The sequence below is a fragment of the Aulostomus chinensis genome, chromosome 15, assembly GCF_037954235.1.
Source record: "Aulostomus chinensis isolate RoL2024-O1b breed Wild chromosome 15, RoL_Achi_v1.0, whole genome shotgun sequence".
In the NCBI taxonomy this organism is placed as follows: domain Eukaryota; kingdom Metazoa; phylum Chordata; class Actinopteri; order Syngnathiformes; family Aulostomidae; genus Aulostomus; species Aulostomus chinensis.
Window position 1 is genome coordinate 13457576 of NC_141334.1, and position 137274 is coordinate 13594849.

The following is a 137274-nucleotide window of genomic DNA, read 5'->3' on the forward strand; positions in this document are numbered from 1 at the left end:
TGTCATACTATAAATCCGCTGCATGTTTGATGGGTGTTATCAACCAAACAGACTTGTCATCACGCTTCTCAGAGATTGTGAGGCGATGGCAGACGGTGCAGGTCCGTCTGCTTGACAGAAGTCAGTAAATGCACCTTAAACTTCACGCAGGGCCTCTAAGTGAAGGAACGAGCTGGTAAAATTTACATGAATGTGATCTCTGGTCTTTTAAAAGCTCCAGTTACTTTGCTGGGGGGAAACCCAAAGTGTCAGGCAGCCTTGATACTGGAGCTCATCTTTGTGAAAACAGCGACCCCTGGTGTGTAGGAACGTCATTACATGTTACACATTAGCTGATGCTCAAACGTTCTTTCCGAAGTTTGTTTATTTTGGTTTTGAATCCAATAAAATGGGATTTTTGGCTTAGATTTTTTTAAATTTGAAATTATTAAAATACCATGTCTGGTGACGTCACTCTGCACAAAAGGGGCGTGGTTACTTTAAAGGAGGTTATATTTTGAACTACTCCGCCTTTTGGTAGTCACATGGTCGGGTGCTCTCCCGTGATACTTCAGGACAAATAACCAGGGCCGAGGCGTGCCATGGCTGCTGTCTTGTTATTGGGCAGCATAGCTTTCTCAGCATCCACCGGCCTGCATCGCTTGTCCCAGGACCCCCTTCTCCCAAACATCCAGCTGAGCCCCTCTGACTCAAGCAGCAGCAGCAGTAACCCGGGCGGGACGCTGACAGTCCGGAGGAGTTGAGGAGCAGGAAGTGGGTCTGACTGCGTCGTAGAGGCTCCGCGGTAAGTTTGACTGAGCTCGGTGCGTTTCAGCGGGGGTATAAACTCTGGAAAGGTGCTTCCGCACACAACCATGGTTATGGATGTCGCTGTGTGAATGACAACGCTGGAGCACTTTGCGGTGCGTTGGTTTATTGTCCCCGTGTTAGCCGCCGGCCGGCGGGCCGGACCGGTGCTACTACTTCCTCCCTAAAAAACGTAAACACACATTTAGCCGAACACTGCTAAATGTTGTGAAATGTTTATCTACATTTGGCACCTCGAAAATCATTTTCTCCAGCGTCATGCTGGCTGAATGGGAAAGGAAGGGTAGGGTCCAGGGACCCTTAAAGGACCTTTGGAGAGAGTTTGAGGCGGCCAGCACCTCATGATCAGGTTACTGAAGGTGCTTCAGTCTCATCTTCAGCATCAGCAACACCACTGCTGCTTACTAGAAACACCTGCATGTGAATAGTGGTTGCAGTTTTGGGTAGTTATCATCTTTAACCTGATATAGAACAGTGAAGCTGGGCAGCAGTAAATGGAAACAATTTTTTAATACATCAATCAGGTAATTGTCTATAATTTAAGTTACACCCATGAATTAACACATCACTATCCTATTTAACAGTTCTAAGATAGATTTATTTTTAAATTCTGAGTTAAACTGTGTAGCAGGTCCAGTAATTAGGAGCTAATGTCATGACATGCATGACTCAACATGCTTCTTTAGTCATCCTTCCTCCTCATCTGGATATCTCAGTCGCTGAAGTGGTCAGTTTTTACTGTTTACAGGCGACTTCAGGCAAAGGTGAATTCCGCCACGTACAAAAAAGCAGCGAGGTCACCTGAACGCACAAGTAGATGGATATGTAGTTTAGTTTGAGTTGTTGATGTAAAGTCAGAGAGGCAGCTGTGAGTCAGCTGACTACAAATACCAAGCTGAGGTGTGAGCGCCTGTTAAGTGACAGACATCACATGCGGGCGCTTCCCTCACGGAGCAGCTCAGTCTCTGCTGCTCCATTTTCTCTTAGGGGGGAAGTAAAGAAGAGGTCAGATCAAGAAACTTAAATACCAGGCGGTTTTAATTTGATCCAACTTGTCACGGCGAACACTTTCCTTTTTCTTATTAATTTGAAAATACGCTCAGATACGTTGTTAACATTTAATCCCGAGCCACCCCTCAAAGTACACACTGTTTATCTGAGACTGGAAGCATTCCAAAGGCCAAACATGTGCTGCTGTGCACATGATGATGGTTATTTGTAGGACGCTGAAAAAAACCAACAACAAAAAAAAAAAACCCTAACAAAGCACCACTGGGCGTGGATGAGAGTGACACCACATACAGCTGTCTGCGGTTGTGGCTTGTTGCTGCGTTTGTCTGAAAACAGAGAAGAACAATGCTCCATGCATGAAATGTTGCAGATTATGAAATAAAGTCCAGACTGACTTATACAACGCTCACATGGCGTCGCATTTTGCGTCTGTTGATCAACCCCCCATCAACACAGCAAAAAGGGGGTAATAAATTGTTAGATATATTATTTACAGAAGGGACAAAAAAAACAAAAAAGAAAAGTTGAAGCTTCTCATGCTCACCGGGAACTTTTTTTAGTTTTTTGGTGAGCACTGGAAAGTTGAACTATTTTATTTATTTAGTCTTTATTATGTCCCCTCGGGGGCTCCGTATATTTCCCTGTTGTGCTGAATGATGAAAGACAATCTGTTTTACTCACAATGTTTTCTCTGCTTTAAAGCAGTGATACATGACATGTCGGCATGGATGAACATTAATGGGATGTGCGGTGGCGTGTTGCTCCTGTCACCCTGCTGTAGTTTCGTCTCTGTTCTCACTGACTTCTCTTTTCACAGGCAAACTGACTCATCCTATCAAAACTCCACAATGTCAACCGAACGCACGCCACTTATCACCTCAGGCGTTTGCGGTCTGACTGTGACCGCAGCGACATGCGGCGCCATACCAGACTCCGCCCCCGAATCAAGTGACTCTGGGACACCAAGCAAAGAGCCTCAGAGAAAACTCAACACTTTCTTTGGTGTGATGGTGCCAACCATCTTGTCCATGTTCAGCATTGTGCTGTTCCTGAGGACAGGTGTGTGTGTGTGTGTGTGTGTGTGTGTGTGTGTGTGTGTGTGTGTGTGTGTGTGTGTGTGTGTGTGTTACTGACTCTATTGTAATCTTTACAGGGTTTGTTGTTGGCCACGCGGGGCTGCTCCAGGGTCTTGTAATGGTGATTGTAGCCTACATCATCATCTCCCTCACAATACTCTCAATCTGTGCAATCTCCACGAATGGGGCCATACAAGGGGGCGGGGCCTACTGTATCCTTCCAAACCAAACACAGGTTTTGATGTTCTTGAGTGTCACCTGACCTTGGCCTCGGAAAATCCCTGACACTGTTTCATCAGACATGATCAGCCGCTCGCTGGGACCTGAGTTTGGAGGAAGCATCGGTTTGATGTTCTTCCTGGCAAAAGTGTTTGCGTCTGGCGAGTACGTTCTCGGGCTTGTGGAGGCCATATTGGATGTGTTTGGTAAAGATCCTGGTAAGCTTTTTTTGCCCTGCGCCTTCTTATCTCAGAAACTGAAAGACTTGATCAGTCTGTGTGCTTTCAGAGTCGTCTGTGTCGGAGGGCATGCGAGTGCTTCCTCAGGGTTACTGGTACACCGTGCTGTATTCCTCCGTCATCCTCCTGCTGTGTCTGCTGGTGTGTCTAGTGGGCGCCCACATCTACTCCCGCACCGCCTTTGTGATCCTGCTGGTTGTCACTGTATCGCTCCTGTCCATATTCATCAGCTCTGTGGCAGTCAAACCTCTAGAATTGACCATAACTCACCCGGGTCCTGGTAACCAGACGCTCCGCTACAACGCCAGCTACACCGGCTTCAATGCCACCACACTGAGGAACAACCTGGGCTGTGAGTGGCGCTGAGATTCACTAAGGATATGAAAGCACACACAGGAGCCAAGCTGGTTAGGATTATATTAACATTTTCACACTTGTTCCTCATTTTTATCCCCAGCTGGTTACTCTTTGGACTACAGCACCAATACTGTCATGTCATTTGCAACCGTTTTCGCTGTCATGTTCACCAGCTGCACAGGAATCATGGCTGGAGCCAACATGTCAGGTGGAAACACTTTAAACCTACCGGTACCTAAACTTAGAACCACACACAACCCTGTTCTGTAAAACTTAGTGGCTCTTCTCTCTCTTTTTTATGATCATTTCTGAAGGGGAGCTAAAGACTCCAAGCGTGTCCATCCCTAAAGGCACCATTGTAGCCGTCTGCTACACGTTCACAGTCTACGTCCTCCTCTTCATCTTGGTCAGCGCCACATGTGACAGGTCAGAAACTATAGTGTCAGATAACGATACTTCAAATAAACAGTTTAGAGTATAAATTAGTTCTCAGTATCTTTTTTTTCTGCAGGACTCTATTGATTCAGGATTACGGCTTCCTCCAGCGAATAAACATCTGGCCGCCGTTTGTCATCATTGGGATTTACTGTGCCTCTCTGTCGGCTGCAATGTGCTCCATGATTGGCGCTTCTCGTATCCTGCACGCTCTGGCTCTGGATCAGCTCTTTGGTAGGGTTTCAGGATGTCAATCACCGTAGAAGCACCTTCTGAATGTTTTTTTTTTTTCCCTCTAAGAGACATTTGTTGTCCTCTCAGGTTTACCTTTAGCTCCTGCTGCCATCACCTCAAATTCAGGAAATCCGTGGGTGGCGGTGCTTTACACGTGGGCTCTTGCGCAGGTTAGCCGTGTTTCTCTGGTTTTTATTTGCAGGGTTACCAGTAGTGTGCTCATTTTTGTCTGGTGATGTGTGTTGCAGTGTGTGGTGTTTGCAGGCCAGCTCAATGCCATAGCAAGTTTGGTGACTGTTTTCTACTTGCTGGCGTACGCTGCGGTGGACCTAGCGTGTTTGGCTCTTGAATGGGCATCTGCACCAAATTTCAGGTAATCGGAGGAAAGACGGAGGCTGTGATATTTACTGATCTCTTCTTGTCCATTACTATTCATTGTGCTAAGCTAACCAGCCATCAGCTGGTCTCTGTGGGTCTATCCTCATGTCTGACACTGAAAAGGATGACAAATGGTTCCATTTGCTCCAGGGACATCTCCTGTATTCAGACACACTTATATTCAGCTGGTTTCTGCGGGTCTCATTTCTCTGATGCAGCACAAAGGAGAGATGCGTCTATCTTTTGGTTTTGCTCTGGCAAATAAACGGATTTTAAACGGTTGACAGGTACTTCTCTGTTGTTCTTGGCTCTGATGTCAGTCTATCTGATATCAGACACTCATATATTTTACCGCACAATAAAAGCTGTTTTTATGGCTTCTCTCTTTATTTTTATTGTCTGTGTGTTTAACAGGCCGACCTTCCAGCTCTTCTCCTGGCACACTTGTCTGCTGGGGATCCTCAGCTGTTTAGTCATGATGTTTGTCATCAATCCGGTGTATTCGTCAGGCAGCATCGTCCTCCTCTTACTGCTGCTGCTCTTCCTCCACTACAGATCCCCCACCAGCAGCTGGGGCTACATCAGCCAGGCGCTCATTTTCCATCAGGTACATATGGAGGTAACCATCAGGTCTAATGCAGTCAGTCAGTCAGTCACCAGTGTTGCCCTCCTCTACTCCTCTGTGGGATTTAGGTGCGGAAGTATCTGCTGATGCTGGATGTGAGGAAGGATCATGTGAAGTTCTGGAGGCCACAGGTGCTCCTGATGGTGGCCAACCCTCGCTCTTCCTGTCAGCTCATCCTGTTTGTCAACCAGCTGAAGAAGGGAGGGCTGTACGTGTTGGGCCACGTGCAGCTGGGAGATCTGGGTAATAATACTCCCTGGGATGGTCTGTGCTGGCCATCTGCAGCAGACTATTAAATTATTCTTATCTTCCCCAGCAAATACAGGTTCTGTTGTTTTTCCGTTTCAAAATGCCTTCAGCTACTGCAGGCAACAAAAATCGCTGCTGTTTAATTAGTTGGAAGGCCACAAATGCTCAAATGCAATATTTATTCTGCTCTTGTGCACAACTTTTCGAGTCAGTGGGAACTGCTGCTATTTGTCTAAATTCATCCTCTTATAAATGTATTTTTACTTTTGGCCTCGTCAAACTCAGATCTGGATATTAAACATCATCTAGTGTTCAATCAGATGTCCAGGATGAACGAGAAAGTACCCTGACTTGTTGGACGGTGTTCCACCATTGATTGACCCACACTGAAGGTTCACGGCTTTCACTTTCCGTCTGCTGCTCTTCTTTCACTCGCTCACATTATTAATAAGGAGTTTCTCCTTTATTCCACTACTTTTTGGTGTTTTTATCCTTTAAACATCTTGGAATCCAGCTAAAATACATTTTTATTTTTCTGAATTTGTCCCATTTGGAGAAAACTAAAACTCATTTTAGGTGTGATACATTACATCCATTAATGTAATGTACATACCGGTACATACAGTGATCAAGAAACAGCCTGTTTATCCCATCACTTTCTGCCCTCTAGTGGCAGTTAGGAGTCATTGAAATGAAATATAAGAACTGTGAAAAGTCCTTCACGGAAGTTTGGATTGAGTTCCTCTGTATTAGTACTCGTCTCTTGTGTTTTCAGACACCCTGCCATGCGACCCTGTGCAGCAACAGTACAACTTCTGGTTGAGCTTGGTTGATAAACTGGGCGTGAAGGCGTTTGTTGACCTGACGCTCTCGCCCTCAGTCAGACAGGGAACGCAGCATCTGCTGCGCATCACAGGCCTCGGTAAGCTCTGACTGCCATGCCCACATCTGTAACTATGTCACCTCATTTCGATGACTCTCGCTTTCATGTCTGTCTCTCCAAGGTGGCATGAAGCCCAACACTCTGATCTTGGGTTTCTATGACAGCTGCACTCCTGAGGACTTCTTCCTGCAAGATTCTGCCTTCTGTGACGCATCGATGGAACAAGGAAGTGAGGGTGAATATAATTTTGGGGTTGACTTGCCTTCATTGCAGGCTCATTTCCCTCCAGTCCGACATGTGGAGAGCCCACGCTGGCTCACATCAGAGGAGTATGTTGGCATCATTTCTGATGCCATTAAAATGAACAAGAACGTTTGCCTCGGCCGCTATTTCTTCCACTTGGAGGGCGAGGGTAGACAGAGCAAGGTGGACGGGTCTGAGAGGACTATAGATGTGTGGCCTCTCAACCTGCTCCAGCCGGGCAGCCGAGATTATCAGGACGTCTGCAGCCTCTTCCTGCTCCAGATGGCCTGTGTGCTCAACATGTCCAGCAAATGGCGCCATGCAAGAATGAGAATCTTCTTAAATGTGGAAACGGAGTCCAGTGACCAAGGCTGGGTGGTGAACGAAGAGACATTTCGAGAGCTACTGAGGAAGCTGAGAATCAGAGCATCCATAAAGATCGTACCGTGGGACTCCGTGGTGCAGCACCACACTCACCTGGATATGGAGTGCTCTGCCGAGCAGAACCAAGCTCTATCTGAGAACTTCCTGTCGGCGGTGAACTGCATGTTGACGGAACACAGCTCCCAGGCTGCTGTCCGCTTCCTGTATTTACCTCAACCGCCTGCTCAGCACAGCCAGGCGCAGCAGTATTTAGCTCAGCTGGAAGCAGTGACCAACGGTTTAGGGCCGACGCTGCTGATTCACGGTGTCACCCCTGTTACGTACACTGACCTCTGAGCATGTGCACTCATGGGTTTTCTGTTATTGTACACAAAGTCTAGACTGATTGCTTACAAACTCTGGTTACATTGGAAATGGATGCTAAAGCACGATACAGGTCCATCAGTTACCCAAAAACGCACGTTTTTCTCGAAAGCGCAGAAAAAGGGTGAGTGTTCTTTTTTGTTGTTGTTTTAAACTTGAGGTATTTGGGATTTAAATAGGATATTTTCCTAATTTTATTAACCAATGGCCTTGGTGATAGAGTCAGGAAATGGAGGAAGTGTGTGTGTTAATATAACCTCTTGTCTACAGTAGCGTTTAGTACATCTTCTCCTAAGAGATAAGAACGTCTCAGAGATTCCTCAGAACAAAACCACACTTTGTTCTGATCGATACGGGTTGTCTAGGATAGTACATATAAAAACGTTTATGTAAATAATAAGTTCAGGGACTTGATTATGAATTTTGTGGTGTTACATGATGGACCATCGGATTTTCCTCTTCATAAATGTGTTAATATTCACATTGTCTGTTTTAATTTGACTGTTTGCTGCTTGTTTTTCTTTATCCTTGTATCTTTGCTGGACAATGTTGTGCATTTTGTGAGCTAAAGTGAATGTGTTTTGTTTTTTTGCCAACACGTTTGCTTTTTCTGTTGAATGCGTCTGTAGTCTTTACAAAGGGAATATTTCTGCACTCTTGTATGTGCCTAAGAAAGACACTTGAAGTGCTCACTTAATTTTTCTTTGGTTTTGTTTGTGGAGGCGTGTTGCATTCAACTGAGGAAAAAGATCAATTTTTTTCTGAATTAACGACTGAATTATCTCGATGATTCGGATGACAGTTTTTCTGACTTTTAACGAGATAATTATTCATCTTGGGGGAAAAAAAAAGCAAAAACCTATGTGTTTTGTTTTTTAATCAAAGAGATAATTAAGTCATTAATTCAGCAACAAAACAGCGGATTTATTTTTCTCTCAATTTAATGCGACACTTTCGCAATTCTCTTTGCTAACTGATAAAAATGCACCTAAATTAAAGCCTGTCTTAACTCTGATGTGATTGGGGCCAAAGACGATTCAGACCAAATCACGCTTGTAAACGCAGCAACATGTCACTATCAACAGAATTTACAATATTGCACAGCTGTCTGGATCTGTCTTATAGTGTTCACTGAGCTGGGAAGCAAAAAAAAAAAAAAGTTGTAGAAAAATCGTCTTACCCTGCCTCGCCTCTTCAGCTCCATCTTCCATTTATTGTCAGTGAGAAGCCTTAAAGTTTATCTACAACTTTGCTGCACGTTAACACATCAGTGTCTGTCACTGGAGTGTGAAAATGCCAAATCTACTGTGTATTATCGTCTTAATTCGAACAATGTAAAACAGAAACTATGTATTCGCACTGCTCAAATACAATAAAAGAAATTGTGTCATACTTGTCTATCTGTAAGAATATAAGTAGCAACAGAAGCAAATACGTTCATTTGACCAAACACGTCACGGCAAAATCTACAGTATGGATGGATGGATGGATGGATGGTACGTACAAGTCCGGGTATTTTATTTTTACTTAAAGTAAAATAGTACAAAAACACAAAAGCAGACAAGTCATTGGCAGACAGTTGTGTCAGCAGTTCTTAAAAGAGTGTGCTGAAGTTTTTCTAGTCTTTCTCCCCCTTTTATAATATAATACTGCAATAATAAACTGTGTGTATGACACACATCTGCAAGGTGGCTCAACAGAGTAAATAATCTACAGTGAATCCCTCACATCAGAGTTCTTCATTGACTGAGAAGACCTCATCGTCTATGCAGCGCCGCAAACGGCCCTCCAGTGGTCACTCCTCCTTTTCCTTGCTCTCTTCTCTGGCACATTTGCGAAGTTTTGGAAGGTTTCTCAGCTTTCTGACGAGGAATGAGGACATACGAAACCAGTCTGGCAGCAGGAGGCTGAGCGCAAAGTCCTGTGGGAGGACAGGAAAGTAATGGAGAGACATTTAGATGTTGCAGGATCTAAGTCTTTACTGTCTCTGGGCCAGACCTGGAGTGCGTGGGACAGACAGCCGCTGGTGTAGCTGGAGTAGCCCACGGTGTTCAAGGCCTCGCGTGCAAACGCTGCTGCACTCTTCACACAGCAGTTGGTCGCAATGTTGTTTGTCATGTTGGTGGACACCATGAAGGGGACCACACACTGAGGGGAGAGATGATCTATGGTTGAACTTGTTTTTATAATGAATATTTCAGCAAAAAACAAAAGTCGGAGACTTAAAGACCATCCAAAGCAGCGTGTGCTGGGTGCAGATTCATGAAGAGGAACCGGAGTCAGAGCGGCAGGGGGCAAAGGTTCATTTGAAAGGCTGCACGTTTGTGTAACTAACACACACTGTTCAAATTCGTCTCGCTGCACACACAGCAAGCTCAAACATATTACGTTTGGTTTTTCCAAATGTAAGCAGGATAAAGGTCAGAATAAAGATGGCGTGATGACTGATCAGGGAGGATTTTTGTTTCAGCGACTTCTGATACCTTAACTCACGCCAACATGGAGAAGTCCAACGAGTGCATTTGCCCTCAGACTGACATTCTCTTGAAGTTTAAGCCTCTTTTAATAAAAGTTTGGGTAAATGAATCCTGTCGAAAATCTCCTTTTTAAAGTTCTTGTCTGTTCCTGGCCCTTTACCATTTCCCTCTGATTTTATATCACTATTTAAAGCGCTTTTCTTTTTAAATAAAGACGTTTAATTCTCTTTAGCGTTGTTGAGTGATCTGTATTCCATCCATCCATCCATCCTTTTCTATACCGCCTATCTACCAAGGGGCGGAGCATATTCCAGCTGACATTGGGCGTGAGGCGGAGTTCACCCTGGATGGGTCTGCGCTCTGTATTATTTGCTGTATTTTCTTTAAATAAAGCCTCATTGTTTTGCGAAACTGTTAAAATCTCCACTTGAGAGAAACACAACATCTCTGACTCAATAACAGACAAAATGGTATGAAGAAATTTTGTCATCTATTAAGTGACTCTGAATGCACTTTGAATTCTATTTGCAATGAACTTCCAGCAAACAGATTTTTGAAGCAACACATTGTAATGAGTTCTGTGGGTAGAGAGGCTGGAGGACCCCCCCCACACACACACACACACACACACACTGAGCTGACATCAGTAGTGAATGTGCTTTAACTCAGTTAGTGTTGAATACTTTACCTGGACAGTAATTCCCTCCGACTTATACTCAGAATGCAAACACCGAGAGAAATATGTGACAAAAATCTGAAATAAAAGAGAAAGTAAACAAGCACATCAGCATGTGAGAGCGTGATCAGATCTCGTCTAGCTGTGTTTGACGATGAAGTACCTTAGTGGAGGAATAAAGAGACAACAAAGGCTGCGGGCGGACGGCCGCTTCTGAGGAGATATTGATGATCAGCCCTGTCCGTCTGTGGGAGGAGACCAGAGGCAAACCATCCTCAGCAACACATTATCTCATATGCAGTGTTATTATCTGGGTGTTGTGCCGGTACCTTTCCAACATTCCTGGAAGAACCAGCCTCGTAAACTGAGAAAAGATGGAAAACCATAAAAATGTTCAGATAGAATAAAACGCAGAAGGCCAAAGGTTAAATATACCCGCTGCTCTCTTACCTGGGGCACAGACAGCATGTTACAGTTGACCATCTGAGTGATTTTCTGGCCAGAATAAACACACAACAGAAACTGTCTTTGAGTGTCACTCAGTTTTTTTGCCTCATACAGTCATCATATATTAATCGAGCTTACCTGTTCATGGTCCGGTATGTCTAGGAAATAGGTGAAACGATCCGAATAGGCCATTCCCACATTATTAACTAGACGCAAAGACACAAGCAAGCTTTGTTTGTGATCACTTTCTTTTTTAAAACAATAAATCTGTCCTTTTCAAATTCTTGTCAGAAACATTTTTGCGTATAAATTGTGCATCATATGTCACAAAAGAAGGTGGAGATGAAATTATAAGACTGAAGAATTTTCTTTGAAACTGACCGACCGATCACTCAACGAATCCCTGTTGTTTTACTTCTGTGTTGTAATTGCTGCACTGCACCACTGCAGGCAGATGAAAGCTGCTGCAGCTGAGTATTCATCCAACTCTATCATCAGTTATCCACTAAAACTTTGATTCCGGCTAAAAACGAACCATAACACTTCCAGTTGGACAGGCTTTCATGGTGGAACACAACCGGAAGTTTGAAAAGCAGTTTGTTTTTAGCTCAAAGGGTTCGTGGATTACTGAGCGTATGGCTGGATGAAGAAGACCTGGATTATGCTGAAAGATGCATTTGACAGTTTGCAAACCTTTTTTGGACAGTCTTGCTGTCGTAAGCCATCAGTCAAAATTAGTTTCGAGCTAAATATACGTGGATCGCTCCTGCTGCATTCTGGAGTCACAAAGAAGTGATGCGGGAGGTAAAACCTCCTTGAGAGCTCTAGACAACTACAGTATTAGTGAGTATGTGAAAGTACAAAATTCCCATTTTGCTGAAGTGAAGGCTCAGCCAGCAGCCAATTAGCTTGAAGTCTGAAAACTGCAAAGAAGCTGCAAGCCTGGTAAAACGAAATAAGCCTTGCAACACCACAAAAACTGTGTGCTTGACTATTCTTTGCCCTGTTGCGGTGAAAGGTGCAGTATTTTTGTGTTGCCAGGCAATTATTGTCAACTCCAGGAAGTAAGTGTGTGCCGCAGAAATACTTTCCCACACACTACATCCATTGTTCAACATTAAACTGTTACTTCAGATGTTTTCGTCTTAGGAAAAGGTCAGGTAATGCTTGGAATACGCTAAAGACACTTGTCCTTCCCATCTTTGATTTAATAAATCATCTGGATTACATGCCAGTACTTTCCCTCCACTAACTGGTCCTCTCATTACCCAGAATTCCAATCTCCAGACCCTGTAACTCTGTAGCTATAGTGGGGTAGATACTGTCGCCGTCTGTGAAGTCCACCTGGATGGTGTGGGTCTTTCTCCCATATCGTTCCTCTGAAGAAAGAGGGTAAGATTATGTCAGTTGTAGCTGCACATGGACAACAGAGCGGCGTTTTAATATCACTCACCTATGACTTTAGAAACTCTCTGAAGCTTATCAACACATCTGCTAACCAAAACCACATCCAGACCTCTGCGTGCCAGCTGGAAGGAGACATGCAGACAGACAGGTTCAGTTTCTTTATCCAAAAAAAAAAAAAAAAAAAAAGATTCTGTAGAAGTAAAGTCTTTCACACATGCAGCAAAGATTTGGAAAAGATGGACAAAATTCGTAAACTCACCTCAATAGCATAAGCTTTACCTATACCAGATGTGGCACCAGTGACGACTGCAGAAAGTAGAGACACGTTAAAGGAAGGAGTTTTGTTTGTCCTCTCTGGTCAGGACAATGAGCTCAAACTGTTCTCAGATCTGAAGGCGGCCAAGTTGAATATTACACTGTTCCTCCATTAAAGGTTGAGATACTCATTTATAGTAATCACCCTCAGGCAGCTTTCTGGAATCTCCCCTGGTGTTAAAACGTTAGTATTTTGACACAGTGACCTTAACTGACATTCATCCACCAAACTGTTCAACCTGTTCTACAAACAAACGTCAGGAAGAAGAACAATTATGGAAGAGCTCAAACGTCTTTTTCTTTTTGCGAGAAAATGCATATTTGCTTAAAATGATCCATTTACATTCACTTCTTGGGTGACAGGAGGAATAATTCACATCACGTATGTCAAATCTCTGGTGGGAGCGTTTATAACTCAATGTCCTGTCTCACTTTGACCACATGCTTTAGAATGATCGTCAACATCCGCCAGCGGCAGGACAACATGCTCTCAGTTACAAAAAGGCTTTCCACGCAAAAGCACACACTTTAAAGTAGCGTCCTCACACAGAGTCAGTCCCTTGGTTAGATATTCACAAATCACATTTCAAATAGTTCCAGACAACTTCAGTCGGACATTTCAAAGCAACCTGAAAGTATGTTAGTTGATTTTTTACCTGCCCATTGGCCGTATTTCCTCAGATCCACCTGCAAAAACTCTGATAAAATAAATTCTCTGAATCCACACCAACATTTCCAAACCAGTTTCAGAAGGTGGAAAAGCAAACTACATCCCCCAACCACCACCAGTATGTCAGTGAACAACATACTGCTGCAGAGCACCTGACTGACCCCAATGGCAATGCAAAAATATATATATTTATATATATATATATATATGGAGCCCTAATTGTAAATAAGAGAAAATGACAACTATTTATGTACTAGACAACCCAGGACTCCTCCCATAATGCTCCACCTCTCATTGTGTACTATTATCATGAGGGTTGGCCTTTCAGACAATAAACCGGATCCACTTGATGCACCTGAGCACTGCAGATGGAACCAAAGTCCCACTTTAAAACATTTTTGCAGAAATGCTATTCCTGTATCTTATATTAGATAAATATAATCCTTAAAATTATCCCTACAAATTAGATATGAGCTTGAAAAAGGTCCTGAAAAAGAAGAAAATGAGGAGATGATAGAAACTAAAACGCTGGGTGAATTCTGAGACCTTTTTTAGTGACTTTCATGACTTCTTGTCTCTCATCTTTCGCTGGGTCACTACTCTTGGCAGCACAGTCCTGCCTGTCATCGTTCTTTGCACATTAGATAAATGTTATGTGGCTACGTCTCAGGAGAAGCTGGTGCTGGTTGTATTTCGGGGCTGGTAACTCGATCCCCTTTCCACAGTGTTCTTGTGCAAGACACTGAGACCTCAGGTTCTAATGAGGAGCTATTTAGTACCATTTAGGTAGAAAGAAGTAACAGCAGAGGTGTAAGGTTACAACAATTGCCCCCGGGCATAACTCACTGCAAGCCTTGGTATTCATAATTTTCTTATTTATACATTATTTATAACAAAAAATACAATGTGGCAACCTCCATTCTACATGAAGGCTTGTTCTTTAACCAGTTTATTGTCAGAGGGCCTGTACTTTCTATGGCAGCCCCACCCCACCCCACCCCAGGGGGTCCTTAGCTATGCCCCTGTGCTATATACACACAGCTCATATAACAGAATCATTCAAATAAGCTCATATCTTAAAGGTATTCTCTGTTGGTTCGGGAAATCAAAGCAGCAGAGGCTAGAGATGCCAAGTTCCTACACTTCCCATGATGCAACTCCTTTATTAACAACAAACCCTGCCTAATCAGTTCTCACACTTTTGAACCGGCATGCCTCTTGATTGTGACACAAAGCTTCTGTCATACTTTTTTTTTTTGTCTTGTCCACAAGAGCAAACTGAGATAGCCTGGATGAAATCACTATGACATCATCAGTTGATGTGTGCAATTGGAGGCACTTATTTTCACACACCCTGGGATAGAGCATGTGGTCTCTACACCGAACGACTGTCAAATAACCCCCCCTTACATTGCAGGGAAGTCTTCCATCTAATCACTTCAGACCTAAACAAAACTGTGACTCTTCAAGTTGCAACAGAGATTAAAACAACAACGCCGCTGAGAATGTTTGTGACAGCTGATAAGGCTTTGTCAGCAGAAACAGTCCCACCCATCCATGAGAAACCAACGTCTGTGCATTGATAAACCGACAACGCTCTTGATAAAACATCTCGGTGATAAAATTCATGATAATTCTGAAATTCCTGTCGTACTTTCATGTGGTCACATGATTCCAATGATGAGGGAAAAAGCTCCTTATCATTTAAAAGGCAACGTGAGCTGCACCCGCATGTTCCGCCTGCTACCCTTGCTAACCCTTCACCTCAGAGTATAAATGGAGCACAAACCACTTATATCACCATATAACAGTTGTAGGCCTTTTTTTTTCTTAGCCTCGACCACATTACAGAGACAATACACAACACACAAATGTGATGAATAAATATGTGTTGCGCTGTCACAGTCAACACTTCCATTCTTTATTTGTTCAGATTTGTACAAGAAGCCTTTATTTGCGACAAATGTTCAGTGGTTTCTGTGACTGGGGAGGTGATCACACGTTTTCTGATGCGAGTATAAAAAATACTTAATTTAGCATAAAAAGCTCATTAAATTCATTAAAATAATTCTCTCACTCTAGAAAAGGAATAAAAGGGAGCTTTCACAAGATGCGCACACATTAGGATTAAATATATCGTTGACTAAAGTCTAACGTGTTGGTTAAGACAAACCCTTTGGGTTGTAAATGAAATTTTGATGAGTTGATTTGAAAAAATAATAGTGTATATTACATCAACTCAACATTGAGTTTAATTCAAATTCAAATTTCTGCATGAATTTCATTGAAATAAAATTACAGTTGCTGTAAATATATAAAATTAGATGAGGAAGTTAATGTTTATGGACGAATGTAGAAATGTACCAAAATAGAGACAATGTAAACACTGTCTCATAAGAGGGAATATAAAATACACACACATGGTATCGTAACAGAGAGACCATTATATTCAATACAACCAAGACGTAGATAATGCACAGTTAAACACAAATATGACTGGAACATTACAAAGACGCACAGACGCACATGACAGACATACAGTAGGCACAAAGATGCTGTCAACCACTAGAGGGTGCTGCAGCGCCCCAACAGGCCACAGCCGGAACTAGGAGCAGATTGTGTGGTCATTTAAGGTGGGAGAGCTGACGTGAAACATAAAATCTGCTTGATTCATATTTGAATTTAAACGAAACAAAGGATAGTATGAAGCAATGGAAAATGTCCCCGGGTGCATTAAATCATGTCTTGAGTGTGTGTGTGGAGGAGTAGTGGTCTGAGAAGTCAGAGTTCACTGTCCTGATGAGCGTTAGAGCTTCTTATTTCCATTTTGTCTGATAAGTTGTCGTGGTACTGACATAGTTGTGTGTGATTGCGGTGCTGTTATTAACTTAGTCATATTGCGCATGCTGATAAGATGTGTCATGCTGGTCTGAGAAGTTGATATACGGGAAGCCTTCATCAGCTTATCTTTTAATTACTACGTTATTCCAGCGTGTTTTACTTCCATCACACACACGTTTCATCTCCAGTGTTCATTAGCAGTAGCAGAAGGTTGCTGGTTACCTAACACACCAGTTAAATAACCACACTTAATACTTTTCAGGAAAGGTTCTAGTCCTCTCTACAGTTCTGACACTTGGGAGACTGAGTGATGTCACTGTTGGAGGCGGTCACATTAATTCACCTGAACAATTAAGCGGGGTCATCAAAGAGGCAAATGTCTAAGCTACTCTATCGCTTGACCTGCAGGTACGCTCAGTGTTTAATGAATTAACCTTGACAAGCTGCTTCCCAAGAGAAAGTCAAGAATTCCAGGAGGGATCTACCGTATAAATCGTCAAATCACACAACAGCTTTCCCAGTCATGTGACCAAACATGTGCTGGCGTTACCCTGTCAGTGACACGATTCGGGTTTGCATGGTTTTGATAACAGAATAATATAAATAAGACTTTTTTTTCCCTAAAGATCCAAATCTACCTAACCCCTCCTTCTTTCAGTGTACAGGCTAATTTGACTTGATAAAAGCCTGACTGCTATTTAAGTCGCTGCGTTTTTCTCAGCTGTCGTTCGGCCCACAGATGCATAACATTAAGGGATTAAAATGAAGGTGCAAATCACAGGTCAGGAGGGCAGCTATCCTCCTGTCAGCACTGTGAAGCATCGCTGCCTCTGCAGTAGGCCACGCTGCCTCTGTATGTCTGACCTTGCTTTGAAATGATCTGTCAGTGCTGTTGGCCATGTCACTAAGAGGCTTGCAGGCAGCAGATCAGTTTAGCACAGCCTCCCCTGACTAATCTGATTACTTCAACAAGGCTGCTATCAATGTGCAAGACAGGATAAACAAGAACAAACACATCTTCACACTTCTAATGTCGACCATCTTCATAATCGCGAAGCTGAGTAGAGGTCAGCGAAGCTTTGCTGAATGTGTTAGCTGCAGCATTTCAAACCGTCTAAATAAATAAATAAAATGTGGAGTTTCCCCTGGCCTCAAAAAGGCTTAGATTCCAGCTGCAGTGCTGTCAGGTCAAAAGAGCAACAGCAGACTTTGAGTAGCTTACCACAAGATATTTTCAGCCCTCAGCTCCAGCTCACATAGCTGTTGAGCCTTTATTAGCATTGCCCCCCAAATGCAGGATGCTCATGTTGACCTTTGCCCTTTGATTCTATGTCACAACCAGACGAAGAGCAGGACACATCATTTATGAACATGACAGAGACAAAAACTATGGAATTATTAACAATTCCTGATATCCTGTCAGGGCTGTTCCATGATACTGAGAGCAGATATTCCTAACTATTGTCACAGTGGCTGTTTTAACATGTCATTGCGAGGCAAACACAGATGAAGTTAATTATAGTCTTGGTCCATTTAGTGAGGCCAGGACCTGGTGTTGTGCACACTGACTCACTGGGGTGGTTGCTGGGAAACTGAATGGAATTGGACTATAATTGCTTTTATAATGTACAACTGTCTTTACCTTGCTATGACATAGCAGCATGGCTGCTGTGAAAAGGGTCGATTGTTGCTAGTTTAATGGCATGAATGATTTTCTCTAAAGGGATAAAAGCAAAGAACCCTGAAGTGACCATGGAGAGATTTGTATTTTTGTGAGCATAGTGACAAAGTTCCCTGCAGTTATTCTAGGTTCTTTTTTAACAAGTTATATACTTTTAGCACAAAGTAATAGTTTTTCCTCGATGCTCACACACACACACACACACACAAATCTCCCTATAGCCACTCCAGTTCTTTGAATAAAAGACCTTAAAAGTGTGTGCATGTCTCAGTTAGCATCTTTTGTTAAACATAGTTAAGACGAGGGAACCTTAAAGGGCCTGAGTGGGGGATTTGAAGTGCAGTTGCAGGGTTACATGAGGCTACAGGCACAGGCCCTTTAATCACTGTACCTGCTTCAAGGCCCAAGTGGTTACATGCAGTTCTACCAATGAAGGACACCATTGATGATGACATTTGTTCCTCATTTAAGCCACATTTGAGGTTGAGAGAATGAAAGTAGAGGGATCATAACCTAGTACCTGAGATGAGGTTAAAGATGCGTTGTCTTCAGCGATTGGAAATAATTCTATTCAACGTGAAGCAACCTGTCATGAAAGGTCCATGCATTGCGGTGAATAACTGTTCAGTTCTTTGAAGAGAGGATGAATAAATCCTCAATCCAGAGAAATTTACCACGTTTTCCCCCGTGAATTTATTGGTTTGTCAGTTTGACAGAGTGGACTCAGTATGTGTTTAAGGTTGTTGTCTTTTTTTTGTTTTTTCTTAAATGCCGTCAGCTGCTGCGGCTTGGATATCTGTCTACTTTCGCCTTTTTTCTCGTCTCCTTCAGCCCTCCCCCAACGCTCACTCTTCCCGTACTAGCATGGATTAAAAGCTAAAGAGGGCTGAGAAGTCAAAGCTCGCCAGTCCGTCCCACTCTTCCCTTTCTTTTACATCTTCCCTTGCCCAAACTATCTGCCAATCTTTATTTTATTTTTACATCAAACTTTAAACCCTGTTGGAACTTCTCCTCATGCTTCATCTCTCACTCTGTGGTTTGGGGCCAGTCCCAGTCCAAAACAGGGACAGCAAGAACTGAGGCAGGTTTGAAAAACTGGAGATCTGGATTTGTGGACATTTTTATTCTTCTGCATCATCTTGAACAACCATGAAATCAAAATGAGGTGAATGTTATCCTCCTTTTTATAAACTTTGGACTTGGACTGGATTACCTATGAAATTTTTTCCCAATAAAGGACCAAATCGAACTGTTCCTGCTGCATACCTATGTGTACTTAGTCCACCAGGAACTTGGATGGTGCTCTTCAACGACGGGCTACACTGACATGGCTCCCATGTAGGAAAACTGTTTCAGGTCAGAACTTTCTCTTATCAAATCTCTTCAGTCACTGATATACAGACATTGAAGTTAATATGCATTAATTTTTGTTCATGAGAATAATGAATGGGAAAAGGAAGCCTTTTAAAACGAATGTAAATGTTAAATTAGGGCACATGAGGGTTAATGGGGCCTATTTCTTATTTCCAGTGGCACATGAACAAGGATAATATTCTTAATTTGTCACTGTTCCTTTGAACCTATTAGCAACTGCTAAGCCAAAGTCAGTATAAGTCACACTAGGAGTCCACCAGGGGCATTTCAGCATAACGACAAAACCACAGTAGTCAGGCTTTGTCATTTTATTACAAGTCATTTTAAAACTCATCGTATGAACGATTGAAAGTCCCAAATGGTTCACATGCTTCACAAGTGGATGAATGACACACCAGCAGGTTGGTCGGGCCTTTTGTTCTGGTCTCAATGTCAGCACATTAGCCGTGGGTAGCCATTTTTAAAAAGCCTGCATGTGAGGACAGATGATTGTATAAGCTGTGTTAATACACGCTAACAGGATTTTTTTGCTCGTTTAATTCATCATCATGATGAATGCTATCATTTTTAAACAAAATTTTTATACCTTACACATGGATGGTCTTTGTTCAAATACTTGCATGTGATGTATGTGCATATATGTGACAAGAAGATTATAGTTTAAATAATGAAATTAATCATTTTAATCAATCTTTTATACTTTAGACATGCACAGCCATTTAGTGTCCATTTGAACAAAGACAGTCATGCATACAATAGCGGGCAAAGTACGCAATCCCTGTACTCGAGTATTTCTATCAATTTTTTGATTGAAGTCCACATAAAAGCAAAAATACGTTGATGTTCAAAAGTGCATTTTCCTTTTAGAAAATACGCAACAAAGCAACTACCCCAAAGTACTTTAGATCAAGTAAAAACTTGACTGGAATACTTTCACTTGTAGAGACCAGGAGTATTTCTACTTTTTAGTTTGTCCAATATAAGCTATGCTTGTTCATACATGCATTTGCTCTTAGAAGAAGGTTTTTAAAACATAAAATCCTGTGCAGTGCAGGTTTGGAGCCCAAACATTGAGAGCCTGATGATTCCAGTAAGAGGACAGTCTGAGCAGGAGAACATTATTCACAGCAAGCTGTTTTAATATTTCAAGTCAGTCCCCATAGATGGTCTTGCATTCAGTTGTTTGTCAGTTTTCCTCTATTTCAGCAACTAAATCTTTAAATTCTCTTACCATAATGAAGATTAAGAGAGTCAGCCAGTCTACTCTAATCTGAAAACACACGAGTGTAAAACATCGAAAGATCATGATATCGTATGATGTTTCAAGTAATGAGTGCAGAATTAGACACAAGTTTCAAGAACCTGACGGATCAGTGGAGGTAAAGAAGTGCAGTCACCCTGAGATGGACAGCTGAGAAGATTTTAAGAGATTGACTTTGGAGGGAAAAAGAGGTGCCAAGACCAAATCGAGACATCAAGGCCAGATTTACCTCCAAGTTACCTGGCATTTAATTTTAAACTACGTGGCAGCAGCAGAGCTAATCAGCTTGCTATACACATGCCATTACGGGGAACAGCATTGACACTCTGAGACAGATGGATGTTGACGAGTTTCAACATCAGGTTCTGTTCAACAAACACAGCTCAGCAAGATGTGAACTCAGGTCAGAGCCATGTCTGTGTCCCGAGTACTCTTCATGCCCCCAGATGCCCTTGCGAGCATGAACACACACACACACACACACACACACACACACACACACACACACACACACACACACACACACACACACACACACACACACTCACTGACTTCAGACACCACTGGATTGATACATTTATTATATGACATTTATTGACATATTAAATGAATCAGAATAAATCAAGATTTATGGTAACTGAGATTTCATTTGCGGCTGCAGCAAGGCCCTGGGAATTACCTGAAAATGAATCAAAACTAACCTGCAAAATGTGATGACAGTTTAAATACTTGTATGAAATAATTGATCATAAACCCTATTTGAGGATAAAATTGGAAATGATTGTGATAACCCTATTGCCCAGCCCTATACCTAACCTTACTACGACTTGCCTAACTCTAACTCCTGCTTAAAAAAAAAATATGTTTCACCAATTGGTGACAAGGATTTTGCACCAATTGCACAAGTCCCACTCATTTATGGGGTCTTGAGTCTGCTTTGTGTCACTGAACGTGATTTTAATTTTCTCATCCTCTTCATCTGTTGTTCTTACTTTCTGGAGGCAGTGATGGTTCGGGGTCGTGTTGCCACCAGTCCAACGCTGGACTAGAGGCCTGCTGAGTGCCAAGGGAGACCTTGCCATTTACAAAGACATACTTACTGTCACAGTATCCACCACAAACTCTTCACTCCTCTTTGGTGTCTACGCATCAGAAGAACTGTGTGAGGAAATGGCAAGTCACAGAGACCCTCGTTTTCTGCACAATCTGTCCTACCACCCCCGATGGCAGCAGAACTCTATACAATTAAAGAGAAAAAGATACATGAGAACAATGGCTACAAACAGTTCAAGTGTTATTAGTCTCTTTAAATCATTATCTACATCATCATCATTGTCATCAAAACCACAGTTGCCATCATCTCCAGTACGACACTGGAGAAACTGGTGGGGGAACTGGTTTCTACTTCCCTTACTCACAGTCTTGTTGCTGCCCTGTCAAGCCTGGGCGACCACCTTCAAGGTAGCCCTGGTTGGACCCTGGACTTGTGACCTCTTATACTCCAAAGCCCTCCCTGACTTGGCAGCCCGCCTTGCCATCTCACGTATTAATAAGGACCCCTACCTCAACAAAGGCTACTGGTATGACTACACGCTGATCAATGAAGATTGCAAGTCATCCCGCGGCCTGGCCCGCTTCGCTGAACTGGAAGGTTATGGTTCTGCCTTCCTGGGCCCAGCCAACCCGGGCTACTGTTCCTCAGCTGCTTTGTACACTAAAGAGTGGGATGCCGGGATTCTGTCCTGGGGTTGCCTGAAAGTAGACATGAACAAAGGAGGGATGTATCCCACTTTCTTGCGGCCACTTCCGTTATCGTCTCATGTGCTTTTCACTGTGCTGCGATACTTCCAGTGGGCCCATGTGGCTATAATCTCAGAGGAGACAGACCTGTGGGAGGCCACTGGACATGAGCTGGCATCGTCACTGAGGGCACTGGGTCTGCCTGTCAACCCTGTGGTCACTATGGAGGCTGACAAGGATGGGCCCAGGAGAGCTTTGATGAAAGTGCGAGAAGCAGACCGGGTCAGAGGTGAGCTGCAGTGTAATAGAAGAAAACAAAAACATCCACCCTAAATCAAGAAAATAAGCATGTTTTTAAACCCACCTCTCTTTGCAGTGATCATTATGTGCATGCCGTCCGTCTTGATTGGTGGCCAAGCCCAGTACCAACTTCTGACTACAGCCTTGGCCATGCGTATGATCGACCGTGGCTATGTCTTCATCCCCTATGACACCCTACTCTACCCACTACCCTACAAAGATGCATTTTATTATTCGCTGGGCAATGACACCAAGCTACGGCGAGCCTACGATGGAGTGATCACCATCACCGTGGATTCTGGAGAACGCAATTTCTTTGAGGCCTTCAAAGATGCTCAGAACAGCTACGAAATCCGCAGCAGCACCCCACCAGAGCAGGTGAGACTCCCTGGTGTCAATTAAACACTTTCTGGTGCATATCTGTGAGTGATATTTAAGCTGTGTCTTACCATTGTACCAGACTGCACCACTTATTCATACAAGAAACCATATTTGAATTGTATTTTAGAAATCCTTCACAGTTGCGCAGTCCTATAATCCGCTCTGTCTCCTCTGATAGGTTTCTCCATTTTTCGGCACCATCTACAATATGATGTACTACATAGCTATGGCAGCTGAGCAGGCCCGTGCTAATGGTGGCCGCTGGGTAACTGGTGAGATCCTGGGTACCAGCAAGGGCGACTTTGAATTTGAAGGCTTCAATCAGCACTTGAGAGCTGGCAGACACGGTGAAGGCATGCAGGCTCGCTATGTCGTGCTGGACTACAGTGGCATTGGCAACTCTCTCTATTCCACTCATGCTCTGGAAGCTGCACATACAGATGGCAGGACTGGGGGCTTGAAATATCTCGGACGCTCGATCCATTTTGCAGGCAGCACTCCCTATACAGACTCCAGTTGTTGGTTTAGCCCGTATTTTGCCTGTACTGGAGGTGAGTGCTCCTGTAGTGACATCACAAGAAGTGAGGTGAGAGTGAATTCTGCACATTGAAACCTCTCCTCTCTTCTCCCAACAGGACTGGACACAGCCTCAGTCTTCTTTCTGTTGCTTTTTTTCCTCATATTTTCAGGAGGTGCAGCAAATGTCATTCTTCATTTCAAGTATGCACACAAGAATATCCCCCAAAAAAATCTTTGTAATGATGAAAATATAGAGTAATTTAATGATTATTTTGCATGTGTCTGTCCAGGAGAAGCGGTAGAGTTGGATTCAGCTTTGGAGGTGGTGGGAGTGGATCAACAAAGGTTGTCCTGACTCTGGACGATCTGGTCTTCATCAACACTCAAATCAGCAAACGGGTCAGTTCTTTTGCTTCTTTGCCGCAAGTATGTGATGTGTGACAGCTGTTTACCTGTAAAAGATAATCCACTCAAAGCTGAACTGTCCTCTTTGGACTGTGAGCAGAAGCTGAATGATGAAAGTATCCTGAAAAGTCAGCTGGACATGAAGACGCCACACCACTCGGTGTCTGGGCGCAGCTACTTGGCCTCTTCCCCAGACAGCTCCAACGTAGCTGTATTTGAGGTGGGACAAGTCTATTGTACACTTTTAAACTCCTTATCTTGGCGGTCCTTTTACAAAGACTTTGTATTTTCTTCCCAGGGGGACTGGGTTTGGTTAAAGAAAAGTCCTGCTGGAGCTGTATCAAGTGTAAATAGCAGCACTGAATTTGTCTTTGTCAAGGTGAGAGAGGAAACAAGGTTTTACTGAATTTCTGTGATGGAAGTGTTTCTGGTTTGTCTTGTTTAACACCCTGTTGATTAAATTTACCTGATTTGATGGCCCTGTTGTCCTCCTATCAGCTCAGAGACATGAGGCATGAGAATCTCAACCTGTTTCTGGGTCTGTTCTTCGACTCTGGAATCTTCGGTGTGGTGACTGAACACTGCACCAGGGGCAGCTTGGAGGACTTGCTGACCAATGAGGATGTGCGTCTTGACTGGATGTTCAAGTCCTCCCTGTTAATGGATCTGATCCGGGTAGGAGAAATAAAATGGCCTCCCCATAGTCCGTTTTAACATTCAACACTCACTCATGTTCTCCTCCAACAGGGAATGAAGTACTTGCACAATCGTGACATCATCCACGGACGTCTCAAATCACGTAACTGTGTGGTTGACGGGCGCTTCGTGTTGAAGGTGACTGATTATGGGTTCAATGAAATCTTGATCACCCAAAGCATCGACTACGATGAGGAAAAGCCTGAGGGTGAGTTCACATGTGGACCAGCAGTAAACATTTATTTATTCATAAACTGGCCTCATTCATGAAATACTCTCACCCACAAATTTGTTCTTACGCACTATGGACCTTTTTTAGCCCTCAATTTTGCAGAAAAGTGGATGCAAATGTAAAAGTTACACAATTAAAAAAATGGCCATCAGGCAAATTTGAGGGCTGATGAAATCCTTCAATATGTGACAACAAATTGTTTCTCAAGAGCATTTCAGGAATTTGTCCTGATCTTAATCCTGATCGAGCGCCAGGATAGAGAGGATATGGTACCAAGTACAGATTATTAATGCAAATTCGCATTTGTGATTTTGAGCATTATAAATAAAATTTGATCGACTGAATCTTTTCCGTTCATCGGTGAACAGATCTGCTGTGGACGTCCCCTGAGCTGCTGCGGAGTTCTAGTCTGAGGAGGACGGGAACGTTCTCGGGTGATGTCTACAGCTTCTCCATCGTTATGCAGGAGGTGATCTCTCGTTCCTCCCCTTTCTGCATGCTGGACATGCCTCCCAAGGGTGAGTGACACAGAACTAACCACCATCAATGATACTAACCTAAAAAGAAACGATGATCAGAGAGTTTCTTGTGTGGAATACTGTTATTAAATATTCCAATTTTGAGCTTGTATGTCTCATTTTGACCACTGATGACCTCATTGACAAAATTTGGTGCACAAACTCACGTGTGGTTTTATCCCTGTGTGATGGCAGAGATCATTAACAAGGTCAAAGAGCCCCCTCCATTGTGCCGACCTTGTGTGTCAGTGGATGAGGCGCCGCTGGATGTGATTCAGGTTATGAAGCAGGCCTGGAGTGAAGAACCAGAGAAGAGGCCGACCTTTGAGGAGATCTTCAAACAGGTGAGAGCACACCCTGCTTCCAAGTCTGCTCCTCCATTTTTATATTCTACACAAAAAAGGATCAGCTGCGGATGAGTTTCCTTCCTTTTTTCTTGACAGTTTAAGAGCATCACAAAAGGGAAGAAGACCAACATCATCGACTCTATGCTGCGCATGTTGGAACAGTACTCGTCTAACTTGGAGGACTTGATTAGAGAGAGGACCGAGGAACTGGAGGTGGAAAGACAAAAGACTGACAATCTAGTGGCTCAGATGTTGCCCAGGTAGGAGTCCAGCTACTTTCACTAATGTGCAGAACATGAAATAAAACTGCTTCTATTTCACTTTTCTGCACACACAGTAGAAATATAGAGATTGATGAGCAACAGAAACCTCTGGTGGCCTGTTGAGCATAAACTAGATTACCATAGTAATGCGATATCTGAGCAGCATAGTGAAGGTAGCGCTCTGCTGGCATACACTCGTGTTTGTGTTCCGCCACAGTTACAGTTCTCTTAGATTGTTTTTGTATTGTTTCATCTTCTAGCAGTTTTCAAGCACAGTCTGACTTTTACTCATACACTCAGTATCTGTGTGCCGAGACAGATTATATCACTGTAACAGGCAGTGGAAGGTGAACAGTTTCCTAGAAAACTATCTTTTTTTCTGGTGACCCCAAGAAATGATCTCATGACCCCTGTGGGAATCCAGAGCCCTAAGTTGAGAACCCCTGTTCTCAAGAAATCATTGGCAGGCACCTGAAGAAGAGACCAGCTGAGCACAATATTGTTACAAGCAACAGCAGAAAGTTTTTTAGAGTTTATCTCTGAATAGCAGCTGCGGATATACTGATGAATGTGGAGCTGGAAGCATTTATAAGGAATTACTAAGAAGTTCATTTCAATGTCTCACTAATGTGCAACAGCTCATTCATTTTTGTTCCCTTTTATGAGCCAAGATGGCTGCTTTTAGAAGGCTTTTCTTTATTTAAAGAAACAAAGACACAACTCTCCCGTGCTCGTCAAAGCTCTGACAACTTACTGAGTCATTATTTGATTGGAAGGAAGAGCGACCATGTCTCGTCTCGTACTCAGCTGAGCAGTACTGAGATTCACACCTCACTTATCTCAGGCATGTGTTGGGATGATGGGGGCGGGGGGGGGGGGGGGGGTCTATGAACGTATAAACGCAGCAGTCTCTGTCTCTTTGTGAGAAATGATTCCTCCACTCATCATCTTCCTCTTTCAGGTCCGTAGCCCAGGCGCTGAAGACCGGCAAACCCGTCAAACCTGAGCACTTCAGTGAAGTCACTCTGTACTTCAGTGACATCGTGGGCTTCACCACCATCTCAGCTCTCAGCGAGCCAATCGAGGTGGTGGATTTGCTCAATGACCTCTACACGCTCTTTGACGCTATCATTGGGATGCACGATGTGTATAAAGTGAGTGCTGGCAGTCCGTGTTCATTATTCTTTTCTAAATTCCAGATTATTTCACCCGGCCTCATTTCTCACCCACCACTAGTACGGTTTGGTGGGGGTTTTCCTCACTACCCTGAAGTCCTCCTCTTGTCAGAAATGCGATTTTCTGCTTGCTCACATATTTGAGCTCCCCTGGTGATAATGTACATGTTCCCCGTGCTCATTTATAATCTAATTTTAAGAACATCAGTTATGACATCATAGATATTTTTGGAATCCAAAATTCACCACAAGCACAACTTTTAAGCTTTTTGTCAGTTATTTTCTTTTTCTTTGAGGAGAATGTGGTAATTATCTTCTTTTTCCCACAGAGGCAAGAAGAATTTGTTGTTTTTGGTACATCTTAATACATGTTGGGGATCTTCACATTGGATGATTCTTAAAACAGTGGATGTCCAAACAATGAATCAGTGTCTGTTGTCTTACATATTTACATTTCCCAGATAAATCTCAGATTCTGATGTTACGTTGCTTTGTCTGACAACTCATTTATCATGTTTGGGTCATCTAGTTGACCAGCGGTCACACAGAAGTCGTTCTGAGCATATTTTATATGTTCCCTAGGTGGAGACCATTGGAGATGCTTACATGGTGGCCTCAGGGGTTCCCAACAGGAACGGCACCCGACATGCAGCTGAGATGGCCAACATGTCTCTGGACATTCTTCACTGCATCGGCACCTTCAAGATGAGACACATGCCTGAATTAAGAGTCAGGATCCGCATTGGCTTGCACTCTGGTGAGCAATCACCATGATATCGTCTACTGAAGTGACTCCTGATGGGAGAAAGCCACATACATGTTCAATAAATACACAGCCAAACCCCCCCCCCCCAAAAAAAACCCCAAAACAATGAAAAACTTCATTTGTTGCTGATGAATAAGTAAGAGCAACCCAAGCTGCTAACGCAAGGATGTATTTTTACCTCCTTTATCCTTGTCTGGAACTTATTCCTGGAACAGTGACACACTATCCACTTAGGGTGCTGTCATCCAATTAACACACTGCATACTTTCCAACTCAATTCCATGAATTTACAGCAGTGGACAGAGGTGGTAGCGTAATGTGCATGAGGAATTTCATCAAATAGTTTTAGAACCCGTAAAAATCAGAAGAATTAAAAAGTATTTCCAGTATAAAATATTGCTTGCCAAGGAGGGATGACATATTAATTCCCTTCAACCTCTGTTTGTGTGTGTGCGTGTGCGTGTGTGTGTGTGTGTGTGTGTGTGTGTGTGTGTGTGTGTGTGTGTGTGTTCACAGGCCCAGTTGTAGCAGGAGTAGTGGGTCTCACAATGCCTCGGTACTGTCTGTTTGGAGACACTGTCAACACAGCATCTCGAATGGAGTCCACAGGGTTGCGTGAGTATCTCATGTATAATTCTATAGACCTATATCTGCTAGCTGTGTGTTTGTGTGTATGTGTGTGTGTGTGTGTGTGTGTGTGTGTGTGTGTGTGTGTGTATTTAATGTACCTGAGAGGACAGGTGTATGGCAGTTAGTGTGCATGTTGCTGGAGGCTAAACAGGGCTTTAGAGAACAGTCCTTACTAATCCTTTAAGGCTATCAACAGAATTAGAGGCCAATTTGAAGTTTCAATGTAAATGTCGTCAATGACCAAGTTTGCCCTCGCTAACTTCTGCATGTTGTATAAATCAGGTATGTAAACTTAATTCATGTTCAAGAGGCGTAAACGAAAAAGTCTCATATTTAAAGCAGGTCCCAGAAGATGAGAGGATAACTAATTAATCTTTAAAATTGTGCAGTTAAAGCTGCGTCTTCATTTTTAAGTTTGAAATGAACAATTGTACTTTTGTTTAGTTCCTGTAGTTTTACTATCAGGTGCATTAATATGTATTCTACTGCCACCAAGTGGTTTAATAGAGGAAAAACAGTCTGACTTGGTTGATTTTTTTCAGATGCCTTTGCTTCTGTATCTGTGTTTTATTCTGTCTGTTAAAAGGGTTCATGTAAGTTCATGTTTGCCTGACATGAACCCATTTAGTAACATACTGGATGAGTTCTGTTGTCGGTGTTGTTTACTGATAAATATACTATATATGCAACAAGCCATTTTTTTGTGTTATTATTTCCTATTTTTATCAGTTAAAGAGGCAGACTTACAATGATTCTGGGAGGTCACTGGTGTTTCTAGGTCTTTTCAGGCCGACTGAGTTCAGCAGTTTCAGGGTTCTGTGTTTGCTGTTGTAGCTTACAGGATCCACGTCAACCAAAGCACAGTTGATGTCCTGAACAGCTTGAAGCTCGGTTACAAAATTCAAGTCAGAGGAATGACGGAGTTAAAGGTAAATAAGAAAGAAAATTCGCTGTATAATATAGAATGAGTTTGTTTTAATCATCATTTGCTTTTTAGGGGAAAGGGATAGAGAACACTTACTGGCTGGTTGGGAGGGAGGACTTCAAGAAACCTCTGCCTATTCCACCAGACCTTCAAGGGTAAGAAAAACGTCTCGTCTGTGATTCACTCTACAGTGTCTGTTCGTCTTGCAGGCTGAAATATCAATTTTATTTTTATTTTCAATCGCAGGGGAAGCAATCACGGGATCAGTTTAGAGGAGATTCCTCCTGACAGAAGACAAAAATTCCTGGATCGACAGAAGAGGATGGGTTAGCCCCGCGTTTTGACTGACAGCCCCTAAAATGAAAAGGGGAGACTCTCTTCGTTACTTTGTCAATTAGTTAAGAGATTTGTGATTGAAAAAGTGCAACGTTTTCAAATCGTCCACCGCAATCGACTAGAACCTGTGCTACATTCAAACTGAATCCTGCTCCAGAGAGACGTTTGCATTTGCCAAAATCATCTCTATACGAAAGAAATCTTTCTCATGGAGAAGATGGATCCCCCCCATGCAAGATTCAAAATAACCCCCACCCCTCCAGCCCCTCCCCCCCCAATAAAAAAAATAAAAAATCCAGCACTTTAGTACACATAATATCATGTGTGCTAGGGTTTATAGAGGAGATAAAAGGGAGAGACAGTGATGGACTGGAGTGATCGCTGTCTGATCCTGCTGTACTTCATGTACTGATCTTTGTACTCAGAGGTATTGAAGACCTTTTTCATGAACAGCCCAAGCATGGAAGCTATTACTGCAACACTATTCATCTCGGCTATAATAGACTTTATGTCATACTAGAGGCATTAGCTTTTTACAACTACGCAGAAGTAATACATTGAGCTATTTAAGCTTTGATTTTGTTTCTGTAGCAGCATTACTGTAATCATTTACACAGTTCATACATTAAGCCATATTACCCAACAATATGTCAAACAGAGCGTCTGTTTTGCTGATATATAATTTCATAATGAATGTAGATTAAACAGAAATTCCTATTGGAGGCTGGCTTCCATCACTTCATATGGTGCCAGTCTATCCCAGCACTTTAGGAGGCTAATTCTAAGTCATCAGTACCATCAAGTGGATCTAAATGTTTATCTGAAAATAAAAAGGTGCTCCAGTTTAGGTTAGATCAGCTTTTCTCATCTCTCAGTACAAAACTGGAAATGATCCTCAGGTAACACTAAATCAATTTAAATGACAAAGAATTCTTTGAAGCAATGGCACTCGCATGTCAACAATACTAATATTGGTTTGTTTTTTTTTTTAAAAAAAACCTCTGTCTTCAAATGTGCATGTTTCTCTCCCTAATGATACCGCAGTTTATAGTGTTTTTTTTTTTTTAATGATGTGTGTATTCATTTCAACATTATACTGTCATGCATCAGGATACAACACGGAAACAAGAGCCAAACTCTTGCTCACTAACAGCAAATGGACTAGATGTACATGTGACCTATTATTGGAACATGCTGCATGCTTGGCTGAATGTACTGTACAGCATACTGTGTGTTTTAATAGGATAGCGATAGGAAAACCTCATTTCTGCGACATACAGTGGATCTGCTCTGCGCTGATATGCAGAATGTCTGAGTCAATTGACTGAAACAATCATCTCCAATAATGTGCTTCTGCAGATTGAGCCTTTTCATGTGTATCGACATCTTCCAGAGGAAAATGTCTCTCTATTCTTTTTTTTCAAGCCTGATTTGGGTTCTTTAGGACCCCAAACTGAGGCTGTATCTGAGGGCCCGTGCTGCCGAGCCCACCTCAACATATGCAAAGGAGCACCCACGAAAAAGGGAGCAAAAAAAGGTTACTCATCTTTGCCCTGATGATGTGTATAGACTGTGTATTTGTACATTCTTAGTTTGTCTTTATGATTTTTTTAATTTAATTTTTTCCCCCTGCTGAATCCTTGACACACACAAAAAAGGAGCTATCAGCAAGTCAAGAGGGTTTCCAAAAGGCACTGTGCATCCCCCCCCCAAAAAAAACACAACAAAAAAACCTAAAACCTGCTGGAAGCGACAAGACGGGCAGGCGACGTCAAGATGCAACAGTTTCCAGGCTGCAACCATTTGATTTCCTTTGTGTCTCCTGACCATTTCTGAAACTGACTTTTCACAATAGCTCAGCAAAAGAAGGGACATCTGATTTGCTGCGACACTGTGTGAGTGTTTGCAACCTGCTCGAGCATAAAAACCCTCCTGAGGAATGAGAAAAGCAGGATTCTGAATCCACACGAATAAGACGGATGAGGCTGTCTTGTGATCAGTATCTAAAGAAGAAAATGGTTTAGTTTCTTACATAGGTAGGACCTACCTTTTCTAGACCTTTCATTTTGCCAAATAGATAGATCTTATCAAAATTAACTGGTCTGTATTGCTAATTTTGAAAGGGATTTCAATGTGTTTATGTAAATAAATTATGGTTTTAGTGAAGATTGTTCTTTCATATTTGATTTATTGACCAACCTGGAGTTATGACATATGCACTGTCATGGGTGTGCGAACAGGCAATTGAAATAAAACCAGACAGGTGGATTAAAAAGATGTTCCTGAACTTGGACCAGGACTGTGAGAGGGAGGTGAGCAGGTGCACTGGAGAGGTCATGTGACCGGAGCAGCAGTGAGCAGGACATGGGAGGATAGGTCTGGCTGTCCTGTCAAATCAGAACTACTCCCTTTGAAGAGATTTAAGATTTCAGCAGTGTGGAGATTCCACTTCTTTGGTGTCAGGTGTTTGATTTCTTTCTACTAGTTAAGTTTTATTCTTTTTAAATGTTTAACTAGTTCCACCAGAAGCTCCACCTAGTGAAACTGGTCGATCTGCCAGTACCACCAAAGTCCCAACTAGTCTGTGTTTTGACACACCAGTGACCCTCTGGAATGAACTAACATTGAAAGTCGCACTTAGTTGACTGGTTAACTTACGAGTGACACCCAAAATATCTACCTGCTACACATCGAGAGACATTTTTTGCTTCAATAGTTAAACTGGTGAAACATAAGATGTGTTTGTCACTGCATGAAACGCTAATAAGGAGATGGGGAAGCAAGCATTCGGCTTCCTATTGGTCCTCCATATTAGTAACAAACGGCAACCAATCAGAACTCAGGATTTTTCATAGCCAACTCTCTTAATTTGCAAGTTGCGTACCGATTAACAGTTTTGCCTGATGAGTTACGAGTTACTACTTGGTTCTATTTTGACCTCAAGAGTTTACTACTATTTAGAAGACTCTGTACTGAACATTTACAGTCACTGTTGGCCAACTGTGACTAGAAAACTAGTAAATGTGCCTTCTACCTTAGCAGTCGCCTCATTCACACACACACGTTGATGGTGGAGGCTGCCTTGCAAGGTGCCATCATGCTCATCAGGACCAATTAGCATCTCACTCAAAGACGCTTCAACGTGGTCTCCAGGGAAGCTGGGATCAAATCTGTGACTCTCTGGATACTAGACAGCCACTCTACCTATGAACCATGTACCATGTACTCTATGAAGTAGTTGTGTAAACATGCATGTTGAGAGTTTTTCTGAAGTTGTAAGATGGAAATATCAACTACTTTTGTCAAAAGGCGTGAAACAGCAACATTCCACCTGGACTGAGATGAGAGAGTGAAACCTTATTGTTTCATGATAAATCTTCACCTTACTGTTCTTCACACAAGCTTTCAGGCTGAGATTTATGCTGTAGAGGAACAATCCAAGGGTGGCACGGTGGTGCAGTGGTCAGCACTGTCGCCTCACAGCAAGAAGGTTCTGGGTTTGAGTCCCGGCTCAGGGTCTTTCTGTGTGAGTCTCCATGTTCTCCCTGTGCCTGCGTGGGTTCTCTCTGGTACTCCAGCTTCCTCCCACAGTCCAGGATGAACCCTGCCTCTCACTCAAAACTTGCTGGGATAGGCTCAAGCCCCCCGTGACCCTAAACAGGATAAGCGGAAGAAAATGGATGGATGGAAAAATCCAATGATAGTGAACAGATGGTTTGACATCATGCAACCTCTGTGCAATATGCCACACATAATGGAAGTAATGATGTCACCAAATATAGCATAGTACAGTACTGAACTATATAGTATAATATAGAATAATATAGTTTAGTATAGTATGATAACCTATCATAAAAGCTACTGCACTGTAGTTATTATTCTCTGAAATCTTTGCATGAATGCATTCAATGAATGTTGTCCAACACTCCCAGAATGCACTGGGCCTGTACTTAATTTCAAAAGCCTTGACCTCTCAAACAACTGCACTTGTTTTGCTCTTATTTTTTTGTTTGTGAGGTCATAAATATTGAGGACATACTGCCACTTGGTCCACATGATCATGAGAGGCCTGAACACCGTGTTCCTCGGAGCTCCTCATCAGTCCTGAAGCCCCCCTGGCTTTCGACTGGCACCGGCTTGGACGTGCCAGTCTGGCATGAGCTCCGTCAAGCCTGCCAGGGAGAGCCAGGGGGACCGGAAACTTGGTGGGTTAGTTTATAAAATAAGGGCATGTAAAGGGCGCTTCTGGTTGCCACAGAAAACCCCTCAGAATATAGCCTTGTGGAATTAAGCCCTTTAAAATGTATTAAGATACTGTTGGGGGTCAGAGAAGACTTTTTGCTCTGGAAGAATAACTCCTCCTAAATGACATATCGGGAAGAAATTACTGACTGAAATTTTATTTCCAGTTTTTATATGGAGATGGTTCAAACCCTAAAAACAGACCTCAGTTTTATTGTATTTACATAATATGGACATTATATCAGACATTACGTCATGTCAAATATTGATAGTTATTTTAATGTTATATCATGGCAGGCTGAGGTGGAAACAATTTCCCCTCAAAAGCCCTTATTTATTAACACTTGCTTTTTTACTGAAAAGAAAGAAAGAAAGAAAGAAAGAAAGAAAGAAAGAAAGAAAGAAAGAAAGAAAGAAAGAAAGAAAGAGCCTGATCTTGTTCTGGACACTGACTGAGAAACAAGACACCAAATCAATTCCATTTTATTTTGAAAAATATTTACAGGATGTTCTGTTTTATTCCGCTGAGTTTGACGCTGTCGGTATCGGCTGTGGGCAACCACAGACAGGTGGAGGAGACGTCCTCTAGCAGCTGAAGTGCACCGTGTTTGGACCTGGTCGGGCGGGATCGGGCTGGGCTGCAGGACGAGCGGCGGCGGCGGCGGCGGCGGACGCGGTGGCCGCTCGGTGCGCGGATCCTCCTGCTGCAGCTGCTGGATTCTCACTATGATACCAGATGCAAAACATGGTTTGGTTGATTTTCCCATCCTGAGCATCACACACATGCTGGACACTTAAGCGTGGACACGAGGAGGACGAGGGATGTAGTTGCGATGGATTAATGAGCTGGAGCACACATGGACTTAGTTTTTCCCGCTGATATTAGTGCTTTATAATATTCCTCCCCCTGCATTGGCCATGGAGAACCAAGCAGGCGAGCAGCAGAACTATGAAGATGTACAGAAAAGCGGCTATCTCCGCAAGCATAAATCAATGCACCGGCGGTTCTTCGTGCTGAGGGCGGCCTCGGAGCATGGTCCTGCTCGCCTCGAGTACTACGAGAACGAGAAGAAATTCCGCAGTAAATCACCTGTTCCCAAAAAAGTCCTCAACCTGGAGAGTTGCTTCAACATCAACAAGCGGGCAGATTCCAAGAACAAGCACATGATCGTCCTGTACACCCGCAGCGAGAGCTTTGCCATCGCTGCAGACAGCGAGGAGGTCCAGAACGAGTGGTACCAGGCGATGCTGGATCTCCAGTGCAACTGTAAGACACAAGTGTGATGGGATTCCTGCTGTCTGTCTCCGCATCAGGCCTGTCCTGCCCTCGGCTGTTTGTTCTCCATCATCTTCATTGCACATCACTGGCTCAGATTGCTTACATATTTTCGCTGCAGGTTTTCGTCAGAGGTTCAATTTGAATATAATAGTCTTAAGTGTTATAATTTGGACGGTGTGTTTGTCACCAAGTGGGTGAGTGAGCGGGGTATGAACACGCTATGGGCGGCATGTGCTGTGTTTGTGCAGCACAATCTTCACCCCCCCCCCCCCCACAACCCCCCACTCAACCCCCCTATTTTTTCACCTATATCCTCCAGATCAATTAATGCCACCATAATGTAATTTGATGCACTGGAGCATCTAGACGTAGTAATATTCAAATGATGGGCTTTTCTGAGTGAAATGCAGTTCTTTTTTACACGACGGCGTATTTGTGCATGGCGCAGTGGGCATATAGCAACCATCCAAGGGATGCATCATATATTAGCAGCCTATCGCGGTGCGCTCCGCTGGTGCCTGTGTTTTTGTTTTTCTGCACAGCTCTGACTGCCGCTCGCCTAACCTACATTTGTGATACACGGTGGTGGTGGTGGTGGTGGTGGAGGAGCTGCTGCTGGTAGGGAGGAGACGGCATCGTCAGTGCGCCCTCGCTGGAAAATGTGTTTCTGTTGGTTCTCCTTGTGTTTACGTTGTCATCCTTATGCCGGAGCTGAAACGCACCGTCCACCCTCCCCGTGATCCCCTCGCATTCCAGTTAGTGGTGATGGGCTTGCCCAGCTCTCATGTAAATTAATGCTGTAAAAATGAACGTTGATTAATAGATGCACATTAGAATACAGACCCCATTTTGTGGAGTTTATCAGGGACAGCCATAATAAAACACATTTGTTGAGTAATTTAATTATTAATGTGCCTGTCTATATTGTAAAGTGAAACATTGTTATTGATGTAGGTTGTAATGATTTGTAAGGGGATCACATCTAATAAATGTTTTCCTTGACAGTGGGAGCAAACCATTTACTGGCGGCCGCTCAGTGACGATAGAATGACTGTCGAGTGTAAAAAAAAAATAACAAAAAAATAAAAGCAAGCACACATAAGTAGAATTCTGTGGTTTATCTTGTGATTGGAGCTGAGCTGAACTGTGGGTGTCACAGTCAAACATGCAGCTTTTCAGTAGACTCTCAGCGTGTGAAGACTGTATTTATTAGAATGCTTTAGGTTCAAAGTGAATGCTGCTTGACAGACAAAACATCCAGCGTTTTTGGAACGATCCAGACTGGAGGTTTCCATAGTGTGAGGGAGGTCTCCTCAGGGTGGCTCCAGACAGTTTCAGAGGAGGCTCAGTGAATGGAGGTGCAAGAATATCAGTTATCATCAGGACATCATGTAGAACAGACTAGATGTATGGGATTTGGTTCAAGATCTGGTTAAGAGATACAATTGTTTTTGTGTGTGTGTGTTCATGTGTGTGTGCGTGTGCGGGGGGGGGGGGATTACTGCTTTTCTGAAACTAATATTTGATTGCCGACAGACCAATTCTATGTATTTGGTGTACTCTCAAGTTTTGTTAAACAGCAAATAGCATAATAATGACCCTATATACGCATCAAGAAACCAATCCTTAAATAATGTAACAAAGAGGGCTAAGGGGGCTGCCTTATTCCACACTTTGCCTACAGGGAGGCCCAGACTTTCAAAACCCTGATCTAGAGAAAAATGTTACTTCAGAAGTACTAATGCTTTGATATAGGTTATCCCTTTCATGTAAATCTAATTCAGAGTTTGTAAACATTTTCTTGTATGTACAATAATGTGTCTAATTATCCTTTTCATGTATTGTGTATTTTTATTCACAGGTAAAACCCCAGAGGACTACGGCAGTAGCGGGGAGTGTAGCTCTCCGTCCCCTGTTCCGACCTTCAAGGAAGTATGGCAGGTGAAGGTTTGGCCTAAAGGTCTTGGACATGCCAGGAACTTAGTGGGCATCTACCGGCTGTGCCTAACTGACAAGACAGTCAACTTTGTCAAGATCAACTCTGATGTGGCCGCTGTGGTGCTGCAGCTGATGAATGTTCGCAGGTGTGGCCATTCTGAGAATTTTTTCTTCATTGAGGTGGGTCGGTCAGCCATTACTGGTCCTGGTGAGTTCTGGATGCAGGTGGATGACTCTGTGGTGGCTCAGAACATGCATGAGACCCTGCTAGAGGCCATGAAGGCTCTAAGTGAGGAGTTCCGTCAGCGCAGTAAGTCTCAATCTGTCGGGACGTCATGTGGAGGCGGCACCGCTTCAAACCCCATCAGTGTCCCCAGTCGTCGGCATCATCCAAATCTGCCGCCAAGCCAGGTGGGCTTCTCCAGACGAGCTCGCACAGAGACCCCTGGAACAGGAGGCAGTAGCACCAGCACTTCACCTACATCACGCCACGGGTTCCCAAGGGCAAGAACTGCCAGCATTGGGGCCAGGTCAGAGGAGGGTGGAGCAAGTGCCAAAGGAACATGGGCCAGCTCCAGTCCTAGTCTGAATGGTTCCTGCTCAACCACACCAACACTGAGACCCAAGCCCACCAGGGCTCCAACCCCTGCTAAAATTACCCTCAGCCTTGCACGTTACACTCCAAACCCTGCTCCCTCTCCTGCACCGAGCCTCTCCTCCAGCTCTGGTCATGGCTCAGAGTGTGGTTTGGTGGGGGCTGCAGTGGGCGGCATGACGGTTTGCTCCTACCCTCGTGTTTCTCAGAGAGTTTCTGTCTCTGGTTCACCAAGTGACTACGGCTCCTCAGATGAATATGGTTCTAGCCCGGGGGAGCACTCCCTGCTGGTGCCCAGTCTGTCAGGACATCATGTACATGGAGAAGGCTCCTCTAGCTACATAGTCATGGGACAGCGAGAGGGTCTTCTTGGTTCCCATCATAGCTCCAAAGGCCGACGGATTCTGCGGCGCTCGTCCAGTCGGGAATCAGAAGCAGAACGTAGACTATTAAGTAAGAGGGCTTCCTTGCCTTTGGCTGCCCATGAACGACTAACCCCACATAGAAAAGATGAAGATGATGAAGACGATGAAGACTATGCCATCATGTCACAGAGTGCCAACAGAGAGGGTGGCTCAGTGGGGGGTGGACAGCTTGATGTGGTAGGGGAGATTAGAAAGAGGGCTGACAAAAGCAGGAGAGAAATGGAGGCAGGAGCTCCAGTGGATAGTGGGTACATGTCAATGCTTCCTGGAGTCACATCTCCTGTCTCACTGTCTCTATCAATAGGTATGTCTGAGGCCAGCGCCAAACCTGCCGCAGATGATGAGTACATGGCCATGACCCCTAACAACAGCGTGTCCCCCCCTCAGCACATCCGCCAGCCCAGTTCAGAGGGCTACATGGTCATGTCTCCCAACAGTAGCAGCTCCACAGACCTGCATGGACTGGGCATGTGGGATAGCAGGGTGAGCATGGAGAGCCGGGCTGCTAGTGACTATATGAACATCTCACCTGTCAGCAGCCGGTCCGCCTGCAGCACGCCACCTTCCCATCCCGAGCAGCACCAACTGCAACCAAAAATGTTTAATTCCTACTTCTCTCTGCCACGAGCTTATCAACATACTCTCTATACTCGTTTTGAGGAGGATTTAAACAAAGGGGATGGTAAAAGGGACAGCAGTGGGCATGACAGTGCTGGAAGGGGAGGGGGAGCGGTATACAGCAAGAGAAACAAAATAGCAGTGGGCCCAACAGGAGGCTGCCAACTCTCCATGTCTTCCTCTTCTTTCTCCTCCAGCTCAGCAAGCAGTGAAAGCCTCGAGGACAAGTCCGTATCGGCAGGGAGAGGGTTAAGTTTATTAAGGTCTGGTGCAGAATACAAGAGTGCAGGAACATGCACAAAAGACAGTCGTCACCTACAGAAAAGGGGATCAAGTAGCAAGAGCCCAAAGCAACAAAGGAGGGGCCGTCCACTCAGTGTTTCTTCAGACATTGCTAAAGCCAACACACTACCCAGGGTGAAGGAGAATCTGCCACCACTGGGGTCGCAGAACGTAGGTGAATATGTCAGTATAGTTTTCAAGGAAGACAACAAGTATAATGGAGGAAGACGTGTGGGGTCAGAACGTGGGCAACCTGTGATTCATGGAACCCTCCGGCAATTGAATCAGCCACTTCTTGCCCACGATAATCCTGCTAACCTTCCCCGCAGCTTCTCTGCACCGTTGTCAACCTCTGCAGAATACGTCAGCATGGATCTAGGGAAGCCCTCAACACCCTTGACTCATGTTAGGTCCACATTCAGCACCACACAGGGCCCACCAGCTGTTGCCCCCAAGGCCCGACATGAACACAGTACGTCCTCTCCTCTGGCAGCAGAGGGTAATGCAGGGTACCGATCCAAAGGAAAGATGGCAGCAATTGCAGATCTCCCCACTTCATTCACGGACAAGAAAGGTTCAGACCCCAGCATTTCAGCAAGACCTCCTGTCCATTCTGGTCAACCCTTATCCATGGAGCAGGAGACGGGTTTGGGGTTTTCTCCAGTCAAGTCCTTCCAGTCTCCTGAGCGGAGCAGCAGACTTGTCCGAGCTGATCTACAGGGATGGCAGAGCCACCATTCAGAGACATTTAACTCATCTCCCTCCCGACTGCACCACCCACCCGCCTCTACCTCCCTCTTCCCAGAGGGCAGCCAGGCAGCCAGCCTTCGGCACGGTTTGGACTGCTCACTTTGGGACAATGGGCAGGCAGATAGTTTGTCTGCCACACCTCCTCCACAAGCCTCCACCTCATCTGCTGAACAAGGCCTTAACTATATTGATCTTGACTTGGCCATGAAGGAGAGCCCTCAAGCTGGAGTGGAGCGTACCTCTGCCGCCTACAACATCGGAGGGAGCGCTATGGGTAGCAGCGGTGGCTCCAGCCTCAACACTTATGCCAGTATTGATTTCTGCAAATCAGAAGAACTGAGAACACACCAGATTAGTAGAAAGGATGGTCAAGGTAAGCACTACATCACATCATGACACCAGGTACGTCTTGTGTTCAGACGATGCTAAGCCCCTCCAATCAGATGCTTTATAGTTTCAGACATCTTACACAAAGTTGCACTGTTGCGCAATCAGGAATAATGTGACCTGGTGTCAGATATACAATCTCATGACTAAAGTTATTAACTTGAAACTCCTGCTTTGATTAAATGAATAGTCATTAAAACAGTAATTATAGAAACACAGTGTATGGTAATGGCAGGAATTTATTTGAAACCACGGTACAAATATTTTCCATTTTAAATTCTGAATTAGAAAACTGAACATTTACATCAGTTAATTCATTAATCAGCATCTAAAAGAGACTGTAGTTAACCTTTGAAATGAGTGCAAATAACCATTATTTTCATGTTTAGTTTATCTGGAAATAGAACATTTGCTACATTTCCTTGCCCAGCTTTAAGATTTCTGTTGTGGAAATGTACTGAGAATATTATGTGCAATTGCTCTGGTAATGTTTTTGGCAGGAAGTCTTTAACTTGTTCCCAGAATATTCTTCCTTATACAAACATTCTTTGAAAAAAAAAAAGAAAATCCCAAAACGTTCCTTAAGATATTTGTTGAGGAAACAGATCATAAATGGAATATTCAACAATGTACCCCAAAACATTACAAATGATTCAACATCCTTAAAACATTCTTTAAAATGTAAGATTAGAACATTTCTTTGAATCGTTAGAATCTGTGGCTAATGGGAGCCTCCTAGCATGGTGGTTGGTTTTATGTAAGTGTCACAAAGTTTCAAGAGAAAACAGTAAAACACCTGGTAATATTTGCCATTTGTCTAATCTGCAGACAGAACTCCTGTCTGGCTCTTAGTCACTTCTTCCTCTCTCATCCTCTACTGATGTGTACATTTGCGTCTAGCTGGTGGGCAGCGCCGTGTTTCCAGGCTGTGGGTTGTCTGTAGAGTCTCTTATTATCACAAGTGGGTGTTCAGAGAGCAAAGCCAATTGATTTGTCTGCCGGTAATGAGCCTTTTCACATAAATGGAGGTAGAAGGACAGAATGCGGGCCAGGTGTTTATGTTCATGTGTGGGTGAGCGGTTGGCTGCAGGATTGCGAAGAAGGTCTCCCTCATGCTGCACACAACAGGAGCATTCAATGCATGAGTATGTCGTTGATGGATGAAGTGCAGAAGAGATCGACTTCTGTGGCATTTCGAAAAATAAAACAAATCAAATGAAAAACAGGTTTTACAAATTGAATGGAAAAATATGTGCACCTTCTTGATTCACGAGTTACCTGCTGTTCTCCACGTACATGTGTAATCACAACAATTGCCTAATTATTGCAGCTTTGGGGTAAGTGTGTTTGGATATTAACATTTATAGCGGAGAAGTAAAGCGTAATGTTAATATGACTCCTTCCCATTTGTGCCACTTCTCCTGCGTACAGTTGATCCTGCGGCAGGATGTAAATCAATGCATTAAGTCTGGGATTATGGGGGAGAAAACAAGCTGTGTTTGTCGTGTTTCCACAGTTGTTGTTTTTTTTAAACTTCAAATGAACAGAGATGTTTTTACAAAACGTCCAATCAACACTCTCACTTCACTCCACCTGCTCGAATTACATTTTAATTAGACTTTCGAACTAAATCCTTATTAAAACTGGATGGAGATGTTTATTTGTACTGTATGCTTCAGTTGCTGTATATTCAGAGCCAAGAAAAGTGAGTATATTGAAAGCATACTGCATTCACCTGAGCAAAAAACCCCAACAAAAATAACCCTGTTTTTATAGAAATGTGATTTTTTTTTTTTTTCAAAATAAAGAAGTCTTGTCAGTTTAAGAATCTCTGGTCAAACATTGACCTTCATCAGGACAAAGAGTTTAAAATGGTGATGCTTCTTCCTTTTGGGATAAGGTCATTGGAAGGATTTGGCATCAGGAAGTGACATCATTGAATGCAGTATCTGCTGTACAATAGTAGGCATAATTAAAAAAGGATCACCCAAAAATGAAACAACTGTAACGGTGAACAATAAAGAATACGAGAAAATCGTAGAAAAGGATGGGAATAGTTTTGAGAGAAAGATAAATGAAAAAAATTAAACAAAAAACAAATAAAAATCATACTATATAATAAGAAGAAATAAAAACACATGAATCAAGAATGTTATACATGTATCTCTTTTTTTTTTAAAAAAAGGAGAAAAAAGTTACAGTGATTTCTCAGGCTTTGCATATTAGCTCTTTTTTATTTATTTATTTATTTATTTTACTCCTTTTCATTTATATATTTATTTGTCATGCTGGAGAGAAAACAAGAAAACAAAGCAGACCTTTATTCTCCCAGACACGTTGTTGAGGTTACAGACTATTTGCCTGTTAAAATGGATGGATGGTGCGGTCAGACGCACTCCAAGCCACAGGTTGATTCATGAGCGCTTTCATGTGTCCCTTGATGTAGAAACTATTTGTGGTTCCTCGAGGAGGTTATTCTATAATAAAGTGATTTGAAAAGGTCATTTAGCTTCTCTCTAGACAACAAGAGAGCAAAATATTTGCAAGCTGATAAGGCGATGCTCTGATGTTTAGTTGCAGCGGACTTTGTTTTGCTGTCACGGTCAGAACTGGTACAACACTCCAGTCTTTATGGTGTCGCATTGAAACTTAATGCAAAATCTTGAATGCAACAAGGAGTCACATACCTTCAACACTCTGCTCCTCTCAGAAAAACCCTCTTAGAAATGTTAGAAATGGGATATATAAGCAGCAAGCAGAATCTCAAGATTTAACAAAAGCAACATGTTTTAGTGCACATATGGAATTGTTTTTGTGCTGGGATTTCAATCAGATAGAACTAAACTGAGGGAACTTAAAACAAAACAAAAACAAGTAGAACTGAAATCTAAGCCTGCTTTCGATTCTTCTCTTCCAGATTGTTGATTTCGGTTCAAGTCTTGGAAGCGCGAAGACGGCGTGATCGCTCCACACTCAGTCTGCAGCCTGAAACTGCAGAACTGAAACACTGGAGTCTGAACACTGGAAGCTTGGAGAACTCATCCCCATCCCGTCTGCTGTTTTCTGTCAACCAAACATGTGCCAAACACACGCGCACACACACACACACACACACACACACACACACACACACACACTCACACACACGCGCGCGCACATACACACACACACACACACACACAGGGTAAGAAAAAGATTTTGTTTTTTGCCTTGTTTTGAAGAAAAATGACATTTGATCATTTAACTTGATATTGATAAAGATGACAGTTTTCTATATGATTGTGTGAGTTCCCAGGGAGCCGTTATGTTGACCATGGTGGTGCCGTCACAGCCTATTGAAGTCTTAATTTAATTCTCACACAACAGCACTCAAACAGGTACAGTTCAACAAGATTTTCAGGGAAACACAGTTGTATCCATTTGACTTAATATCTACTCTCTTTTAAAACTTTGTGGTTAGTTTAACTCCAAAAAGCAACCGGGAAGCAGGTCGAGTTTATTGTGTTTCTAAAGTCTCGCCTCAGCCTAAAATCCTGGCCTATTCTCATGTTTGTCCGTATTTTGAGTTAAATGATCATCGGGTGTCACTTTGATTCAAAAGAAAATACAGCTTGGAAGAGGTGTCACACAATCCTACACGTGTTTAATATAAACAGTTGCCCAAAAAGCCTTTATACTTCTCCAACTTGAGTAAAGAATGTTGAATTTAATGGAACATAGCACGCTATCTCAGCAGCGACATGTTAAATAAATTAGCATTTCAACTGCTTTTTAATGTCCTTTTATGTTTTTTGGGGTTTTTTTGTTTTTTTTTTCACGCACAAGTAGGAAGTGGTTGTTTGAAAATCCCACACAGATTGTATGCAATCTTTGTGAAATCCACAAGAGCGTACAGCAGTACGTCATAATAAAGACGTCGTTTGAATTGTCACATTAATGTCAGCGTCGCTCAGCTGCATCCCGGAGATCAGAGTTGATGTTTAGGTTGTAGCCGAGGGAAGAGAACAGAAGTCACCTGTAATTCTGTGTCAGGACCCAGCTGGATACGTGCTCATATAGCCCCCGCTTACACAGTACAGAAAAGAGTATGTTCAAATGACTTGAGGAAAAAAGCAGGAGAGAAAACTTCCACTGGCTAGAATAAAGGCACACACCCCCCCCCCCCTTAAAAGAAATCAGTTGTTTTATCCTGTGAAATATGAAGAACGATGAAGAAATATCATTTATTCGCAGTAATTTGTGCCAGATTTGTGTTGCACATTAAACCCACAGCTTTTCATGCTGCATGGCAACCTTTTTTTTTTTGAATTAAGGATGTCAGGCAGATCCTGTTGAAAAGCAGCAGCTATGCATTCATGCAGTAATCGTGGTATGCAAATAAAATGACAAATTAGCATAACATTCTTCTGCGGTGCATGTAAACAACTTAGGTCTCAATAATGCAGTAATTACATCACACACGTGAACGTGAGAGGAACTGAAAGGGCCTGATATCTCGCTTGTTATCCGCAGAAACTGGATTGTTTGGAAAAGAAAATCGATCTTTAGAGTTCAAATTCGACATTACGTGCGGTATATTTACCTGTAAGGTGACTGGATAAAAATGTGACTCGATAATCAATAATATAAACGGTTTTTCTTTCTTCTTTTACATGAAAACCATTTTTCCATCTCTGTATTCATGCATTTCGAACAGATATGTATCTCAAAACACTGTAAGTGTAAATACTTTTTTGGCAACTGCTTTTTTTTAATCAATATACTATAGTATAATGTATACTATGGTGTACAAGTAGAAGAGTGTTAACTAAAGTACATACTGTAGTTTGTTTTCCTCACTTGCATTACAGTTTACACAATTCTACTATAAAGTGACACATAACAACGGTATTTAAGATATACAGTATACATATAATGATCCATACTATATAGCCTAGATATCTATATACTATTTTATAAAGTGCCTCTTTTTTGATTGTAGCTGTTTTTACACAGGTAATCTTAAAATGGGTTGTGAAAATGGAAAAAAGAAGTGTTGTTTCTCTCCTGAGTCTAAAATTGTGAATATGTTGAACCTGACAGAGGACAGATGCTAAATGGCTATCAGTAAACCATCATCAAATTGCCTTACTGTGTTTATCGAAAACGTGAAGAAAAAAAAAAAAGTTACTTTTTTTTTGTGAGGTGCCTATCACTTCAGCCAGGATGTACACGCTCCCTCACTCATGTTTGGCTTCGTCAAGCTGAAGTTTGGCCAAAAAAAAAGAAAAAGAAAAAGAAACACCCCGCTACAATTCTTTGTAGTTTCACACCACGTTTCCACTTTTTTATCCAGATTTTATGTCTCTGAGCAGCCAGCCACTTGTTCAGTGAAAGCTGACAGCTTGTTGCGGCCTTGCAGCACTTCAATTGTTCCTGTTTGTACTACAAAAAGATCGCCTCTTGAAGAAGTTTGTCTGCCATTGGACAGAAATCTAAATGAGGTTTTTCAGAATATTTTAAACATCTAAACGTCGCCGGGGGCCGACAGCAAATCTGGACTGAAAAACAGTATTAATATGCTTGTGTATTGTTCTCTTCTCTGGATGTGGATTATATGGTGATGGTGGATTCAGTTCCCAGAAGGTGTGAATAGTGCCCCCCCCCCTCTCTCTCTCTCTCCTTTTTTCTCTCAAACATTGGATTTTTTTCCTCAAAACTATTAGACGTGCTATTCCCTCTCACATCTCACTCATTACTTTCTCATCTCTACCATTTCTTAACATTCTGCTGCCGTCAAACTAATTTGCCAAAAAAAAATTAAAAAAAAAAAAACAAAAAACAAAAAACACAAAATACAAAAGTCTGATCACAATTCAGAGGTCTACTAGAAAGAGTGGACGCACAAGATTTGATTTTTCACTTGATAGCCGCTGGGCCAAAATATGTTTTCAAAATTTTAATGGAGTTGAACATTTTCTAAAAGAAATGAGTGTTTTTATTCTTAAGGTAAATGTGTCTGTATCCAGAGCCGCTGAAGGAGAGTTTGGCCAGAGTGAATTTGGACGTGTTGACGAGACAAACTTATTGAAACTGTGTGTGATGCGGTGTAACAATGCCAAACTAAGGGCTCTGGCTGTGTGCATACAGGGTACAACGGAAGAAGGCTTTCTTGATGTATTTTTGACACTTGTAGCTTTTCCCACATTTAGATTGAATCTTTTATTTCTCTCGGGTTCACAACCAAAATAACTTTGACCTCGTTGCAGATCTTCTATGGGAACGATTGTTTTCTTCCTAAAGGTGAAAAAAAAAAAGAAGAAAGGTACAGCATGAACTTTTGTGCCTGGCTGGTCTTTGCTTTTAGGAAAGAGAGAAATTCAAATCTGAAAACTAACCTCTCCCACACATTTAATATTTGACAGAAATGTGGAAGGCACTTAAATAGTTTTTGTTTTGTTAGCTGTGATGCAGAGACCGAACCAAACCAAAGCTTTTCTTTGAAAATGTGGCTTTCTTTTTGTTTTGTTTGTGTAATCAAATGAAGATTATCGTCGGGCGCTAATCAGAATCTTGATATGATAGAACCCTCCACTGCCAATAATTTGTGCTCCATCCTGAGAGCTTTCAAGTCTTGTATAACAAATCTAAACAAAGACCTGGACTAGTTCCAGTTTTATAACTTCTGCTGTCTTTGGTTGAATTGGTCTTTTATTTTATTTTATTTTTTTTTTCAAAAAAAGAAATTTAATCTCTTTGTTATTCCTTCACTGTAACTCTTGTAATTGGGGATTACCGAGATTCTCTGACTGTACCTCATAATCTGGAAGCCAAGCAGACGAAGCAGTTGGTGGTTAAACCCCCTGGAAGTCTGAGAGGGGTTCAGGATATTACTGACGTCCAGTAGCAGCTTCAGATTCGGGTGTCACCAAAACTCATCAGACTCTAACTGTGGGAAACGATCGTGTGTGTACAATCAGAATAGCAATTATAATTACAATTGAAAGAGCATTGTATGTATTTTAAAGCTATTGATACTACTTTGGTAATGATGTAAAATGTACAAAGACTGAACAGGAACGATAGGCATGTAAAGTATACTGTGTATAGAGGCTCTGGGGAGGGATGGGCATGGGGTTTCATTCTGGTCTTGGCAAATGATTTAAAACAGAATATTGATGATTCTTGTCTGTGATGTAGACAACGTCAATGTTTTTTTTTATATATATAAATATATATATATAAAAAAAAGGGCAAAGTGATACAAAAAAGGAAAATTGTGTGTCTTTTATTGACTGTTAAATCAATCAACGTTTCAGCGAGTCTAGACTGGTGTAAGCCGTCGCTGGTCTGAGTTTTAAAGGATAAGTCCGTGAGCAGGGGGTCGGCCAGCTAATCCCACCCTCCTCACCTAAAACAGATGGTATTTTGGTGGTAATTAACCTCAAAGGGTGAAACAATGTGCCTTTTTTTTTGTCCCGCAGTCTGTAGTTACACGCTAGCATTTTAAAAAAAAAAAGAAAAAGAAAAAGATCAATAGCAACACAGAAAACATTAGGAATCGATGAAAATAGATGAACAAAATATTATGCAAATGATTAGCTGATATGCTAATATCACGAGTACCTGGTAGGAATCAAGAATTTGAACATTCAGGTCTTTTTGGGCTTTTGATAGTCATTTTTGAATGCATCACAACACTAGTCCTTATCCAAATTTTGGGGAAATAAAGACAAACTTTTGCAAAATCACAGCGTTTACATTAGTTTGCCCGTATTTCAGTGAATAGCATAGAAACGTACTTTACAGATGATATCAACATCTGTGAATACCAGTTATCTGTCGTAACTTCAGTGTAATTACTGGTATTGACCAAAAGTTTAATATTGATGCCTCCATAATTGTAAGTCTTCTACGCTTGATCGGTTGATAATGTGGCGAATCATCAGTCAGTGTTGGTACATGAGTAGCAAGGCCGGCTCACCGTCGCTCATGAATAGGTCTGATGGATCATTAGGCTTTTTCATCCTCCTAATTTAATCTAAGTCATACTGGCATGTCTAACTCAGCAATTTCCAAATCTAGTATGCCAGATTTAAATCTGCAGCCTCATCACAACTCTTATTAATCACATGAGATAAAATGAAGTATTAGCCATATTTTTATTTTTTAATTTCAGACTAATTCTATGAGAACACAGGCCTCCTGTGATGGACTATGCATATAAATTACGTTACAAAAGTGAGTTGTTTAGCCTGTGTATCCTAATATCAATATGATATATTGAATCATGAATATTTAGTTCCTATGATAACATTTTATGCACTGTTCAAGTCCTACCTTGTCACACCTGCAGTACCTACACAGTCCACCAGGGGGCTGAGGCCTCGACTTGTGGAATCGCTGGTCCAAGGTCACTTTTACGAACTGTTACTGAGGGTCCGTGTACACAAAGCTTTTGCGGACGTGTTTTTATCCCCCTAACCTCAAGTGAAATCAATTCCTATGATTAGTTAATGCAGTATTATCAACTTCATCATTAACTTATTACTTATAACCACAGAAATACGTAGTTATTGTTATAACAAGTTACCACAATGAGATTTTACTCTTCTCATACTACAAATGAGTTCGAGTCATTGCTTCAGAAATGTCCGCAGTTACAAACACACACCTCACGTGGAGGAAAAAACACACTGGAGCAAACAACAAAGCTGCAGCGCTTCTATCTACACTTTCCTTTGATTGGTCCTGTGTTGTTGACCTTTGACCTTAGTAAGCCACATCACTCAGTACACAAGTTCAACCTGGGTGGTTGTTGAAATTCTCTATCAGATAGTTTATAAGGTCAGTTAACTTGGGAGCCTTCTATTGTTATTATTTCTGCCAGATGGCTCATTTATCAGCAGTATTCATTCAGTTAGAGTAGTTTTGGAAATACACTTCCAACTGGGAAATGTTCATGTAGGTAATCACATTAATAAGGGCCCTTAGGTGCTTCAGTTTCAGAGTTGGCATTGAGGCTTACAGAATAAATTAGAACTGTATCATTGTTAATGTCTCTGCTTTTCTTGTTAACACAACTCATATTGCTACCGTTACCTTTGATTTCTTGAATAATAACGATATGTAAACCTCAAATTTAGACAACAGCGTGTGGAAGCCCGTTTTTGCCGGTAAAACAAAATAAATTCCATCGAAACTTTGCCTCGATAGTGAAAAATATTCCGTTCTTCAGTCGCAGTTTTGAAATCGAACATCAAAATGACGAGTTTAAAAGCTGGAACTTGTGAGATTAGAAATTTAATTTATGTGATTAAGTCACAATTGTGAGATAAAGGGACAATAAAAGTCAAAATGATGTGATGAAAACATCATAAATTTGAGCTAAAACGTAGAGAAAGGCCAAGAAATACCTCGTAAATCTTTACTTTCGTACCCGTAGTGGAGGTCTGCAGTCTGTGGGTCTCCCTCAGTCAGTAGCAGGAAGAACGTTACACAGAGGCTACTGCGACTGAGAATGCGGTTTAATTGAGGTTCTGTGCTGTTCTGCAGGTGGGAGGGAAGAGAAAGTACTGCGAGACAATCCTAATGATACGGTAGGTAGTAATTACACTCGACGCTGTGATAAAAGCGAGAGAGCTGAATTCCCCAGGCGCCTCCGATCGAGAACATCACATTCTGAGAAGTTCTTGTTCTTATACAAATGAGATGTTTGGATTACGTACTTGTCGGTTAAATGTTTCAGCTTGTGTCTTTTTAAATGTGAATCTCATTATCAGCCTGGAAGAAAAAAACTACATCTGCATGGTGACCTTTAGTCAGCTTTGATAAATTGGAATGTGAAGGGGGACGGCAGAAAACCAGACACGTCCAGGATCTCACCTCCCATTACACGGTGGCTTTATGAAATTCCCTCCGTCTCAGTTTGTCCACACATAGAGATCATTATAATTCAAGAAAATTAGGATATTGTTTGCAACTGGAGATACATACCCTTGAAGTTTCTGTTGTAATTTTGTTTTAACCAGTTTATAGTCTTCAGGTTTGCGAAATAAATGGCTTTATACTTAATAACGGAATGTTAAAGATTGCTGAAGCAAGTGTTAAGGGAGAAAAATAAATTATAAGACCGAAAAAAACAATCCCATCACGTCTGCCTGTAGCGGTAGATGGGTCTGTGCACTGTGGTTCCAGAGGTCAGTTGATACGACTGAATTTTCAGTTTTACTAAATTATGTGAGTGGATCAAATAAAATTTGCAGTATGTGGTGCTCACGATGACACGTTTGCCACGTATAATCACAAACACAGCAAAGAATCCATCCCCTCTTTAAAAAACAACAACAGTGAAGTTGTAAACAACCTGGAAAAATTGAGTGAGATTAATGTTGAATCCTCTGTTGCACCCTGAACATTCTCCTAGCGATAAACAGCCTCCTCATTAGGTTCTTGATTAATTAGTCAAACTCAACTCAGCACTCCATGTTTGTTCAACAGCAAAAAACTTCAGTAATGATCTCTACCTTGCAACAGCGACTTGTTTCGGGAGGCTCAGACGTTGTGTGACCCATTTCCTGCTGCTGTTGTTAGTTAGAGACAGTAAGTTAAGGAACGCTCCTATTGGCAGCATCCGGAGGTGGAAACAGCCGATACTAGAGTAACGGTTAATTCAAGCTCTTGTTGATAAATGTTTAAATTAGACTCAGTGAACACTAACTATTCATTACAAAGCTCCTCCTCGAAAACATTGCCACATTTATAAATAAACAGATTATATATAATATCTTATAATAAATACAGAATATTTTCAAGAGTGAAAGGAGATTAATATAAGACAGGCTTTTGGGCGATCATCCACGGTGATCAGGAGAAGGATGCTGTCGGTGAGGATGTTCAGAGGACAGAAAAGCCAACTGTAGTTCACAAACTCCACCAGCAGGGGGACGATGAAACTTACGCTTTACGTTATAAAACCGGAAGTTTACGCGTTCATGACGAATTCAGCAGAGATCTTCAACGTAGTGATTATTACGCTGTAACTTAAAACAAATAATTATAACAGATTTATCTGACTTTTGTGTATCCTGTAATGCTTACACCGAAATAATCCACAGATTGTTCTATGAATGCATTTATAACAAATTCCTTTGGATTGAAGGTAGAATTTGACTTGTGGAACTACGCTCAACCGGTAAAAAAGAAAAAAGAAAAAAAAAAAGATATAATTAGACTCATTATTTTGAAGGTAAGGCTTTGATATGAAATCATAATTTCTTCTTTTTAATCTTTATATTTAAGGAAAATTCATTCGTGTGTAAATGGACGACAGGAGACCAATCCATAAAAAAAACAACCTGAACGTAGCCTACGGATGGAGACACTGAAAATACTAACAAATAAAAAGGCTATCCAGAGAGAGAACATACTGTGTAGTTTTTGTCATTTACAGGATTCTAAAGTTCTCTTTGTAATCAGGGAGTGTGTGAAGATTATTTTGGGGGGGGGGGGGTTCTAATTACGTTACAGGAATGATATTTTCTTTTCATTCATTGAAATCCCGAATAAATTAGTAAACAAACCAAGCACGGAGAGAGAAGTGGCCTCCTCCTCGCTGAGGAGCAGCACCATCACCGCACAGCTGGATCTGAGGAGACGAGGGTTTAGTACCGTGGAGGTGGAGCAGAGTGGCAGCTCTTTGATTTTTGAAGCTCTCTGCTGTCATGCAACAACCAGCAGCCTCCCCGTCGACACCTTTATCGCCGATGTGCGGCCCATTCATTGTCTGAAGTGAGCGAGCACACGGCTGAATGTTGCAAAGCAGATAACGAGATAGAGGTGGTGGTGTAACGTTAGCACGCGCTCAGCCGTGGACGATGTTAGCTTCAGTTAGCAGCTCACCGGTTAGCACATCAGCTTGATGCTCCGAGTTGAACCGGAAGGTACGTGTCTGTGTTAAACTCACTATTGTGCGTTAATCTATGGAGAATTGATATTTATAAAGCCAAACCAAGCCACATAGGGAAAAGTTTAACTTAACACGGCTTTTTTTTTTTTTACACCATATCAGTGATTTTTACAAGCGGACATGATGCAATCAGTGACGTAAGTAAATTCTCCCTCTGAAGGAGAGTTTGCTTATTTAATCTTAAAATGTCTCATTTCAACGATAATTTACGTGCTATTATACTTAATTATTAAAAGATGTCGAGTGCGAAGACTAGCTTTTGCTACCATCTAGTGGTAACCTCTAAATGTCTGCTAACGGAGTACTTTTACTTGTTACGGTACCACAGCAGGAGAGGTAGAATAGCTGTGGTTTCGATGGGAAGTTTGCCCTGAATGTTGTCGGACAGACAGCCTCATTTTAATCAAAGGTTTAGTAGTTTTGGTTAAAAATGGCTTTCTGTTGTAAGAGTTTGTTGCTGTCAGCCTTTGTATATCCTTGTCCCTTGTTTGTACTCATATCATTTAGATTATGAAAATATGTCAGATATATCTTGTTAAAATTGTTGTTTTTGGACTTCAAAAGTTTAAGAGTTGTATGTTCAGTTTAAAATTGGAATTGGTAACCTAATACCCAGTCAAACAATGCATTTCACCCTTAGCCTCCTTCAGAGAGACTTATTTTAGTAAAGGTTATTGTGTCCTTGCATTGACTCGGGCATGGCTGCCCCCTTGCTTCCATACACTCTCTATAACTGTGCTGTACACAATTACTGGGTTTATTGTGGTGCAGTTTTTAACCCAGCTGCCGCTGCCTGTCCCAGGATCAGATTCTGCTGTTGATAGACGAACACTATAGCATCTGTTCCCCATCCCTGGGGAGTATTGGAAGACATATATGACTGTTGATCGTAGAATGTGTGATGAGTAAAGAAATGTTCTCGTGGCAAGTGGAGGCAAATAGCTGTTAATGTGGTTTTACTAGGTTGCTGACAGAAAGAGAAACCTCCTCTGGCAACGTTTGTCACCATGGCTCCGCACCCGGTGGTCCAGGCCATCATTGACCTCTCCGCAGGAGCCATAGGTAACCTAAAATGATCATTTATTGGGAATATTTTGATTGCTAAAGATTTTTCAGGATCGCTGGATGCAGACTTAGAAGAGTGGAAGAAAGTTGGGCTTGATTTGAAAAATGCAGATGACGTTTTGGCTCTAAGAATTTCTTCAAGATCAACAGTGAGAAGATAGAATCTCTTTCTGGGGATGTTTTGGAGTGATTTGATTGAATGGGGTTCCTGTCACTCTCTTTTTTGCTCTGCTAAGGGCTGAAACATCAAAAATACAAATGTACCCAGAATGTTCAACACCTGTATCCCTTCTTATAAGGTAAAATTAAAAAAAACAAAACAACGACTCTGATATTCGGTGTGTACCACATCTCTAATGTTGAATATTTGCCAATTCCCAAGCTCTGTCTGATTAACTTAATTTTCGCTTGCATCTTCTTCGAAAATTTGTTTTTTGACTTTGATTATTAAGATCAACTGAATTTAACCGGACAATGTAACTCAAATCAGTATGACGTGATCCACCTGAGAGAAGCCTCTGTTTCTCTGTTGCCTTTGAGGGAACTAAACAAAAAGCAACAGAGTAGAGGTTCTTCCCTCCTAATCAATCTTTGGACTGATCACAGCTGCAGAGCCACCAATACACGTCTGACCAGTTTCGGCCTTTCATCAAGTTATTCACTCTTAAGTATTAGCGACCCACTGTGTGATCGGCCTCGGCAGCATCGGTTAATGTAGCAGACTCTGATATGCTCCAGTATGTCTGACTGACCCAGCACGGTGTTTTGATGACTCCTGCATTTTTCCGGCTCGTTTACCACTGTGTTTCCATCGACTGGTACCCCCCCCCCCCCCCTAAAAAGCCGTCTGTGATTCTTCTCTTGCTTCACCGCGCATAGGTTGTGTGCAATCTTTGATTTTCCTCTTTATCAGCCTGTTTGTTTGTTTACCATGTTTGCACATGTCTTCCTCCAAAGGGGGGGCTGCATGTGTCTTCAGTGGACAGCCTCTCGACACAGCAAAGGTCAAGATGCAGACTTTTCCTACGCTGTACCGAGGTTTCTTCCACTGCGTGACGTCCACGTACAAACAGGTGGGAATCCGTGGTTTCTACCAGGGCACCACGCCGGCGCTGATGGCTAACATCGCTGAGAACTCGGTGCTCTTCATGAGCTACGGCTTCTGCCAGCAGGTGATCCGCTTCACAGCTGGACTGCACAGTGACGCAGTGCTGAGGTACTGAGGTGTTACCCTAACCAACCGTAACTCCGATGATGAAATGGAAGGTCTACTAAGTGGTCTGTCGGTTATTTCATCCTTGTCAGTGACATGCAGAAAGCCTGCGCCGGCTCAGTAGCGTCCATCTTCTCCTCGCTAGTACTTTGCCCCACCGAGCTGGTCAAGTGTCGGCTACAAGCCATGTATGAGATGGAGGTATCAGGCAAGATTGCAAACAGTCAGAAGTAAGTGGTTGGAACAGCTCTTGGCTCGTTTAATTGTTCCACATTCATCCCTAGTATATCTATTTTCAGCATTACCAAAGATAGTGGAACTGTGATTCGTCATTAAAAAACTTCTAAGAACTGAAGTCCCGTTTAACTTGTAATATACTTGTTTACTAAGTCTCAGCTTCGTACATTTTTTTGTAGTTTCATTTTTGTATATATATTTTAGTACGAAAGTGTGAAGTGGCATGTCTCTGTCATCTGCCTGAAGCACCGTGTGGTCGGTGGTGAAATCCATCATGAGGAACGAGGGACCGCAGGGCTTCTTTCAGGGCCTGACCACCACCATCGCCAGAGAGGTTCCTGGTTACTTCTGCTTCTTTGGTGCCTATGAGCTCAGCCGAACTGCCTTCGCAGACTATATGAAATGTGACAAAGACGACATAGGTAACCGCACATATCCTACCGTTGATTAAAAGAATAGTCCCCACTTGATTCAGGGAATTCTGGGTGAACAATCAGGTTCAGGATCTTGGTTTGTCAAGCAGGAACCCTCTGTCCTCACATACTAAGTCAGCCTTGATTAGTCGTAGCAGTTGCTCTTCTACTCATTAACATATGTTTGGTTTTGCTGGCCCAAATCACAATGGGGCTTTTGAGGTGCTTCATCAAATCACTGCCACTAGCCAGGAAAGTAGTTCCAAATATGTGTCTGATTCCAAAGCTACAAAGCTCTTAATTCAAAGTTATTACATAATTAATCTTATGCACAACCACAGTTATATTCAAGCTAAAAAACAGAGCTTTGCTAACGCGTCCCACCCACTGTCATTCGTTGTTGTTAAGCTAACTAGCAGTCAGACGGTCTCTGAGGGTCTCAGCTCTCTCATGCAGCACAGAGGAGAGAAGGGGGTCTTATCTTTTAGTCTTGCTTGGGTGAAGTTGACATTTAAGCTTATTTCCCAAAAGCTGGTGAATTCAAAGTTTTTTAAATGCATTTTAGCGCTTATGAAGTTGTACTTTTTCTACAGCTAATTTAATCACTACCTAAGATAGTTCATTACCTCTAACTATACTTGTGTGCGGGTGTGGGTGTGTGTAGGTGTCGCTCCGATTGTGTTCAGCGGGGGTTTCGGAGGGGCGTGCCTGTGGCTGGTGGTCTATCCTATGGACTGTGTCAAGTCCCGGATCCAGGTCATGTCTATGACAGGCAAACAGGCAGGGTTTTTCAAAACCTTCATGACCATCGCACAGACTGAAGGTGGGCAGGAGAAGTCTTGGTTTAATCTTTCACATTCACTGGTGAAAGTGTCAATCAGAATGTCATCTTTGCTGTTTCCTTTGTCCAGGAATGAGGGCCCTCTACTCTGGTCTCACCCCCACCATGGTCCGCACCTTCCCTGCTAATGGAGCTTTGTTCCTGGGATACGAAGCCAGTCGCAAGCTCATGATGAAGCAGTTCGACTAGTTGGAGTACGTCTAACAGATGTGAAGGAGCAGTAAACTGGAAGTGAAGTATTATTATTGCCCCATAAGCACATCCAAACTCCAGCTGAAGCCTCGACATCGATCCTGTGTGGGAACTGTGGCTTTTGCCAATTCCTGCATTTGTTAAACTGAAATGATTTGTAACTTTAACATAGTGTTTACATCTTTTCAATCCTGATATTAATTTATTTTTTGATCTAAATATTGTTAGTTACACTTCAAAAAAATGCTTAAGCCAATATAGATATATACACAATATTAACAAGCCTCTGTGAGAGATTGTCAACACTCCATTCATTGATCTAAGTCCTACCTCAGCAATGAAATCATCCTGATCCTCTTCTGTGAGGAAGTGAAACACTCCTTTAGATCGTGAGATTATCTTTGATGCGTGCAGATTTAATCCTGAAAAAAGCGATATATTCTTAATATTCTTATTTACTGAAGTCACCTGACGTGTTGTAGTGACTTTTTTTTTTTTTTTTTTTAATTCTGGAATAATTCCCAGCGGAGCGTCTCAGTGTCAGATCTCACCCTGCTGTGTGACAAATGAAACTCTGATAATGTGAGATGACTTTTACTGACTCTGGACCAGCACTACCTTTCAAAGAGCCATGGCGGTCTATTACAGGTATAATCAGAAAACACCGTTAGCGCGTGTTACAAATGTAAGCCTCCTTCACAGGCTCGTCCTGTGTCTTTTCATGACATGTTGACATGTTTCATTCCACTCCTTTTCTTTTGCCTTTGAATCATGACATAGCCTTTACAGTATTGTAAAAGATAATGCTTCTTTCACAAAATATTCTTATGCACTCATTTGTTTTTGCACAGTTTTTTTAGCCCTAAATCAGGTCTTACAGGCAGGAAGTAAAAATTCTATTTGTGGATGTGTTACTCCTTGCTCCTGACATCTATTTTGTATGCTTGTATCCGTCTTCAGTTTGTAAAGTTAAAGTTATGGTCGTAAAGATATTCATGTTACTAGAAGGCTCGCTTTTTGTGGGCTGCTATTTTCAAACCGCATGTCTTGCTACGCGGAAAAACGCCAACTGTGCTAGGGAGACTACAAAGACTGGGATTGGGAAATAAGGCAGGTTTGAAGGGTTTATCCGAGGGAATATCCGTAAACATATAAAATGAATGAATGAAACACAATCAAAACACAGCGCTGTGCTACGACAGCACAATTATGACAGGTTTATTAGATATTCTCCATGGTGCCAAAATGCAAAAGAGGGTCATCTGGCTGCAAAGGACGAGGAGCAAGGAGTTCAACACAAGGCTTTGCCTAAAAAAAAAAAAGTGCATAAGAACATTTCATGAATGAGACCCAGAGACAGAACCTCTAACTGGCTCATCATTCATTCCAAGTATAGGTGAGTTTCAGAGCTCACTAGTTCAGAATATTCTGTCATTTTCCATCAAGACTTATTTTTAATTAGGAATATGATACGTTTTTAGAAGCCATTTTAGATATCACCCCGTCGTGTTCATTGTAGTCATACCATCCAGATTAAATGTGTCACTGAAGGAGAATTGTGTCTGTATGTTATTCTTGATTATCTCGTGGTTATTGTGAAATATTTCCGATACTGTGACATTTTCATGGCTACATATGTTTCAGATTTCTGTGTTAGTTTATATAGTTAAGAATGAAGCATCGTGCAACTTGAAATATGAAGTGAAGTAGAGACACAAGCGAATAATGTTTTGCAGATGTGGCATGGAACACTACTCTCAGTCTTCCAGCAGGGGGTGCTAGTCCCGCACATGTGGTAACTGCCTTCCTGATGGGGAGCTCACAGAGGCTGTGAACAAACAAAAAAGACTCAGTGAAATTGAAGAAACAGTGAAAAGTGATCTGAAATGTTTGGGTTCGTTTAGCGGCAGGGAACCGTACCCCTTTGTCTCTGCAGGTTCCGCACAGGCAGCCGAAGAGGCCGTTGATCATCTGGATGGCACAGAGAACCACTTGCAGGCAGCTGGTGGCCAGCAGAGTAGCGAACAGTCCAGTGTTGAACTGCACTATGTTCTTCGGCTCTGTGCACAACATCCAGTATTTGTCATCTGTCAGGTAATCCTGGTCACTGCGAGGAAGAAGAGCTTCATGAGTGAACAAGGCCGTAGGGACCGAAGCGTCACTGAAGGGTCTACTCACCGGTTTTTGAAGGGTGTATTCCAAAAAATACCAACTTTGCACAGGGGTCCATTCCGCAAACCAAGCACCGCCACAGCAAAACTGTACAGGGCGCCAGTCACACCCACTGCTGCAAATGCAATGGATAAGAACATCTGCAGAGTTGATAAGTAAAGGTCAGTTCAGTACGGCTTCAGTGTCAGCGGGTCAGCGCTGCTTTCCTTCAGGCCAACAGTCCCTCCAGTGATAGATGAGGTATTTATGACTCCAGGGAGGAACAGGCTCTTAATTAGACATTGTTTCCCGTCTCACATTCCTCAAATTGATTTTTTCTGACTTTCCACTTTCCATGAGAGCCTGTTAGGAATCAATTAAAGTGGGCTCGCTTGAACCTCCATACCACCGCTAAAAAAAAAAATTGTCATTACTTAAAAGGAATAAACTTCATTTTTATTTAAGTTTTTTTTTTTAATTACATGATTGATACCCAGTCAGGAGTACTGAGAGAACACATTTCATCTCAACACTTGAGGATTAAAAAATTATATATTTTTTTTAATTCCGGGTTGTTTTGCAACGCTTTCGTGACGCTGCACCATTTAGCATTTGTTAACTGGAGTTCGCCTGACCTTCATTTTCAATGCAATGCTACGTTTAATTAGGGCCTGAGCCAGAAGGTACTTCTGGTTTACTTTTAACTTTGTTTTTGTAAAACCTTCCCTGATAGAGCTTTCAGGTTCTCACCTGAATGTGCGAATTGATCAGAGCGTCAGTTTCTTAGAGTCACACACTCGCACTGTCACACGCTAAACCTTTGCTTTCCTTTTTAGAGTACCTTCAGGCGAAGACTCTATTATGTTTGCTCGGCAGAGCAACACATTAGCAGCGCCAAAAACACACACTAAACAGTGTCCCAGCCCCCCCTAAACCCATGAGGCAGCTCGGCCAGACGGCCCGGAGCCGGTTTTCCCATACACACCCATTCAAAACCTGGTACTGGACTGTTCTTGCTGTCAATGAGCACGCGCAATAGGCGCATTATGCACATAACATAACATAAAATAATCTAATTTCACCCCCTGAACATGCATGAAATTCGCTGAAATTCGGCACAATTGTCCGGTCTGGCTAAACATTCTCTAATCAAAAAGAAAAACACCACAAGTCTATAGCGCCACCTAGGGAGCCACACATCAAAAAGATAAGTTTTTTTTATCATTTAGAGCGCTATAACTCCTCCCACGAATGTCCCACAAACATGGGACCAACACCGTTGCATCGTCTCCGTGTCATCAAGACGAACAATTCCTACACTCTCACCTCTCACCTAACTACAACAGAATGTCCACTAATTGGACAAAACTGTCAAAATCAGGACTTTTTTTTACTCCCCGAACAAAATCTATCTCCTCCTAGGCCATTAATGCTATCGCTTCCAAACTTTCACACATTACTCTCCCAACTGTGCTGATTAAAAGTTGCTAAAGGTTTTTAAATGAATCACTCGGTTTGGATTTTACAAGCCGTCAAAGTGGGGGAGACACGTTTCACGCTTACAATGGAAGCCTATGGGGAGACCGTCTCCTCTCAGGGTACATACTGTCAAACAAATGCTTCTCACGTCTACACCATCCATCCCACAGCTTTACAAGACACACCACTGCATTCCTGACAAAAATCCCTACAAAAATATGGTATTATGAGTCACTTTTTACCAACGTAAGCCGACTTATTCAGCTTTTCCACACTACAATTCTGGTGCTCCTCCTCTCTCTCCACTCTAGCACAGATCAGACACAGTGCAGCGGGGGAGGGGTTCTTAAAGGGCCAGCGCTCGGCTCTGCTCTCACTCTCTGATCAGACTCAGGCTTCGAACTCCTAAACTACAAGGCCTACACACTCGACCAAGACACCGTTGGATTCGGGTCGGTGTCAACGACGCGGCCGCAGGCCCTAACAACGCTGCTTGCAGCTTTAATTTATAATTTGTGTTCAAAAAGATCCGGTGAAAATCCAGTTTGTAATTGACTTTAACATTTCCACATGAACGTTTACATTTTATAACGCAGTGTTAGCAGAATTTCACTTTTTGGCTATGGCAATTTAGAACGCCAAACAAACATTTATTTATTTTAAAATAAACATGTATTTGTTTTAACTGTTTAAAAAATTTTTTTTAATTAAATTTCATTCAAATTTTCTTTCACCTCCAACTGAAGAAAACATACAAAAACAATTTCTTAGCAGTTTCTTTCACACACACACACACACACAGACGCGCACACACAAACACACACACAGACGCGCACACATACAAAAGAGGAGAAGTGTGTCTTGGTGATGCCTCTCACTTTCAAAGACAAGCAAGGAGCCAGGCATCATTCACTCAGCATCTTGGAGACTCACCCCGCAGCGGTTCTCGCAGCAGCCCCTTTTTCCAGTCAGGTGGATGTAAAAGGCTGGAACCAACACCTGAAGAGTTGATCAAAAAAAAAAAATCTTCTTGAAGCTCCAGAACGCATCACAGGAGCATCTTAAAATCAAAAATTGATCTAAATCCCAAAACTAGAAGCTTAATTTCAATTTTGTTCAAGCTAAGACATATTAAGAAAACTGGAAAAAAAATCTTTTCAGAGAATTTACAATGTTAGAAGAGTTAGAGAAGACAACTCACCATCAAACCCCCTCCGATGAGTCCTCCCATGTACTTCACCTCCTCGGTAATATGTCCATCTTTGACATATTTGATGTCCCCACCAGGAAAGAACAGTATTATGTTACAGAGGATGGATATAAAAGCTAACGGGTAAAGAGTCACAGCGATGCAGCGGGAACATTTTCCAGTACACATGTTGTTGTCAGGGAATGAGAATTAATTTTCTGGTAATAATAAAAATAAAAATGTTCAGCACCCCGTCGTCTGCTTCCCGTTTTCAGAGTAAACGTTGAGCTGAAACTGACTAAAAGAAGGAAATGCGCTTCCACTGTGTCTGGTCTGAAGTTTAGTGTGTGTGTGTATGTGTGTGTGTGTGTGTGTGTGTGTGTGTGTGTGTGTGTGTGTGTGATGTTTGGGTGTGGGAGGTGTAGGATTGGCTGATAACGTGAACAAACAGCCGGGATAGGCAGCAGGGAATGTGACTCAGTCCGAGACAACTTTGGAGACAAGGCTGTTTCTGTCCAGTCTGACAATGTGACGCGGTCTGTTTATTAGATAGAGAAATGCATGCAGGTCATCTGAGTCAGGTAATGGATGGCCATATCAGTTGAGCGATCGAGCCTCCAAAAACTCAGTTTCTTGCCTGCTTCTGTCATATGATGTCTTTTAACCCTCTGAAGAGGTTTGAGTCCGTGGGACCCATTTTCAGTGTTAACTATAATAAATAAAAATAAGAATAAAAAATATCCCAACCCTTGGCTGATCGGTGAAGAACATGTCAATGACCTCATTTTCATTTGGCACCCCTACACATTTCCATGACATACAGGCTGGAGCCACTGGACCCGAAGGTTATGAGTATGAGGTTTATGTGTTTTACAAGGATAAGGTTTACTTTGTACCTTTACCTGGTCTTCCTCACTATTGTGTGTGTGTGTGTGTGTGTGTGTGTGTGTGTGTGTGTGTGTGTGTGTGTGCGTGCGTGTGTGTTACATCCATTATACTTTAGGATCCAGGAAACAACACAGTGTGTGTAGTTTTTTTTACACTACAGAGGGCGACGAGTGCAGGGGAGCAGGTCTGGTGCCTGGCAGGCCAGGTTGCAACATTGTTCCATTTCAATAAGGAGAACCTGTCTGTTCCCACATTTCTCAGACTCTCTCTCCTCTGCGTGTGCGGGAACCTACACCAACGTCTGGCGGGAACGGGCACAATGTCGGTAACATTCTCTAACCCGAGTGTTGTGTGTAGATGTGTTCAATCAGGGCCGTTTGAATAATGACTCGCTCTCTGAACAGGAGCCCAGTGGAAGGGCCCTCCAGGTCTTTATGACTGGACTACATTTGCCCCCTCCTTTTGGCTGGGCCCCAGAAAGCTTTGCTGTTTCCTGCCTTACTGTGGGGGCGTGTGTTCATTGTTAAATTTGTGTTCTGTATCCTAATTTCAGTTTTATTTAAATCAACGTACACCAACAATTAAGACCCTGATTAAGAGCTCCTCTATATTTGTTGATGATAAACATGATTTATTCCTCCCAGTTTTGATTTTTATTGATTTGTTTGACCAAAATCACATTTCGTAAAAAAACAACAACAACAAATACTGATGAATGTCATTTAACAGGGGTAAATAGCACATATCAACAATATACACTATATGCTATGGTCTGTATTGGTTGTAATTAAGATAAGGTCAACATCTGTGAAGCATTTTTGTATAAATTGTTCTGATTGTATTGTTTGAAGACCCCAACAATGGTACAGGTCCATCACCAGAAAAGGTCCTGAGTAACAGAAATATGTCCGCCACACGAGGGTTAAACTGTCTAGAGGAGATGGAGATGTTTGGATCCAGTTACCTGGTGATGTATTGATGTTGTGACTCCAGATGTACAGCACAGTTGGACTTCGGACTTGAGGAAGGCGGCCACAAGCGTAGCAAACACAATGTGTCATTGACATCTACTGATAAACGACCTCTGCTGATGTTAAACACTGACTACGTCGTTTTGTTTCTATCACATCAAAACTCTATCAGACAGCTGAGGGAGGCTGTGAAGTCGTTAGAGTAACGAAACTACTAAGCTTTCCTTAAACATGAGATACTGAGGAATAATAATACCGAGTATTTCAAGTTTTCTGCTCGAGCGGAGTTTCCTCGCCTCACACGAGTTATGTTGACATTAGTTATTTAATGGCAGACGCAGCTCATAAAGCTTCCAACAGCACAGAAGCTCAGAGGTCTTGACCTTTTATGTCACTTCAATGTATTTCCCATGATCTTAGTTATTGAAAACCAGCAGGGACGTGAAGAATACAAGGTATTTAGTCCACTCAGGAAAAAAGGGGCAGCCCAAAAACTGTCCTGTTGGAGTCAAGCTGCAGGTGCTCTTGGAGGGCAGGGTACTGAAGTACTGAGTGTTGGTAATCTGAGCATGTGCATCAAAAATCCTGCTTATATGGATAAAAATAGAAGCAGTGCATGATTTTACATGTAATAAAATACATAGTATTTTTTCCACCTCACGATGCCTGTAATCATCACTTCATCCTGACACGTTTGTGTCCAATTGTAATTATTAGGTTGTAAATGTCCAGAATTATCGCCAGAAATGTTTTTTTTTTGTGTGTGCAGTTTTGACCTTTAACTTCTTTACATCCAAAAATCTTTTCCGTTCACCCTTGAATCCCTGAGGACATTTGTGTGTTCCTGGAAATGCTGAGCTGCAACAACAGCTGTTTCAAGTTTTCAAGTTCCACAGAAGCCTTCCTGCCCTCTGACACCACGATTCTGAAGAATACAACATGTCTGCTCTGGCAAAGAAGGAACGTTTTGTGTGTGTCATGCTGATGTGTTTATCTTCTCTGTGTTTTAATGATATGGATGTTGTGCAAGGATGCAGAGGGATTAAGGGAACTCATTCGCTCGCTCGCTCACTCACTCACTCACTCACTCATTCGCTCGCTCGCTCACTCACTCACTCACTCATTCGCTCACTCACTCACTCACTCACTCGCTTTGCAGAAGCAAAGTGAAAAAGTACTGGATTCATGATTGATGCTCACTAATCTGCAGCAACATTGGAAAATGTGTAAAACAGATCAGCGTGAGTTGAAGCATATTCGGCCATAAGGTCGAAGTCTGTGCTGAGAAAGAATGAATAAACGGCTTTATATTGGTCAGCGTACTTCCGGACTACAAATATATCCGGTGGTCTTGGGACCCCGCCCCCTGTCTCGGTGACGGATTATCCTACCAGCAGCAGCGGACCCGTCATGGCCACGTCTCCCTTTAAAGAGTTCCTGGTTTCACATTTGATGCCAGAAAAGTGTTACGAGAGACTTGTCGTCAACTGGCAGCTCCACGGTGAGGTTTGTCCTGGAGTGTTTGGCTGGAAAACGCTGGTGAAAATGGGTTCCAGTTGTGCTGGGGGCGTGTGCGTGCGTGTGTGTGTGTGTGTGTGTCCCAACTCCCAGAACTTATCCAGAGGAACATCTGTGCTGTTCTTTACGGTATTCGTTGGTGTTTTAGTGATTCAGTCGCACCGGTTTTAGTTGTATGTTGTAACTCTTGTGCTCATGTCGTCGCAGTACCGTGTCTGACGTTTGTCCTGAACAAAAGTGTCTCAGTGTGGATCGTCCTGGACATATTTCTGGGTAAGATTCCCCCCCCCCCCTCCCCTCTGTTTACGCCATCATGAATGATGAGATCAATATTGATTGGATCTGCAGGTTAATGATTAGATCCTAGTCCGGATTACAGTGCTTTGCAGGACTGATAACGTCATGAAAACATCTGAATGACGTCAGGAAAGGAATTTCCACATGCTGATAACAACTTGATTTTTTTTTTTTTGAAAGATGCTTTATAAAGAAGCTGCAGCTGTGTTGCATGCAGGACTGAATCTGAAGATAAGATTTTTAAGATTATTCTCTGGTCAGAAATTGTGCTTCTACAGGTGATCACAGGTCTTGATGATATTGGCTTCATTTGTCTGATTAACAGACAAAATGTTGCAATTTTAAAAACATGGTGCAGCAGTCCAGGTGGAGTTGGTTAGAATGATGGTTGCCATGGTTATCAACAGTCAAATAAACCAGTGATAACTGGTCAAAACACACATTTCCAGCAAAGTATTTGCAGATTCCAGTCCATTGAATGGGATTATAAATCAAGACTAGCCAGACACATACAATAGAGTGTTTTTGAGATTATTGTGCATCAAGACTTCATGTCAGCTCCTCAAACACACCGTAATTCAGAGGAATTCAAAGGAGCTGCTCACACTGAGGGTGGATTTTAAAGACACGCAGCAAAACACCTGCATTTATTTGATCAGGTGAAGGTGTTTGGTGAGAGGGAGGAGGAAAGAGGAGGGTGGAGGATGGAGGGGGGAGGAGAGAGGAGGGGGTTGGGGGGGGGGGCGCCACCACAGGTACACAGACCCTCTACCACTGAATCCTTGGAGAAGTAAACGTTTGTAACAGTGTCATCATGTCCGCTGTGTCTCTGCAGCTCAGCTACTTCAGCTGCTAAAGATCGCGTGGAGAGGAAGTGCTGACGGTTTGAGTCTGACCGCAGTCCTGCTGCAGCTTTATTCCTTCTCTTATCCTGTCGTGTACGTCATGGCCAACAACTTCCCCCTCTTGTATGTGACCAATTACCTTTAAAAGCCATTTCACACACTTCAATGTGGTAGATAAGACACACAGCAAACTTGCGTCACACCGGACATGAAACACATTTTTGGTGAGAAATTGACAAAACTGACATTGACTTGAACTGGCATCAAGTTGCACATATGACATGATATGACTGGTATATTCCAGATTGATTCCTAACCTACCTGGTCAAAGAATGCAGCCTAGACAGAGCGTGTTTGCTGCAGATGAGGGGAACTGTTATGTCTCACTTGTGTTTTACTTCTCCACAGTGCCTGGGGGGAGAGGCTCTTCATGGTGACCCAGACAGCAACCACTGTCTTCCTCATTCTGCATTATCGAGGTGACACGCTCAAAGGTTAGCGCGTGCACAAACACACACACACACACACACACACACACACACACACACACACACACACACCTCTTAAGGAGTGTGTGAGTAGTCTAAAAGATACCATTTCCCTTTTTTTTCATATTGGCAACAAATTATATTAAAAAATTAAGAAAAAGGTACTTGTCCATCTCTCAGGAGACTTTTGTCTTTTCCCATCTGCTGTGCGTAGCTCCAAGCCTATACTTTTATAGTGAAGACATACAGTAATTCTATAAAACCATGTAACAAATATGAATGGATTTTTTTATTTTATTGGCCCGCCATGAAAACAAACTGAGGATTGTTGTGTCTTATTTACAATTTGATGAGACTACACTGTGGAGGTCCTGTTTCATGTTAGCAGAGCGCCATCTTGTGGACGCTCATCTGAAAAAGCAGTAAGTCCCAAAACTCCTCTAAAAAAGGGCGCTGACGGAAAACTGTCTTGATTAAGAGTTTTAAGACGACTGAAGTTCTTTAAATGTTGTTCCATGTAGCAAGCGACCATCTAGAATTTGTCATGTGTTTTTCTCCGAGTGTATTCTGGTTCTATGGTTAAAAAACACCTTCTTGTGTGCATGTGTGTGCGTGTTCGTGTGTGTGTCTGAGAGCAGGATTGCTGCTTCTCTCAGCTTACAGCAGTGTCATGTTCCTCCTGGGCTCCTATGCTTCTGCAGCACTGATCTCAGTCTTTGAATCTTCTAGTCTGCTGGCATTACTCGCCAGCAAGGTAGGCTGCTTTCTTGTCGTCCCGTCTCTTCTTGTCACCCGTCATGTTTTTATGTACAGTTAATGTGAACGTATCTGATAAGATGTGCTGGATTTGTTGCCCCCAGGTTGCTCAGGCAGTCACTAACCACTCTAATGGCCACACAGGCCAACTGTCCTCTCCATCCGTGTTCCTAACATGGGCGGCATCCCTGGGGCTCAGCTTTGTTGCTCTGCAGGTATGCACTTAGGAGGACAAACATCAAATATTTCAGCTGCTCTCAAAGTTGTTAACTGAGACTGAAATGTTTCCTCTAGGACACAGGAAGCTCTCTTACTCTGATATCCCACATACTGTCAGCTGCTCTCAGCTGTGTCCTGCTGGCCCAGGTCCTCTGCTACCGGAGATGCAGAAGGACCCCTAAGGAGAAGAGCAAGTAAACATGGAGGAAAACAATTCGCAACCGATCAAACCAAAGATGCAACACTTGCTGATGTGGAAGTGAATCTCATGTTACCTTTTAGCTCAAAAAGCAATAAGTGTTTACATTGTTTTTTTGTACAAATCTGATTTTGTGCAAGATTTATACTTTAAACAAGTAATGTCCTGTTTATATGGGGGTAAACTTGTTTCTTTATTATTCAATCCCAAAAAAAGTTGCTTCAATCCAAAAATATGTTGTCAATAAAAAAAATTTCACTTCAATCCGAAAAACTTCTTCAATTAAAGAAAAAAACATTTGAATGCCCAAAAAAATTGAGACTAAAACAAAAATGCATTTGAATACATTTTTTTCTTTGATTGAAAATGTCTTCTTTGATAGAAGTGAAGTTTTTTTAATTGAAATTATATATATATTTTTTGATTGAAGTAATGTTTTTTTGTGTTTGGTCCATATTGGTAGCTTTATGTATTCTTACATGTCCCTTGAGCAGGTCAGTTTTCTATATGCAATTGTTTTTGTCGCCCTCTAGTGATTTGAATGAGAACTACTTCGTAAAACAATAGCCGTCCCTGTGTCAAGGGTTAAAATACTTCTCAGCATTTGACAGGAATTTCGCCACTCCCAGATGAGTTTTAAAAGGGGAGGAAGTGCTTTCATAATAAGAGTATTTAATCTCACAGATCACGCACTGTCAGGTTTCCCTGCTGGCTGGAAAAAGTTGACGTCAACACCTTTAGTGTGATAGTAGTTGGATGAGTACGTGCGCTAACTTGGCGTGATGCTGTATGTGCCACTATGAGCATCTGTGAAACTTTTCAAGGCTTTGTAAAAGAAAAGGACTGTTACATTTTTATTTCCTATTATCAACCCAATCCCCAGGTTGCCATCCGCTCCCCGCTATGTGGTAATTTTGTTGTCCTGTTCCTTGCTCAGTCATTTGCAGCTGGGAGACGGCCACATCTGGCACAGCAGGATCAGAACCTTAAAGTCACTTTTCATTTACTAAATTTGTGCTTCACTGATACGCTGACAGTGGTTTGTACATCATGTCTGTTGAAGAAAAATATAGAATTTGGATGTCCTATAGACCCGTTGACCTTTTCATGGTCGAGGCTTTCTTGTTTAAATGAAAAAAAAAGAAGGTGCTTTTACATTCATATTTCGTTGCTGTACTGTGGACTGAGTCGAACGATACTGTGAATTTTCATCACTGCTCTCCCTCTGTCACCTTTATGTCAAGGAGTTCGTCTTAATGTTTGACCAATGTTATCTTTGTGTACATACAAACTTGCGGCTCCAACATGTTCCTTCTTTGAGTCATGATGGGAGTCACTTGTTTGCAGTTTTATTCATTGCACTACATTTATGTGCAAAGGGCCATAATGACCCATCTCTCAGTACAATTGCAGATTATTGGTTGATACTGTCATAACTTTTACTCACGTATAAAATAAATGTTTCTATTGAACGTTCTACGAATTGTGTTTGTGTTTTGTTTTATTTTTTTGATCAGATGGTCCATGATCTGCTGGCTTTTCCTCAAATGTGTTTTTTGTCTTTTAGCTAAACGTCTCAATGGCAATGATAAAGCAGATGTGCAAGGTTCCCAGAGGATCCATCCTAGACATATGGACCTCTGTGCCCCCCCTCCATGACTCAATAATCCTTCAAAGGAATGTTATTTTTCCCTTCTCTAAATAGCTTCAGACTCAGTAGTCAGTCTCTGCTTTGGCCAGTGCCATTGAGCTAATGCTAACGAACGCGATTGACTGGGGAAGTGGCTCACATTCTGCCAGTGACATTGGCAAGTTAGCATGTTGATGAGGTACGTTTGCATGTTGATGTTAGCACTTAGCTCAAAGCACACTGTGCCTCACAGAACTGTTAGCACGACTGTACCTTTAGCTTTTTGCGCTTGTAACAAGCTTGTTCTGGTGGAATAGTTGGACACATTAAAGGCAATCAATAAAAACCATGCTCATATACATTGATTATCTGTAAGAGAGTCTACTGTACATCAGTTCCATTAGGGTGGCATTCATGGTTACTCAACCTGAACTTGATAAAAGATTTTAATTCTGAACCAAACTGTGCTGCACTCTGTCCTCTGATTACATCAGCCAGCAGGTGAATTCATCAGTTAATCAGGTAGATGGCTTGTGACAAACCAATAACAAAATTCAAAAATGGTCATTTAAACTGTTTAGTTTGAGTAAAGTTTATAAAAAGAGGAAAATGCCTCCAGTACTTTAGTTTTTTTACATTATGAAAGAAGATGAGCAACAACAACACAATACCAGACAGTAAAAAATTCTTGATAATTTATTAGTTCTTCATGTCCTTTGAACAGAAATACTGGTTGTCCCACTGCAGCACAGCGAGTTGCATATCACACTCATTACACAAGCAGCTTCATGTAACACTTGTCGTTAAAGCAGCTCAATTCGCAGCTTTCACGAGGTCAGACACTTGGCCCTGAAACCATCTGAAATCGAGGAGTAATTCTCAAACCCAAGTATCAAAACGAGCAGGGTTGGGTATTTTTTTTTTTGCATTCATTTTTAAACAACCTTTCTTATTATATTAACTCCTAAGGAGCCAAAACAATAAAAACAAACAGTAACTTCTCAGTTTGTAGTCCCTGCAGACCACGACAGGTTTACATTCAAACCGTAGCACATATTGCCTGAAGAAAAAGGTCAAGGCAAAGCGGTGGACTACAGCTAAATGAGGAATAATTGTTTTTGTGTGTTTATTGTCAGCGATTAAATGTGATTCAGAGCCAGTTCGAAACTGCAATCTTAGTAAGGGACGTAAACACTTGATAATTTGTACTTCCAGCAAGGTTTCATCTGCAGTCAGTCAGCAGGTCACTTTTCAAATACAAGCATAGCATTTATGCACACACTTTGATTTCTAAACTTGTTGTTTTAAAGCTTTGCTGTAGCACTTTTGTCTCAACGTTCTGGCAGCGACTGTTGACACGCGCGTCACCTCCGCAGGTGCCGACTCCACAGTTACACTGGCAGCTGTGAAACGGTGGATGGATTCTTTTTAGCTTCACACAAACCTCGTGAAATAACTCATTTGGCAATCAGAGCGTGAACAACTGCTCGGATAACATCCGAAAGTCCAGATGATGGACGATGATTACATGATTTATCCACATTTCAAGTGAAGGAAAGGCAAACCAGAGGCAGTCAGCGAGTCTGGTAGTATGTGCAGTGTGCGTTCTCCCATCAGTGCAGGAATGTTGCCACGATGTGCTAATTCATTCAGAGGGGACTTGCATGTAAGGAACCTTCATTTATGTGTAAAAGTACTGCGTTATTAGATTTATGGTGTCAGTTAACCGTACAATATGATACTTCTACTGCTTACTGGGCCGTATCGGCTTGCTGCGCAACAGATGGCACACGATTTGGCAAATCGGGAATCATTTCTAGTCAGAATTTTTGGGGAAAAAAAAAAAGTTAAAGTTTTCATTGCAGTCAATAATTTCAAACCACATGAATCGTACCACAACTTAACACACAACTTAACAGCTGATATTGCTGTCAAGCTTTCAAGTTCAGAATCTATCTGTAATTCATTTGACCTGAAAAGATAAATAACAAAAAATGCGATACTTTAAACATAAGAACACTTGAACCATGCTGCTACTCCAATCAGCCTCATCGTATTATGAGGCAGCTTTCATGCTGTAGGCATTTTCCTTTTATCAAACACTTCCCTAACAATCGCTTTCTCAAGTGTAACATATTTCCGCTGAAAATTAAGCAAACTACCAAGTTCTTGTAGCGATTCTATGTTCGTGACATGGTAAGGAGTGTCTGCAGTGAAGCCCTCTGAATTTCCCGCCGTTTGAAGAGAGCATCAGATGTGCGTCACGCGTCAGAGAGCAGATTTAACTACGTCGTACTCCTCAGAGCCGCGGGTCGACGATCCCGATGCTTGACGTGTTTGCACGAGGAGGCGCTGGCTGCTTGATTCAGTAAAAGGCTCAAACAAAACATTCCCATGATCAACAAGAGGAAAATATTCAACTGACTAATAACTGCGGTGAGATGAACCAGATAAGTGTAACATTAGCACCAAGGACTCAAGGTTCCCAGAGACAGTCTGCACTTGACTGGCTGTCGGTGAGATAATGGCAACTCCTAACTATCTGGTTACTTCTGGTATGTGACAGAGTCGCACAGCTGAGCATCATGTGTGTGTCACCACACGCTTAATGATGATAAATCTTAGTACCTTTGGCACGAGCTCATCATTTTACAGTGTGTTCTGGCTGCAAAGACTTCAAAAGGAAAAAAAAAAGCTGTTTTATGGAAATCGGTTCTTCAAAAATTTTCATCAGTCTTGAAAATCTCAGCGTCCTCATCTTAGTACGACGAACCGGGTGAAAAAATATTTACAGAAAGATCACTTATGGGACAGGAAGTACACGTCCCTTTCGTGGTAAATAAGCCAGTGTCTCCAGTGAGCACGATGAATGCAAAGGTACAATATTCACAAACAACACCTGCCAATACATTTAAGGCAATTTGACGACACAAACGATAAGATGCGGCCCATTTCACGTGGAACCCGGAGGTAGTTTCATCCACGTGCTGTGGAGAGCCGGTGTGGCCAGTTAATAATCACATGTTCTACGTTGACTCATTCATGCTAGCCAGCAGCATGAAGGGCGACGTGATCAGCCGGCCATTTAGGTCCAAACTGAAATATCTCAACTCTGAGATGGATGGCTGATGCCTTCTGCTACTTCTGGTGAATCCCTGATTTTTCCTCTAGTGCCTTCACTTACGCTCGCTTAACACTAGTTTGGATCTAAATTTTCCGCTCGCGCCACAGTGAGTTCTTCCCCTTGTCTTTAGGACTCCTCCACTATGATCGAGACTACCCCTGCAATCCCTTAACACGATACAGCTGCACAGTTTACTGTTATCTTTAGCCACTTTTACACAATCCGCAATTGTGCCATCAAAAGCAACTTGGCCGTCATGACGGTTTCCCAGCAAGCAGGGAATGTACTCAGCGCGTTGGCTAACATAGCCATGACTGGAAAAAATATAACTTTTGCAGTGGAAGTTTTTGTTGTTGTTGTCAAATACACGTATTACCTTTAAATAAACCATTTGGTGTGTTAACTTCGCAGCTACATGAAAGAGTGGAGATCAACCTGCGTGGATCATTTCAACGTGAGCCACATTTGATGCTTTCTCCAACAGTCGTGTTGAAACCTTCATGCGTCTTCTGGAATGGTTCATAACTGGGGGGTTTAAAAGCAATGAGAAGACAAGATGTGGATGAAAATACAGTGTAAAGTTACAGTGTAAAGTACTTCAAACAGTTTATTTTACCTAAATGTCCCTGTGTTTACTGTAGCCTAGCCTGTGTGTACTGCAGTCGGAGAGCAATTTGCAGAGCTATTCAGAGACAACGTCTACTGATGCGTTTCATGATTGGAGTGTAAAATGTTACCTTTGTTCTCTCCCATTGAGAAAAGAGAGCATCTCCAGGTTTGTCTTTGACCTCATCATCGTCAACTCATTAAATGAGGATTCATTGACCTGTGCACTTGGAGCTTGATGAGTCACCAACACTCCAATGTCCTCGTCCCTGGTGTTATCTGAACTGCCAGTAAAATTTGCGCAGTTCGTCCCAGAAGAACAGAGACAGAATGGTGTGAGGGCCGAGCCGGAAATAAGAGGCTCCCAGGCCTTTGTAGAGTCCCGTTATACCCTCCTTTTTCAACGTCTTTGAGAAGCAGTCGCTGAATCCTCTATAGAGCAGGCCCTACAAGACGAGACATGACGTGTAGTCTGGATCCAGCTAGTGACATCACACCCGTCATCACACGACAGTATTAATATTTTCTCTCATATACACTACCAGGCAAAAGTTTGGACAATAAGAGCAAAAGTGCATGCGCAAAAACCATGAAGTGCTAGATAAAACTGGCTCACGTGAGGACCCCCCAGGAGAGGAAGACCAAGAGTCTCCTCTGCTGCTGAGGATGAGTTCATCTGAGCCACCAGCCTCAGAAATCACAAGTTAACAGCAGCTCAGATTAGAGCCCAGATATGGGGACAATTATACAGCAATATGGTAAACCCACAACTCTGAAAACTTGCTTTCCTTCATCCAGAAACCATGCCTCTCAGCAGGCTTCAGGATGTCAGCATTTAACATGGGGGACGTGTTTGTGGTGTGAACCAGATCTCAACCAGCAGGTGAACTCTTGACAGTGGAGATGAATGGCTCCTCTAACCACACATGCTTTGCATCTTTTTGAATGGAGCAGCGGAGGTAAACTGTAGCTGCTTGTCTCGGGTAAACCGAACGAGTCTCCGGAACTCTTCAAAAGAGCGAGAGGTCGACTTTCAGAGACAAGCTGGAAACGGAGGAGCTTTAAAAAAGAAAATCAGTACTTGGTTTTTTGCTTTGTTTTCAAAATTCTAGAATAACGGTTATTTAATTCTTTAATGTTGTGGAACTGAAGCATTTTACATGTTTTGTGTATAATTTGTTACGAACAAAACTAAGTGAGGATAAAGTTTAACAGCGACGGTAAAGTTTTCTTCTTGAAGATAAGCAGAGTGATCGCTCTCGTGGTCACTGGTGTTTGCGGGGATGATTCTCTACCACAACAAATGGATTCCGACTCCAAAACTTTACATTTCAGATCAAGGAAACCATGCTGTAGACGCCTGAGAGGAGCCTGAAACTGCCCTACGTGTTTCCTCACCTTGCCCAGGTGATCCACCGGCTGGTTGTAGAGTCGCGTGCTCACCACATCAAAAGGCGTCATAGCCAGCACCACCACCACGCTGCTGATCATTCCTGCACTCAGAGCCACCAACCAGCTGTCCTTGGCGAACACCTTGTGAAGGAAAGAACACAAGACAAGATGTGGAGCACTTGTGTCTCCTTCCAGAAGAGAATTCACACAGCTATCAGGATATCTTGTGTGCGAGTGCAGCCTTTTCTAAATTTAACTGCTCATAATCTCCCACATGAAAGTGAAACAGAAGAATTGTTCCGTTATAAGAGCCTATTTTAAACACACACACACACACACACACAAATTTGCTTTGGAGTTGCCAAACAGCATTATCCTTAGAAGTATCTGACTTGCAAACCCTGTAGGTGGTTTGCGCTTGTGGAGCAATCAGGTTTGGCCACCGGCGGCTTATAAAGAACTCTTGATATTTGCAACAAAGCAGTGCTTGACTGGAGCAAAGCAGCGGCAGAGCTCCAGCAGAGGCAGAGGGAGCGTCCCTGCTACGTTCGGAGGCGAGGACAGATCCGACCAATTACAGCAGCCCCGGTGAAGTCTGAGAAATGAGCGGAAAAATAATAAAACATAAAGGTTTGTTTTTCTGAACGTGATTGCGAACACACCGCTGTGCAGTGGGTTTGGCGTGAGAACTCTTTGAGAGCGCCAACTTCTACGTCCTCTAAACTAGTGTAACAGTTACGTAAGCTTCATGTTTTCTTCCTGGGGGGGGGGCAATGGAAGGTGTCGAATTTCTGTTCCGTGAGTGTGCACTGCCTGGCTCTTTGTATGGGCTACAATGACTGATTTAGTCATGTGGGATTCACTGCTGACTACAAATGATCCTCCTGAGGCCTGCATGTCATTGTTTGGCATCGGAACTCGTTGTTACTTCCATGGTTTATTATTCTGAAATATCAGCAAATAGGGACAAAATGGCAACTAAAAGCAGCATTATTTCATGATTGAGCACACACACACACACACACACACACACACTCTCACAGTCATGTGTATACTCTCTCAGCGTGATCGTGTGGATGATGTAAACACACGGTGGAAGGCCGAGGCAACAACAAATTCCTCCACAGAACAAGCGAGCTGTTCTGACCTGGAGATCAATGACAAGCTCTTTAGCTGAGGAGAAGGTGGAGAGCTGTGTGGCTGAGCCCACGCTGACCCTCGGTATGGCAGCACTGGAACCCCTCCACAGTCCCAGAATGCCATGCTCCTTGTAGATGGCCATCAGAGCTTGGGTCATCCCCTGGAATAAAGAGGAGGAACATATGAGAGAACTGCTGATGTCAGCTCGTCAGATTTCAGAGAAGCAGGAAGTGAAATTCTCCAATCATTCGATTTTTATTTTGAAGCCACCTGGTGTTTATACTGATGTCCAACAGCAATAGAAGAGGTGGTCTGACTCTGCAGGTGAGTCTTCACCTGCCAGAGGAGATAAACTCAATGTACTTCAACATGCTGGTTCACCTTGAAACGACACAAGGCAATAAAGTCGAGCCACTTACCAGGTACACGGGGCTGCCCATCACGGCCCCCACCACTCCTGCCACGGCCCCTGCCAGCGTGGTTTTCACCGCACTGACCCTTCCATCCGTGTGGATGTAACCAGACGATTCAATGATGGCGTACGAGCCGAGCCGGACCCCGTTCATGAAGAACTGATAGACCAGTCCGGGAACCAGGCCTTTCTGTAAGCCGGCGAGTCCATCCACTTTACCGATAGTGTAAAACGCGTGAAACACATTGCGGTAATAAACCTGGTACGTTCCACGGCTCTTGAGCTCTCCTTGTAGCTGCATCCGGGTCTTGACGACCTCCAGCGGGTTGGTGAACAAACAGGCTCCGCACGCCGCCACTCCGCTAAGCACGAAGTCCATCGCTACCGGCTGGAGGAGAGATGAGGAGCTCCGGTTCCTACTGCTGGTCCGAGCGACCCCACATAGCTGCGGCCTTTACTCCTCCCACAAACCGTACACGAGCCTACTACTGACTCCCAAACGAACATTCACACACTGGTGTGTGCGTTGGGGGGGAGATTAGTGCGCAGACACCAGCTGCATTCACGTGCTCCTCTCCAACTCGGAATTCCGACAGACGAAACTAAAACTCTTGTTACACAATGTCAAATCCGATTATCATCTACACGCGAAACAACCGCTGAATTATTGAATCGTTTTTTTTTTAATCGACATCTTCCTTTACTGTAACACACTGAAGTAAATGTGGGTTTTAACTTAATTTGCAGGAAGTGGCGTGCAGGGAAGTGCGACCGTTGTTGTGAGAGCTACGGAATCTTAACCGTGCCGGATATGTAATACAAGACAGTATTTATTAAATAATCACAAAAGGATCAGCGATTAATTATAAAATGGTGAGGACAGCCGGTCACCCAATCAATGACGACCACCCACTACAAAGACACGGGACACTAGCACCCTCTACAGGCACTACTAGGCACTGCAGGTTAGCGAACAAAGCAACCCTACCCAAGCTCTGCAAACACAAACCAGACTAGTGAAACGTTCATTAATGGTCTTCCTTTTACACCTGCCTCTCAAAAATTTTACAACCATACACGTGCATCAACACACAAGTTACATATTTAGATTTATATATTTAAAGCAATACTCGAAGCAAACAAGTGTATTTTTCCTCTCTTGCAATCAAATATATGTGTCTTGAGTTCAGGACGTCATGTTCCAGCAATGAAGAAAGAGCCAGCCATGCACACTTCGCTCATGGAGGCTGATGAGAACTGTCGTCACTTTACAAACTCTCAGGTGTGACGTCTAGAGTAGTCCACGTCTACTTCATCCAGCTCAGGAATCCACCAACACCTTCATTTGAGCAGAAAGCAAACTTTAGGAGGAACATTATTTATACAGAACTACATTTACAGAGGTAGTATTCCATTCTGACAGGTACATCCGGGCTACAGTACTTTGTTCACATTTCTACCTTTTAACACATCAGTGACACATCAGGTTACATGGAGCCCTCCCCTCCTCTCCTCTCCTCTTCCCTCCTCTCCTCTCCTCTCCCCCTCTCTCCTCCTCTCCTCCCTGCACATTTTTGGAACTGTCACTACCACTACTTGTTGCACTTTGTAGTTTGGCCTTGGTGTCTCGCAGTCTCTCTGTGTTTCCACAGATCCACCAGAGCCCCAACCGCCGCCTGCATCGCCCCCCCCCCCCCTTATTTCCTACTGTTACACCGGCCTGCGCACCCCTTCCATGAACCAGTCTGCCATCCAGTCCCCCATCAAGCTGGCTTGCTCTCCCTGCCTCCCCTACCAGAAGCTTCCTTCTTCAGCTGTTATTAACATTTCCGTGTTTCTCACATTCTGCATTGTAAACTGTTTTCTTGTCTGTAACAACATCTACTGCACGTCTGTCCGTCCTGGTGAGGGATCCCTCCTCTGTTGCTCACCCTGAGGTTTCTCTGATTTTTCCCTGTTAAAGGTTTTCTATGGAGTTTTTCCTCAGTCGCTGTGAGGGTCTGAGGGCAGAGGATGTTGTTATGATGCCATGTGAAGCCCTTTGAGACAAACTGTTTGTGAAAACGGGCTCTACAAATTAAATTGCATTGCCTTAAATGTGAATAACAATCTCCTTCCCAACAGAGCCGCAGCAACAACGCTTCAATCATAAATGAGGCGTCTACTGACGAACTGAAGACTTGCACCAATAAGAATAAATGAATGGACCTTTGCCTGCTGTTTCCATCGTTCTGCTGTGCGAATTGAGTTAATGGTAAATGACTGCGCCACCGGTCCAGCAGCATCGGCCTCAATTAAAGATTTAATGTTGCGAGTGAGGGAACTCACATCCAGCGCTGTTTTTAACCACATCTCTGTTTAATCAGCTGAGGAGCACTTAGAGCTCAGCTGCGTGGGGATCACGCACCTTTTGACCACTCCGATGTTTGTGCAAATTTAATGGGATTTTTACAAGGCAACAAATTAATTAAAGCACAAAATCCTATCCACCTGCTTAAAAAGAGTCGTGAAAAAAAACAAAACATAACACCATCGGGCAATTGTCTGTCACGCCTTGATAGTGTGATGAAACAGCAACGCAACAGCGGAAATCCAAGACTGTTTGACGAAGGGAAGGCGGAGCTGTGCGGTCTCCTCGGAGGAGATCAGAGGGGCATCCGCTCTATTCACGTCCTCTGTCATCTTCGACATGACAGATGACAGGGCAGCGATTAGATCAATGCAGGTATTAAGAAACAGACTGAACTCTTCGTCTGGGTGGGTGGGGTTATTCTTCGTCACTGAGCTGGATTAGACTTGAAAGTAAAATCTGTTTCACCTCTACCCCTTCTAAATAGGATTTGTGTTTGAGTGTTTTGAGCAGCCCCAGTTTGTGGTACGGTACAGGAAACGCACTTTAAATAGAACTTTGTTTCATGCTTCAGTTGAAATATCTCCTCCACCGAGCCACATGAAGCTGATGATGAGATGATGAGCGCGAATATGTCCACAGAAAGGCAACTGGGAATTTCACCGGTAATAACACAGTTGCCCAAGTTTTTCCTTGCAGCTCATATTTGCTTTAATATGAGCTCTTGATACGGTTTCTCCAGCTTCAGTCCCTCTCTGATGCAGAGCTTCATCCCAACTTTTCTCCCATGAAATATACCAACATCCCTCCAGCGTGTATTAATAATGTTTCATTCCTCTTGATTCACATGCAATAAACAACAAATATAAAGATTAGAGACCTGCTTCAAAGATTGCGTGAACAAATGCTGCAGTGTTTTGTTCCTGCGTGAGATAATCCACAATAAATCTGCAGCTTGCCTCTGAGCGACCATCACTCCAATGTCAGACTATGAAGTAAAAACTGTGGTGTTTTTTTTTTTTAAACTGCTTTGCATCTTTTATTATCTTTTATTTATCTTTTGTAATTATCAAGTCTATATGGTCAAAGTCGTATTGCACAAGGATCCAACCAAGAGCTGCGGGTCATAAATTTTTGCTTTTTAGAAGCGTTATGTCAGGGATGCGCAGTCCTTCAAAGGAAATCTATCACTGTTGAATGATGCTAACCGAGTTAGTCCATGATTCAGTAATCACTCCTGCTGCTTGTTACACTAATAGCATCTGCCATCTTGCTCCCTGATAATGTCAGGGTGTAATCCTCAGCAGCTAACGAACCACCAAGTAGGATTTTAGGTGCACAGTAAACCTCAACCCGATGCTTCTACCTGTTCAACACACAAAGCTGTGTGAGTGACGCCAAGAAGGAGGAGAGAGTCGAGGACTTTCAACTTCCAGAGCCTGATGGGACGAGGACGATTCCTGTTTGATGTAGTTGATGCAAAAACGAGAAGCTGAAACGAGAAGAAAATACATGTCAGAGTTGGATCGAATTCGTTGCTCTGAAGATCTCGTTTGATTCTGTGCAACAGTGAGAAAGTTTGGTGAGTGCTGCTTCATTAGTATTAATAAAATGAATATATATGTACGTGTGTGTATATATGTATATATGTGTGTGTGTGTATATATATATATATATATATATATATATATATATATATATATATATATATATATATGATATAAAGAAATAAGAAATAATTGTCTCCTCAATAAAACATCATCTGGAGAACTGTTTCCAGACTATTACTCAGACTTTCAGTCTACTGATTTCAGTAAAGATCAGCTCATTTTGTTTTGAGGATCATCCAAATTATTATCAACAAATAAACATCAATACTAAATTAAGGGATCATTTTCCACTTTCTAGATTTAAACACTTTAAAAATTTTATTTTTCACACTCTAAGAGTATAGTATAACTCAATTTTATGAATGATAATCAGATGATCATTTTTTTTCCACTGCGGTTTAAAGAGATTTAATAGTCCAGAAATGTAGGTTTATTAACAAGGAGGTCAATCATCTCTTGGTAAATCTCAACAGTATCAACAGTCAGTGTTAATTGGATTGTGTGGAGTCAGGAGAGCACCTGCTCAGCCAACAGTATCACTTTCAGGACTGCATGTACCAGGTCAGGATGTAGCAGCTTATGGCATGAAATATATACCCGGGGAGACTTAATTCAGTGATACTCCTGTCCTATTTTGTTGCTGGGAGGGGCCCAGGGGCCCACCTGCTGATATTTACAGTACAGACAAAATAAACTTTGTCTGCAGTTCTTTCTGAACATTCCAATTCTCCCTTGATACAATTTGTAATTCAGTCTCTTGGGTTTTCCGCAGCTCTCTTGAAGCACCCAAACTTTAAAGAAACTAAACTACTAAACTGCATCAAGAAATAAAGAAGTGAAGGTTATTCTTCATGTATTTAATAAGAATCTGTGCTGACGAGAATCCAACAAAAGCTCTGCAAGGGAGAGAGATGTGTACATTTAAGGGATGCAGGGATGGGAAGTGCTTCATTTGTAGTTTGCAAGCGTCGCGTTGATCGTTAAAGAGGTGACAAGTCATCCGTCTCAGGTAATGCTCTGGTCTTTGGCCTTCAACTCGTCATAGTCAGTGTGCACATCGTAGCCTAATGCTCTGCCTCCAACTGTAATAACATACACTCTCCAGAAATGCTTGCCTGTTGAACACCAGGGTGCAGCATTACACCCTCTCTACCTCACCCCTACTGATTGTGCTCTGGTGTGGGAAAATGAATATGTAGCCATCTTTATTCTCCATCGCTGTGCCAGGACAGACTTTGATGACATCTTATAAGGATGTCAGCGATGATGTCAGGCTTTACTGATGTTTCTTCAAAAACGTCAACATTAAAATTGTCACTAGAAAATAAGTGCATCGATGAGGCATCATCAAATGAGCAAATAATCAGATGCTGGGGGGGGGGGGGATTGGCTCCATCAGAATTCACATGAAACAGAGACAATGTCGATGGAAGTAGTTACGCTAAAAGCAACAGCGAGCTAGCAAATTTAATATTTTCCAAAATTCTACCAAATTTAAGCCACATCCATTCATACCTCCCCCAAGGTGATTTCAAAATGGATTGTTCCTCATTTCTATCATGCTGCTTAATGTGATCAAAATCCATCCAGATCTTTCTGAGCTACCCTGCTAACAGACAAACCAACGATAGTGATCACACCACCCTCATTTGGGGATTTGGGCTGAAATGTTTGGGAATCCTTGGGATAGTTGAAATGTAATAAAAAGCTAATTATTGGCCCAGTTGTTTCATGACCTCTCTTGTCTGTGTGCCAGAAAAACGGTGCAGACATGGACATCGGGGGTTTGGAGACGGTGGTGGCAAACTCTGCCTATGTATCAGCCCGTGGCAGCGTGGATGGAGCAGTGGCAGCCTCCATGCGTGATAAGAAGATGCGAGCCAGGCTGAAACTCCCACATATCAGAGATTGTGAACACATGAAGGCGACTGTGGACAGCACCTTTGACAGCATGTGTATCAAACAGCCCATCGGCAAACGCCTGTTCCAACAGTTTCTGGAGAGCGACCCGACCCACAAGAATGCTGGAGAGCTGTGGAAAGATGTTGAAGACTACGTCGTATGCCAGGAAAAGGAAAGAGCACAGAAGGCCCAAAGACTTGTCAATAAGTACTATGAGTCGAAATCAAAGAATTTTTGCAGCTTCTTGGAGGAGAAGGCCGTCACTCGAGTTAAAGAAGACTTCAAAAATGTCCACGGTGACTTGTTTAAAGAGAGCGAGAAACAGCTGCTGAAACACCTGGAGAAGTCGGCCTTAGATGGCTTCAAGAACAGCATGTACTTCCTGCGTTTTGTTCAGTTCAAATGGTTGGAGAGCCAGCCTGTTGATGAAGAGTGGTTCATGGACTTCAGGGTCCTGGGTAAAGGAGGTTTCGGGGAAGTGTTTGCCTGTCAGGCAAAGGCAACGGGTAAAATGTATGCCAATAAAAAGCTGGAAAAAAAGAGGCTGAAGAAACGCAAGGGTTACCAGGTAAAGCCCTCATATGGCATCTAATGTCTCCCCCAATCTGTCAGTAAAATGAGAACAAGAATAGACAGCAAAGAAACCGTCCTCGTGAGTGCAGGGGTTTAGTTTTACCCACAACGGCTCAATGCAAAGAAGCTTGTGACTCTTTTAAAGACCCTACAAAGCAGCTCAGAGTCAAACAAAGAGAGCATACTGGACTAAAGCCCACTGATTCTAAAAGCATCAATGGATAATGAACTAGTTTTCTTGACAGGTATTAAAAGTAGCACTGCAAGCAGGTTTAATGCTAAGTTGTAAAGCTAGTAAAATTAGCCAGAAAAAAATGAAAGTAATTTATCCCAGCTAGACTCGCAGGATCAAGTATTTCCTTCTATGCAGAATTCTTTAGCGCTTCATATTGTTCAATATTATCATAGATGTATACAATACACACCTACCTGCAGACTGCAGACACATCACAGCTTTTTTTTTAAACTGTAACTGAAATTCTGGACACTCATAGACCTATTTAGGTCCGCATAGACCCTCAAATATCAGGCGTCCAGAGGGAAAACGGTTCTGTGGACGGATGTAGCGGCTAAACCTGTTTTGTTGAGCTAACTGTCTTCTCATTCATGTTTAGGGGGCAATCGTGGAGAAGCGCATCCTTGCAAAAGTTCACAGTCGCTTCATTGTAACGCTGGCTTACGCCTTCCAGACCAAAACTGACCTCTGCCTTGTCATGACCATCATGAATGGTGGGGATCTCAGGTGCTCTATGCAAACTCTAAATACAGCACACACTGATAACCAAAGATACAGTGAAATCCTGTGATTTATAATTACATGCTACATACTAGTTTCTGTAGTTACCAACACTGGAACACTCTACTCATCCACTAATCAGCCTAAGTATAGATAAACCTCACAGCTAATATACAGACTAGGCCACTGGGTGCGTCACGCTTTAAGTCAGAGAATAACTTAAGTCAGCTAATAACTTTAGCTCTTTTTCTGCTCTTTCACTGTATTCTAATTTCACAGATGGTTCCAGACAAATTCTAAAACATCCCTCCCTCTCACAGGTTTCATATGTATAACGTGGATGAGAAAAACCCCGGGTTTGATGAGAAGCGAGCGCGTTTCTACACGGCTCAGGTCATCTGTGGGCTGGAGCACCTTCACCAGCACAGGATCATCTACAGAGACCTGAAACCAGAGAATGTGCTGCTGGATGATGCAGGTGAGACATCTCCCATCCACCCCGTGACACAGCAAGATCATTAACAAGGTAATGTTGGGTTCAAGCCAGTCTTTTCTTGGCTCACTTTTAGCCAGTGTAAAGTACCGGCATAATCTATGCTGCCCTGCTAACCTGCTCTGTTGCTCTAGTGGATCAGGTCATTAGTTGATTAGCTGGCATCAACGTGATGTTAACACGGACAAAAATACAGCCTTCACATTAAAGTGAGACAGCTCAAAGGTCTGAGTGACATAATTAGACATAAACAGAATGTTGTGTAAATGCACTGTTTTATTTATCCATGTTTGTATGATTTTAATAACCACTGCGCGTAATATTTGGTGGTCTATTCGATGTCCAAATGCAACAGTTGTAATCAAAGCTTTTCCACTCAGGACATGTCCGCCTGTCAGATTTGGGTCTGGCTGTTGAACTTCCACCAGGAAAAGACAAAACTACTGGATATGCAGGAACTCCAGGTGAGCGTGAAGTACTTAAAGAGGAAGTACAACAGCATTGTCATGCTTCTCTAAGCCGACCACTGCACATGCTTTTTTGTCGTCTCAAATATAGGTTTCATGGCTCCAGAGCTGCTACAGAAGAAAGAGTATGATTACTCAGTGGACTATTTCACTCTGGGAATCACCCTGTATGAGATGATTGCAGCCAAAGGGCCCTTCAGAGTACGAGGAGAAAAGGTAGAGAACGTGTGGAAAAGAGATATCTCACGTCAGATGTATAAGCGCAGGACAAAAACATGCATACACTGTTTTCCACACAAATATAGACCATAAGTGCATGATTTTGTACCGGCCATTTTCACTTTGTGAGTAAAAATATCAGTGTTTGCCCACTAGGCGGCTGTACATTTGCAGTAATAAAACATCCACTGCTGATGGAGGAGAAAGTATTTGTGTTAGATTTTTATACAGCCTTTTAAAATACTATTATCTCTACGTTCAGATAATATTTGGCAGAGTACGAATTAATAACAGTCAGTAAATCAAGGGTAAAGGATGATACGCAGCTTTAGTTTAATTCTTATTCGATTAGGGTAAAATTTGTGGTTAGGAAAAAAAAAAAGGTGTGTTTTTATGCATCAAATAAATCCCAGCAGGTGGATATGGGATTCATCGGGCTGTTCGTTGTCAGTGTTAACTACCTCCTGTGTAATGATGAGAAAATGTGAGTAAAGAATGTGAGAGCAGTCAAAAGTGCAATCAAAAAGAGTTTACTGGAGAGGCTACATGGTGTTTTAGTAAATGGAGCAGGGGCGGTCTCGTTCAGTCACTTGGAGGCACTCTATATATTAACTTTGTTCAGGGTAATAGTGAAATCACATTTGATCTTGTCTGACGTTTATATGGAAATGAGCTGTGAAGGGTGTGTCAACCTGCATTTATGGCTTGTGCACGTGCGAAGAGCTACACAATGAAAAAGAACGTGTGCGCGTATTTCTGCCGTGTTTACAGACTCAGTTTTAGTCATGAGTTTTATACACCTGGCACCTGGTGTCCTCTATAGGGGAAAGCTGCCAGTTTGTTCCAAAACCAAAGTAGTGAGTCCTTTTTTTTTTCATTTGCAATTTTTTTTTTTTCAGGTTGAGAATGATGAGGTCACTCGCAGGATCCTGAATGATCAGGTTGCGTACATACCAAAATTTAGCAAAGAGTGCAAAGATCTCTGTGAAGGGCTGATGCAGAAGGACCCGGCGAAGCGTCTTGGGTTCAAAAATAACGAGTGTGCTGAACTCAAGAATCAGCCCTTCTTCAAAGAGATCAACTGGGGCCGTCTGGAAGCCGGTGAGTGTCCCATAAACTCAACTTCTATGTACTACATATTTGCCGTAATCCACACTCTAATTTATTTCCTTTGTTTCAACAAAAGGCATGCTCCCTCCGCCATTTGTCCCTGATCCTAGGATGGTCTACGCCAAAGATATTGATGATGTGGGCGCCTTTAGCACCATCAAAGGGGTGGTCATCGACAACAAGGACACTGAGTTCTACAATGACTTTGCTTCTGGCAATATCCCGATCCCCTGGCAGGAGGAGATGGTGGAGACAGGTGTTTTTGGAGAGTTGAATATCTGGGCTGAGAATGGAAAGCTGCCCTGCGACCTGGATCCAAACTATGTGGAAGCCAAAGGTGGAGGATGCGTTCTCCTCTGAGTTAAAGCAACACTTGGAAATGAAGGGACTGGGTTAGCAAGGATGAAATTAAAAGGAATATCTATTGAAGTTTAAGGTGTTTAGTTGGCTCAGTTGGTACCACTTACTTGTGATCTATAATTTGTACAATAATTTGTATTGTTGTAATGAATAAATAAACGTGTATTTAAATTTAGAAATATAGAATCAGATTCAGAATATTCTCACCCTGTGGTATAAAAGTTATACTGTGTAATCATTTAAGTGTCAGAATCTTATATATCCTATGTAAATATAGTTTACTGGAGGAAAAACTCACATTGTTTATATAATATAAATTCTTTGGATCAATGATAAACTACCATGTTGACATGATGTCCTGTAATTATTCTGTATTTATTTACCACCTACGAAATGTAATGGAATAATATACAATGTATCTGTTTAGGTAAAGTTATTAGACAGAAGAATGAAAGCAGTTAATAAAAATCTTGCAAAGCACAAAGGTGTTGGATCAGACCTCCTGTTTGAAAATCGTACATATCTTTACTTTTATTTTCTTTCATCTCATTCTTTCCCTTTGCTACTCGCGAATTATGGACTTTATCTCCTCGAGGTAAAGTATTCTTATCAGTAAGCCTACCAAACAGATCGATATGTAAACTGTTGCCGTCTTTAATGACCGGAGCGTTCAGAAATCTAAGTATGATGGGATTCCACCCTGCAGAGTTCAAATATGGATGAAGCTGTTGAAGAGTCTCTGCTGTACCCGTCCTGATAATGAACAGCTCATTAATACAGCGTAGGTGGTGCACATGCTGAAGCAGCACTGTGACATTCGTCATGCGGCGTGCGGTTGTTCGACCGTGTTATCAAACGGACGGAACTGGCCTCTGACGTGGTTTATTGTTGAAAAATGAGCATTTACTGAATGATCCAGCTGACAATAAAGACATCTGACTTAAAACCACAAATCTCCACCGAGGGGGAAGAGGGGGGATCCACGACGTCACGATTCGTTCTATTACGGTGGGAAACTTTAGAGCTGATGCAGAACTGTATCACTGGTTATGGCACCAGAGGAAAGGACAGGGAATCTCTGGTGGGGAGGTTTCATCCTCTGGGGCTCACCAATTCCTGTACAAGACATCCAACGGCTGCTGAGTGGTTTACTCTCGAATGAACTTTTCAGATTTTGGCGAGGCATTTTCTAGGAGCATTACACCCTGAACTCAGCACAAAAGAATCAATTCTTAATATTCTGTGAATTGAAAAAGCTGTGCAAACACATAAATTGCTAGTATATTGAAAGTGCCAGGCTGCTCGCTGTGTAAAGAACTATTCTCTCCAGTCTGATGAATGGTTTTCTTAAGCGTTACACCAACTCAGCAAATGACTGTTTATCTATATCAATGGTATTTAAAGCCTCTCTGAGTCTGTAGGTGTTAAACCAGAGAGCGACGGACACGGAGAGTGCTGTAATCTTGGTAATGAATCATACTGATTTATTAGACCACGTGCTGAAGCTGTGACTTCACCGAAACTCTGAGTCCGTAGGCAAATACTGAGTGTTCACATTTACGGCACGCGAGCATTTACTTAAGGCACATCAGTGGACTCACGATTGAATCGGAATCTGTATTTATGTCAGAAGAAGAACTGCACAAAGGAACTTTAAGTTACTTCAGATCAACCCACGCGATCACTGGAACCGTTTGCACCGCTGTCACATGAGACAGTCGTTCACGCGCAGCCATGTTTCTGCACTTGACAAATATTCTTCTTCTTCGCAGAGGCACAAGTTTGGGGCGATGGCATATTGAATGCCTCTGGGGTGGGGATAAACTCGACAACTTTATTACGCTGCATTTTTAAATGTGCTGTTTGTTCTTCAACGTGAAAACGTTAGCAGTTTAATGTCGTACAACACTGTTCTGTTGATCTGGAAAAGCCCCGAATTTGTACTGTCACCATAACAACAAGAAAATGTCTGAGTTTTAGAATTCGGGTATTTTTGTGAACTTCTGAGTATTGTCTCGTTAACGCTTGGCACGGTCATATTCAAATCATTTTATCATTATGAAACTGAAAACACCCTACGAGACAGAGCACGAACCTCTCACCTGAGAGCGCAGCACAAACGGTACTGACTGCAAAGTGGATAAATATATTAAAAGAGCAAATGTTACACTGAACTATTTTTTTTTTGTAAGTTTACCATCCTTCATTTTTGTATTCTAACCTACAGGAGTCATCTCTGTCTCGTGTTACACATGAACTCTTATAAAAGAGTTTTAAACACCAATCCAAGTTTATACCCAAAGGAAATCCAATGGTGTTCTTGAAAAATTTCAAGCGCATTCAGCATTTCGTTCACCTTAAACCTCCTACTGGGATGTCGTAGTAGGAACATACTGATATTTAAGCGTGTTCAGACGCCTGCAGATGAATGAACAACAATGGGACCGCAGGAAATGGTGAAATAATTCTAAAAATCTATATCTGACTTTGTGGATTGTATCTTGAAACACTTCAAATCATCACAGTATAAGTACTTATTCGTACTTGGCTATGTATTGGCCTGTCTCCTGAGGGACGGTCACCCTGACGGTGTCACAGCATGTGTCAGCAAAACCCTCCTCAGGTTAGTTCAAAGTGAACGTTCCCTTTAAGCCGGGAGGTCAATGCGGACACTACTGAATAAATATTTCATGTGACTGAGGGAAGGGCCTGCAAATAAAATATTAACAGAAAAATGATTATGATTTAAAGCCTGAATGTCTGTTCAATACTGTAAGTATATGACGGTACTTTGAACTGTGCTTCTAATTACTTGTTGACTGAAGAAAATTCATGTTTGATAAGATACAGAGCGATGAGTTTGAACTTGAACACATCGTTTGAGTTGAACCGAGGCTTAACATCTTTTAACAGAGCTTTGGGAAGCTGTAAATCATACGATAATGTCCTGTATATACATGCGTGCTTCTGAATCTGTGTTTAATGTATAGAGACGGACTATGCATGTGAAAAACTGAGGGTGTGTTACTTCAACCAAACCTTGGGCCAACTTCTTCAAGTAGACAGCACTGTACTATGTCAACATGTATAAAAGAACAGACATCCTTGTTAAATCTCTGTGCTCCAGTAGAAAAAAAAAAAAGTATTTACAAAGAACAAGAAACTGAATGCATCTTTTGTCCTGTTTCACGTGTTAATGTTTAACCAGTGCTAAAATAGGCACTTTCTGCCTTCAATAAATCACCAGCCAACAGCTTTTTAAACAGGTTTCAGTGTTTGCTCGACCCTCTATTCAGAATTTTCCCATAGATGTTTGCTTAGGGAACTTAAAATAATCTCCCTAAAATTACAAGCTACCAAGTCCTCAAAAGGTAATACAGGTAGGAAGACAAGATGATGCGAGCAACCAAAAGAAGATACCCTTACGTTTAAGAGTTCCAATTATTCACACCGCGGTTAAAGTCTCTCAAATTCATTTATTTAGTTGTCTACATTTAAAAAATCATAATTAGAGCACACTTAAGATGCGTCTTGAATAGATACCACTAATTAAAAAGCAAACATTGTCAAATTATCTCCTGAAATGGCTTTTAAAAGCGTGTCTGAGCTATTTAAGAAGTCCCTTTAAATGTGTTTGCTCGCGGACGTAAAGCTGCAATGATATTACCTCAACCTGCACGAGACCAAAAGGAAAAAAAAAAAAAAAAAAAAAAAAGGCTCATTGTATACTTACATTTCTATGGTAACATACCAGGCACGTGAAATGTCATCAATTTTGGGCGGGAATAAGCAGACTTATAATGTAGCTACAGCCTACAAATCAATGATCAAATTAGTCCTGGTTTGAGTGCTTGAGAAAAAAAATCCTGAGTCAGTTCTCACACTCCCAAAATGTATATCAGATCCAGAAGTTGCCAATAGAGCTCCCCACAGAGGCAATATCTCTTAGTTGCTAATTATTAATAGCAAATTACTTTCAAGATGAAAGAGATCATCGAGGTTATAGCACTTTTCCTTGGTTTTGTAAGCTGGATATTGATTTTCATATCACTAGAAGATCAGTATTGGAAAGAATCCACCACAGAAGGCAGCGTAATTACAACCTCCACAATATATGAGAATCTCTGGATGTCTTGTGCGAGTGACTCAACTGGGATCTATAACTGCCGTGACTTTCCATCCCTTTTTGCTCTCCCAGGTAAGTAAAATTACAAACTACAAATTTATATATTCATCATCATTACTTGCTTACAAACTTCAGTATTTTAGAAATGTGATCAAATCTCTTTCTGCTGTTGAAACATAAAATGTTGATAGTGTAATTTATAACAAATTTCTTGGGTTTCTAATATTTCCCACATACGTCCTCCTGGATTTTCTCTGATGATTCAGCTCTATGCAACAGCTGAGCAGGCATTTTCTAATCTGTAACGTCAGAGTCTGAGTGAAATGCTGCTTTGTATTCTGATCCAGGAAAGTTCTTTTTTATTTTTTACTTTTCCTTTTCTTTGAGAGACCAAACACCACAGATGGACCATTTTTCACAAAAAAGAAAAAAGAAAAAGAAAAAAAAAAGGAATGCAACCCTAAAGCCCCCGTCAGTCCGGCAGCTCTGAGGAGTCTCTTTGTTGGTGGAGTTCATTTTTGTGGAGGGTTTGTTGGAGAAGGATTCAATTTAGTAAAAATTCTTTTTGAATTGCTTTACATTGAGTTTTAGGTGCATATAATCTAAAAAAGAAAAAAAAAAAGAAAAAAAAAGCGCTCTACAAATATTGTCAGGCATTATCATTAGCAGTGTTATACAATTATCCAAAAAAATTAAGATTACATTGCAAAGATGCTATTTCTCCACTGTGTTTTAATTGTAAGCATTAAATGCATGTTGAACATGTTTTTAAACATCAAATAATGGCACTTTCTAATACATTTGACAAGCTGGTAATTGTCAGTAAAGTTGTTTTTAGTTACAAAATTTTACCATCTAAAATCTTTACCTGCTAATGTATTTAACCAAATTTTAAGTTAAGAAAGAAAAAAGTTTCAGAAATCAACTGCACGGCATATTTTGGTAACCGTTACCATGGCGAAGGCTTGATAACCAACAATAGCGCATTTGTTAAGCGAAAGCACCTTCAGGATAAGCAAATAGGTTTATCTGGTTATCTGTGGGTCAGGCTGTGGTGATGCGCCATCATCCTTCAGCACCATCCCTCGGACGAAGGGTGAACTGGGGAGCTGAGACGTGCCGTTAATCCCATCAATTACATTTCGGCATTATTGACATTGTTCAAAGGAAATGTCAGCTGTGACAAATTGTCTCTATACGTGAGTAAGCAGCTTGGAAGGTTGGACTTCACCTCTGTTGTCCCTTAAGTTGGGTAAACATTCAGAGTCTTTGAAAAGGTTAAGTAGAGTTGAGAATAAAAGGGGGAACCCTAAGTGGGTTATTTGGAATTAATCATTGATTTGTAGTTTTTCTGGAGCATCTTCCCCCCAGGGGTTGCTGGGAATTAGTCGAGCACATTGAGTACGTGGCGCCAAAGAAATCCAAGCGTATGTGAAGGAGGATAGTTTGGAGAGTCAACGTTTGTATAAAGTCTTCTTCTCTGGGGATAACTACACAGGTCGGACAGAAAAACGAAGGAAATATGAATGCAATAGTGGAAGCTTTTGCCTTCTTCCTGGGCTTTCTGGGATGGCTGATGGTTGGGATCGCCCTTCCAAATCGATACTGGAAAGTCTCCACAGTGGACGGTAACGTTATCACCACATCAACCATCTATGAAAACCTATGGATGTCCTGTGCAACTGACTCTACGGGAGTTCACAACTGCCGGGATTTTCCATCTTTGCTCGCTCTTAATGGTATGTGGAAGAAACTGAACACAGAAAAGGTGTTGCTTGTATCACTATAAGTACTAAATCCACACCTGCGGGAGCTCAGTTGTGTGGACGTGTAGCAAAAAAAGGTTTGTGAATACTGAGTGAGAGGGGATTGTACGTGAAAATGCTCACAGTTCGCAAAGATGTAGCAATGTGCAAACTTAAGAACATTTGATCTTAAAAGCTCCACACCAAATCCGGCCTGCACCACTGGATCCAACACTAGAGCTCTTCTTATTTGTCTTTGTTTTCCTTGTATCCACTTGACCGCGTCGTGATCTCACTGTACCTTTGAAAACACTTGGAGCGTTCAACTGTACTGGCTATAATCCCTCAGGGGTAATATAAGATGTGTAATACAAGATATGATAAGATGAAAGGATAAGCAATAACACTGAACTCGGATCACAAAACATTCATAAAATGATACAAACAGATTTGTGAGAACTGATAATGTTGAACTTGTCCTGTATTTGTTAGACTGACTTCATGACTTGAGCTGTAACTACCCGTCTAAGCGGTCTTCTCTGCTTTTCCGATGTATATTTTGGTTTATTGAGACTCTAGATATGTCTGTGGAAATATTCACCAGTACAGTGGCTTTTGCTTGTCTACATGTGGCTGTTCTGGGATCAAGGAACCAGCTTGTCACATTGTCTTTTCCTCTACACGTCACTTTTTCAACGCTTCCATGATTGAAACATCGTGGGTTTGTGTACGGGGAATGGCATTATCCATAAATGAATCGATGTATTTTTTTCATGTTTGTGTGCAGGTTACATACAAGCCTCTCGTGCGCTGATGATAGCAGCCATTGTGTTTGGGACATTTGGGCTCGTGGCCACGCTTGCAGGAATGAAGTGTTCAAAAATCGGAGGAGAAAACTACATCCTGAAGGGGAGAGTTGCAGCAGTCGGAGGAGTATTCTTCTTACTACAGGGTAAAAACAACCCCAAGAGGTTGGGTCAATGGCCTCGTAACACGCCTGAGAAAAATATTTGCTCTGAAGAAAACAGTTCCCGGAAAACTGTTTACAACATTAGAGGAGCAGTTTTCAAGTATTGTGAGAGATCCGACTCATGAGAAATGGATTTAATGAAAAAGTCAAAATCTCATCCAGGAGAGGTTAACGTGTCTGCTGCTCCAATCTTTGTGTACAGAAGACAAGCTATCAGGAAATGGGTCGCCAGTTCAAAGGGTTATCATTATTCTAATAAACCTGCTTCTACACAAAAGCCTGACGGATTTCTACAGAACGTTTGGTCAACTGACGAAAAATACAAAAGATGACATGGGGGCAGAGGAGGAGTAGGATTGTCAGGTGTCCACAAACAAACCAAAACAGCATGACATCACCCTCACACTTGCACTCACTGTGTGTGTGTGTGTGTGTGTGTGTGTGTGTGTGTGTGTGTAAGATACAGATCCATCCAGCGACGAGTTATTGAGATATTTTGAAACAAATATCAAATCCAACTGCCAAAATACACTCAGTTCATGAGAGATCCTGCAATGCAAACCTGATGCTGCGAAGTCAAAAACCAGCAGTCCAGTTCAACCAGAATTCTCTTCTTCTTCCAACTTTACTTTACTTTACGTTAAGATAACTTGTTTATTTTACATTTGCATTTAAAACCTAGAGCTTATTTAGAGTAAGCATTGTTCTGTGTGTTTTGTAGGGATCTGTACCATGATTGCAATCTCGTGGTATGCGGCCAACATCACCCAGGAGTTCTTTGACCAGTTTTATCCCGGGACGAAGTAAGTCAGTGCACACTGTACTAGCGTTACATGGAGTTGAGGAGAGCAGCGCGATTGCTGAATGGCACGAATTCCTCTTGAAGTGCTTTTATTGTTGATGAGTAAATAATGAAATCTAGAGAGTATAAGAGTTGATTGTGTCACAGGTATGAGATCGGAGAAGGCCTGTATATCGGATGGTCTTCAGCGGTGCTCGCCATTTGCGGAGGATCATGCCTGATGTGCGCTTGCAAGATCAATGCACCCAATGAAAAAATGTGAGTATCAGCAGCTGCTCTACATGAATCTGACGTATCGGTGTTTGATGTTGGTCCCTCCTGCACTCTGGCACCAAGTACTGACCAGCCAGTGGTGGAGGAGGGCTGCAGGCCGGTCCTCAGGGAATGCGATGTGTCCATACTTGAAAAAATAACAACGAAACTTTGCTCCACACCCATGGGAGCAGCAGAGACTGTCGGTGGATGCAGTACATAGGCTGAGTCCCGACTACCAAAACTAAAACATTTGTGCACCATTGTGGATGTGTGTGTGTGTGTGTGTGTGTGTGTGTGTGTGTGTGTGTGTGTGTGTGTGTGTGTGTGTGTGGATCCTCCCAACTGCTTCACATCTTTTTTTATGTTTTAGACCATATCCATACCAACCTTCCTCCAGAGGACGTGTCCTGTCAACTGTGGCCCCGTCTCACTCCGTCCCGAGCAACTATGGAAGAAATGCATACGTCTGAGAGGTCACTGCGATGGACGCACAGCTGCTCACTGGACTGATTCAGTGAATGAGAGGACACTGGCATGGAAAACAGACTCAAAATCACTGTACAGTTATTGTGATTTGATTTACAGCATCTACCGATCGTACCTGATGACAAAGGGTTACTGCGTGATATGGCGGTGTCTCGCTGAGGGAAATGACACCGAAACCAACGCTCACGTGTAGCACATCCAGAATGTGATGGGAATCCCAATATCTATTATTTCTATCTTAACAAAAGAGATACGGCTGTTAATAACCAAACCTTTAGACCTTATTAGTTTCCCTTGCCTTTATCTTAATGATACTGTAGCAGAGAAGTGACTGATTGCAAGAAAAAGGTTGCAAAAAAGTTTGAAAAGGAAAAATTTATCACGAAGGTAAACTGGGTTCATCTCCTTTGGAAACTCCACCTTTTTCTGACTTTAGCACTGAGTATGACATATTTATTTAATCTCCCAATCACCTAAAACTCTTTTACTATTCTTATTTTTTTGCGTGTAATCTTAACTTTTATAAAGTGTTGTAATTTTTGTCATAACCCTGTATTATTGAGAATGCTGTAAATCTTCTGATCAGGCAGAATGAAAAAAAAAAACGTGTTAGAAAATAACAGTAACTGCTGTCACTTGTAGTGAATAAGTAAGACATTTGATTTCTGTTTTCTGAGTAACTGCGTCACGTTTCAGACAAACGTTCTGGAAGGAGGAGCTGAAGACTAGAATGCAGGAGCAAAAAGGATTTCAATATTTCAATGCAATGATCCTCCAACTAATAGCAGCGTCCCTGACTACGGCAAGGCCGTGTGCTTCAGAGGATCTGCACCATCCCACATGTAATATATCAATTCAGAGTCCTACAGGTTCGACTTTATTCAACGGGAACACTTGACAAAGAGGATGAAACAAAGGCAGTCTGATGTGTTTTTGCAACCGTTTACATTTCTAATTCTCTTTGTTTCCTTATGAGTGATTTCACACGTTCCTGTAGTTTTTAATATGTTTTATACACAAATAAATATTTTCAATGACTGGACAAATGACTGTTGAATATTGATTACGATGGTCGAGCACAAGGATCTTAGTCACTTTTCCAGAGGCCAGATGATGATGGCTAGATGAGTCAGAGCATCTCCACAACTGCAGATGTTGTTGGGTGTTTCAGGTCCGTGGTGGTTGGTTCCTTCCAAAAGCACTAAAACAATTGGACAAACAGTGACCTGGCAACAGGGTTACAGACCCCCAAGGCTCATGGATGCGTACGGTGAGTGATGGCATGAGAACTGGACAACGGGGCAAGAGAAGGAAGGTGGCCTGGTTTTATGAATCTTGTCTTGTTCTTCACGGCTGGATGCACGGGGCCAGCCTTCATGGGGAGGACATGGCAACAGGATGCACTATGGGAAGTAGGCACGCCAGCGGAGGAAGCGTGACGCTTTGGGCAATGTTCTGGTGGTTTAACAACAGTTAGCAATGGTTTTAGGAACACTACAACGAGTTCTAGGTGTTGACTCGGCATCCAAATTCTCCAGATCTCAATTCAGTCAAGCAACTGCAGGACTGCTGGACAAACAAATCTGATCCAACGGGGCTCCACCTAGCAAACTGACTGACTGAGAGTCTCGGTGCTGGATGGACTGGCGGCCTGCCCAACCAGTACCTTTCTTCTTCACTCCCTGTGACCCTGAGTAGGAGCTAATATGCACAACTTATATGGAAGTTTGTCATGAGTATACAGGGTTATGTCTTTTGTGCTTTGAACAGGGCTTTGAATTTTTACCATTTGTTGAAGAAGCTGAAAAACAAGGTGAAGCATCTTTTTTTCATATTTTAGATGCTGACAGAATAAAAAGACAAGAAGTCAAACCTCTTTTCAAATGTCAAATACAAACATATTTATTGCCAACTTCTAGTCATGAGGAGCTTCCTTTGCCAAATTGTCCAGGCATTCTCCATCAAAACGTATGAAGTGCCAGCCTTCACTGACAGTGAGGTCCTGAGCTCCTTTAGCAGCGTAGAAGTCTCTGGCAGGACTGTTCCAGTTCCGCATGGCCAACTGCAGCCGCACACACTGGTTTTCTTTCCCCACCTGCACAAACATGGCAGTCAGTTACTAATCAGGTACTGTTTCCTTTTGCTAATATGTGGATGCTAACCTTTACACAACTGTACTAAAGTCCTTCTCACCTTTGCAACTGCGCTCAGTAAACCTTTTCCAATGCCATTCACTAATAAAGAAATCAATAAAAACAGGTTTGAATTTATTGTTACTTTGTCAAACGTATTTCTGACTGAAGATATTTAATAACGCGCACGCACATCAACAGCACTGCAAAACACCCACTAACCTCTGAATTCTGGCATCACGTACAGGTCCTCCAAATACACCGAGCGCCCCTTCCATGTGCTGTAGGTGTAAAAGTAAAGGGCGTATCCAACGACTGTGAACCCTGCGTGCATGTGTGGAAGAGGCCATTAAAAACACATTCAGGAGGAACGCCACAACAACACAATCAGTTTCTGCTGTAACAATGAGCGCTTTGATTTATGAGGCTGCTGCTGACAGGCTGTCATGATTTGTTGGATACTAAAGCGACTAAAACAGCGAGGGGACCGACCTTTCATCAACTACCGCCAAGTTCAAAGCCGGTTGACTCGCTAGACTACAACGAAAAATTAACTTTTACCATCCTTGGATTTCTGCTCCTGGGGTACTTCAGCAACCAGACACTGGAAGAAGGGATTCTGGCAGAAACCGTCACGCTCCAGTTCTAAAGTCAAACCAGAGCAAACCAGTTGGTCACTTATCAAAAATATCACATTAGCGACCCCCCTCAGTATCAAGACACTCCTCAAATGAGTTTGCCAGTTACACAACAGCTGAGAACCAGGGACACGATGGACGCACCGGGATAAGAAGAAATGATTCCAGCTGGGATATAAAACCCTGTAATGTACCTCTTAAGTATCTACTTTTATCTTTATGGCGTCGTGTATCCATGTTGAATATTTTCCCTACTTATAAATCTCCAAACTCTTAAAGGTTTCACACCCACGTTGACTGGGACTCTTCTTCAGGTCCTCTTTGACGGAACTACACCTGCTAGCATGGCTACCGTTCGGCCGCTGACGGCAGTTATCATCAACAGGAAAGCATCATGTGGTGCTTCTTATGCGCACTTAGCCACTGATCTGACATTCTGATCCACGAATGGCTGTCAGCGCTCAAGTCACAGGAAGTGCAATATGTGCCAAAAGCAAAACACGTAAAAATATTAATGTCCGTTTGTTGTGAGAGGTAGAATATGATCACTCAGCCATCACCTACGATAGCTCCTCAGACATTCCAGTCAGAAATGTTGAACAGAAATGAGTTATTATCTCATGAGACTTAAAGGGAATGAACTAGTTTTTGAAGGAACACTACACATTTCTTACATGCCGGTATAGTTATGACCTAAATGTCATTTAACTGATTGGCCATGCGAGATATAGACGAAACTTGGGGACTTCATTTATTTTTAGATCATTTTTTTTAAAATTAAGTTTCATCCAGTTTCAGTCGCTGGATAGATCGATTAAAAACACAAGAACAAAAAACTGCTCTCTGAAAATTACCTCCAGATGATATCTTCACTTGGTCTTGCATTTTTTCATAAACCGCCAGTTCCTGAGAAATGGTGATTCAACAAAGTTAAGTGTGCATGTTGGGAGTGAGATGGAGTGACTGGTGCAACAGTGCTCAGGGAAGCTAACGTTAGCTTGGTCCGGGGTCACGGCCCCTCAGCGCTCAGCCACTCACCGTGATCATTCTCGCTATGTCTCTGCAGTGGTTTTTCGTTGCAGCGCGTATGAGGAAATTCATGTCTGCACAATCAGCAGCGACTGTTTTCAAGTTTCGGTTTCAGCAGCGCTCGAACTCCAACGCTTCCGCGCAAAGGAAGTGACCTCAGTGTTAGCACTTCAACTTTCAAAGTAAAATGCGAACCAGATCAAAGTTTTTTTTTTTAAATCAATATTATGAACTCCATCTGTGTGGGTGTCTGGGTCAAGTTAGCTTTGGCTGTTAAAATAAAAACTTATGGGATAATTACTGTAGATTATATTTATATTTCACTTTCAAAAGGTATAAACACTTTAAGTATTAGTAATCGTAATAAATAATAAAAAATAATAGTAATAAAGTAATGGTATTATTTCACACATTGGTATTTCTTATTAATGAGTTTTCTGGCAACCCTGACAAGCCCAGGACCCCCCTGAACTAGTCTGAGCCACTCCACATATAAAACTACATTACAACCGTCAGTGTTGCATCTTTCCAGGAATGATAATCAAGTCACTGTGTGTTGAAAACCTACTGTGAACGTTGATGATAGCAAAAATAAAATACTGCTGATACTAAATATCACATCCAGATGAAGGAATTTGTACAAAATCTGATTTAATTTGAGTAAAAAACAAAAGCACATGAACTCAGTTAGAATATAAGCTGAAACATTACAGATGGACCTCAGTTTTCATTGGGCATTAACATATTTACAGTTTCTGGTCACATTTACTCTTCAGATGTTTCCCTTCATACCACTACAGAGATTCACTTTTAGTTCAGCCCAAACAAAGCTGCATCGCAGAGTAAAAATCTCCACTGCTTCTCAGTCTCAGTGTGGTGACTGGGTGCTCGCACCGGGAGATTCCGACCGGTCCATCTTCATCCCTGCTTCAAGTGGCGCAGAGGAAATTGAGGTTGGAATCACAGAGCTCTTACTCTCCAGAGAGGATGAGGCAGACGAAGGCAGAGATACCACGATATATTTCTGCAGAGGTCGTGAAGCCGTTAGTCCCGGACCACTGCTGGGCTCCAGTTTGACCAACGGCTGCAGAGTGGAGGTGGTGGTGGGAACAGTGCTGGTGACTGATGAGGCTGACTGGGAAGAGCTGATTGTGATTACCTGACGGAAAAAAACCAAGATATTCACACACTAACACAGAGATTGAGACTTTAAGAGCAGTTTGCGTTCAATTCTGAGATGACGTGGCCGTCTCCATTTCGCAGATGTGAGTAGTTTTACCATAGAGAAAATCCTTGAATTGCTTGAGCTGTAGAGAAAACTGCTGAATTGCCAACCAATTTGAACTTACATAACCTTTATCTAGTTTGTTGACAAATGAAAAACTGCCAAATTCCAAGTACCTGCTGAGTTGAGGCGGCCCCAGCACTGGTTGCCATAACAATGTACTTTGTTGCTGGGGGAGAAGGCTGTGATGGGGTCCCTGGTCTAGGAGACATCAGGGTGACAGAGCTTGGAACTTTAATGATGCTGGGGGTCCGAGGCCCTGTCGACCCACTAAATCCGCTCTGGGAGACAGAGAGGGTTGGACGAGGCTGTGACAGAAAGAGTGACATGAGCTCATGTATCTGCAATGACCCATGAAGGGAAATATGACATCTAAAAGATGTCTGTACAATAAAGTATGAGATCCAAGCAAATGTGACATCGAAACAAACATTACATTTGGTAGAACTTTAGAAAGTATGAATATACCTGAGTGATTGTTAATGTGGTTCTGTTGACTTGCTGAGCCTGCATCGCCGCTTGGGTCCTGGCCTTCACTACATGGGAGCAAAGCATGGGTCCTAGGTAACCGTAGTCTGTCCGATACTGCTCCACGTTGTCAGGCTGAGCTCGGATCTTGGCAATAACACTGGCACAGTGTTTCTTTGAAACAGAAATAACACACAACCTCATTCAGAGCTAGTGTAGCGCTGACCGCTTGGCACAAGTGTGTCTGAGATAGGAAACATCAAAAGCCGGCCACAAATGACCATGTTCACCCTCGTTTTGTGTCCAATAAATGCTCAGGTCTACTGAAGGGTCGTTAGACCTGGGACTGAATACCAAATGAAGCTTTTGCCACTGCAGAAAAAGACTTCGGTGAGCAGTGAGTGTTAGTGGGGTTTTGTTCCAGTGAGAATGGGACTTTGATAACCTTTATGATAAGAGCACACATTACACGCCACCACAATAACAAGCATTTTTTTAGACTGACAAACTTTACAGCATCACACTTGTCATTTTATGGCCTGTCTCTCAGCCCATTACACACGAGTTACTTTTAAATGTCGTGTCATACGTGATGTGTGCACTGTAGCTAAAAATGCAGTTTAACCATGCAAGTTTCATCATTACCAGTAAGAGGCTCTGGACATGGTCAGCTCCTATTTTATCAATGTTGGAGACCACCGGTCCTTCCACCACCGCTTTGATGCGAGCGCCCTCTATAGTAAGCCGAGGAAGGATCAACGTCTTAATCACCTACAGACGACAAAAGGAGGAGGCTGCTGTGAATGAGACAGAAAGAATAAGAAATAACAGGAAATTAAAATGATACTCACGTCAGGTCCCAGTTCAGCCAGTCCAGCAATGCAGCCGTAACGTGTCGTCCACTGGGTTTTTTCATCCAACCAACTCTGAGAGGTCAAAGTTCAGCGGTAAATCAGAGGAACATTTAAAGTTCTCCACACATCACATGCAAGTGTGCATGTTTTGCAGTATCAGTACAGTGTTAGTGCTGCTGGCTGTTTTATGCTTGAATATTAAGAAGCATGACACACCTTAGTAAAAGTCTTGGTGATTCGGGACTGGATGTTATTGGTTGTGGTACTGAAGGTTTTGCAAATCTGCGCCATGAGGCGAGCGGCAAAGTCTCGTAAAGCCCAGTGGTTGTCAACATCTGGTCTCAAACACAGCTGCTTACTCACAATACACGTCACCACCGCTGGGATGAGTTCATGCAGCTACAAGAAAGAAAATGGAGAAAAAAAATTACTGACAAAAAAACAAAAAAAAAAAGTATCCAAGGCAAAATAATAAAACATGATTCTTCATCATCATCATCATCATCATCTTCATTCATTTCTTCTTCTCATCCCTATTCACACAGGACTAGTATTACCTGGGGACCTGCAGTGATTTGTAACAATTGCAGAGGATGCCTGTGATCTCCATCCCTTTCAAATGCACCATGTCTGTAATTTGTAAAGTAAAAATTCCACTGTAAATTACCTTCCATATTTTGCCAAACACGGACGTCCCGTGATAATACACGTCACACGCGAATCTGCATCTAAGTGTTTGTTGTTGTAATTGCGGGCAATTTTCTGTCTCTTTCCGGCTTGAGTCACAGAGGCTGCGGTGGAAACTTTGACAGCTTTTTAGGGGCAAATTCGGCCTCATATTACACTACATGGAGGCTGATCCACAAAAACAGCAGGAGATCCACCAAAAGAGACAAGTCGCGCAGGATATTGACATGGATGACGTGTAGCAGCGTGTGGTGAGGAACATTTTAGATAATATTATCAGTGCACATGAGATAGCAACGAATGTTATAACATGCACAGCTTTGACATCATACTTGGGCCTTAATATCAGTTCAATTGAGTAATATACAGATTTGCTTATCCCGTGCATATGCACTGCAAGAAACACAGAAGTGTGTGTGTGTGTGTGTGTGTGTGGGAGGGGGTAATGTGCAAATTACCAGATGTCCCCAGGTTATACTAATCCCGTGCCAATAGTGCTTTTGACTCACATATTTCTCCAAATACAAAGTGGGGTTGTCCATTAGCGCTTTGACCATCCGCATGAGGTAAATCAGTAGAGCCAAGTTGTTTTGCACCACATTTACACGAACCTGTGAGGAGGGAGTGAGTTAGTACACTGAGCATGAATACACTGAGGTATTTAATATAAAGTAGACAATGGTTGAGAAGAAGCTCACTCCTTCAGAAATGAAGGTGCTGAATCTTGGAAGCATCTGGTACAGTCCTGGGTCTGTGGCGATACTCTGCAAAGCTTCCTGAATGAAACAAGAGGGAAGATCTGGCCAAAAAAGTCTTATGACAAACAAGTCTGACTACTAATATTTTGAAATATGTCTTTTGATCTGATGACAATTTCAAGTTAGGTTTCGGTCATCATTGCAAAGACCTTTATTTCCTTTACTTAAAAGGCCTAAATGCATTTCTATTAGATCAACTTTTTATAAGCAATCGTGTCCATCTCAGGATATAAACCATGGAGACAGAAATGCAGAACTTACAGCTCTCTTGGCTTCACAGGAGCCGACACACGCCTCCGTTATTTCCTTGTAGTAAAGCTGCTGCTCCACAGACAGCTCATGAGTGCTACGAGGCTTCAACCTAATCAGACCCTTCTCTTTTCCTGAGAGGCAAACAACAAACATAATGAATACATACCAATATAAGCAAGAAAAAGATGGCAGAGGAAAATGAATTCTCTATATGAAAAGGAGGCACTGACCTTTGCCATCAGCAGATGTTGCTCCTTGACTCTTGCCTTGAATCGTGCCCTCTTCCTCCTGACCAGGCTTGATGACTTTGAGGGGCTCTGTGGACTCAGTCTTTTGTTGTTCTTTGGATGCTAAATGCAATATGTACAACATTTAAGCTTAATTTTTTCCCCCAAAAGTGTATGTGGTTTAAGAGGAAACAGAGTAAACAGGCCTTACCTGGAGGTGGGTTTTCTGGAATAGCAGGCTGAATCCCTTCAATACTTAACCAGTGGGCTATATGGCGAAAACAGAAATGTGTGAGCACCCATCGTGTAATCTCCCCCAGTATATGGGCATGCAAGGGTGATAATTATTCTACCTTTGAGGGACACATCTAGTGGAACTCTGGGGAGTGGTGTGTTTATAATATCGCTGAGGTCCACTTCCTTCTCCTCATAGAAATGAAGTTCTCTTCCTCCACCACTTGCGAAGCGAAAAGGGATAAACTCTTGTGACTGGAACCCGTACAGGGGCTATAAAGAGAGGAATCACCTTTTTAAACAGAAACCACAGCAGGTAATACATTCCTTCAGATACCACAATTTAGTGGTTTAATAGAGCAATGAAAGACAATTCTATCTTACCTCCACATTTTTGAGTTTGAGAGCATTGTCAATATCACTGGTGGTTAATTTACGTCTCTTTCCATGATGCATGAATTTGAGAGCATCCTATATAAAAGGAGGGAAGTAAAGAAAGACATCAGTAAGGAAGTGAAAAACTGGTATACCATAAACCACCACTTTTTGCATTACCTGTGTGATTTCTTTTATTCTGTAGCTGACTTCTTCACTCAGCGCTACGCAGCTGTCCTCCTGTAACTGCCCCACACCAACAGACTCTGCCATGGCCTTCATGGACTCTGTGGGAAGGATGACCGAACATTGCTTCTGGCGCCGTTCCTCCGCCATGGCTTGGAAAAGAACATATCTGAATGAAACATCTAAACATACAGTTCATCAAATTTATTCATATTAATATATACCACTTGACATAGGTTTTCATTTCTTAAGTAATTTAAGATATTTTTAGGTAAATACTACCCAGTAACACAGTATTACATGGAGACAAAGAGAACACTACAGCAGCTGCAAGTCACACAGTTTTTTTTTTGGAAGTCTCACAGAAACCAACTTTTTAGAGTTATTTAAGACTTAATTTTCTGTATCAACATAAGGTTTGCCTTACAGATGGGTAACAAATCATTATTTCATGAAGTGCAAAAGAGGAAGCCATCTTAAAAAAGAAATATATGTTTTCACCTATAGTTTCTGGTTCTCATAATGTTTACAAATGATTCATCTACTGGCAAATATATCTCATCATATCATAAAATATATAATTCCTTTATCTTGTTCTCATAATAAATAACTATGATCTTTTTAGAGTGTTAAAACTGGCCCAGCTATTGTTTACATTACGAAAAATAAACCTACTGCACAGTCTATGAGCGCACAAAGTTGCGTACATCTGTAAGTGCGTCTGTTTTCATAGTGAAATGTCTCCTGTTATAAGTGTCAAATATCCGGTTCATATAAATTACATTTTAGCAAACTCACAAACAAGAACATTGCTTAGAAGTGGAAGCTTGGAACGTCTTGTTGAGAACTTATACGTGTAAACAACTCAGTCAAACAGAAAGCGGGTTAATCACTGACTGACAACTATCAACCTTCATGCAACACAGAAAAAAGCCACATTAAAAGCAAGTAAATTAAAATGCAATAGTTTGAGAGGAAAATTTTTAAAAATACTTAATTTTAAGCCTCTTGGTGACCGTGTGTTCCTTTAACATTAATTTGCAGTCAATTAAATCTGCGGTATGTTAGCTTGCAAGCTAATCTCTTAACATTAGCTTCTGTTGACGTTTTTTTACCTGTCTGAAGTTGCTCTCTCCTTTGCAATATTAAGCCGGAACGTATACAAATGAGAACACTCACTGTTGTGGTTTGCAAAAATAGTTATCTCGCATAGCTAACTCTTCTCTATGAAAATCCATTTCTCAGTTTAAACAACTAAGTATTTCACGGATTACAAGTGAAACCTCTGCTCGTGAATTAGCGCTAGTAATGCGTCGCCATTTTGAATCAAGTTCCGGTGGTACTATCGCGAGAATACAGGGGGAAAACCCATCACCCCAACCTATTAAAGAAGTTGAACCCAAATAAAAGGATTTTATTTTTAGGGGGAAATAAATGAAGCCTCAATAATTAAATCACATTATTAGTTGTCCGGACATCATTTTGTTCGGTCAAAGTGATCCTTTTATGATTTACACATGCCTACCGCGGAACCAACGTCCTCCGTGTGTTCAAGCGGGTACTTTAAGTAGTAGCAACGGACTCGAATGGCAGGGACGCTGGAGGACGTTAGCAGAAGCAAACATGTACAGAATTGTAACTCGTTGTTTGCGAAACGTTCAAAATTGCTCTGGCAGTTTTCAGGAACGGCGTCTTTTGTCGGCTACAGTTAAGTGTGAAAAAGCTGCATGGCCAGGTTCTAGGTGAGTGTGACAATAAACGGAATGCATATTTGTAACGCCAGCTTCTTAATAGGTTGGACACATGTTTCAATATCTGACTTCAAATACCTGTTTTAATACTGGTCCCATCCACCGGTGTGGGATAGTTTATTTCTAGCAGAAAATGATGTTTCCATGTTTATCAGTTGAAAGCCACCTTGGTTTGACTGGTTTACGGAACACGTCATGTAATCTTTATATTAGATTTCGTATTAGATATGCTTTGTATACGTTGTATCTTTTGTGTTTATCTATAACCATTGTCATTTCTTATAGCCCCACTATTTTTTTCCTTTGCAGTGTTTAACTAGTGCGATTTATTAATCCGTGGAACCACTTTTACAAACCAGAACTGAAGACACTTAAGGATCTAGCTCCATGTAATTCAGGACAACATTATTACATTGTAATACAAACATTTTCCTTCCAGCAAGCGTTGTGTGTACTTACTTAAGAAAAAAACTTTATTGGTTTTTTTCTGTCATGGAATAACACTGCAATATTTCAGGACTCTCCAAAAGAAAATTCTTCAAATTTTGCACAAATGTCCACTTGGACTCATGGATGAACTGAAAAGATTTTAGTGGTCAATGGAAAAAAAGCTGTAATTTGGAATATTCTGTATTGATATGATGATGATGATGGTGATGATCCAGTTCATTCAAACTAAGATCAACTTTGTGTCACTCCTCTCACAGAGTGGTGAATGGAGGTGAAGCCAGAGCCTTCAGCACCAGTCCAGTTAAGGCATGTGAAAAGAAAGACAATGTTACCAACGCTCCTCAGGGTGAGAACACAGACGTGGTTGAAAAAGTCAACCCAACAGAAACTCCATCTCAGTCTGTAAAGGAGGCTGAAAATCACACTGAAGCCATCAAGATGGATGAGCAGATCAAGGAGCCAGCAGTGTTACAGACAGATGGTGGCAATAGCACCAAGAAGATTGATGTAACACCTGGGCAGGAGAAGACAGTTGAAGTGAAGAGTGACAAGGTTCAGCTCCTTGAGCTTCTCAGGGCCATGAAGGTGGACGTAACCAACAAGAGAAGCCAAAAAGTACTTCAAATGAAGGAAACAATCTCTGTGCGCAAGGCCAACACACCTTCTGTGTCGAGCACCATCAGAAAGTTCCAGAGGGCCACAGTAGAGGCTTCGTCACAGAGGTGAGAAGAGTTCTTTATCAGATTCTTACAAGGCAGGTATTCTTCTGCCACGGCTTCAGTTGGCAGCCTAAAGCTTTGGTCTCTTTTCATCTACTGATTTTATCTGTCTTGTAGTTTTTCTGTTTGTTTATTTGTTGTTGTTTTTTTTAGTGACTCTCTGGACCCTAAACTGGTTAAAGCCGCTTCTGCTGCTGCTTCCACTCTACCAAACCCCAGTCAGGCTAAGTCTGAGCTGCTCCAACAGCTGAGGCAGCACAAGGGCGTCACTGAGGTTCAAAAGAAAAAAAACGTTGACAACTTGTGGTGTGTTTTCTCCTGTTGAGCATCCACGTCTCTGTTTTTTTGGTCATCTCTTGTTGATGGTATCAAAAACACAAATATTGGTTTGGATATCAAAATAATGGAATAAATGTAGCTAGTATGTGGGATTTGTAAATAATTCTGCGTATTTTAAGTAAAACTGATGTATTTAATTGTTATCAAAGTTGTGAATAGTCTTGTGTTTTTGATGCGGGTGGGCATGAAGATAACTGGATTCTAGCACAATGTAAAAAATAGGGTTTTTTGTTGTTGTTGTTTTCTTTTACTAATTTTAAAACTTTTAAGAATAAGACTTAGTTGCACCAACTATGGCCCAAATATTTCCAAACTCCAAAAGCAGTTGCATGTAGATGTTAAGGGAATATTTCTGATATATTTAGATGAACAAACACTGGTCAGTACAATGTTTAACACCAGCTCTAGACCTTCATGTCCCCGTGAATTCATATTTCAATGATATTTTCTGCTGTGCCAGTCTGAACACTGGAGAATTTTTATATAACATTGTCCGATCATCTTTTCACAGCGCAATTATCAGTGAAATGGATGTAAAAAAGAGTTCCAGCTGGGAAGATACTGGGCTGCCCGATTCAGCCTATTTTAGCAAAGATGATTCAAGATATGTAGAAATGGCCATGAAGCTGACCTATGCTCCCAGACAGTAAATACTGTGTTTCCATTCTTATGCAGGCCATTCATGAGATGAACTATGTATTTGATGCTGATAAGAAACTCACGTCGGCTGTATTTATTTGATTTAGGGGCAGCATTTTTAAGAGCAAAAGACTTAACATTTTCTCTACTGTCGCTGCTGAAGATAAAGACAAGGCAGCACTTGGTAAGAATTGACTTTTATAAAAGTAACTCTGGCTCAGATTGATGAAGTGGTCTACCTTCACTAATGCTTTTGGTCATACTGCTTTTCAGTACGGCCGACACTCTGGGACCTGGAATTTGCTAAGGAGTTGTCAGCGGCGGTTTACCAAATGCCCCGCAATGGGTTTGAGGAAATGATCCAGTGGACCAAAGAGGGACTGATGTGGCAGTACCCCATCGACAATGAAGCTGGTGAGCTGTGTATTCTAGTTGGATATATTGGGTGGGTGACCAGATCGTGGGGGCTTGTCACGTTGCCTACCAACACAGGAGTTACTTGTTTTGAAAGGACAAAAAAGAAAATGTAACTGAAAGTGTCTTTTTTACGTCACACAAGGCCTCGAAGAGGAAGCTGCTGTCCCGTTCCACGAGCACATCTTCCTGGAGAAGCACTTGGAGGACGGCTTCCCCACTCAGGGACCAGTACGGCACTTCATGGAGCTGGTGGTGGCCGGTCTCTCCAAAAACCCCCACCTGACCGTCCAGCAGAAGAAGGAGCACATCTCCTGGTTCAGAGACTATTTTCATCAGAAAGAGAGTGTTCTGCAATAAAAGAAATGATTACCCCAGTTAACCCAAGAATGGTTAAAGGAACACAGACACATCCTCTACACCTTACATACACGTTTCATCAGAGATCAAAGGATTTCACGACTCTTGCAGCAGGCTTGTCATCAGGTCTGTATTAAGGTCTAGAATGTTGATTGGGCGGTTAAATACTTCTGCATGTTGCTGGAAGCAGGAAAACTGTCAATGCTGAACGTCTTATACAATATATGAAAAATATGATATCACAGAAGTTCTCAGCTTTGTCTCTTTTTATGCGGTCATACTCATTATAATCTACGAGTGCAGTTAATTGATGGATAATCTGGGATTCCAAATTTTCCTTCAGCAAAGTAATCTGCTTTACAGCTCATGTAATGAAAGCTGTAACAAAGCCCCCTCAGTCATACACTTTAAAACCTAATTATATTTTGTTTTCTTTTTTTTCACCTTGAACTTTCATGTTTTCAGTTTATGGTTCGCAATCATTAAAGTTAAAAACATTTCAACAATGAGCCGTACAGTTTCCATCTGGTCACCCGTAGTAACCTATTGTCTGGAAAAAGTACGGAAAATGAGAGCTTGGCATGTGAAAGTGACCCATTTCCACATTTTGTTCACTTTTCCTTAAACACGGTCGTGATTGGCATGATAAGCCGTTGGCAGCTTCTATGTGTAAAGTTCAAAAGAACCCGTGCCAAATTCATAAACCCTGTGTAACCATGACTGTGTCTGCCTTCTCCGCCAGGCTGAGGCTGTGATGCGGTGAAGTGTCAGTGAAACCGAAGGCAGAGAAGAAGTGTAGTTTACCGAGCCAGAAGCAGTTGCGTGGGTCTTTATTAACATCTTGCAGACCTCTTTTTATAAGTCTGGAGTAGCGCTTCACTTCATCTGTATGTGTATGTACGCGGATTCTGTTACCATCAACAACTCCAATATTCCTTATTCCTGTGGGAAATAGAATGGGGGGGGGGGGCGGTGTGCCACCTTTAGATTGCTGTTTAAATGCATTTTCCACCAGGTGGCACTTTCGCTTCCACTAGTGGCTCTCATACTCTTAAATTACAATCTGTTACAATAAAGATTTAATCTTTTTTTCAAAGCTGGGACCAAAATTCTCCAAGACAAGTGCCTTCTCCAAAGCACCAGTTTTGTTTGTTTTTTTGTGAGTTTTTTCTTTCTTTCCCCACAGTAGTTTTATTATTGACCAATCAAAACCCTGGCATTTGAAGAACCGTTTCTTGGATATCAGAATCCAGTATCAATGTAAAAGTGAACCTTCCACGCATGTCCATTCATTTATGAAACACCACATGTCTTCATTGACGGTGAGGTCTCGACAACTACTCCAAGGAAGTCTGCATGGTTCGCTGCTTTTCATGGTGCATTCAGGTGCTGACAAACGTGTTGGAGTAACAACATCCGAATGACCTAAAGAATTTTCAAACAGGAAGATGAAGAGATGGCGTGAGATTGCAGAGGGAAGATTCGGTGCGTGAACTGATAATGACTGAAATTATTTTGAAGTGATTTACAAAATCTTCGTAAATCTTGAATTGCAGGACGTCACACAGTCACTCATGGCTGAATAGTTTCTGCACAGTTTACAGTTTCTCTGGAGTATGGCTTTACAGTGTTGGTTTGATATGGTCCCCTAACAGCATCCCTGTATGGGACCCACAGATGAACCAGCCCTTTAATATGCTGAGAATATTAAATCAATAACGAAGCAGGTTGAATTTCATATATTCTTCGTTTCCAGCCACAGACTCCAGTAACAGACCGTTGTAGACAATCCAAAAGACGGAGCGTGTGATGGGGCCCTGAAGGCAGCATGGGACCCTGAGCGCCTGATGTGCTGTCAGAGCGGCAGACTCGCAGCAGTCGGTGCAGGATGGTGTGAACTTCACTCAGACCTTGAAAGAAGTACATTTTCAATTCGATTACTTTCGACACAGACGAGATCGCAACGTCTTTACTATTTTCCCTACATATTTATAGTTCATGTGAGAGTCTATGACAGTGCGAGTCACGGTGACCCCGTCATGGCTGAGGTACCGCCACAGAGGCAGCCGGTAGAGATAGACCCGGACTTTGAGCCGCTCCCCCGCCCGCGCTCCTGCACCTGGCCGCTGCCCCGCCCGGAGCTCATCGACCCTGCCAGCTCCAATACATCCTCGCCGGCCCCGTCGGTGCAGCAGGAGCCGGGAGGAGGAAACCCCGAGTTCATCAGCAACCTCGGCTTGCTGGAGGAGGGCTATGAAGAGTACGCGGAACAGACCGCGCACGTGCCCTGCACGGATTTCCAGTGTCGAGAAGGAAACTGTGGGCATCTTCATCACCAACAACCCCATCGCCATCATCTGCAGCAGCAGCAACTCTCCGGGGCGCAGATGCCGCCCCAGCAACAGGTGCCTCCTTGTGGCGCTGCACCCTTGGGTGGCTCCAGTCAGAGGAAGAGCAGCTCGTCCCGCCGTAACGCCTGGGGGAACATGTCCTACGCCGACCTGATTACCAAAGCGATAGACAGCTCACCTGAGAAGAGGCTGACGCTGTCTCAGATCTACGACTGGATGGTGAAGAGTGTTCCTTACTTCCAGGACAAAGGAGACAGTAACAGTTCGGCGGGCTGGAAGGTGAGCGAGCACCCAGTTAGGGATTCACCTGAGAGGGTTTGGCGGTTGTTTCCGCTCGGTGCGTCACGCAGCCAAACACAACAGAAACCTACATTTGATACTAAAGCAAACAGTAACAGAAAACTGAATGAAAGACAACGTGTCAATCAAAACTGCACATATAGAAAGACTCAGAAAGGCGGGTAACGAACTGGTAACTCTGCTTATCATCGCTGGCGACAAGCTTCAGAGTAAAATCCTGATGTACCTTTTTAACCATTCATAATGAAGGGAAGCTTTCAACAGATTTTTCTCACTTCTTTCATGACCTCAATTGTCCTCTTTGCAACTTTAAAATTGCGGAATAGCGATTAAGCTGATATGTCCTCCCTATTTCAGTCTTTTAAAGGGCGCAGGTAGAGGAACTTCAGGCTTTGGCGCCGCTGTGCTTGAGGTCTAATTAAAGCTGCAAGTAGCGATGAGCAGATGTGAACCAAAGAATGCTTGTTACACCAGGTTTTAGTTCCTGTAACCACCTGGTGACTATGACTTAAACTCAGCTTGTAATTGTCTTCCAGCAATGACTCTCATCAAATGTTTTGAGTTTTTGTGTTCTATGTCAAAATGGTCTCCTTCGCCATGGTAACACCGTTGAACGATACCAACAGTCTTTAAAGTAACCCATCAACAAGTTCTTGAGGAGTTTCTGACCAATTAAAAAACAGATCTGGTTGACCCACAAGGAGGAGTACATCAGTGTGTATAAAAACTCCTGTCATTTCCTTTCACCACCAGGTGGCACTATCACTAATCTACCCCAACATGTAATTAGCCCATTCTGCGCCTCTCCAGGAAGTTTGGTGGCAGTCAGCATTGTAGTTTTTGCTTGATCCTGCCAAAAGACGAACCAACAATACTGAAAACATGAGGTCCATTGTGAAGGTGAAGTTCTTAATGAATTCCATTCAGCCCCCTCAGTTTTACCTCCCTGGTACTGCGCACGCTGACTCACTGTCTGTGCACTGACTCTTGTGTTTTTTATTGTACAATCAAACAGCAAAGTTTTCCAATAAAAACTACAGTTGTAGGAGTAAACTACCAAAAATCTAAGGAGGTTTTACATCAAGTAAATTTATTCGATAGGAACAATGTGATGTAACATTGCCCGTTTATAACCACAGGAACTTTTCCCAGGGAGATGGAACCTTTTGAGGAACTACTGTAGGTTCATTGGAACTGCATGGTTCACGGTCTTAATTTAGTTCTAGAGTTCTGAGTTCCAGGCACTATGGGGGTGGGTCTTTTTCTCCTGATCATATCTGATTGGTTGCCATATTTTCAAAAGTCCACAACGACAAGGCCTTCTGAAGATGACATCCACTTGGTTTTAGAAACAGCAACTTACAACGAGAAAGAGTACAGCTTTTCTCTAGTTTCCTTTGGGCCTGTGGACCACAGTCTAACACACACAGCAGTGGGCTGAAAGAACCTTTCTAGTTCCTGGCAAATAAAGTCCCGTGAACTTCTGGAAAAAGGGGCCCAAAGCACCAACAAGTTGAAATACTGACGTTCTGCATACGTAGATGAAAGCAACAGCTAGTTTTTAACTTGCAAATGTGTGATTAAAAGAATATTGATGCAAATTCAAAACTTTTCTTCACATATGTAAAACCTTTGCTCATAAATCAAACCCTGTGCGATTTCAGTTTTGCGCACTAGGCCAGGTAGGTGGGTCTCACTCTGAGAATGAACCAGCTCTATCGGGGGCCAGCGGAGTGACAGATAGGTTTGAGACAACAATATTTTTGGATTATTGAACAAAACTTTCAGTTTGTGATCAGTTATTTTATTTGCAATTAAGTATCTGACAATATTTTTGCGGTGAAAACAATGATTCCATTTCAAACCTAATCTGTTTGTTTGCGCAATGAAGATACAAATGTAGCTCCAGAACTGTTCTGTCATAACTGATCCAGCTATCATAACGATGAGCGCCTTCTCCAGTTGGGAGCAAACGGAATGGCCACACCCCAGACCGTGTCGTCATAGCAACTGTCTCAATCGACTTCAGAACACCTGGTGTGATACTCCTGGCTGTGATGTGGTAGATTCATCACGACCAGAAGCAAATACATGCTGTTGGTAAAATGTCTCCGGTACCTCTGACTCTGCTTCCTCATCTTCTTTCTTACTTTGCGTACCTTACATGTGCAAAGAGCATTTTTACCTCACAAGAAAAAAAATGTTATGGACAGCGATTTTACATTAAAATAATAGATCATTTATTATTGTTTGATGTGGCCTTGTGATGGGCTGGTGACCTGTCCGGGTGCATCCCCCATCTCAGCTGGTGGCAGGTGGAGAGGCTCCAGCCCCCCGCGACCCTTTACAGGAGAAGCGTTCTTGACCATGGATGGACGGATGGATGGGTGCATGTTAATGAAAATATTAAATTCACAAATTTAAATTTAAATTGTTATTTCAATTATCATGTTTATTATTGGGCCTATTATGTATTTACCTTTCGCAGGGTTTATCAAAATTGGGCTAAAGTTAGAGCACCTTTATTTAATAACTTTGTATTTTAACAGAAAGCAGTAGGTCAACCTGCGCTATTGCATTGATGAGTGCCCCCCCCCCCCACCCATTTTCTCAGTTGGAGAGAAAGAGCTGAACTATGCTCCTTATGTACAAGCTCAAGGGGTGAAAAAGTTATTTTTCTCCATGTCAATTAGCAAATTAGTACGTTTGACATCTGACTTTGAAATTCTGAGGCAGTTCCTCTGTCCAGCGGAGAACCAGGCTGGTTGAGAACATGCCAGACAACATTGTCCACCCCTCGGGTTCAGTACTGGATCTACGGAGGGCATCAGAATTGTCAGCTTCACTGACCTGTTACCATGTTAGCTGGGAACCAGCTCGGGCTGAGGCGAGCTCTATCCAGAAATGTGGCTCAACACACATTTTGTAGGATTTCTTTTTTTTTCCTATATTGGGAACAGACTATCCACTGCCTCATGGTCTGTTCAGCATTTCCACAGTCATGGAAAAGCTGGTCCAGTACTTTTTCAAAGCCTGAAAAATGTATTGGAAATGTTGAGCGCAGACAAGCTGGAAAATAACGGTAGCAATAACATCTTAATCTATGTCTTCATATTCTGTCAGCAGGTGAAGAAATGACTCAGACTCAACATGCACCAAAAGTGTAGAGGCAGATGAAAACACTCCAATATAAATGGAGTCAAATCTGTTTCAGCCTTGCAGCTCTTCCCTCTAACCCCTCCATTCTGGTGAGACATAATTTTGAAGCTATGTCAGGAAATGCCTGAGTGAACCTCAATCAAATATAGTTTCCATTGTTTAACACCCCCGTCTGAAAAGCTTGATCACGGCTTGCGTGATGAATTCAGGCCCTGCTAAAACTCCCTCTCCTCCGGTGCTGCAGCCGTCCTACACTCTCTCAAATATAAACGGACACATGTGTTTGCTCGAGAGGCAGCGTGGAGTAAACTCTCCATCGCCCCCGCCACAATAACAAGAGTCCACGCAAACAGCTCAATCAGTGTTTTGGAGTGTGTCGGAGGGGAAGGGGCAGGGAGAAAGGGATGCTGGGAACTACGTCAAACATCCTCCATTCCTGAGCTGTGTGCTCATATCTTTGTGCCCCTGTCTTCTAGAGTTTCCTCAACGGATGCTACAGCTTGGAGAAAGGGATGGCTTCTCTTTATCCCGTCACTCCCCCCGCCCTCTGTCAGGCTTTTTACTTAAGGTGTTTTTGAAAGGCTCCCCCCTTTGCTTCTTTTATACTAATTTTAATAAAGTGTAACATCCAATTTTTCCATTTATGCACAGAGAGACTTGGAGACTGGTACTGATTGCACCTTTCCTGTTAGTCAAAAGGTGGACTTAAGCCTCTCGAAAAAACAATATTGTACATTCCAGGTAACAAGAGTACCTTTTTAGGGAACATTCTTCAAAAGTATACATGTAGGTTCTGAACTGTTCTTGTCTCTCACCTCCATTTTTGAGTGCGTGCGTAACACAATTGATAATAAATACCTATAAAGTATTGGGGCTTCATTTAGCCCCTTTTTTCTTTTTAAAATCCCGACTCACATCCGAGTTAGCTAGTTAGCTAGTTAGCGTCAGATACACCATGGATTCTCCTGCTTGTTATTGCATCATAGTGAATTCAGCAGTTTGAACATAGTGAAACCAGAGCCATCTAATCAACGATATGCGCTTCTGAAAATGTATTTGGCACTTTAGGAGCGAGTACTTGAACTTGGACTCCTGCCTCGACCTCAAAACGTGCGTGATAAATACGATTTGTCCGCTTGGACGCTCAGCGGCATGGAGTGCAAAGTTATTGTTCATTAGATCATCTTTGATTCTCTTGTTCGTTTCATCTTTTTTCGAGTCACTGAAAGAGCAAAATCCCCGTTCATCACGGTCCAGGCTCGTTAATCTTTACTATAAAATCAACACATCTGCACTTCAACCATTGCATTCCATTGTTGGTATGCTCGCCGGGCCTTGGAACCACCGGCTAATGGTTATTTTTACACTTTCCTGTTAAAAAAACATGACGATCCCCCCACAATGAACTATGATGCATTTCCTGCCGAGTGGATGGAAAACAGTGCCATGTGTTAACATCTCCGCCCTGCAAAACACGGGGGTCAGACTTGGAAAAAGAGGTGGAACCGAATACGACAGACCGTATATAGATGGTGTTTGTTTATTTAATTTTATATCCAGTGGTTTTATTCCATTTCAACACCCCTGCCACATGAGCAAAGAGATCATCCGTCTGCTTAATATTATGTTTGGTGTCATGTCCTGGCTTATGTATGACATGCATGAGCGTCCCTGATTGTAATGACAGACAGTGGGCAGCCAGCGACCTCATGGTGGGTGGAGGGCGTTTAGTTTGAACCTCAGTGATTATAAAGTTCTGCCAAAAAAACTGGAGGTGGGTGGAGGGTAGGACAAGGGCGATACTGCTGCCGCCGCCGCTGATGCAGCTGCAGCTAAAGGTTCCCGAATCCCTCACAAATTTTGTTTTCCCTCTAAAACATTAGCGGCAGCCCAAGACATCTCTGATGAGCAGCCCTGTGCATGCAGGTTACTATAATCCTGGATAAAAGATCCTTCACTACAAGCTGCTCCAAAAATATTCTGTGGATCAATGAAAACAACCTTTAATGTATGGTTTGAAATCCCTTTAAATACCTCCGATCTAGCCGTAGCGTACGTCTGATCCTGCGAACACATACTGCTGGGATAAAAAAAAAAACATTCAAATTTCTCCTGATTTGTGCGTCTGAAAAAAAAAATAATTTAAGAGGCAAATATAAGTTTTGGTTACTACCTTTGGTCAAGCTAATGTCACGCATTAGCATCAACAGACTCTGGACCTGCTGCTAGTCTCCCAAAGGGGGTGGAGCAACAGCGAAACCTAGACACAGGAAAAGGCCCTTCAAACAGGAAGTAGTCAGGATATTAGATTATTTGCTGATATTCACTATACCGATATTGTACAACTGATTTTGCTGATAGCTGATATTTACCAATATTATCTGTATAAAAACAAGTTTCTGTGATAATTCCATTTTGTTCATACTGTAAAATATAAACCAAATGAAGTGAATGTCATTGGCACTGAAGTGCATATTTAAAAAAAAAAAAGCACATTCCCAGAGAGTATTTCACTCATTCTTCTGCTTTTCAATCAAACAAACTTACTGCTGTATTATTTAGGATAGAATATTACGCTAAATGCTCCCAAAAAAATTCCATCTACAGAAAACCCAGCTGCATGAGAGAGGAGCGGATCTGATCATGTTCTACTTCCTGTTTCTTTTTGGAGAAATATCATTTTGTCTTCCTGAATGTTTTGCGACAGATATCTTCACTCAGGGTATTGTGAATTTGCTGATCTCTTCACTTTTCATGTCGCGTCTCTTTCTGAACTCACGTTTGGGGACAAAGTCCTGATCGGAGACAACAGCCACTAAAAGAAACTGTCAACTATTTGTCTTAGGATCACAAGGTTAAATAGGGGAGGCCTGCCAGGGAACTTAAGAGGCCCACCGAGAGTTTTAAGTAACCCCACAAAGAAAGGGAGGCTCAGGGCAGGGGCTTTTTCAGAGCAGCAACCGTGGCTGGAGGGAAGGAGGGGAGCTGTCAGCTGACTGGCTGAGGCCTGTGTACAGTCTGCTGTCTACACATGTGTGAGTCTGAGGAATCCGCGGCATGTAGGCTTCTGCATTGTCCTCCGGTCGGCCCAGGATAATAATCCCCCCTCTATATTATGCTCACTAAAAGAACCTGGCCTCAAATCCATTATGCAAAACAAAAAGGGGGCATGGGTGCTGAGGGAAGCTTGACACAAAGAAATTGCCTGTGGTGTCAGGGAATAGAAACTGGATCAAAAGTAATTGAGATTAGTGTCCAATCTTGTAAGAAACTACTTGGCCTGTTAAAACTGTGTAAAAGAATGTGAGTCACCCTCAAGATTAGTCTTAGATTAGAGAGCAAGTTTTTATGTTTTTTAAATCAATAGCACTCCACATGAGCATGTTGAACAGCGTCTGTCATCCTCATCTGCCCCCGCTGGCTTATCAAGAACTGAACTCCTGACAGAAAGCTCTCCATTCCTTTTCATGGTCTCACTTTGAAGTCAGCGCAGAAGTAGGTCACTCAGTTTGATGCCCAGTGTTGGTGAAGTAGCCTGCGTTGTACAAACAGTGGCAACGAGGCTCCCCGTACTTAACTGGAGGGCTCTTCCTCTCCTGCAGCCATGCGCACCTTTTATCAGACTGCAACAGAACACTGTGGTGTCTCGCTCATGTTCAACTCCACTTTTGCTTCCTGGGTCAGAGGAGAAATAGGGCAGGGGTACACAGGAAGGCACTCTCAGGAAGTGGTTAGTCTTTTTACTGTAATCTCTGCAAGAACTGTGCACTCTTATTCTTGTATTCTTGAGACGTCCTGATTGTGCAAGTAATGACAGCAGGTATTAAAGACTGACGTGTCATATAAAGTGAAGATGCAGGAAATTGTCTAATTCTTGTGCTGCATCATTGGCTTCTTAGTCAGATCTCAATACTGTACATTGAAATATCAACGACTGAACTAAATAAATATTTTTTAAAAAATAGGACAGGAAACGCATTGTAAAATAGTCTAATAAATATATCACACAGCAATGAATTCAAATAAAAAACATCCATCCATCCATTTTCTACCTCTTATCCTGTTAAGGGTCATGGGGGGGTGGAGCCTATCCCAGCGGCGAAAAGCGGGGTTCACCCTGGACGGGTCGCCAGTCCATCGCAGGGCCAGCACATACAGACAGACAACCATTCACACTCACAGTCACATCAGCCTCGTCCCCAATTGCAACCTTCTTGCTGTGAGGCCACAGTGCTAACCACTGCACCACCGTGCCACCCTAAAAAAAAAAAATCGATCATCTAGAAATAAACATTCAAATGTAGAATAATTGTTTTAATAGAATAATACATATGTTTTTAAGTCACAAGGCCAAGCAGCTGGCCACTAAAATTTGATTCTTTTTTGTATCATGTATTTTCCACATTGTGCATTGACATTGTGAGCTGTACAATCAGCCAGTTTGGTTCATTTATTGTCCTCCGTGACTCAGTCTGTCAGTAAGTCAACAAACTGGTCAAGACATTTCCCACAGCTGGATTCTTTCAGCTAACATGCTTCCTTTTACTCACTGTTGATGTGTTTTTGATTCGTAGACAATTTCTCTACTGTTCAAAAAGCTTTCAGCAGAAGGAAAATAAAAACACAGCGGTTGCGCCCAAACAGGTCAATGAAAATCTGATTTGGAATAAAATGAGTAGAGGCAACTTAATCGCTGCGAAAATGAAATAAAATACATTTGTCACTGTAATCCCCCTGTAGTTTTGCTCTTTTGCTGCACATGAGGCCTCATGGCTGATATAAAGCCAGCTATCAGCAGCTGGAGTCAGCGGTCCATGTCTTGGGAGACCCTCTGTCCTGTCTGTGGTTGCGTCTGGTTCTGTATGTAAAACATCTGGATCAATTGCACGTGAGGCCACTTTCACTGTTGCTGCACCTGCCCCTGCAAACCAAGTCCTGTTTGTTTACCTACCCTGCGACCGTTACTGCAAGCCTCATGCTCCACTACACAGCAGCTGTGTCAATGAGAATGTTTTGACGTCCAGTAGGAGGGGTCTGAACCTGTTTTCTTAGATTAATTCAACCCTGATTCCAGCTTACTGTGGGCGCAGCTACTGGAGTCGTTTCATGTTGCACCCGCAGTTTGTCTCCATGCTGCCTTTTGAGATTATTCGGTGCATCTGAAGAGTTTTAAGACTGTGGAGGATTTTCTATCATCTAAATCAGATCTGCGAGCTGGCGTGATGATTCCAGTAGCAGGTGGTCCGACTGGTTTCTGCTGCATCGCCGTCATAGCTCAACATGGCGTTTCTGAGGGCAAACTGAAAATAGATTCTGTCAGCGGCAACGGAGCCTTTCCCATGTTAGATGTCCTTGCACCAGCTGACCAAGGACCACTGGGACTCACATGTTCTGCAGTAGTTTGTGTAAGATCCAAATAAAAATGATTCCCTCAAAAAAGAAGGATGAAGACAGTTTCTTAGAATATTATATTCACGGAAGACCAATAGCGAGAATCCTCTCTCTGTAATAGTCGTGTCACTTTCAGGCCTCTGTAATCTCGGTCTGGGATTTTCCCTTGTTGCCCAGAAAGATCAGTAAAGTTCAGAGATTTCCCATGTTTAGTTTCTGCTTCATTTGAATACCCCACATTCAGATGAAGCAGCTTCAGGTAGACATATTTCACTACTTCAAGGTCATTCAAGTGCGAGGGGAATATGAATGGATTTTTTAAAAAGCAGTAACAATGAAACATATAGGCCACCTCTGGCTGGGCTTTCAGACAAATAATGTGCGAGAGGGGCAGCTCGTGAATTAGTGAGGCTGGGGATGTCTTTTGTCCTCTTTGGGCTGAGGTGAGGTCTGTCTCAGAAAAGGATTATCCCAGGCAGAGAGGAGAATGCCCCTTCCCAGGGCCCAGTCATGCAGCCCATGATCTATTGTAAAAACCAATCAGAGGGTGTAGACATTTGCATATCACCAGTGATCCCAACCATGTGTGAGCCTCAGATCCCTGGTTGGCCACTCAAGACTAATTTCCTGTTGCAGATGGAAATCATATAAATTGAAAAAGAGAAAGAAGTCATGATTCAATCCGGGCAGATTGAGAATTCCTTTTTTTCTGACTGTGAAGCGAATGTGCACACACTGCCTCAAACTCTCCAGTCTGTGCTTGCAGGATATCCTACACAGGAAGCCTTATTTAAAAGCCAGTGGAAGAGAAGGGAGGAGTGCAGTACAGGAGGTGGTGGTGGGGATGTGTGGAGGGGGTCTGTTTTGGTGAGTCAGAAAGCAGACAGTCCGACCTAGCACGTCACATCTGATGCTTTTCCTCCTTTCTCTGTCCGTGCTTCATCCAACCTGTTTGCTTGTGTCTGTCAGCGCCTGCTGAGGAGCTCGTGTTCAGCACACAGCGAACTCATTGACCTCAGCTCGCTCCGTCACCCTCCCCATTCTATATTCGAACTCTGTAACCTCCCCTCGCTCCTCTTTTTCTGCTCAAAATTCTTATTCTCACATAGGCTCCACTCTTAAGGTCAGGCTTCACAAGGCTGCTGCTGCTGATGTGCAGTTTTCAGGTTCAGCGCTCTCGTATTGAGACCGTCACCCAAACTATTGCTGACAATAAACTTCTCTTATGCTGTTATTTAACATCATGCACTGCAAAAAGTATACTTGTCGAAGTGCTGGGCAAAATACTCTTCAAAGTATATAAAGCATTAGCACTAGCACAGCAGTTCACATATGAGCAAACATAGATGTTTTTGCTTAGAGTAAGTAACATAAACTACCAGTAGACCAAGAAATATTGGTACTTTCTCTCTGTTGACTGTGAATAGCATGTTGAAAGGGAATTTAGATCTCCAACAACAACTTATCCAATTAGCTAACTAATGTCTGAAGAATGCACGTTAGCTGCTGCACCTGAGTGTCAGGCTCTCTACTACGGTTCGCTCTTTGACCAGATGTTTCCTCAGTTTTTGCAATGGCCAATTTTGCATTTTGTATGACAAATATAGCATGAAGTGTGATTCTGCGTCATGTTTTCAAAAAGTAACCACACTAGGCTGTACTCAGACTGATTGTTGGGCTTCTGGTATACTTTACTGCAGATATATTTTGATGTTCTACAAACAGTACACAACCCTACTTGTGAGCCGATCGAGTCGAGATTTTCTGACTAGAAAGTACTTAGACTTGTTTTGCAGTGTGACTGCACTGCCACATAAAAAGCCTGTACCCAACTCAAGATCATCCCTGAAGAGATGCACCCAGACAGTCCATCTATTGTCTTCAATGTAAGCGCCTTTATCTCCTTGCTTTGTGTATCCCTGTTGAATTCTGTGGTTGGGGACATCTGGCTTTACTAACTGCAGCTTTTGCATACACATGGGTATTCAGGGGAATTTCCCCGCTCTTATGTCTTGTGTTGGTCTTTTGCTGTACCCAGAATTCAATGGTGCAGTGAGATGTCATATTAGGAAGATTTTGTCCAGAGAGACCAAACTGTACAGTGCGTCTTTGTGCTATATGACGGATCTCTCTGGGTCTCAACCATCTTTGTTTTTCCTCCAGGGAGAATTACCGCAAGAGGCGCCTCTGTGTCCTTTCCTGACATAGCATTAGAGAAAACTGAGTGAAGGAGGCTTTAGGTGTATATGCGTCTTAGCGCAAGGACAAACCTGACCGCATACAAAACATGATCAAGTTGGTTAAAGCCAAAGTAATATAATCTGCTTGCTTCAGGAGAAGTTTTTAAACACACTCTAAGTAGCGCAGACGTCAAAGTATAGGGTTATGGATAATCTTTATGCAACTGTGGTTCATATATATATATATAAAATATTCTACAGACTCCCTTTTTGTTTTCTCTGTGTCGTTTTCCCCTTCGGTGGAGTAATTTTGCCGCTGGTGGAAGGGTGGGATAGAGATGTGTAGATAAAAGTAGATCGACATCACATCAGACATATGATTATTGGCTACCGTTAGGAGGGAGGAGACTGACCACAGTAATGACCTAAGGTCAAAGGTCACGCTTGGGTTTGATGGTTGTATTATTACAGCTTTTCTTATTTGGCTTTAACCCATAACACAGGGTTGAGTTTTTGCAGGAAATATTTCACAGGTTGTTATTCTTTCACTCCCATATTCAGCCATGTAACCATATCAGCAACACTTTAGTTTATGACCTCTCATGATCCACATACTTGATGCAAGTTCATCATCATGTAAGTCTTCCATTCCCTTCCAACTATTCCACCTGGTAGAGTTTCTTCCTTTCGGCAGGCCTCTTTTGTACAGAGTTTTGTGGTTTTTGAGAAAACAAACTGTTTCGATGAGGTTGTTGTTATTGCTTCCACGGTGCCGGGGTCACTCATGGTGGAGGCAGGTAGGTGGAAGTTGAACGAGGGCATCTGTAACGTTTGCACGTAAAGCCAGCGTCGGCTAGCTCGCTAGAATAAACAAGCTACCTGAAACAAACTTTGTAAACATCATAACAATAACAGAGTTACCAACTGAAACAGAATGGAAACTTGTGTGATTCTTTCCATCAGCAGAGTTTCTAGCCAGCTACACCAGCTTTGTTTGTTTTAGCCATAAACATAGAGAATATATGTGTGTTTATGGTTACTATGTAACCTGGGCACCTGCCATGAGCAAAACACTGATGTGTCACGTGACAGATGTGGTTAGTGTAGCTTCTCAAATTGATTACAGTGGTTTTCAACTGCTGCACTACACTCATGGCTCAGGCTTTTGGTTACATAGATGTCCATAAGTTCTCATAAAAAAAAAAAAAGGATTAAAGAAATGCACATTTGAAGACAAATTCACAGTTCTCCAGGATTTATACTGTCTTTTATTTACTTCTCTATTTACAACATCAGGGATAGTTTGATAAAGACAAAACTAACCATTCCCGAGGCAGTTTGAAGACATTTCAGCAGATGTGTAACTTGGAACAGTTGCCATGTTGAACCTGGCAAAGCAATGTACCTGTTTGTAATGGGGGGGGGGGGGGGGGGTGCAGAGAAACATGAAGGACACAGAGTTGGGTGCTAGATATCCCATCTCTCTACTGTGCACATTTTCTAATTAAATATTAGCTGTGACCTCATGCTTAACCACTCCCTTTAATTCTTTCTCAATTCTCTGATTTAAAAACAGCGAATAAATTCCCCAGCACATTCATGCATCTTTCCATTGAACTCCCTCTCAGATGAAGGCTTATTTCACACACCAGAAGGTTGGTATACTGATGGGATTTTCCTGCCTCTAAACTTAGAAATATGTATCTATCGATTTTGATGTCTCAGACTGTATTGTTGCCTACACAAAGCTGTGACGTGCACAGATAACTAACAAATGATTCATTGTGTTCCCATTCAGAACTCCATCCGACACAATCTTTCCCTGCACAGCCGCTTTGTGCGTATACAGAACGAAGGAACAGGAAAAAGCTCTTGGTGGATGCTGAACCCAGAAGGGGGGAAGAATGGAAAGTCACCTCGACGAAGAGCTGTCTCCATGGACAACAACAGTAAGTTTACCAAGAGCAGAGGAAGGGCCACAAAGAAAAAGGTACAGTCCTCATTTTATTAACACTGTCCTCAAATTACCTCTGAAAGTAGTTCAGCTGTTGTTGTTGTTTTTTTGTCACAATTCTACTGAGGTTTATTTTAGTGCGTGCTAGTAACACTCTAGTATATTTTATGGGCACACTGGTGAGAGTTTTGTGTTTTTCTACACCCAGGTGGCTCTACAAGAAGAGGCTGAGGGAGGAGCAAGCAGTCCTGGTTCCCAGTACTCCAACTGGCTGGGGAGTCCAAACTCCCACAGTAACGAGGACTTTGAGGCCTGGAGCTCCTTTAGAACGCGCACCAGCTCCGATGCCAGCACCCTGAGTGGTCACCATTCACCTTTCCCTTCTGAACAGGAGGACCTTGGGGAATCTGATGGCCACCTGATGTATCCTGGAGGTGCGGGGAGCAAGCTAACGGCCCCCCTGCCTAGCCTGTCTGAGGTTGCCGGATCCATGGCTGGCTCAAAGAAGGTCATGGAGAGCCTGTTAGATAACCTGAACCTGCTGTCTCCTAATAATCCCCAGCTGTGTTCAGACTCCTCACGTTCCTCTAATGCCGCCCTGCTTCAAAGTGGCCCTTACAACTCCTCTGGCTTGACCCCCCACCCACAGCAGGACTATCGTAAATGCATGTACAGCCAGGTAAGGTTGAACTCAATGTCCCCTGTCCCTATGCAAACGCTTCCAGAGAACAAGCAGGGCTACAGGGCTTATGAGAACCAATATATCTGCCCTGCTGGCCTCCTCAAAGAGCTGCTGACCTCAGATCCAGACACCAGCGGTGACATGACTCCCTTTAAAGATTCATTGGTGTCTCCGGTTGGGAGGGGTCGTTGCTTAATGCCCACCTACAACAGCCAGAGCCCCTTGGGGGGGCATAAAGGAGTAAGAATGATGAATCCCCCTCAGAGTCACCCAGTTCCTCATGTCAATCCCCAAGCTATACATAACCAGGGTCCGTCAACCTCACGAGACTTGAATAGCTGCAACATGATCCCCTTGACCAGTCTGACTAGTCTTTCAGGGCCCCCTCCTCGAATGACGACCCTGAGGACATGCATGGAACTGTCCCCTGGTCACCCAGCACACACTAGTGATGTCATGGCAGGTTATAGCAGCAACGGCTGCAGAGAACTCAATTCAATTCACCCACATGGCCATCATCAGGAGCGGCTGCCCAGTGACCTGGACAACATGCCCATTGAGAGGTTAGAATGTGATATGGAGTCTGTCCTCCATGACACCCTCATGGATGGGGGGGTGCTGGACTTCAACTTTGACCCCACAGCTGGGCCTCAAGGGTTTCCTCAGAGAGTGAAGACTACCACACATAGCTGGGTGTCAGGCTAGGACATATGGAGGATCTTGTAAGGGATGCTGCAGTAAGTGAGACGATCACTCTGCTTGTTAAACATGTAGTGAATCTTGGATAAATAAAATGGCCTCTCATGTTTATCCATGAACCTTTTCCCTTCTCTCACACAGGTATTGCTCAGTATCATGCCACTGCTCGCCTTCATCCGGAGACAGGAAAACCTTAATCCAAAGAGGCCACCAACATCACCATGGCCAGGTCTCCCTCAGAAAAGAGATCACCTGATCTCAAGTGACTACCTGGTAAAATAAAGCTTAAAAAAAAAAAAAAAAATCACACACCACACAGGGCATCTGAAGTTACTGTGGGTTATTGTTGCGTTTGATTACAACGAGCTTGATAGCAAGCACAATGTTTTAATTTGTGTTTTTAAAGAGAGCAACAAGACTGCTTTAGCAGAATTAGCCTTGTTTACAACTGCCTGTAAAAAAACAAACAAACTGGAAATTGGAATTGATTTGTGTTTGCATCATGGATAAATGAAACAGCTCCATGTATTCCATCAAACAGAATCAGAGTGTGCTGACAAAAAAAAGATAGACAAGTCATCTCTCAGGCTGACATTTTTGGAAAAAGCTGTTTATTTGGCTTTATGTCTTCGAGGAGTCTTGAGGACCCAAAAACTCAGTGAGAGTCAGGGTTTGACTGGAAACCAGTTCTGCAGATATTCTGTAATAACCCAAGAGGTTCAATCTGGTGATTATAAACCTGCTGCCTAAAATTCCATTTTGGTTATAAAGTTTGAACTCAGTTTCACTCCCAAACAATGCGGTTTGTTTATCACTTACTTTTTTTGTATCTTGAATTCACAAGAAAAAAAAATTCTGTGACCTTCTGGTTAATCCATATTTCAGAAAATGCTGAACGACTCTATTTTAATACATTCAAGAAATCAGTCCCCCCCAAAAAAATGTGAAATCTGAAAAGAAATGTTTGGAATTTGAGATCTTTATGGTCACGGATGGCAAGTGATCGCAAACATGTCAAATGAGTGAAATCATTCAGTTTTGATAAACCAGTGTATCATCTGCAAATTGATACATTTTTTTTTTTCAATCTTTAAGAAAGAACATGTCCCTGAAAGTATTTGGACTGGTGAATAAAATCTTAAATGATTGTAGACAGAGAAAAGCAGTGCTAGAGTTAATTTTCAGCCATAAAGTAAGCCATCATTCATATACTGTATGAAGATATGTTTTTTTGTTTTTCCCTCTAATGGACCTTTGCTTTGGACCTTGTGCGCTTGTAAAAATGTGTATATTTGCAGAGTACTGCATTTGCGTTACAGAATATCGTTATACTTCCTTTATGTTACATTGTATTGAACATGAAAATTACAGATATACTGTTATAGAGGTGTCTCCTGTTTGTGCTGCCTTACCGCTACAAAACACGCCTGACATGAACGGTGTTCCACACAATCATTAGGAATTTTTCTTTTGGAAACGCAGGCAACAGCTTTCAAAATTATTGAAGTATTTTCCTTTTGCTCGTTGCAGTAATTAAGAACAGCACTGTCCGAAGAAAACCTCCTAACAGGGTAATTACCTTGAACTCAATGTTGCTTTTTTCTATCAAGATAAAGGGATCTTTTGGGGGCTGTGAACCTGACGCTCTAAAGCGTTGCTCAAACACAGCACAGGATTCGCTTGCTACGTGTTTGAGCAGCTACAGTTGTTACATACCAAAGAGGGTTTTGTTTTTGTTTTTTTAATAACTCTTATCAAACACATTTCATAGAAAGTGTGACAGTTCACTGTGCCTACTTGCTCTCACAGACTGAGAATGTTGTACATATTCATATCTTGATAGTCCACATGAAGGGTTTAAATGACTTGCTATGCTGAAATATTATACTCTGGTTATGTTACAATGGTTGTTTACATATCAGTCCAAACTATACCAGTAAATATATGAACACTCATACCTCAAAATATTTTACCTCTGAAGTGTTGAAGGGATTTGTTTTCTTCCCATATACCCATTGAGTAATGTATTGAATTCTAAGAATATTTTTGTACATATTTTGATTTCTATTTTTATTCTATTAGAGCTGTTCATTCTGGACAGGTTCAACATGCTGTGTCTATTTTCTTGTGTTCAAGGATTATAGCCATTAGTTTTTAGTCAAGATCTATGTGGCCATATTGGAAATAATTTGAAATTAGACATTATTTTTTTTGTGTGCGTGTGTGTGTTTCCATACGTTTGCAGTCTTCTGACATGACAGATTATCAAGGAATAGAATGAAACAAATTCAATCTTGTTGTGTGAAGTATTACTATATTTATAAACAGGATGGGACCATTTTAACAATGGGTTAAAAACCTTGCACGTTCGATTTTGAAAAAGCATTTTTGAAATCTTCAGCTTGTTTCATGTCAGAATAAGAAAAGAACATTAACTCATTTTATATGATATTTTGAAAAGGCATGAATAATTAAAGTAACTTATGTGCAGGGTTTTTTTTTTTCAGAACAATTGTCTTATTTTGTTTTTGGTATCCGCCTCCTGCTATTTTTTAAAGGAATGCTGTTTTCTATGTAACCCATTTAATGCAAAAAAAAACAAAAAATCACCATGAAGTTGCAATTAAAATGAAGTGGAAAAACAATCGTTTTCGCATCCTTTCCTTCATAGCAGTATGATACACGATGGCGTGGGCTTGTCATCACTATGTTTCAGACACATTGCTGGATTTTTTTTTCCGTCTGCTGAAAGAAATGGTCTCAGTTCACGTTATTGTGTTGCATTGCATCAGTAGTTTGGGATTACACCAGAAAGTGATATGATGGTTCTTATAGGAAATAGAGGAAGTATTTCTGTTAAGTCACAGAAAGTAACAGGTCGGGGGGGGGGGGGGTTCTTATGATTCCGGAGCATCTAATGGGGGTTAAACTAATGGATAAACAAATGACAGCTTTGGGTAAAGTATCCTTTTGAAGCATTTGATATTAAAGTCTCTGTATTCTCAGGCTTTATAGCAGCCCTTAGGAAAACAACAACAACAACAAAAAGCTTTCTAAACTTTCACTTTTTGACATTCACTTCACTTGGAATGAATCAGTTATTGTATTTTCCTGTGTCCTTGACTGGAATTTAATGACTTGTGGTTCACATGCGATGAAAGACTCATCGGTGGTTTGTCGGCTCACTGATTTACTGTTCATACATTGTCTGAATGTTGTTTCCTGTAAAAGCCATGTGCACTGCATCCTCATATGCCCACTGTATTTGCACATATACTTTTTTGAATAGTTATTTATTGCTTCAAACTGTGCACTTCAAATTGCAAGCTCCTCCTGTGTACCGTACTTCTTGTGCCGGTTGGAATCTCCATCCGTGTGCTGACTGCTTATTTATTCTCTCTGGCATGGATCTGTCTGCTATTTGTTTTTGAATGTATGCACAGTCTGGGTGGAATGCTGAAACTCAATTGACCTTTGGGATAAATTGAGTTGTCTAAACTGAAATGAACTAAACCGAAAAACTGATGAAATTTTACCCAAAAAACATCTGCATCAGTAAAGCCGTATATTTTTTACAAAATACATGTCGACATTAAGACAGTATTCTTCTCATCTATACTTGTAATTCATGCCCACAGTCCTCAACAGCATTTTGTAATTGTTAATGAATATTTTGGCGGCCCAGAACTGTAAGAGTGTATCTATATTAACTATTCCAGTGTGACCTAAAGTAACAGCTCACCTCAACAGATTGCCTGTAGACGGTGGAGCCGGCTGTGATGAATGAAGCTCTTGCGGGACAGGCACCCGTCATTAAGCACACATGTAGCCCACATGCCCTCATTCAGGCCCTCAGAAGTCCCACCAAGTCACAGGGAAGCTAATTTCATGGTCCCGTGAGGATGCTGATAAGATGCAATTGATACAGTCTGAAATATTGTGTGTGGCACATGGGTAGAATACATTCTACTCTTAGGCAGTTGTCCTCAAATGACACGATGAAAAGGTTTTCATGCGATGTGAGAGACAATCATGAGTCAAAAGCGTAGGTCCTGCAGGCGGCAGGGAGTGTGTAATCAAAGGAGGTGGACTTTAACAGCATGCACATCAGTGTCCTTATGGGATTTTATCCTGTTTGTGTGTGTGTGTGTGTGTGTGTGTGTGTGTGTCTGCGCGTGCATGCGCGCAGCTGGATCATTCAACTATTATCCTGAAATACCATCTGACATTTACTCATGTGATGAATAGTTGAATAAAACGGGTCATAAAGTACCTCTAACTCACAATCTGTAAATAGGTTCCAGGCTGCATGAGCTCAAGGCAAATCCCCATGTAAAGGAACTGTGACTAGTGATGATTATCAGAGCATATTTTTAGTACCAGTATCAGTATAAAACAATTTCAGGACTTACTGCTGTTGAGCGAACTTGGGCCTTCATAAAAGGTGTGTGGTAGTTTGCCAGTAATGTTGTCTGTTGATGCAGAGGGAAACACATCCAAGCCACATCTAACTATCAAGATTTCAATGTGCGTCATTTGCCTACGCATGAATGTGAAAACTTGACCTCACGATCTCTACCTGTATCTTTGGAGTCTCGGTCTAAGTGGCACACACTTCCCTCAGTGTGTTCATGGTTTTGTACTCTGTCCTACTTCTGTCTGTACTTGTTGAGCCTGAAAGAAGTGATTTTTGTGAAGACTGACAGCTTCAATGGGAGGTTTTAATTCTCTAAACACATCACTGGAAGGAAAAGTAAAAGAAAAAAGTCAGTTGTGTGATCGGCAGGAGGTTTCCAGAGACACACTTAACAGTCAGAGGCATTTTCTGTCCTGTTTCCTCATGTAACTGAATGAACTTATATAAACGTGTCCATGTTGGGTTGGTTTTACCTTCTTTTTGGTGATACAGATTCATTTGTGATGACTAAAATAAAAATCAAAAAATGGATTTGGCTCCGTTTTGACTTGTAAAAATGCTCAAACAAAGATACCGCCACATGTCTGCTCAGTAGAGGGCAACATTTTCTGAAATTGACCTTATAAACTTAGCAAAACACTGCAGTCAATACACTGAATTTGAAATGCCTTTGCCTTTATTTAGTTTTCTACTATTTGACTTGTACTCATAATATTGTAGCTCATGTAAACGTTCTGCTACTACATGTTCACATCAGGCTCCTCAGGTCAGTTTAAAAGAATTCGAGTAGAATTATGATTGTTTTCATCCTCTATCATTGCAATTTCCCAATGACAGAACAGATTTCAACTAAAATGGTTGGCGAAACAACATGTAACAAAGGACAAACTCTTGGTTATTCTTTAGAGCACTTAATCCACATCTAATCTGCCTGTTCAAATCAAATCAAATCAAATCAAATCAAATCGAATCAAACCAAATCAAACCCATCCTGATGTGTGCTCTCGCGTATTTAGAGATGATATTGAAAAAAAATATCATCTGTGGAACACGTGGTTATAATTTCAAATCTATTTTTGATTTATCATTGGATTTATCATCAACAGTAGCATCTATATTGATTCTGACACCTCTAATGTCATCTCACGGTGGTCACTTTTATTTTGAGGCTGAAATGATTGGTTTGGCTCTTGTGGTTGTGGAGCTATAATCTCAAACACAAGGGCTGAAAACTGTCTGGCTCTGGCATGACTCCAGGAAATTAGGTGGTGGTTTGGGCCCATGGAGATGTACTAATCTAAGCACAATATGCATAGGCACATCCAGCGTCTGAGCTGCAACGCACCTTTGTATCTCTCAGAGGGAGGCCACACGTACATTAATTCATGAAATTAACTCTGCAAACAACTCTGGGAGTCAGGAATAGGTCTTGGCAGAGTCCAAGCAAACTAATTAACAGAGGGAAATGCATCAAATAAGATGGACATATCAAACCGTACATCAGCGGACACTACGTTAGTGTGCAGACACAAGCTGTGGAGCTATCGAGATGGAAGAGATACAATATTTTGATTTACAAACTGCAATAAAAGCATATTTTATAATAACTGGGCGAATGAAGCTCTGCAGTTTAATAATTTGGGGGGCTGTCCTTTACTGATCTTTGTTGAACAATCCTCTCTCATATAAAGCAAGAAATCTGTGCAGGTTAGACTGTTCCTTGAGTCTCTCAACAACTTTTGATCTTTTACATTGCGAGGAAAGCGTGATGCAGAGTTTCCATCATTTGAACGAGCAGTTGTGCAAAAAGCTGTTCTTCCTGTTTGGTGTCATGCTTTGATTGAGTCATGATAGAGCCAGAATCCTGAGCTCTAAGTGCTACTTTAAAAAAACAAACAAAAAAAAAACTTGTACCAGTCTGTTTTACCACAACTGCTGCGGTGGGAAAAGAAGTGAAACATTTTGTGACTGTAGCTGATCAGTATAAAACACTCCATAACAACTCGTTAAATTCCATGGATCTATTAATGACAATGTGATGTCATGTTTGTATACACTTGCAGTTACTTTATTACAGGTGTATAATCACATTAGTGGTCTGTTATGTGCAGCTCATTTGATGTAATTTATAAGTTGTTGGCAAACCAATGCGTGTATCATATTTTACAAGATGTCTTATTTGCAAAGGCAATTTAGGAGGGGCGGCACGGTGGTGCAGTGGTCAGCACTGTCGCTTCACTGCAAGAAGGTTCCAGGTTCGAGCCCCGGCTCCATCACAGGATCTTTCTGTGTGGAGTCTCCATGTTCTCCCTGTTCCTGTGTGGGTTCTCTCTGGTACTCCAGCTTCCTCCCACAGTCCAAAGACATCAAGAGGGGACGAGGCTGATTGATACTCTAAATTGACCGTAGGTGTGACAACAATGTGAAGTGAATACAAAATATGTAAATAGACACAACACAAAATGTAAATATTCCAGTTTCTCAAAACTGCACTGAGGTGAAAGCTAACATTAGTGATCGCTCTCCTCACTGTCAGTAAAACATGGCATGGAATTGAATAAAAAAAAAATAGCCCTGGTTCAAATTATTGCACTTTTTTTGAATCTGCTTGGAAAAACTCCTGGCATCTTATTCTGATGCACATGAGGGATCACTTCTCTCACCTGAGTCTATTACCTGGACGTTGAAGGCTGCTGGTGCCGCAAACAACAGTTCCCTCTGCAGGACAAAAGCAGGAAACATCACAAGTGCACCAAGGTACATGTAACAGCTTCAAAAGCTCCAAAATGTTAAATTGAATAATATCTTACAGCTCTTAGATTATGAAGGTCTTTGGTCGCATTTCAGACAACAATGTGAAATGTAATGATTGGTTTTGTATATTGCTGCAGTTAAATAATGTGAATATATTCTTTTTTTAATAATAAAAAAAAGTTCTATATTACTACTTTATTACCAATACTATATGTCAGGTGCAAAGAAAAATACTGGAAACATTTATCTGTGCGTTTATACTTTTATTTCGTGTTATAGTTGTGTGATAGTATTTAGCACACCTTGGGTGATATCGTACAGTAAGAAAAAGCAATTATCTATTTGAAAAATATAAGCGCATCTTAATTAGAAGCGTTCTTTGCAAATAATGTAACACCGTATAGCATTAGAAAACAAAAGCAACATTCAACACAAACTAACTGTGGACATAACATTTGAAAAAAAAAGGGCCAACAACTATTATCAGGAGCTGGAGGCATTACACTTAACACATTAAAAAAAAAAACTCTAACCCTAAAAGATACTTTCACACTGCTCACATACTATGTACATTAATTCAGGCATTCAGTAGGAGAGCGATGGCTAATATCATCACCCTGTGTTTATGAGAGTGATTTTTTTTTTCTCTTTTCAGTGCAAAACATTCCATTATCACACCCCGCCATTGTTTTGGCTGACTGTTCATCAGCTACTTGACCTGTTTTTCTAACAATACTTCACTCGGATGTATTTTGCCTTGAAAGTATCCACAAATAGAAATGTCTTGAACTCGCAAAGGAGTTTTTTTTTTTTTCCCACAGTCGTGTGTATTTAAAAGCAGATGGAAAAAATGAAACCTTGCTCGAGAACACTCGGAGGTAAAATACACTTTTTAGCGAACGTATTGCTTTGAGATATTGGTCGCACACACAGGTCCTTTTCGGCTGTTGGGCAGATTAGCGCTGACTGTGGAGCACTAGTTGGGTCTGAGGTCAGAGGTCAAGTGAGGTGGGAGCACTCCAGTCGTGATATATTTGTCGAAAACTGCTTCTATATAACAAAATAGAGAATTGTCAAAGGGGTTAACTGGGGGAAAAAAAACAATCTTGTAACATTTAACATTCTACCCCATATAACAGTGCTAGAAATTGGCTTGGCATAGATTTTTATTGAATGTTAGAGGGTCAAAGTGCCCTTTGAAAGCTCTACTGTTTTAATTTTTCATGTTAACAGGCCCATCTACCCTAATAATGAAAATATCTTTCTTTACATTATTGTTCTTTTACACCTAAAGCACATGTTGAGAGTGGCAGTGCACTTATTTGAATAAATCTAAAATTCGAAAGTAAATTGTGTCCATGGGCAAAAAAAAAAAAAAAAAAAAAAAAAAATATGGGGGGGGGGGGTCATGACTCCAACAGGCTGAGAACTTCTTGTCTAGGATATATCTGGTTCAGCATATTTTCACCCATTAAATCCAACTGAAATGTTTTCCACTCTCATTTGTGTTCACATTGACAATAAGATGCAATATAAGTACATCAGGTATAAACTGATTGTTTGTATTTAGAGTTGAGCCCTGTGAGTCTTGTATACAATCACAACAAATCATAACAATCATAGCACAGCCAGAATATCAATGTACTTATGATATATAGAACTTCTAGTTTTAGTACCATGACTCCTACACAACCTGTGTGTTTTCTTTCCAGTTCCAGTATTTATTCAGTGGTTTTAGTGCCCTACAAAAAAATATGAAATATTACAAATTAAAAACCATCTTGTATTGAATCAACCACAAACTTTGTTAAAAAACATCTACTGAGTTGTCACCCAGTGAAAGGGAGAGATCAAGGACTCAGGAGACCCACAGCCACAGGAAGTGACATCACCAGTGACAAAAACCACGGGGCAGATTGGAACATAACGCTTATTGCAGAGCAGATTGGAAGAATCCCTGTAAGAGAGCAAAATGGGAGTTTAGATATAGAGTTTATCTACTGGTGGTATTCGGATGAACCTCGAAAGCGGACTCTACTCACGATGATGCACTGCCATGCTGTTCTCCTTCCAGCTGCTGCCTTGGTAAACCCTGCAGGTGTACGTGTAGGGCTTCTCGTCAGCCAGCGGGGCCCAGGTGAGGCGACACAGAGAGGGATTGACCAGGCTGACGTTGCTCCTCCTGCGGTCCTCCATGGAAACGTAGTTGACAAAGTTGGGGTAGGTGCTGCCCACCAGCCGGCTGTCTTGCCGGTACTCGCAGTAGGGACCCGGGACCTGGTAGGTGGGCGGGAACTCACAGTCGACCCTGACGTTCCGCTCCAGGTAAGTCAGACATGGAAACATCTGAGGCCCCCGTGGTGTGAACAGTAATGTGTTCAGTGTGTTCACTAAGACATACAAACAGCACGAATCACACAAACATTTTTGACAAGAATGAAGTTGTTTTATTAATTTTTCACTTTGAAACAGAGAAAAGATATAAAGTGTCTGCACCCAATTTACAGCTCTAACAGCAGATTTTCTTGAACTTTTTTTAATAGATATATTTTGCCTAAAATTTATGCTCCGTCATCTATCATCATGTAGATAATTAATCACAGCCACAAACTTTATTCATGTCTCATCAATGTTCTTGCTCTAGAACACTTAGTACCATTGTCGTGTTTCTGGATTTAGATGAGGTATTTAGATAGATATATTTTGAAAATCACCTGCTCCCTTGCATGTCTCGGGAGGAGCATACACTTTGTATGAGATCCGGCAATGACATTACTGCAACATTATTAAGATATCATTTTTTGGCTGGTTTTAAGGGGGGAAAAAAATACAACACAATCTTTTATAATACTGCAGTTTCTATATCTTTGTTTTCAAAATCTACAAATGAATCTCCATGATAATCATCCAGAAGGAGTTCTTAAATAGACAGGGGTCTAATTTGGGCTTGAGACACCTCAAATGACACCCTATTTAACAGTGTCTTCAACTATAGATGAAAAGAAAAGAAAAATCTTACTGTGAGTTTGCTGCGCTATTGTTATCCTCACCAAGAGGAGGAGACAGCCAGTCATGCACAGGTGAGGCTCCATCTTTCCGGTCAGATCAATAACCTTCACAGCTTGATGGAACCTGGCAGAGTTCAACATGGGACATCATGAGAAAGTTGAAAATGGAACCCCAGAACACCAGCAGCGATTAAAAGAGAAAACACAGGTAGCCCGCAGGGACAAAAAGTGATATGTGCTTATTATCGTCCCAGTGGATTCTGTAGAGCGGTTCTGAATGTTCCTGCATGACCGCAGTCCGGGCTGCAGACGAGGCTACGCCCATGCGGGTTCTTCGCACTGCAGCAAACTGCCGAGCCTCATTCGCACTCCCCCTGTCCTGCTGCAGCTTCCACCGACATGGACATGCACACATGTACGTTTGTCAAATATGCACTACTGGAATGTTACATCTGCTAGTCTGAGCTTGATCATGTCACCCTGCAGGTGAGGCAGACAGACAGTCCTACTGTACCTGGCTGCTGCTGCTGCTGCTGCTGCTGGTCACAATCCTGCGCTGCTGCGACGCTGCTGAGATGAGTAATACTCTCCACCATGCGTGCGCGCTCGCTCACACACACACACACACACACACATCCGCGCGCGCGCACACACTAGGCCCCTTGTTTATTACTAAAAGATGATATCCTGAACGCACTACTCGTTGAAAAAGAAATGACAATCTAATATTTAAAAACACACATTACACTGAATAGTACACGAGTGCTCTAACCTACACCAGCAGGCCTGCGATGTTCTTCTCCACTACTGTTCTATTTCAAAACAATGTTCTGACATTGAGCATGATTTTTTTTTTTAAAAAACTGCTGATTTTTTTTCTTTACCTTTTTTTTTTTTTAAGAATTCGATTGGCCACGAGCTGTGTTCTTCACGTGAGGAAGCCAATCGCAGCCCTCGCTCAGAACTGGGTTTGATTGAAATTTGAAAAATACCCCATTCGGCTTTGAAACCTGACACATCCACGTATGTGACAGTGACAATCACATGAAAAAAAAAAACAGATTCCATTGCATTTCTAGGCTGAAGGTGTTCTAGCATGAGGTCCGTGTCAACCACGTTTCACCACAGAGATCTCCAAAATTGTGTTTACTGTGAAATTAAGAGAGAAATGCGTCGACATAAATAGGCAAAAGTGCTTAAAATAACATAATCCGGTACAATTTAACTCAAGAGCTAAACCGATAGTAAGTTTCACTTACTGTGGGGGTAATATTGCACCGTGAGCATCTATTCTTCACATAAAGTTGACGTCAACTTTATCAAGCGTTGTAAACGACAAGCGCTCCCCCTGCAGGACAAAATATGAAACCACACATAGAGAAAGCCAAAAGTAGACGTCAGTGTTTGGTGACATCTAATATAAAGGAAAGAAGGAGAATATTTGGGGCGTGTCCTCAAAGTTGAGCTCAGGCCTGTGGAGAGTTTAAGCCTCTTGATAATTAACAATATTCAAATACAGGGAACAAAACATACACGCATGAATAGGACACCTTGAGTGAATGCATGAGTAGTTTACTAGTATACAAACTTTTGCTGGTACATAGGGGCCTAACAGTGTAAATTATCCTGGATACTGGTCAGCCCCCCCCCCCCCCCCAAGTGCCTTCTTACCATAGAATAATGCGCTACTTTTTTTTTTTCAAAAGCACATTGGGATTCATTTACTTACTACGACTGGAACTGAAGGGCCAAGCTTCAGGTTGGTCATGCTAGAAAAGTTTAACTACAAAATCAAACTTCCTGGATACTGTAAATGTGTAAGGTTTGATTTACAGATGTGACAAGTTTATAGATTAGGATCAACTATACAGAACAAACTTTTTTTTCTTCCAGGTCTTTAAGTACCTTCCTGTACCACAAACTTTACTAGAACCCTTTTTTCCCTGAACAGATATAATGTTAAGAGTGAGAGAGGGAGAGAGAGAGAGGAGAGAGAGAGAGAGGAGAGAGAGAGAGAGGAGAGAGAGAGAGGAGAGAGAGATTCGACACTGTCACAAAGATGGCACACAGCAAGTGCTGGATATGGACCCAAAGCAGAGACACATTACACACTAATGTCAGAGTACATTGTTCATTGTTGAGGGGGAATCACGCCTCTGAGTTTCATCCGCAGTGTATCAGCAGACACATCTAACAGCAGCAGAGATGCAGGAGTCACACAATACCTTGGCTAAACTTGCATTCCTCGCTTGTCAAATACGAGGAAATTGACTCGTCCAATTACATCGAGTGTAAATGTAAAGTAAATTCAGTGGGAGGCCGCAGTTATCCTCTGCTGTGCGTCTTGCAGAGACCTCTGCAATGCTTCTGTCAGTGTCCTGAGAGACTGCCTCCGTATGGCAGCTGTTCAGCTACTGTCCAGGAAGGACCTTGAGAAGATGGATGAGCCCTGTGAAGAGGATATATTAATCAGTAATACGTACCTTTGTGGATTGGTTCCATTCAGGTTTTAAGGCAACATCTCAATGTTAGATCATTTTGAATATTATTTAAATGCAGACTTTGTCACTTTTATTGTTTGGGCGTCTGCATTAGCGATAGCAGGCATTGTTAATTCACACGTGAAGCTCTCTTGTTTGTTTTTGTACATATTCAAAAGTTTGTAGTGGATGTCAGAGGCCTGAAATGTTTTCACAGTGACGTGTTCACTGCACCTAAAGCACCAGAGGAGAGTGAGGGAGGATTCTACCTGCCCCCCCCCCCCT

At 42.2% G+C, this 137274-nt stretch overlaps 16 protein-coding genes across 26 annotated transcripts in view; 10 read left to right on the forward strand and 6 right to left on the reverse strand.

Annotated features, from left to right (window-relative positions):
• The first annotated feature begins 525 nt into the window (after positions 1-525).
• slc12a9 (solute carrier family 12 member 9) lies at positions 526-9027 on the forward strand. Its single transcript, XM_086226270.1, has 14 exons — positions 526-784; positions 2636-2877; positions 2972-3106; positions 3194-3331; positions 3402-3704; positions 3810-3917; positions 4024-4135; positions 4221-4378; positions 4466-4548; positions 4627-4751; positions 5171-5363; positions 5450-5624; positions 6406-6552; positions 6635-9027. Exons 2-14 carry the CDS (start codon positions 2667-2669, stop codon positions 7474-7476), a joined length of 2730 nt encoding a protein of 909 aa, XP_086082396.1. The 5' UTR covers positions 526-784; positions 2636-2666; the 3' UTR covers positions 7477-9027.
• hsd20b2 (hydroxysteroid (20-beta) dehydrogenase 2) lies at positions 8421-13683 on the reverse strand. Of its 2 annotated transcripts, XM_086226272.1 has the most exons (11): positions 13482-13683; positions 12770-12816; positions 12557-12632; positions 12372-12482; positions 11242-11309; positions 11107-11151; positions 10986-11020; positions 10820-10901; positions 10669-10734; positions 9502-9651; positions 8423-9424 (listed from the first exon to the last, which is right to left on the reverse strand). In XM_086226272.1, exons 1-11 carry the CDS (start codon positions 13630-13632, stop codon positions 9299-9301), a joined length of 957 nt encoding a protein of 318 aa, XP_086082398.1. In that variant the 5' UTR covers positions 13633-13683; the 3' UTR covers positions 8423-9298. The 2 variants fall into 2 exon arrangements, with proteins under 2 accessions (XP_086082397.1, XP_086082398.1); XM_086226271.1 differs by having other exon boundaries at positions 8421-9651.
• Positions 13684-18858: 5175 nt separating this feature from the next.
• Positions 18859-32044, forward strand: gucy2d (guanylate cyclase 2D, retinal). Its single transcript, XM_086226064.1, has 19 exons — positions 18859-19373; positions 21658-22681; positions 22769-23070; positions 23252-23624; positions 23709-23793; positions 23883-23991; positions 24098-24217; positions 24296-24376; positions 24496-24672; positions 24745-24901; positions 25294-25443; positions 25639-25787; positions 25887-26050; positions 27015-27207; positions 27811-27985; positions 28511-28609; positions 29459-29553; positions 29622-29704; positions 29796-32044. Exons 2-19 carry the CDS (start codon positions 21823-21825, stop codon positions 29878-29880), a joined length of 3456 nt encoding a protein of 1151 aa, XP_086082190.1. The 5' UTR covers positions 18859-19373; positions 21658-21822; the 3' UTR covers positions 29881-32044.
• Positions 32045-34688: 2644 nt separating this feature from the next.
• LOC147248806 (insulin receptor substrate 1-B) lies at positions 34689-46229 on the forward strand. Its single transcript, XM_086225786.1, has 3 exons — positions 34689-35394; positions 37268-40387; positions 43319-46229. The coding sequence occupies exons 1-3, from the start codon at positions 35046-35048 to the stop codon at positions 43324-43326; spliced, it is 3477 nt and encodes a 1158-aa protein (XP_086081912.1). The 5' UTR covers positions 34689-35045; the 3' UTR covers positions 43327-46229.
• Positions 46230-52068: 5839 nt separating this feature from the next.
• On the forward strand, positions 52069-57858 carry slc25a15b (solute carrier family 25 member 15b). Of its 2 annotated transcripts, XM_086225788.1 has the most exons (8): positions 52069-52322; positions 52451-52485; positions 53312-53410; positions 54371-54629; positions 54719-54856; positions 55110-55285; positions 55941-56099; positions 56188-57858. In XM_086225788.1, exons 3-8 carry the CDS (start codon positions 53356-53358, stop codon positions 56304-56306), a joined length of 906 nt encoding a protein of 301 aa, XP_086081914.1. In that variant the 5' UTR covers positions 52069-52322; positions 52451-52485; positions 53312-53355; the 3' UTR covers positions 56307-57858. The 2 variants fall into 2 exon arrangements, with proteins under 2 accessions (XP_086081914.1, XP_086081913.1); XM_086225787.1 differs by lacking the exon at positions 52451-52485 and having other exon boundaries at positions 52070-52322.
• tm4sf21a (transmembrane 4 L six family member 21a) lies at positions 56474-61488 on the reverse strand. Its single transcript, XM_086225789.1, has 5 exons — positions 61141-61488; positions 60873-60938; positions 58488-58621; positions 58230-58416; positions 56474-58137 (listed from the first exon to the last, which is right to left on the reverse strand). The coding sequence occupies exons 1-5, from the start codon at positions 61315-61317 to the stop codon at positions 58129-58131; spliced, it is 573 nt and encodes a 190-aa protein (XP_086081915.1). The 5' UTR covers positions 61318-61488; the 3' UTR covers positions 56474-58128.
• Positions 61489-64342: 2854 nt separating this feature from the next.
• Positions 64343-68776, forward strand: LOC147248809 (mannose-P-dolichol utilization defect 1 protein-like). Of its 3 annotated transcripts, none has more exons than XM_086226449.1 (7): positions 64343-64488; positions 64713-64778; positions 65638-65770; positions 66056-66141; positions 66774-66889; positions 66996-67106; positions 67186-68776. In XM_086226449.1, exons 1-7 carry the CDS (start codon positions 64398-64400, stop codon positions 67306-67308), a joined length of 726 nt encoding a protein of 241 aa, XP_086082575.1. In that variant the 5' UTR covers positions 64343-64397; the 3' UTR covers positions 67309-68776. The 3 variants fall into 3 exon arrangements, with proteins under 3 accessions (XP_086082575.1, XP_086082576.1, XP_086082577.1); XM_086226450.1 differs by having other exon boundaries at positions 65638-65740; XM_086226451.1 differs by lacking the exon at positions 64713-64778.
• Positions 68777-69587: 811 nt separating this feature from the next.
• Positions 69588-76291, reverse strand: slc25a35 (solute carrier family 25 member 35). Of its 3 annotated transcripts, XR_015119569.1 has the most exons (6): positions 75621-76291; positions 75472-75537; positions 75209-75361; positions 74068-74202; positions 72801-73115; positions 69588-72588 (listed from the first exon to the last, which is right to left on the reverse strand). XR_015119569.1 is itself a non-coding variant. In XM_086227266.1 (5 exons), exons 1-5 carry the CDS (start codon positions 75990-75992, stop codon positions 72583-72585), a joined length of 732 nt encoding a protein of 243 aa, XP_086083392.1. In that variant the 5' UTR covers positions 75993-76291; the 3' UTR covers positions 69590-72582. The 3 variants fall into 3 exon arrangements, 2 of the variants coding, with proteins under 2 accessions (XP_086083392.1, XP_086083391.1); XM_086227266.1 differs by lacking the exon at positions 72801-73115 and having other exon boundaries at positions 69590-72588; XM_086227265.1 differs by having other exon boundaries at positions 69590-73115.
• A 2959-nt stretch (positions 76292-79250) lies between these two features.
• grk1b (G protein-coupled receptor kinase 1 b) lies at positions 79251-85885 on the forward strand. Its single transcript, XM_086179280.1, has 8 exons — positions 79251-79545; positions 81330-82043; positions 82663-82790; positions 83105-83262; positions 83658-83741; positions 83836-83960; positions 84863-85064; positions 85150-85885. Exons 2-8 carry the CDS (start codon positions 81345-81347, stop codon positions 85431-85433), a joined length of 1680 nt encoding a protein of 559 aa, XP_086035406.1. The 5' UTR covers positions 79251-79545; positions 81330-81344; the 3' UTR covers positions 85434-85885.
• A 3529-nt stretch (positions 85886-89414) lies between these two features.
• Positions 89415-93807, forward strand: LOC147248812 (claudin-15-like). Of its 2 annotated transcripts, none has more exons than XM_086226147.1 (5): positions 89415-89631; positions 92092-92256; positions 92996-93077; positions 93224-93334; positions 93702-93807. In XM_086226147.1, exons 1-5 carry the CDS (start codon positions 89415-89417, stop codon positions 93799-93801), a joined length of 675 nt encoding a protein of 224 aa, XP_086082273.1. In that variant the 3' UTR covers positions 93802-93807. The 2 variants fall into 2 exon arrangements, with proteins under 2 accessions (XP_086082273.1, XP_086082274.1); XM_086226148.1 differs by lacking the exon at positions 89415-89631 and adding an exon at positions 91082-91298.
• Positions 93808-95612: 1805 nt separating this feature from the next.
• Positions 95613-97762, reverse strand: LOC147248813 (thialysine N-epsilon-acetyltransferase-like). Of its 2 annotated transcripts, XM_086226318.1 has the most exons (6): positions 97626-97762; positions 97442-97493; positions 96511-96594; positions 96172-96273; positions 96011-96051; positions 95613-95912 (listed from the first exon to the last, which is right to left on the reverse strand). In XM_086226318.1, the coding sequence occupies exons 1-6, from the start codon at positions 97686-97688 to the stop codon at positions 95733-95735; spliced, it is 522 nt and encodes a 173-aa protein (XP_086082444.1). In that variant the 5' UTR covers positions 97689-97762; the 3' UTR covers positions 95613-95732. The 2 variants fall into 2 exon arrangements, with proteins under 2 accessions (XP_086082444.1, XP_086082445.1); XM_086226319.1 differs by lacking the exons at positions 97442-97493; positions 97626-97762 and adding an exon at positions 96782-97004 and having other exon boundaries at positions 95614-95912.
• Positions 97763-98248: 486 nt separating this feature from the next.
• On the reverse strand, positions 98249-104294 carry taf6 (TAF6 RNA polymerase II, TATA box binding protein (TBP)-associated factor). The gene is made up of 15 exons (XM_086227172.1): positions 104058-104294; positions 102937-103094; positions 102766-102852; positions 102501-102654; positions 102359-102415; positions 102151-102270; positions 101930-102051; positions 101609-101686; positions 101420-101521; positions 100440-100622; positions 100221-100295; positions 100015-100140; positions 99370-99543; positions 99018-99209; positions 98249-98775 (listed from the first exon to the last, which is right to left on the reverse strand). Exons 2-15 carry the CDS (start codon positions 103090-103092, stop codon positions 98485-98487), a joined length of 1917 nt encoding a protein of 638 aa, XP_086083298.1. The 5' UTR covers positions 103093-103094; positions 104058-104294; the 3' UTR covers positions 98249-98484.
• Positions 104295-104390: 96 nt separating this feature from the next.
• On the forward strand, positions 104391-108519 carry mrps31 (mitochondrial ribosomal protein S31). 2 transcript variants are annotated; one of them, XM_086227174.1, is made up of 7 exons: positions 104393-104684; positions 105401-105865; positions 106016-106168; positions 106713-106847; positions 106948-107024; positions 107114-107254; positions 107400-108516. In XM_086227174.1, the coding sequence occupies exons 1-7, from the start codon at positions 104449-104451 to the stop codon at positions 107612-107614; spliced, it is 1422 nt and encodes a 473-aa protein (XP_086083300.1). In that variant the 5' UTR covers positions 104393-104448; the 3' UTR covers positions 107615-108516. The 2 variants fall into 2 exon arrangements, with proteins under 2 accessions (XP_086083301.1, XP_086083300.1); XM_086227175.1 differs by lacking the exon at positions 106713-106847 and having other exon boundaries at positions 104391-104684; positions 107400-108519.
• Positions 108520-109494: 975 nt separating this feature from the next.
• Positions 109495-124634, forward strand: LOC147248816 (forkhead box protein O1-A-like). Its single transcript, XM_086226474.1, has 4 exons — positions 109495-110244; positions 122794-122985; positions 123158-124368; positions 124472-124634. The coding sequence occupies exons 1-3, from the start codon at positions 109654-109656 to the stop codon at positions 124334-124336; spliced, it is 1962 nt and encodes a 653-aa protein (XP_086082600.1). The 5' UTR covers positions 109495-109653; the 3' UTR covers positions 124337-124368; positions 124472-124634.
• Positions 124635-131704: 7070 nt separating this feature from the next.
• Positions 131705-135526, reverse strand: LOC147248817 (uncharacterized). 2 transcript variants are annotated; one of them, XM_086226476.1, is made up of 4 exons: positions 135024-135526; positions 134521-134633; positions 133544-133891; positions 131705-133458 (listed from the first exon to the last, which is right to left on the reverse strand). In XM_086226476.1, the coding sequence occupies exons 2-4, from the start codon at positions 134591-134593 to the stop codon at positions 133352-133354; spliced, it is 528 nt and encodes a 175-aa protein (XP_086082602.1). In that variant the 5' UTR covers positions 134594-134633; positions 135024-135526; the 3' UTR covers positions 131705-133351. The 2 variants fall into 2 exon arrangements, with proteins under 2 accessions (XP_086082602.1, XP_086082601.1); XM_086226475.1 differs by lacking the exon at positions 135024-135526 and having other exon boundaries at positions 134521-135013.
• thy1 (Thy-1 cell surface antigen) overlaps positions 135018-137274 on the forward strand; it is a 5072-nt gene continuing 2815 nt past the window's right edge. The window contains exon 1 of the mRNA XM_086226477.1: positions 135018-137274. This exon is cut by the window's right edge and continues 964 nt beyond it. The gene's annotated coding sequence lies outside the window, so the exon portion shown is untranslated.

Excerpts from the sequence above, each read along its gene's own strand:
- LOC147248817 (XM_086226475.1), bottom strand. The coding sequence starts at position 134,650 with ATGTTGAACTCTGCCAGGTTCCATCAAGCTGTGAAGGTTATTGATCTG. Across the intron at positions 133,892-134,520 it reads AATAGCGCAGCAAACTCACA|TGAACACACTGAACACATTA; the intron begins GTAAGATTTTTC and ends TGTATGTCTTAG. Across the intron at positions 133,459-133,543 it reads CAGCATGGCAGTGCATCATC|GGATTCTTCCAATCTGCTCT; the intron begins GTGAGTAGAGTC and ends GCTCTCTTACAG.
- hsd20b2 (XM_086226271.1), bottom strand. The coding sequence starts at position 13,632 with ATGTTGTTCACTGACATACTGGTGGTGGTTGGGGGATGTAGTTTGCTT. Across the intron at positions 12,633-12,769 it reads GTAAAGCTTATGCTATTGAG|CTGGCACGCAGAGGTCTGGA; the intron begins GTGAGTTTACGA and ends GTCTCCTTCCAG. Across the intron at positions 10,735-10,819 it reads CTCTTTATTCCTCCACTAAG|ATTTTTGTCACATATTTCTC; the intron begins GTACTTCATCGT and ends CTTTTATTTCAG.
- gucy2d (XM_086226064.1), top strand. The coding sequence starts at position 21,823 with ATGGCAAGTCACAGAGACCCTCGTTTTCTGCACAATCTGTCCTACCAC. Across the intron at positions 26,051-27,014 it reads GTGGCTCAGATGTTGCCCAG|GTCCGTAGCCCAGGCGCTGA; the intron begins GTAGGAGTCCAG and ends TTCCTCTTTCAG. Across the intron at positions 27,986-28,510 it reads CCGCATTGGCTTGCACTCTG|GCCCAGTTGTAGCAGGAGTA; the intron begins GTGAGCAATCAC and ends GTGTGTTCACAG.
- LOC147248812 (XM_086226147.1), top strand. The coding sequence starts at position 89,415 with ATGAAAGAGATCATCGAGGTTATAGCACTTTTCCTTGGTTTTGTAAGC. Across the intron at positions 93,078-93,223 it reads CAGTTTTATCCCGGGACGAA|GTATGAGATCGGAGAAGGCC; the intron begins GTAAGTCAGTGC and ends ATTGTGTCACAG. Across the intron at positions 93,335-93,701 it reads AATGCACCCAATGAAAAAAT|ACCATATCCATACCAACCTT; the intron begins GTGAGTATCAGC and ends TTTATGTTTTAG.
- slc12a9 (XM_086226270.1), top strand. The coding sequence starts at position 2,667 with ATGTCAACCGAACGCACGCCACTTATCACCTCAGGCGTTTGCGGTCTG. Across the intron at positions 3,332-3,401 it reads TGTGTTTGGTAAAGATCCTG|AGTCGTCTGTGTCGGAGGGC; the intron begins GTAAGCTTTTTT and ends GTGTGCTTTCAG. Across the intron at positions 4,136-4,220 it reads GTCAGCGCCACATGTGACAG|GACTCTATTGATTCAGGATT; the intron begins GTCAGAAACTAT and ends TTTTTTCTGCAG.
- LOC147248809 (XM_086226449.1), top strand. The coding sequence starts at position 64,398 with ATGGCCACGTCTCCCTTTAAAGAGTTCCTGGTTTCACATTTGATGCCA. Across the intron at positions 65,771-66,055 it reads GCCAACAACTTCCCCCTCTT|TGCCTGGGGGGAGAGGCTCT; the intron begins GTATGTGACCAA and ends ACTTCTCCACAG. Across the intron at positions 66,142-66,773 it reads TCGAGGTGACACGCTCAAAG|GATTGCTGCTTCTCTCAGCT; the intron begins GTTAGCGCGTGC and ends GTCTGAGAGCAG.
- LOC147248813 (XM_086226318.1), bottom strand. The coding sequence starts at position 97,688 with ATGAATTTCCTCATACGCGCTGCAACGAAAAACCACTGCAGAGACATA. Across the intron at positions 96,595-97,441 it reads AGTGAAGATATCATCTGGAG|AACTGGAGCGTGACGGTTTC; the intron begins GTAATTTTCAGA and ends GTTTGACTTTAG. Across the intron at positions 96,274-96,510 it reads GGAGCAGAAATCCAAGGATG|GGTTCACAGTCGTTGGATAC; the intron begins GTAAAAGTTAAT and ends ACATGCACGCAG.
- mrps31 (XM_086227174.1), top strand. The coding sequence starts at position 104,449 with ATGATTTACACATGCCTACCGCGGAACCAACGTCCTCCGTGTGTTCAA. Across the intron at positions 104,685-105,400 it reads GCTGCATGGCCAGGTTCTAG|AGTGGTGAATGGAGGTGAAG; the intron begins GTGAGTGTGACA and ends CTCCTCTCACAG. Across the intron at positions 105,866-106,015 it reads GTAGAGGCTTCGTCACAGAG|TGACTCTCTGGACCCTAAAC; the intron begins GTGAGAAGAGTT and ends TGTTTTTTTTAG.
- LOC147248816 (XM_086226474.1), top strand. The coding sequence starts at position 109,654 with ATGGCTGAGGTACCGCCACAGAGGCAGCCGGTAGAGATAGACCCGGAC. Across the intron at positions 110,245-122,793 it reads ACAGTTCGGCGGGCTGGAAG|AACTCCATCCGACACAATCT; the intron begins GTGAGCGAGCAC and ends GTTCCCATTCAG. Across the intron at positions 122,986-123,157 it reads GAAGGGCCACAAAGAAAAAG|GTGGCTCTACAAGAAGAGGC; the intron begins GTACAGTCCTCA and ends TTCTACACCCAG.
- slc25a15b (XM_086225788.1), top strand. The coding sequence starts at position 53,356 with ATGGCTCCGCACCCGGTGGTCCAGGCCATCATTGACCTCTCCGCAGGA. Across the intron at positions 53,411-54,370 it reads CCTCTCCGCAGGAGCCATAG|GGGGGGCTGCATGTGTCTTC; the intron begins GTAACCTAAAAT and ends CTTCCTCCAAAG. Across the intron at positions 56,100-56,187 it reads GACCATCGCACAGACTGAAG|GAATGAGGGCCCTCTACTCT; the intron begins GTGGGCAGGAGA and ends TCCTTTGTCCAG.
- LOC147248806 (XM_086225786.1), top strand. The coding sequence starts at position 35,046 with ATGGAGAACCAAGCAGGCGAGCAGCAGAACTATGAAGATGTACAGAAA. Across the intron at positions 35,395-37,267 it reads GCTGGATCTCCAGTGCAACT|GTAAAACCCCAGAGGACTAC; the intron begins GTAAGACACAAG and ends TTTTATTCACAG.
- tm4sf21a (XM_086225789.1), bottom strand. The coding sequence starts at position 61,317 with ATGTGTACTGGAAAATGTTCCCGCTGCATCGCTGTGACTCTTTACCCG. Across the intron at positions 60,939-61,140 it reads TCATCGGAGGGGGTTTGATG|GTGTTGGTTCCAGCCTTTTA; the intron begins GTGAGTTGTCTT and ends TCAACTCTTCAG. Across the intron at positions 58,622-60,872 it reads GCTGCGAGAACCGCTGCGGG|ATGTTCTTATCCATTGCATT; the intron begins GTGAGTCTCCAA and ends TCAACTCTGCAG.
- grk1b (XM_086179280.1), top strand. The coding sequence starts at position 81,345 with ATGGACATCGGGGGTTTGGAGACGGTGGTGGCAAACTCTGCCTATGTA. Across the intron at positions 82,044-82,662 it reads AGAAACGCAAGGGTTACCAG|GGGGCAATCGTGGAGAAGCG; the intron begins GTAAAGCCCTCA and ends ATTCATGTTTAG. Across the intron at positions 83,263-83,657 it reads TGTGCTGCTGGATGATGCAG|GACATGTCCGCCTGTCAGAT; the intron begins GTGAGACATCTC and ends TTTTCCACTCAG.
- taf6 (XM_086227172.1), bottom strand. The coding sequence starts at position 103,092 with ATGGCGGAGGAACGGCGCCAGAAGCAATGTTCGGTCATCCTTCCCACA. Across the intron at positions 100,296-100,439 it reads TCACCAAGACTTTTACTAAG|AGTTGGTTGGATGAAAAAAC; the intron begins GTGTGTCATGCT and ends TTGACCTCTCAG. Across the intron at positions 98,776-99,017 it reads GGGCCGCCTCAACTCAGCAG|GTAATCACAATCAGCTCTTC; the intron begins GTACTTGGAATT and ends TTTTTCCGTCAG.
- slc25a35 (XM_086227265.1), bottom strand. The coding sequence starts at position 75,992 with ATGGACTTCGTGCTTAGCGGAGTGGCGGCGTGCGGAGCCTGTTTGTTC. Across the intron at positions 74,203-75,208 it reads AGCTTGTCATTGATCTCCAG|GTGTTCGCCAAGGACAGCTG; the intron begins GTCAGAACAGCT and ends TTCCTTCACAAG. Across the intron at positions 73,116-74,067 it reads CGGTGGATCACCTGGGCAAG|GGCCTGCTCTATAGAGGATT; the intron begins GTGAGGAAACAC and ends CTCGTCTTGTAG.